This window comes from Cajanus cajan, chromosome 2 (assembly GCF_000230855.2).
Source record: "Cajanus cajan strain Asha chromosome 2, NIPB_CcT2T_4, whole genome shotgun sequence".
Lineage (NCBI taxonomy): Eukaryota > Viridiplantae > Streptophyta > Magnoliopsida > Fabales > Fabaceae > Cajanus > Cajanus cajan.
In genome coordinates this window covers 31380685-31524863 of record NC_138518.1, presented here as the reverse complement: position 1 = coordinate 31524863, position 144179 = coordinate 31380685, and positions in this window count along the sequence as shown.

Sequence of the window (144179 nt, the reverse complement as noted above, 5' to 3'; positions counted from 1 at the left end):
TCAGAAACCTTGCCCGAGGATAAAGATGAAGCTCGGAAGGTGAGGGTTAAAGCGACTAAATTTGTAATTGTTGGAGACGAATTGTTCAAACGCGGCATCTCCACCCCCTGCTAAAGTGCTTGTCCACACCTCAGGCCGCTTATGTCATCGAAGAAATCCACCGAGGCATATGCGGCATGCATTCTGGAGCGCGCTTGATGGCGACCAGGGTACTCTGAGCTGGATACTACTGGCCCACCTTGAAGTTGGACTGCCAAGCCTACGTGCAAAAATGTAAAGAGTGTCAACAGTTTGGGAACACACATCGGCAGCCGCCCGAAGCCCTCCACCAGATGATGTCTCTGTGGCCGTTCGCCTAGTGGGGAATGGACATCCTGGGACCATTTCCCCCTGTGAAAGGTCAACTCAAGTTTCTCCTGGTGGCAGTTGATTATTTCACCAAGTGGATCGAGGCATGCCCACTCGCCAAAATCACCACCGATAATGTCCAAAAATTCACGTGGAAAAACATCATATGCAGATTCGGCATCCCTCATTCCCTCGTTACCGATAACGGCAAGCAGTTCATCGCACAAAGCTGTGAGGACTTCCTCCGAGAGCTCGGTATCAAACACCTTCCAACCTCGGTGGAACACCCCCAAACCAATGGCCAGGCCGAATCCGCCAACAAGGTCATCCTCCGAGAACTTAAGAAGCGGTTAGGGAACGCTAAAGGACAATGGGCCGACGAACTCCCTAGCATCCTTTGGGCATACCATTGCACCCCTCAGTCAACAACGCAAGAAATGCCTTACAGGCTGACTTATGGAGCTGACACAATGATCCCAGTGGAAATCAGAGAGACATCTCACCGACGCCAAGTCTTCAACAGCCAGCAGAACGCTCAAGAACTAGCAACTGACCTCGACTTGGTTGACGAGCTCAGAGATGAAGACCGAATTCATGAAGAAGCTTGCAAACTCCGAGCTTCCAGAAGATACAACACGCGAGTGCGACCTCGCTCTTTCCGAGCTGGCGACTTGGTGTGGTGACTGTTAGGCGACGCACGAAAAGACACGTCCGAAGGAAAGCTCGCACCCAACTGGGGTGACCCATTCCGAGTTGTAGAAGACTTAGAAAATGGAGCATATTGACTAGAAGAACTCAGCGGCAAAGCCATCCCGCGAACTTGAAATGCTACGCATCTCAAGTTTTACTTCAGTTATCTTTTAAAATTTATTATAAAATTTCTAAATATAAAACTAATTTATAATTATTCAAAAATATTATATAAAGATATATTGTAATATTAATTATATTTATGTGTTTACACATTTTCTTTTTAATCAAATATTATAAATTTTATTTAGTTTTTTTCTATAATTATTTTTAAAATAATTAGATTTTATACTTTGATTACTGATTTAAAAATTAAACTAAGGTTTCTACCAGTAAAGATGTTACACAAGTAAAAAGAAAAAAAAATGAATATCAAACAATTACTACAAAATTAAAATGTTACACAAATAAAAAGAAAAAAATTCAAAGGTTAGTATATTTTTTGATTGGTGATGGTTGGTTAAAGCAAATAAGCCAAAATAATCGCCACCACATCAGATAATTAAAGCATTTGGTTGCTGGTTGCTTTAAAGTAACAAAACAAAAAACTTTGGAGGGTGACTTTACTGCACATTTGGTGGATGGTTTTTTAGATAAACTCAATTAATAAAAGTAGGTGGATTTTGCTTTCTTTGATGAACATTTGGTGTTTGCTTCTTACAGTGCATGATTAAAAGGTATTTAATATTAAAATACTAAAGTCCCATTATATTTAGATTGTTATGTTAAAAGTTGTTTATTTTTTATTATGTCACAGGTAGTACAGAGTTATTTATATGACAGAGGATAGACACTTTATATTTTAAAAGAGGTATGTGTTATGTTATTTATTTAAATTATTTTATTAAAATACATTATTATAATATTATTATTCTCTCTTTATTTTTTATTTCTTCTTTTTTGAATATTCTTCTCTCAATGTTATTCTTTTTTTCTCTCTTTGAATACAAATGATTCAGTTGATGGATATATCTATTGCATTGTATATACCGTGAGTGATTATTGGTTTCTAAAATTTAATCACCATCCAAGCTGAACATGTTATGCCTCATACATATACTGAATTTTTTTTTGAAAACTACTGTTGTATATATATTTCTTCCTCTATGACTATTCTTCTCTCAATATGACTTCTTTTTTTCTCTTTCAATGCTAAAGATCTTATTGCCTCATTTATTTACTGCCAAACATATACCATGCATGTGATTTTTAAATTATCTAACCTTTTATTTGCTTGCCAAACTATAGTTTTCTAAATGTTTATGGTTTTGATTCATATTGAAAAGACAAAGGGTTGTTGTATAACTCTTTATGGTTGTTTGGAAGGTTTTAATTGTTAATTTAAAACGAAAAAAGAGAACTTAATAAGTGGACATTTGGCTTCTATTAGTACACTACATACCTTCTCGGTAGTATTGTTCTTTTAGATTTGGTTCCCAAGTGAGAGTCATTTAAGAAAATAAATAAATAATTTTCTTTATTGACAAGTTGAACTTCTTAAATTTTCTTTCAATATTAAAACATTATAAATTATTTATAATAGATATTTAACATTTTCTTTAGTTTCTTTAGATTTTGAGTATTTAGAGACAAGCAATGTTATGGATGATAATGTTGGAAAAAAACAAAATAACTCAAAATCATTCGATGAAGATGTTCAATATTGTAATCGTAGTAAATGTGTCAGAGTGTGTCATTCAAATGTGACAAATGACGAGTGATAATATGTCCCAATGTTACATATTAACAATAAGAAATATTTTTCTGTCAAAGTATTTAATTATATAAAACACTTTAAAATGTAATTAATATATGAGTGTGTATTTTACAATTGCAAAAAATAATACTTTAAGTGATCATTCCCCCGTGGGCATTATCTAACTGATTTTATTGGATGAAGTGCATCTAATCAAGTAGAATTATGTAGTATTCCATTGTTGGATATTACTAATGGTAAAATTAAATTTTGTACAAGATGTCTCATTCTATTTATATGTTTGAAAATTAATGATTATTCATATTTTCTTATCATTATTACTAGGCGCCAACAGTCAAAATGTTTCTCCCTCTTTTACTGGAGATAAACTATTATTTGGTAAAGTTGCACCTATGTAACGTCGATTTAATATGTCTCAATCTTCTGATGTAACAACTGTCAGGTTAATAGGTTAGTACTAACCAAATTTTTTCCTTAATTACAATGCATTTAATTGATTGTATGTATCTTATAAATGATGTTACCCATTGAGTTCATTTGTTTCATTTTACAAGTACAACATAGTATTATCTTTAAAATATTTGTATTCATTGTAAGAGTAACAAACTTATGTCTACTTCGTGGGATGAATTTGCTGCTACAATGGATGAATTCCTTTCAAAAAAACACAAGTAACAATGCTGTAATTGTTATTTTGCAACTATGCAAGCGGAATGTTTTCAATGGTATGCATTCTGAAACTAATCTTTTTTTATGTTTTCAATTTGTATATAAAGCATAGATAACCAACTTATTTGCTTTAATTGTTTTAAGGGAAAAAAGGTGTCTCTAATTCTTACAACGGTACCAAACTTCTCATTAATTCGAACATTAATTAAGCATGATTTGGAGTATAGAGAAAGGTCACATTTTCTTTAACTTGAAAAACTATTTAATGCATGGTCAATTTTTTTAATGTTGCTTAAAAAGTACTCTGGTATTTAAGTGTTTTGATTTTTTTCATAAGTTGAACAAATGTGATTCTACTATGAGTCATGGTGTTAGTCATACTTCTATGGGTGATGATTTCTTGCAAACGCAACGAATGACAATTTCTGATATGGTTGATTATATTCAGGTTTTGGTATTTTTAAATATTATTTTTTGCGAATTTTAATAAGTACATTTAATCATTAAATTTATTCTTTCTAATATATCAAACCCTTATTATTATGTAATTAGTCATGCTACTGCAGTGTTCTGGGAAAGATTATAGAAATTGATGAACACAAAGATTGGCATTATAATTCATGCAACAAATGTGCAAAAAAAAGTTATCAGTCTTGAAAGCAAGTATTTTTGTGAACATTGTGAGAAGATTGTTGTTGGAGTCACTAGGTATAATCTGAAACTTATGTATATTAAAAAAATATAATATGATATTTTAGCATAATACATCTATTTATCTCTTTTAATTTTGTTACATAATTTAAGTATTTAACCTTCAACTTTTTTGTGCCCTCAAAATTTGTTAGATTCATGTTGCATGTCACTGTTATTGATGACACTGGTTCCGCAAATTTTGTCATGTTTAACCATATTGTCACATTATTTTTGGGAAAGTCTCTTACTGAAATGAAGGAACAACATGAAAAGGTTGTCAAAAATCATACCTCATTCTTATTGTTTATTATGAATATATTTACCATAGGTTGTTAACTTGCTATTTTTAATCTTAGAAAAAAAGGGAAAGGTTCTTCCTATTGAGTTTCAAGCATTATTCAACAAAGATTTTCTTTTCATGATTGAAATAACTCAATTCAACATAGATCACCATTGGTAAGGTTATACAGTGAAAAGACTAAGTGTTAAGGAGATGATTTGTCAATTTAAACTATTGAATTTAATCAAGGTTATTTGTTTTGTCAATTTTATTATGTATTCACATCTGAACTATTTATTAAGAATGTTTGTAATTACTTATAGAAAAATTTTCTTATAGGATGATGAACAACATGGTGACACAGAGATAAGTCAAACCCATGTGATGAAGTTGATGAAAATATCATAGTTTTAATTTTAATTTTACTAATTTTTCAAGTATTTCACCAAATTTATTTTTTATGATGGATGTGTTCAGGAGTCATTACATAATTACTGTATAAGGTAAAAATTTAATTTTGTTTTCTTTCTATTTGAATTACTACATCTTTATAACATTTTAATATTACACCTCTTATAAGTTAATTATAAGTTATTTTTTTCTTCAGGTTAATGCATTAGCTCATATTGTAGATGATGTTTTTTAAGCTGAGACACAATGCAATTTAGTTTCTTAGTACTTCATATTATCATGTTTTCAATCGTTTATCATTGCCATTTTATTTGTATATTTAGATATTTTTTTCATGTTACATTTAAGTTCAATTAATTTTCACAATTTTATATATTAATTATTAAAATAAAATTATTAACTATAATAATTTATTTTCCGTGCAACGCACGAGCACAAGTCTAGTGATATAAAATACGAGAGAAGTCCAATAAAAAATTATTTAATATTTATTTAAAATAATTATTTTAAACAAACGTACTAAATAGTAAAACGACCGTGCTTATTTTTATTAAAAAGAACAATATTTTTAAGAAATAAATTTTTAAAACAAACGGGTACCATATGATAAGATTAATATTTTGGAGTGAGGAAATATTAGGACTCTTAAATTTTGAATTCCATGATTGCTCACCATTATGTTTGTGAGTTACTTTGTGTTAACCATTAATTTATCTAATACAACTTAATATCTTTGGATAAATTCTTAGGAGTGAAGAACTTAAGATTGTTAGTTGAGGGGGAAAAAAAGGTAAAAAAGAGTCTTAAATTTTGAATTTTTCTTTGAGTAAAATGAAAATTTACTTGCTGGATCCATATCCATATAAATTTACCCTTTATTTTAAAGCAAAATCTGTAATTATATTTGTCTATATTTTTCATTGATGTAATCATGTAATTTTAAAGAAATGAAAGCATTTTACCGAACTTACCATATCACCTTTATCACAAAGTCCTTAACATGTTAGGATTAGGTTTTTACTTTGTTAAATATTTTTTAAAATATATTATTCAATGTAAGTGCAATGTTTATTTTGGAGAAAAAAAATGTTACTTCCATAGTTTTAAATTGTGGTTATAGTTGCAGTTGTGATCATTATCGCAGCTACTGCGAAGTAAATTGTAGTTGTTGTAACATAAAATTATTATATATTTGCTTCAAATATAAATAAATAATTTTATATTATTAAAAATCAATCAGATTTCTTTTTTTTTTATTTTTTTATTTTCTTACTCTAAATCTCTTTCTCCCTTTAATAAAATGTATTATGCATCTCTTAACACTTCAATCAACTATCATTAATTGTTTTTCTTCCTCTCTTAACATTCCATGTAACCAAATTTATTAATACGTGTTTTGACACACAAAAAATGAAATAAAATATTGTTACAGATCTATTATAATTGTATTGTAATTATATTACAGTTGCATTACATAATTTTCAATGATTTAAAATCACATCATATCATTACAGTGAGTACTACAACGACAATATTAAAGTTCCAATTGAGGTTGGGCATCACAATTTAAAACTGTAACTACAGTTAAACCAGCAAACATTCAGACAAATAACTTATTTTTATTAATAATTACCTTTTTACGAATCATATTGCGTTACCTCTAATTTATCCAATAGACTTTAATATCTTAAGATAAATTTTTAGGATTAAGAATTTAAAAGTTTTAGCTTATAAACTGACCGCTTTTGCCAATTTACTAAAGTCAAGCTTTCTTCTACTTTTTCCACTTAACTTTTTATGTGGTTATGCAATTAGATGTTTGAAATATATCTTTACATCACTTATAAACAAACAATTGAAGTCTCCTGATTTTCATAGCGCTTTTCCATATTACTAGCTAGAGTTTGAAATAATAAGTTTTAGGCAAGAACGAATTAATACTCAGTACATTTTCATAATCCTACCTCTCCTTCTACTCATGATTTGATGAATCCTATTTTTCTTTTGCCAATGAAATTAACCACTATGAATGCACCAAAATCATTGTTAAATAAATTTTAAAATCATTTACTATTTTAAGTTTAGCTAATGTGTTGAGAGGACTGGTTTTCATTCATAAATTTATATTTTGTGATATTCATTGTGATTTTTCTCAGCTATAATGTTGAGTGGTTTAAACTTTTTATTGTACGAATATTTACGCCTTATCTTCTGATGATTGTTTAATGATATCATAAAATAGTATTTAAATATTCCTTGCTTGAGATTCAAAAGGGAACGTACGTAATTAATTTTTTTTTATCGGTTTCGTCAAAAATTAGTTTTATTCAAAATTTTGACTATATTAAAATTATCTCTTTTAATATATATTTTTATTATATCTAAAACTCAAATTCAAGATCTTAAAATTTGAGAAATTATTAATGTATTTAAATATTTTTAACTACTTTCTCAATTAGCTACTTATGACTACAACAAATTTAAAATAACTACTTTTAAACACGTATTTAAAATAACTACTTCTTTCACCAATATGACTACAGCAAATTTATAGCTACCTAATCTTTTAAATCACTCAATGTTTTTAAGTGTGTTAATTTGTTGACTGGATTAGTTTTTATTTACACATTAAAAAAGAGCAATATTATGGATCAGTTATAAGATTATAATAATAGGGTAATATTATAGATCAATTATTAAATAATATGATAATACTGAATAAAATATTCCTCTTATTAAGAATGAAAATAATTCTCTCTCGGTCATTATGCAGTATGTGTCATCTCAAATTTTAAATTTGTAACCTGTTTTCTGAAAAATACTTATTTGTAATTTGACAAACAAGCTATATGAATTTGTAATTGATAATTATAATTTATTATGAGTGGATTAAATTTTGGATAGCTTGAGTTCAGTTGCTGCATAAAATAAATTTACTGTTTACAGCTGTTTTGGACAGATAGAATAAGAGAATACAAAAGAACCATGAATTAATGTCTTACTCACATTTATTTTATTTCAATATGTAAATGTAGATTTGTGTCATGTTACAAATGCATATTATATCTTCTATTATTCTTCAATTACTATTTTTTCATTCTAAGCCTCTCTTTTCTATGGTGAAGAGGATATATCTCTTTTCAAGATGTAAATGTAGATAGTTATTATTAAAAAAAAAATTATATCATGACATGAATATATTTTTTCTATTTAATCTCTTGCATCTAGATGCCTTTTATACTTTTATGAAAATCAATTCTTGATATTATGTATTCTGAGTTTTTTCCCCCCTTCTTTGTTCCTTCTTAATTATCTATCTTTTTTTTTTGTTATCGAATTTCTTTAAATTTGTCCTCACTTGCAGCTCGGTTGCAAATTTTACCTTCAACTCATTTCTCATTTGTTTTGTCCAACTTATTTTCTAAAAGATTTTATCTAAGCAAATTCAATTTTTTAAGTAATGTATATTTAGTTGTGTAATGAAAAATGAAATTAAATACATTGATGATTATTTACATGCAAGATTAATGTCTAAAATCAATTTCGGGACAATCATTATTAGTATTGTCACTAAAAAAATGTAAAGAATAATTTTTTTTAAAAAAATCTAAAATCAATTTCGAGGCAATCATTATTAGTATTGTCATGAAAGAAATGTCACTACAAGAAATGTTATATATAGTGACATACAAAAAGTGTCCCTATAGAAATAATATACATACAATTTTAGTGTTGATTTTGAATGAGATTTAATAATATATTTTGTGTGTCATTATAGCTTATATCCACACTTTTTAATAATATACTAACATATATTATATTTATTATGTGGATAAAAGTAATTTTTAGTGACACATATTATGTCATTACAATGTGTGTATCACTATATATGACAATTTTCTTATAGTGTGTAGAGAATAAAAAAATGTAAAGAAAAAAAATGAAAGAAGAATAAAACATGGGAGATACGTGAAGAGTTTGAGAGGAGATTATATATATAAACATAAATGAAGATCGTATGAAATAAGAAATGGTAAGTTAAAAGATAGATATTGTATGAAGATAGAAAATTTTGAGAATTGTTACAAAAATTAATTAATCGTAATTTGTAAAGGAGAAAAAAAGCATGGTTTCTTTCCCATCATAATTTACATTAAAAAAGTTTGAGGATTTAGATGATCGTAAAAATTTGTTGTACAAAATGTCATTGTGTCATTTCGCTTCAATTATTATATATAACAAAACTTAGGAATTAAACATTATCTAATATAATGCAATATAAAATATTATGCATAATAAATTTTAGTTTCTTTTACTAAGGAAAGCTAAAATATTGTTTATAAATATGTATTTATTTATCTCTTACTATTCTTTTGCAATTTGAAATTTAACTTTTTATATTTAAAAATATTACTCATTCTACACATTATTTGCTTCGTGCATCGCAGAGTTCACATACTAGGTAAATAGTAATATATCAAAGAGTCGAGAGAGGAAAAAAATTGCAGGATAAAAAATTTTATTAAAAAAAAGAAGCTCTAACAAAGCAAGTGATAAGGTAAGAAAATAATATTTAATTAGTAAAAATTATGTCGTACAATTTAAATTAATCTTTGTTTATCTTGCATTGCTCGTATTTATGAAAAATAATTAAGGAATAAAATAAGATGAGGGGAAAATCACTTTTAATATTAATTTTTTTTAATTTTTTTTAGCAGCCATTGATATTAATGGCCACTAGTGAGCGTTCACAGAGAAGCACACGTACAAAAATGCAATGCCTCCGGTCACCATATTATGCAAAGATAAGGCTTCCCGCGTGGCCACTTTTACGTGACCAATGTCTCTGTCTCTCTGCATTAATTCTGCACTAAACAATTCACGTTGACGAGCTTGCATTGAACACAGTCACTGGTGCTTATCTTCAATACCATAAGGGAGACATTGACGTGCATGTATTGAACTGAGTCACTTGTGTTTCCATCGTGACACACTCTTCACTTTCACTGGCCTTCATCATAACACTCGCCACAATAACCTTATAACTCAGACCCACATACATCACCTCAAACCATGCACCAACTCTTAGACAACCCAAAAGCAACCACAAATCCAATGCACCCCACAACAACCAAGTCACTAGTGTGTTGTAATCTTCAGAATGTTTCGCTTTAATTAGTTTAGAGTTTTAGCTAGATTGGGAAGAGTGTCATCAACTATAGGGCCTTTTGTTATGGATTTCATTCATATTCTGGCAACTTAATGAGATTTTTTAGCAATGGATTTTTTTTTTGTTTGAAAAAATTATACAATGTATGTAGTCGTTATTTAATTTTTCGGGAAATGATATGTTTATCGCTATTATTGTACAACTTAGTTTAGTGACTTTATAGAGAATATATAGAGAAGTATTGTGAGAAAAATTTATTTCTATCTTAGAACATGAGAAAGTTTTAATCTCACTTCATTACCATACTAGTGTAGTAATATGTGCTTAAGATATTACAATCTACAAATTTTTATATTAGTTTTAATTTTTTAATATAAATATATGTTAGTAGATATGCATATAAACTTTTTAAAATATAAAATATAAAAATAATTATAAGTATATATATATATATATATAATTTTATATTCACACATGTTATGTATAATTTAAATTTGTATTTTAAAAAATATTACCTTTATTTTATCAAATGTATACAAATTACATGTACATGACGTCCTTCTACTCCCAAAACAATTATTATGAAATTATTAAGAAAATATATTTATTTTAGAAAAGATTATATAAAATAAACTTCTTTATTTTGTACGGAAAAAAGGTTTACATGTCTTAATAAAAAATCTCATAGCAATATATCATAAAAGGAAGAGAAACAATATATAAGTTTATAAGTGAAAGCACAACAATGGCCTTTACAAAACTTAAAAAAAAAAAAGAATATAATAAAATAACTAAGTTCAAGTCATAAATAAAAAAAATAATATAACATCCTCTATTTTCAATGTCACACTATCAAAGTAAAGTCCATAAACCAAATTGAAGCACATCTAGTTTTTTTCTCTCATGCTCAGTTTCATATGCATGATCAACTCATGCAAGTCGTTCAACCAAACCAAGAAAAACAACAAAACAAATAAAAGAGGAGTGAGAATATATCTCACACATGTACAATACATATAGGGCCATAGATAACATATTAACACATCACACAACCACAACTCATCCAATACACAATATCCAAAATGGTTCATTCAATACATTAAACAACAGAATAATCAAGAGTACCAAAGTACGCAGCGAAAATAATTCCCTCAACTTGCAAAAACTAACGAGGAGCAACAAAACAAATAAATGCCAGAAAATAATCATAGAGAGACACAAATATTTTTAACGTGGGAAAACCTTCTCAATGTGAGAAGTAAGAACCACGGGCACAAGCCAGTCAATCAAGCTCCACTATGATCAAATTAGGGTACAAGAGAGTCTAATAAAATGCATAAACAAATTCTTATAACCAACCGATATATTAAAGCAACAAGGCTTTCCAACTGAAGAATAAAGAAAAAGAAACCTTAAATTTGAGCAACTGTACGAAATTGATTTCTCTAACCACAGACCTCCAATCCACGATCCCAAAGGTCCAAACGAAGATCACCGTGTTAAGAACATTCTGTCAAATTTCCAGCCCGATCCAACGGTAAACGAAGTGGAGATCGCAATTTTACTGAAACTGCTCTGTGTGTGGGAACCAAATTTTTGCTCTCTTTCTCTCTTCTTTCTCTTCCTGACAGCTGTGTAATTTTCTCTCTCTCTTATTTACTAAGAGACCCCTCTCCACTTGGTTTTTTAAGTGAGACAAAATTTGGGCTTCTCAATTTTGGGCCTTTTCTCCACATAGGAAGGGAGCCCAATACCCAACAAATCTCCCACTCACAACTATGTGGAGATAACCGCCAAACCGGCAATCTCACAACAAACTTCAAATTTTCCTCTTGGCAATGCTTTAGTATTCATATCAGCACCATTATCATCAGTATGAATTTTAGCCAACTCCAACAGCTTAGCATCCAAAGTATCACGTATCCAATGATACCTTACATCAATATGTTTGGACCTAGAATGGAAAGTTGGATTCTTGCCAAGATGGATAACACTCTGACTATCAACAAATAAAGGCTATTTGTCCTGCACAAAACCAAGCTCCTGCAAGAATTTCTTCAACCATAGCAACTCCTTGCATGCTTCAGTAATAGCAGTGAACTCTGCCTCTATAGTAGATAATGCTACACACCTCTGTAGCCTTGATTGCCGAGCTACAGCTCCCCCTGCAAAGTTTGATAGAAAAGAATGGCACAATTCAAGAGGGGGGGTGAATTGGATTCAATGACCCTTTAAAAATTTATCAGAGTATTTTGGATCTTAATTTCAATCAAAACTTTTCTATGACAGAATTTCCAAATGAAGCCCTCCTAAAGACTTGTTATGAAAATATGAATGCAATGTGCTCACTTGATTACAACATAATGAGGTTCAACAATAATGTTCAATTACAGATTTAAACCATCAAGATTCACATACACTTGTTAATCCAGTTTTATCTTCTTTAAAGTTCACCCAATAAATTACACAAAGTAAAAGATAAGGTTGAAGAAGATTGCACAAGTCTTTTATACTGGTTCAGCCACTCCACATGTGACCTACATCCAGTCCTTAATCAACACCTGATTAAGATTTGTTCCACTATCTTTAATCAAGAAGGTTTACAAGCAAACACACATGCATATACTTCTATACTAAAGATAACCACTTTCTTGACCCCAAGAAAGCACCCCTTGTAGAACCCACTACAAGAAACCTTATTACTTGAGAAACCCTTCTCAAGATTTTCCACAAAGATTCACAAAGAATAAAAGGAACGAATTCACCTGGAATTCTTGAACAAATCTTTATCTTCCCCTTTCAAGAATATGATGATGATGATCATCTACCAAAGCTTTTCACAAACGTTTTCACTATTGGATTTCACAAAGAAAACTCTCCAAGATGTCACAAAGACTCACAAAAACGTTTTTCACAAATTGATTATCAGTTCTAACTCATGTTTGAAGTTTCTCAAAGTTCAAACTATTTATAAAAGTTTCAGACACAGATAATCGATTATTTTAAAGAATAATCGATTATTTTGTTCTTCAGGTTTTCTAGAAACCAACCAAGAACAATTTAATCGATTATTTAGCTGGATAATCGATTATTCCAGAGAGTTGTTCCTGAAATAATCGATTATTTTGGCAAATAATCGATTATTACAGCAAGGCATTCCACTTAGCCTATTTGCTGAAATAATCGATTATATTTAACAATAATCGATTATTTTGAGTTAATACTTAAAACTTCATTTTAAGCCTCAAAATAACTTTCCAATGTTTTTAACTCATCATCATCTACTCCCTACTTGATTCAGATAAGTTTTGCTTATGCACAAAGCACACTTAGCACACACAATACAAAAATTCATTCACAACAATTTATTTCCTAAGTTCTATTACATAGCTCCAACTCATAGCATTTTCTTGACTCTTCTTTGACTTTGTTTTTGTGCTCCAAGTTGTTGTTCTCATGTTGTGATCATCAAAACTCTTTAAGCTCACCTAAGCTCAACAATCTCCCCCTTTTTGATGATGACAACCCATGGTTCATATTGAATCAACCCAATGCTATTGTGCTTAAAAAAAAATCAGCCATTGTGCCTTTAAATCATTTCAACCTGCACAATACACACACACAAGCACAATACTTGCAAAAACAACAACTAAACACACACCATACCATACACCATACCGTTTCTCCCCCTTTGGCATTATCAAAAACAAAGTAAGCCAAGTTTAACAAATATAAGCATTGGTTCAGCAAGTCAAACCAAGTCATTTGTGCATTATACAACCACAATTCAGACCAAATTAAACCAAGCAAATATGTCCACCATATCAAAAACAGAGTATGCCAATTAGAACCAAAAATAACCACACTAATCAACATATATGCTCACAAAAAATAGAGCATTTTGCATCAGCATCCCAAATCACACTTTGGAATCAAAAATCAAGCCAACACATTAGCAAACCAAACTTCAAATTCATCAAACTTAAATTGTTCAACAACAAAAAGCAATAAAATTGTTCAGGAATTAAAATCATTACAACCAAATTGAACTTAAATTGTTCCAAACTAGAATTAAAAACTAATCAAAGAAACAAAATAGAAATCAATCCTCATCGTCCGGAATACCAAGCTGGGTCTTGATCAGTCTCACTTCATAATCCAAATCATCAAATCTGTCAAGAATTCCAGAAAACAAGGATGCATGCCTCCGAGACATTTCCATCATTGCATCCATTTTGTTGATCATGATTTGCTCAAACTGTGAGAACGGCTTCAGTTCTGGTTCACCTTCCCTAGGCTCAGCTTCCACCTGTGGTGGCTGATCCTCATCATGAGAAGGAACTCCATCCTCATCAGTTGCTGGCTCCGGTGTAGGAGGTACATCTCCTTTAAAAACCCACTTGTCTTCTTGCTTCAGCATCCCCATATGATGCAAAGAAGACTTCTCAATCTTATTTGAAGCATGCAACACAATCTTTCTTTCACCTGTCAGATCTACACCAGCATTTTCAAAAATTTTGGATAGCAAAAGAGCATATGGAATTGGACCGTCTTCCTTTCTCCTTGCTTTCCATATGCAGTCATTCACAACCGATACCCAATCGATTTTAATTTTCTTCTTAATGACATGCATCAACAAAATATCATCCCGTGACATTTGAGCATGGTTGTGCAACCTCGGTTTCAGCATCCAGGAAATTATAAAGGAAATTAAGCGAGAGTTCTTTTTCATACCTCCCGCCAAGAATTTCTCATAGTTGGTGTTTGACGGAACCCTTTGACAGTCTCGAAATGTGGTCAGTTCTTCAAAGTCTCCAAAATTGAATGGCTGGGGTTTCTCTGCTCCAGTCCCGCTCAGACCCGCAGCCGCCTTTAGAGTTGGTCCGTCCAACTTAATCAGTTTGCCCTTCACCACAGATTGCATAACTCCTTCGTTAGTTGAGGCAAAGCAGAGAAATAACCTGATTAACTCAGGATAATAGGGACCATCCATTTCCAAGAATGCCTTCAGTTCCTGGTGCTCTAGAAGGGTTGGAAAGCTAAACCCCTCGTTCTTGAACCAATCAAGCTTCAAGGTCTTCGGATGAATGATTCTCCGACCGGCGTACCACTCAAAGTAGTATTCTTGAGCTTTCTCATCCGCAAACCACTTTGTAATCAGCTGCCCAGAGGGAAGAGGACGCTTGCTCCCCCTCACTTCAAGCTTCCTTGGTCTTATGGATGAAGATGCCATGGATGGGTCTTGAAGAAAATGAAGAAGAAGAGAGATTTTGAGAGGGTTAGGGTTTTGAGGGTTTGAGAGAAAATGAGAGAATGAGAGAAGATCAGTTGAGAGAAGTGTTTTATGCCCTAACACATTCTCGGTATAAGGGTAATGGGTAGTTTTAAGGGTTGGCGCGTAGATAACCGTTTCAGGAAATTTCAAAAAAACCGCCCAGATAATCGATTATTTATGCAAATAATCGATTATTTGCATCAGTAAAATCTCTTAAAAACGAAATCTGATATGGATAATCGATTATTTTAAGGATAATCGATTATTACATAAGGTTGTTTTTCCTTATTCATCCCAGATAATCGATTATTTACAGAATAATCGATTATTCCAGTGGCCTTTCAGATTCCACTACTCAGATAATCGATTATTACCCAAGATAATCGATTATTACAGTGACTCTTGAGTTCCTTCTTACCAGATAATCGATTATTGCCCAAATAATCGATTATTTCAGAGACTCTTAAAATTCTTCATGTTTCAGATAATCGATTATTACCCAAGATAATCAATTATTTCCATGAATTACTTAAGATAATCGATTATATCTTAAGATAATCGATAATTCCAGAGAAATTTTGCTTCTCTGAGATTTTAACTTCTCAAATTTCACCGTCTTTTTGTCACTTTTAAATACATTCTTCCACACATATTTTACTTCCATTCTCTCAGCATAATCAATTCAAACTTGACTCATTGATTGTCCCTAACTCAATTCTCAATTGGTTGAATCTTTCCCTTGGTAGAGGTTTTGTAAAAATATCAGCTAATAGCTTGCTTGTTTCAACAAACTCTACAACACAATCATTCCTTTGAACATGATCTCTCAAAAAGTGGTGTCTTATCTCAATATGTTTAGTCCTTGAGTGCAAAATTGGATTCTTGGTCAGATTTATTGCACTAGTATTGTCACACCTCAAAGGAATTTTGTTCAACTCAACTCCATAGTCTCTTAACTGTTGTTTCATCCAAAGAATTTGAGCACAACAACTTCCAGCAGCTATATATTCAGCCTCAGCTGTACTCAAAGCAACACAAGCTTGCTTTTTGCTATGCCATGAAACAAGTGCACTGCCTAGCAAGTGACAAGTTCCACTTGTGCTCTTTCTATCTAGTCTACACCCAGCATAGTCTGAATCTGAGTAGCCAATCAGACTTAGTGAGACTCCCTTTGGATACCACAAACCAACATTAGTTGTACCTTTCAAATACTTAAGGATTCTCTTCACACTTTTCATATGAGATTCTTTAGGATTAGCTTGGAATCTAGCACATAGGCACACAACAAACATTATGTCAGGCCTACTTGCTGTCAAGTATAAGAGTGATCCTATAATGCCTTTATACTTTGAACTATCAACAACAATTCCTTTCTCATCTAAGTCAAGATTGCAATTGTTTGATATTGGTGTGGCAGCCTCCTTACACCCTTTTACGTCCATTTGATAAAGCTTGAAATTCTTTAGAGAGGAATAAGCAAGATGTAGTCTAATGGCTTCAATCCTTGCTACAGGGGCAAAAGTCTCATCATAATCAATTCCTTCTTCTTGATTGTACCCCTTGGCCACTAGTCTTGCCTTGTTTCTTAGAATTATTCCAGATTCATCAAGCTTATTTCTGAAAACCCACTTGGTTCCAATAATTGGATAGTCTTTTGGTAATGGCACTAAATCCCACACTTCATTTCTTTCAAACTGATTTAGTTCCTCTTGCATGGCCATTAACCAAAGCTCATCTTTAAGTGCTTCATCAATGTTCTTAGGTTCAACTTGTGACACAAATGCCATGGTGTTGCAAATATTTTTAATTGCACTCCTAGTTGAAACACCCTGTCGCCACCGGCCCGAAACGGGCTTTCAGCATTCGCGAAGGATGGTTGGACTCGTTTATTTGTTTAAAAAATGTGGATTGCTAGAATGACTTATTCTCAAACTGAGACCTCATCAAACGAGCAATTTCATTAAAAGGCTCACCAATCCATATTAATCCCAAGCGGGACCCTCCATGGATTAGTGGTTTTCGCAAAAGGAGGGTTCGTGGAGTCGCCACCAATGTTTTACTCAAAACATTGGAAAAAGGGATAAGGCAATTGATTTAAAAATCAACTTTGGCCACTACAACCAGAGTTGGGTAAGGGAGTCGGTTACGCGTGGGGAAGGTGTTAGCACCCCACGGCGCCCCTTTCGGGTTCCCTATGACAGATTATTTTTAAAAGAACAATATAAAATTACTAAATTACCCCTATTTATTCTAAGCAATTATAAATTGACTATCTACATGATGACAGTTTAAATATGCACACAGAAAGCAGTAAAAGGAAGGATTGAAGGGAAACCTCTTGAAGCGTGCTTTTATATATTGCAAAGAACTGGGAAGCGTTTTGGCGTTCCCTCGCTCTACAAGCCCGCTCCTCGCTCTCCTAGAACAAAATTTTAACTAAGGGAATCAAAAAGATTTCCCCTCGACTAGGTTCGATCCTCAAGCAAAATGGCTCGGGGCTCAAAAACTTCGTCGGATCAACTCTCCGAGTGATTTCTAGGGCAGAACACTGCTCAAAAACCCCAGAATACTCAAGGAGAGGGTTGAAACTATCTAAAAAAGTATCGAATGACGTCCAATTGACGTCATATTTATAGGGAATAGGCGCAATACGGCCTACAGGGGCAATACGGCCGTATTGAAATTTTTGAACTTCAATACGGTCGTATTGAAGTTCAATACGGTCGTATTGAAGTTCAGAAATTTCAATACGCCCGTATTGAGTTCGCTGCGGTTGTATTGAAGTGTCAATACGGTCGTACTGACTTCAGTACGGCCGTATTGAAGCTTCAATACGGCCGTATTAAGTTCAGTACGACCGTATTGGGCTTTTTCCCTCCACTTCTTTATTTTGAGCTATTCTAAGACCTCTAGACCTACAGAGAACCCTCCTAGGGCCTTCGAGGAGTCCTTCTGGCTGATTATCCTTCAGTCTTCGAGAGTCTTCAAGCTTTATTTCCGACCCGGACAATTTTAGGGGTCTACAGCTGCCCCCCCTTTACTTAGTCGGACGGCCTTTTGGTGTATCGGCTGACAAGTAAAGGAGTTGACCCAATTGTCCGGGTATTGTGCCGACCTTCTGACTCGTAGCGTCTTCCGGTGGAAAAATGTTGAGTAGCCTCTCCAGGTGGGTGCATACCTTGGCGCTTCTGACATCCTCGGTAGCTGAGTTTATCTTCTCCAAGGTCAACTTCACTCGACGCCCGAGCCGGAAGTTGGACATCAACGCGCCTCTGATGACGCTGATGGTTGAGTACCCGCCTTTCCAGGCTTAGCTTCACTCTTTGTTTGAGCCGGAAGCTAAGTATCCTTGTGACGACGGTAGCAGTGTGAGTTTCGCCTCTCCAGGCCTAGTCTCGCTCTTTGTTCGAGCCGGAAACCAAGCACCTTTGGGACGACGGTGAGCAGTGTGAGTTTTGCCTCTCCAGGCCTTGCTTTGCTTGTTGCCCAAGCTGGAAGCTGTAAGTACCGTCTCTCCAGGCTTAGCTTCACTCTTCGTTCGAGCCGGAAGCTAAGTACCCTTGTGACAACGGTAAGCGGTGAGTACCCCTTTTCCAGAGATAGCTTCGCTCATTGCCCGAGCCGGAAGCTGCATACCTCCGTGTTTGTGACGACGGGGTAGCGTGAATATCTCCTTTTGTATTCATTTTGTAACCCTAACTTTTGCCTAGGTCACCCTTTTCGTGGGATTCCTAGCGGGTTTTTGTCTTCATTTTGTAACCCTAACTTTTGCCTAGGTCACCCTTTTATGGGATTCCTAGCGGGTCCTTTGCTCTTATTTTTGCGCAGTCCCCTTTTTGGGTTTCCTGCCGAGCTTATTATCTTTAGGATTTCTTTTATCCATGATGGCACTTATTGATGCCAAGAAAAGGTGCTCCAAGTTGACACACACACTTCCACATAAAAATGATGTGGGTTTATTATTATTAAGATGATTTTAACCTCATTCATGTTTATTCAAACAGGGTTAAAATAATGTGGTCTAGAATTTTATTGCAAGCGAGAAAAGAAGCAATTAATGAAGAATGATTTTATTATAATCATAATGGAAACATGTGCCCTATCGAGGCTCGGGGGTCGGGCTGTCCCCGAGGAGTGATCTCTAATAGTCACTGAGTCTATACATCCCTATCGGAAGGAGAAAAACATTTTGACGACGACGACCGGCCTTGACGCTTGTGAACCGGCCTTCCTAAAGATCTGGCTTAAAGAACGTCGAGAAGGATCTTGATTCCTCTTCGTTCTTTGATCTTTGTTAGGGTTGTATCCTAACCCTTGTTTCCCCGGATTATCCTTGATAATGGGTAGCTCCGGGATTCCTTGGGAGTCCTTGCCTAATCCTTGTCCTGGCAAGTATCCGTTCTTGGTGAGCATATGAGCTACCTTCTTCATTTCTCGGGGAAACGTTTCAACATTGGCAATTTCCAATGCTTGGAAGGCGGTTTCCAAAGCTTCCTCTGCTGCATCCACATAAGGTATGTTGGATGGCTTGCTGATGAGTATGTCATCTTCAGCTTGTACAGTCACCAGTTTGTCACCCACAATGAATTTGACTTTTTGGTGGAGCGTAGAGGGTACAGCTTTCGCATCATGAATCCAAGGTCGGCCTAGGAGGCAGCTGTATGCAGGAGTAATATCCATCACTTGGAATTCGACGTTGAAGATGGTAGGTCCAATTTGGATTGGAAGATTGACTTCTCCCACCACTTCTCTTTTAGAACCGTCGAAAGCTCGAACGATCATGTTGCTCGGGCGCATTTGGACTCCCTTGATTGCCACTTGATCGAGAGTTCTTTTGGGCATCACATTCAAGGAAGATCCGTTATCCACCAAGACTTTTGCGATGTGGTACTCCTTGCACTTTACAGAGATGTGCAAGGGTTTGTTGTGATTAGGTCCCTCGGCGGGGATTTCTTCATCGGTGAAAGTGAGGTGATCATTAGCCGTGATGTGGCTAACAATTCCCTCAAATTTGTCTTGGGAGATGGTATGCGATACGTATGCCTCGTTCAAGACCTTCAACAGAGCTTGCCGATGCGGTTCGGAGCTTAGGATCAACGACAACAAAGTGATCTTTGCTGGTGTCTTGTGAAGTTGATCCACGATGGAGTACTCGCTTTGTTTGATGAATCTTAACAACTCATCAGTCTCCTCCTCGGATTCTCTATCTTCCTCGGTTTTCTCCTTTTCTTTTCCTTTATTCTTGGGAGCTTTATCGTGTAGATCTTCGGGAGTGTAGATCCTGCCACTCCTAGTCATGCCCCCAAGTCCAGCGATGTTGGAGACATCACTGCCGGCAGAAGTATGGATGTCGTATATCCATGGCACAGCCTTATTTGATTCGTAAGGGAAAGGTCTTGGAGCGATGATCCTTAACGGTGTCGGACCTTCCCTTTCGTCTGTCTTGATTACCAACAACGGAGTCGCCGTGTGCTTGCTTGGTGCAGTTGTTGGTTTGCATTTAATGACCAATGGCGTGCGATCCATTCTGAACATACGCATCGATTATTTCTTTCTTTTTATTAACATTTATTATTAAATTACCGGGAGAGATAAAATGCAAATGAATGACTAATGAGATGCAAAGGCGATAAATCTCAAAAATTTGATTTTATTCATTGAAGAAAGTGTACAACTTTTTATACAATGCTTTGAAGCAATTTTCTACAATATGAGAAAAGCCGATAAAAACCCACAGGCGGGTTCATACATCGTTGCCATTCTTCTTCGGCTTCCTCAACATGGCGTGCCATTGCTTCAACTTGCATATGGACGGCTTGGCTCATATCATCACTACTTTTCCGAGCATCCTTCGCCTTTTGAGTGTAATAGTTGATCATGGCCTGTAGCTCATTAAGCTCGTCTTCGGCTCGATCCTTCTCCTCTCGGAGTCTAGCCATTTGTGCTAGTCCCTCCCTTTCCTTTTTGCGGAAATCGGAAAGGTTTGCGGCTTGTTGTTGAGCAACTTCCCGCCATTGTTGTGCATCGGATCGAGTCAAGAGCAGATCTTCTTGCATGTTCTTGATCAACTGAGCCTGCCTTGCATGTTCGGCTTCCAGGTGTGCTATCTTTGCATTGACTTCTTGGAGTTGACTACTCGGTTCAACCTTTGGCATTTTGGATGCCCGCGTAGTCTCCTCGTTGAGGTTAGCACACTCATCCTTGAGCCGCTCTATCTCGTGGTCTTTCTTCTTGCATTGCCTTTGAAGACCATCAATAGTAAAACTGGATTCTTCATTTTTTTCTTCAAGAAACCTCATTTGAGCTTCCATACTTTCCAGCTTTTTGGTCAAGGCGTCGACTTGTTCTTGCATTAACCTCCTTGTGGTTGTGGTTGCGCAAGAGGTGGATGGTTGAGGCACCCCTCTCTCGTTCCTCCATATCTCGTAGTCGGTGGAGGCGGATACCCGAGGCTTTCCAAGCTCTCGATCTCCCTCATAGATTGGTTTCTCCCACGCTCTAATGACAGCGTGCATGTCCCTCTGATGTTCGGAATCAAAGGAGAAACACAACCCTCCAAGCTCCTCTTTGGTAAGAACAATTTGAGTCCTCATGAGTTGCCTCATAGCCAATCTAGGTGAATAAGCTATGCAACCTCTGAGGCCCATTAATGGTACGCTTGGATAATTGCCGCATCTTGTTAATACATTGCTTGGACGGAACCAAGGACAAACCCACGTGAAGTGCTCAATACTCCACTGTTCCATCTCTTCCTTCCACTCGGAAGCATACCGGCGGCGTACGGGGATCTTCGAAAAACTTCTCAAAGGGTCGGGCAAAGACCCCATATGACTAGAGGCATAAAAGTGTGTGATGCCCCACACATACAACAAGGAGGTACAGCATCGGATAGTTTTCCCTTGCTTCTGTTGAGATAAGTTGACAGAAAGCAAGGTGTCGGCAAGAATGGCAGGCACGGGACTCTTCATATGTACGTCCCAAGCGAAGAAGGCGTCCATGGCGGCATGGTCCACTGTGTTAGCGTGAAAGGGGAATAAGATCATCCCAAACACGGCTAACGCTAGAGTCTTGTTGAAAGCTAACCAATCTCCCTCATCAGCCAAAGAAGAAAGGTGGTTTTCAATCATAGCAAGCTTCCAACCCTTGATACTGCCGTTCCCCACTAAAGCAGATAATCGTGGTGGTAGTTTGACTTGAGTGGCAACTCTCTCTACGGCCACATGATTTCCATGGAAAATATAGACCCCTGTTGATTTGGGCCATCGAAGCATGAGCTCGTACTCCTCGAGAGTAGGAACTAGGTCAAACTGGGGGAACTCGAAACAATGTAGATCGAGACTCCAAAAGTGGACCAATGCTCTCAGAAAGGATGGATCTACACAAATCTTCATCAAGTCGAGAACTCGTCCATAGGATTTTTCAAACTCCAAACGAGCCTCTCGTGGCATCAAGGTACAGAGGTGATCCAACCTCTCGGCACGGTATAATAAGAAGTCCACTTTCTTCAGTTGCCCTTGCACTCCCCTAGATCCCTCCATGATCTACAATAAAATGCATGATATGAGATGATGGAGATGAATATGCATGCATAGTGTTTATTTAACTAAGCATTATCATGTTTTCGGGATTTTCCTAATATGATGTATGATATTGCTTGGTTTGGGATAAATATATATATTTTTCTTTTGAATATTTTATATATTTTTGTATTTTTTTGGGTGAAAAGGGAAACTACCTATATGAATGCAAATGAAGGTAGATGTTAACACCATGTACTAGAAGATCTTTATTTCTATTTATTCTTTTTATTTAAATAGAATAGGGATGTTGTTTGTTTAACAAATGCAAATGTATGCTCATACAATGTCACATAGTCAATGCACAAACAATTCACTCATCCACGAGCAGTCACGAGCAAATTACGAGGTAGGGGTCTCCTGCAGAAAAGTGTATATTCAAGGAGGATCTAACTGTTCTCACTTGGTCAAAGGCCCCCAAGGTGCCCCCATTATAGGGACCCAATTCCTCTCGTCGTGGGTCGATGGAAAGTTCCAACGCACCGTCGGACTTAAGTTCATGGTTATCACCTTGAGTGATGTTTTCCGACAACGGTCTACGGGCACCTATAGACCCATTCGACAACCGGCCGTACTAACATCCACTCCCTATGGTTAATCACTCATGCCCCCGGGTATAGAGGGAACTGTTGTGTGCAAAGGTTTGTGTGCAGTTTTTATTTCAAACAATTGCGGAATTTAAACATACAATAGTTATTTTAAAGCCATATAATAAATCATGTTATCATACAAGCAAGGGGTAATAAAGTAATTTTTAACTATTATTTGTTAAAAATAATCTGTCACTAAATGGGACTGACTCTCGAGGCTTCCCCAGTGGAGTCGCCATCTGTCGCCACCGGCCCGAAACGGGCTTTCAGCATTCGCGAAGGATGGTTGGACTCGTTTATTTGTTTAAAAAATGTGGATTGCTAGAATGACTTATTCTCAAACTGAGACCTCATCAAACGAGCAATTTTATTAAAAGGCTCACCAATCCATATTAATCCCAAGCGGGACCCTCCATGGATTAGTGGTTTTCGCAAAAGGAGGGTTCGTGGAGTCGCCACCAATGTTTTACTCAAAACATTGGAAAAAAGGATAAGGCAATTGATTTAAAAATCAACTTTGGCCACTACAACCAGAGTTGGGTAAGGGAGTCGGTTACGCGTGGGGAAGGTGTTAGCACCCCACGGCGCCCCTTTCGGGTTCCCTATGACAGATTATTTTTAAAAGAACAATATAAAATTACTAAATTACCCCTATTTATTCTAAGCAATTATAAATTGACTATCTACATGATGACAGTTTAAATATGCACACAGAAAGCAGTAAAAGGAAGGATTGAAGGGAAACCTCTTGAAGCGTGCTTTTATATATTGCAAAGAACTGGGAAGCGTTTTGGCGTTCCCTCGCTCTACAAGCCCGCTCCTCGCTCTCCTAGAACAAAATTTTAACTAAGGGAATCAAAAAGATTTCCCCTCGACTAGGTTCGATCCTCAAGCAAAATGGCTCGGGGCTCAAAAACTTCGTCGGATCAACTCTCCGAGTGATTTCTAGGGCAGAACACTGCTCAAAAACCCCAGAATACTCAAGGAGAGGGTTGAAACTATCTAAAAAAGTATCGAATGACGTCCAATTGACGTCATATTTATAGGGAATAGGCGCAATACGGCCTACAGGGGCAATACGGCCGTATTGAAATTTTTGAACTTCAATACGGTCGTATTGAAGTTCAATACGGTCGTATTGAAGTTCAGAAATTTCAATACGCCCGTATTGAGTTCGCTGCGGTTGTATTGAAGTGTCAATACGGTCGTACTGACTTCAGTACGGCCGTATTGAAGCTTCAATACGGCCGTATTAAGTTCAGTACGGCCGTATTGGGCTTTTTCCCTCCACTTCTTTATTTTGAGCTATTCTAAGACCTCTAGACCTACAGAGAACCCTCCTAGGGCCTTCGAGGAGTCCTTCTGGCTGATTATCCTTCAGTCTTCGAGAGTCTTCAAGCTTTATTTCCGACCCGGACAATTTTAGGGGTCTACACACCCATACCAATGCTTCCAATTATGTTGTCCATTGATAAGTCTCTTGTGGTTTTCCATTCCTTAGGCAATTGTTCACATGTTTCCTTTGCTTTCTCATCAAGTGATACACTCTCCTTAGGCGCTTCATTAGGTTCATTTTCCAATAGGGATTGATCAAGCAACTCATTTAAATCTTCAATTTCAGTTTGCCTAGTCTCTTGCTTATTTGACTCATCAAATACCACATGGACAGATTCTTCTACAACTAGAGTTCTCTTATTATAAATTCTATAAGCCTTACTATTTGTAGAGTATCCTAAAAATATTGCTTCATCAGCCTTTGCATCAAACTTCCCAAGTTGCTCTTTTCCATTGTTCAGCACATAGCACTTACATCCAAACACTCTAAAATAGGAAATGTTAGGCTTCTTTCCTTTATAGATTTCATAGGGTGTTTTCTTTAATATGGACCGAATCAGAACTTTGTTTAACACATGACAAGCAGTGTTAACAGCATCAGCCCAAAAATATTTTGGTATGTTTGTTTCATTCAACATTGTTCTAGCAAGTTCTTCTAAGGACCTATTCTTTCTCTCAACAACCCCATTTTGTTGAGGTGTCCTAGGTGCTGAGAAATTATGGTTTATACCATGTTCCTCACAGAATTTTTGAAACAACATGTTTTGAAACTCACCTCCATGGTCACTTCTTATAGAGGTGATGTTTGAGCACTTCTCATTTTGAACAAGTTTGGCAAATTTTCTAAAGGCATTAAAAGCATCATTTTTGTTTGCAAGAAACATAACCCATGTGTATCTAGAATAGTCATCAACAATTACTAAGCCATAGTAGTTTCCGCCTAAGCTCATGGTTCTTGAAGGACCAAACAATTCCATGTGAATTAATTGCAAAGGTCTAGATGTGGAACTCTGATTTTTGCTTTTAAAGCTAGCCTTCACTTGCTTTCCCTTTTGACAAGCATCACATAGTTTGTCTTTTCCAAACTTGAGTTTAGGTAGACCAACCACTAATTCTTTCCTACACAGCTTATTTAGGTGATCCATATGAATGTGTGCAGCTCTCCTATGCTAAAGCCATATATTTTCTTCTTGAGTTATTAGACACTTAGTATTTGACATTGTTATGGAATGTTCTAAGTCAAGCATATATATATGATAGAAAAGAATGGCACAATCCAAGAGGGGGGGGGGGTGAATTGGATTTAATGACCCTTTAAAAATTTATCAGAGTTTTTGGATCTTAATTTCAATCAAAACTTTTCTATGACAGAATTTTCAAATAAAGCCCTCCTAAAGACTTGTTATGATGATATGAATGCAATGTGCTCACTTGATTCAACACAGTAAGGTTCAGCAATAATATTCAATTACAGATTCAAACCATCAAGATTCACTTGCACTTATTAATCAAGTTTTATCTTCTTTAAAGTTCCACCAATGAATTACACAATATAAGAGATAGGGTAGAAGAAGATTGCACAAGTCTTTTATACTGGTTCAGCCACTCCACATGTGACCTACATCCAGTCCTTAATCACCACCTGATTAAGATTTTTCCACTATCTTTAAGCAAGAAGGTTTACAAGCAAACACACATGCATATACTTCACTACTAAAAGATAACCACTTTCTTGACCCCAAGAAAGCAACCCTTGTAGATCCCACTACAAGAAACTTCACCACTTGAGAACCCCTTCTCAAGATTTTCCACAAAGATTCACAAAGAATTAAAATGGAACGAATTCACCTGGAATTCTTGAACAAATCTTTGTCTTCCTCTTTCAAGAGTATGATGATGATGATGATTTCCTCACAAGCTTTTCACAAACGTTTTTCTCTTGGATTTCACAAAGAAAACTCTCCAAGATGTCACACAGACTTTCTAAAACGTTTTCACAAGTTGATTATCAGTTCTTACTCAATTGTCTTCAGTTTCAAAAGAGTTCAAGTCTATTTATAAAAGTTCAAACCCAGATAATCGATTATTTTAAAGAATAATCGATTATTTTGTTCTTCAGATTTCTGGAAATCAACCAAGAACAATTTAATCGATTATTTAGCTGGATAATCGATTATTCCAGAGAGTTGTTCCTGAAATAATCGATTATTTTGGAAAATAATCGATTATTACAGCAAGGCATGCCACTTAGCCCATTTGCTGAAATAATCGATTATATTTAACAATAATCGATTATTTTGAGTTAGTTCTTAAAATTTCATTTTAAGCCTCAAAATAACTCTCCAATGTTTTTAACTCATCATCATCTACTCCCTACTTAATCCTAGACAAGATTTGCTCAATGCACAAAGCACGCACAATTACAAAAATTCATTTCCTAAGTTCTATTACATAGTTCCAGTTCATAGCATTCTCTTTGACTCTTCTTTAACTTTTTTTTTGTGCTCTCCAAGTTGTTGCATGTTGTGATCATCAAAACTCTTTAAGCTTCAAGCTCTCCTAAGCTCAACAATCTCCCCCTTTTTGATGATGACAACCCATGAACAATGAATCATCCCGTAATGCACTAATCATCCCGTAATGCACTTTGTGCCTGCTTGTGTCATGAACCAAAACCTGTACAACACACACACACACAAGCACAATACCTGCAAACAAAAACAACTAACACACATACTACCATACAATACCATTTCTCCCCCTTTGGCATTATCAAAAACAAAGTAAGCCAAGGTTAAGAATTATAGGTCACAATTCAGACCAAATTAAACTAGGCAAGAATGTGCATCATTTCAAAAATAGAGTATGCCAATTTGAACCAGAAATAACCATACAAATCAACATATATGCTCACAAAAACAGAGCATATGATTAAAAACAGAGCATATGATACCCTGCACCAGCATTCCAAATCAATCATTGGAATCAGAATCAAACCAACACATTAACAAACAAACTTCAAATTCATCAAATTTAAATTGTTCAACATCAAAAGCAATAAAAGTGTTCAGGAATTAAAATCATTACAACCCAAATGAACTTAAAAATTGTTCCAAACTTGAATTTAAAAACTAAGCAAAATAACAAAAACTGATTAGCTCCGGATAATAGGGTCTTTCCATTTCCAAGAACGCCTTCAACTCCTGATGCTCCAAAAGGGTTGGAAAGCTAAACCCCTCGTTCTTGAACCAATCAAGCTTCAAGGTCTTCGGAGGAATGATTCTCCGACCGGCGTACCACTCAAAGTAGTATTCTTGAGCTTTCTCATCCGTAAACCACTTCGTGATTAGCTGCCCAGAGGGAAGAGGGCGCTTGCTCCCCCTCACTTCCAGCTTCTTGGGTCTCTTGGAGGAAGATGCCATGGTTGGTTTTAGAGAAAGATGAAAAAGAAGAGAAATTTGGGAGGATTTGAGAGAGTTAGGGTTTTGAGGGTTTGGGGGAAAATGAGAGAATGAGAGAATGAGACAAGGGAGGTTTTGAGAAGAGATTTAAAGCCCTAGCACATTCTGGGTATGAAGATAATGGGTAGTTTTAAGGTTTGGCGCGGAGTTAACCGTTTTAAGAAATTTAAAAAAAAAACCGCCCAGATAATCGATTATTTATGCAAATAATCGATTATTTGCATCAGAAAAATCACCTAAAAACCAAATCTGATATGGATAATCGATTATTTTAAGGATAATCGATTATTACAGAGGTAGTTTTTCCTTATTCATTCCAGATAATCGATTATTTACAGAATAATCGATTATTCCAGTGGCCTTTCAGATTCCACTACTCAGATAATCAATTATTTCCCAAGATAATCGATTATTACAGTGACTCTTGAGTTCCTTCTTACCAGATAATCGATTATTTCCCAAATAATCGATTATTTCAAAGACTCTTAGAATTCCTCATGCTCCAGATAATCGATTATTTCCCAAGATAATCGATTGTTTCCATAAATCACTTAAGATAATCGATTATATCTTAAGATAATCGATTATTCCAGTGAAGATTTGCTTCTCTGAACAATTTTAACTTCTCAAATTTTACCAAGACTTGTTTGCCACTTTCAAATATAATCTTTCACACATCTCTTACTTTCATTCTCACAACACAATCAATTCAAACTTGATTCATTAATTATTCCCAACTCAATTCTCAATTGATTGAACCTTTCTCTAGGTAGAGGTTTTGTAAAAATATCAGCAAGTTGTTTACTTTTCTCTACAAACTCCACAGCACAATCATTTCTTTGAACATGATCTCTCAAAAAGTGGTGTCTTATCTCAATATGCTTAGTCCTAGAGTGCAAAATTGGATTCTTGGTCAGATTTATTGCACTAGTGTTATCACACCTCAAAGGAATCTTGTTCAACTCAATTCCATAGTCTCTTAGTTGTTGCTTCATCCAAAGAATTTGAGCACAACAACTTCCAGCTGCTATATACTCAGCCTCAGCTGTACTTAAAGCAACACAAGCTTGCTTTTTGCTATGCCATGAAACAAGTGCACTACCTAACAAGTGACAAGTTCCACTTGTGCTCTTTCTATCTGTCGCCACCGGCCCGAAACGGGCTTTCGGCATTCGCGAAGGATGGTTGGACTCGTTTATTTGTTTTTAAAAAATGTGGATTGCTAGAATGACTTATTCTCAAACTGAGACCTCGTCAAACGAGCAATTTTATTAAAAGGCTCACCAATCCATATTAATCCCAAGCGGGACCCTCCATGGATTAGTGGTTTTCGTAAAAGGAGGGTTCGTGGAGTCGCCACCAATGTTTTACTCAAAACATTGGAAAAAGAGATAAGGCAATCGATTTTATAAATCAACTTTGGCCATTACAACCAGAGTTGGGTAAGGGAGTCGGTTACGCGTGGGGAAGGTGTTAGCACCCCACAGCGCCCCTTTCGGGTTCCCTATGACAGATTATTTTCTAAAATAACAATGTAAAATTACTAAATTACCCCTATTTATTATAAGCGATTATAAATTAACTATCTACATGATGACAGTTTAAATATGCACACAGAAAGCAGTAAAAGGAAGGATTTAAGAAGAAACCTCTTGAAGCGTGCTTTTATATATTGAGTAAAACTGGGAAGCTTTTTGGCGTTCCCTCGCTCTACAAGCTCGCTCGCTCCTTCCTAAAAACTTTTGACTATGGAAATCCGGAGGATTTCCCTTTGACTAGGTTCGAATCTCCAAGCTAAGTGCTCGGAATTCCAGAACTTCGTCGGATCGACTCCCAGAGAGATTTCTAGGGCAGAACACTGCTCAAAAACCCCAGAATACTCAAGGAGGGAGTCAAAACTGAGTGAAAAAGTGTGGAATGACGTCCAATTGACGTCATATTTATAGGGAATAGGCGCAATACGGCCTACAGGGGCAATACGGCCGTATTGAAATTTTTGAACTTCAATACGGTCGTATTGAAGTTCAATACGGTCGTATTGAAATTCAGAAATTTCAATACGCCCGTATTGAGTTCGCTGCGGTTGTATTGAAGTGTCAATACGGTCGTATTGACTTCAGTACGACCGTATTGAAGTGTCAATACGGTCGTATTGACTTTAGTACGGCCGTATTGGGCTTTTTCCCTCCACTTCCTTATTTTGAGCTATTCTAAGACCTCTAGACCTACAGAGAACCCTCCTAGGGCCTTCGAGGAGTCCTTCTGGCTGATTATCCTTCAGTCTTCGAGAGTCTTCAAGCTTTATTTCCGACCCGGACAATTTTAGGGGTCTACAGCTGCCCCCCCTTTACTTAGTCGGACGGCCTTTTGGTGTACCGGCTGATAAGTAAAGGAGTTGACCCAATTGTCCGGGTGATGTGCCGACCTTCTGACTTGTAATGTCTTCCGGCGGAAAATTGTTGAGTAGCCTCTCCAGGTGGGTGCATACCTCGGCGCTTCTGACATCCTCGGTAGCTGAGTTTACCCTCTCCAGGGTCAACTTCACTCGACGCCCGAGCCGGAAGTTGAACGTCAACGCACCTCTGATGACGCTGATGGTTGAGTACCGTCTCTCCAGACCTAGCCTCACTCGACGCCCGAGCCGGAAGCTAGACACCAGTGTGTTAACATCACCCTGATGATTGAGTACCGCCTCTCCAGGCTCTGCCGCTTAACATTTGGCAATTGAGTTTGCCCTCTCCAGGGACTGCGCCTTAACATCGGCAACTGAGTTTACCCTCTCCAGGGACTGCGTCTTAACATCGGCAGCTGAGTTTACCTCTCCAGGAACTGCGTCTTAACATCGGCAGCTGAGTGTACCCTCTCCAGGGACTGCGTCTTAATATCGGCAGCTGAGTGTACCCTCTCCAGGGACTGCGTCTTAACATCGGCAGCTGAGTTTACCCTCTCCAGGGACTGCGTCTTAACATCGGCAGCTGAGTTTGCGTCCGTGTCTTCTGATCACTTCGGCAATGCGAGTTTACCCTTTCCAGGGTTTTGAGATGATTTTTTTTGTCTCCACAATCCACTATGCTGCTTCGACAGTTTTTTCTGATTTTGTGCCTCTGAGGGCTGGATAACGCAGGGATCCGTCTAGGGGATGTGCAGTTACTCATAGGTTCTTGTGTCCCAACTTTCCATGGCGTAGTTGGTTCCCACTGAGGAATTTCTGATTCCTTTGGGTGCAGACACAAAGATGCTCTTTCTGATGTGAGCGGTGCCTTATGATTGGCTGACGTCCTTTCGACGTTGGTGGAGCATCCCGGTTATCCTTGTTCGGGTGTCTCTTTTGGTTTTCTGATTTTGCTGCCTCTGTGTAGGCTATTATCCACTGGGGGATTTTGTCGTTGATTTTGATTAGCCTCTTCTGTTAGGCGTATCAGCTTGACGTTCAATGATTGGCTGAGAGCCAGATTCCTCTTGGGGAATGATTATTGATTTTTTTTATTTTTTCTCCTTCTGCAGGGATGCCTCTTGAGTAGGCGACTGGGGATTTGGGGATCTCATGTATCCCAGAGTATTATTTAGGAAGCCTCTACAGGCTTAGCCTCACTCGACACTTGAGTTGGAGAGCTATCTTCACTGAGGAATTTTAAGTCCTTTGACTTGGATATTCTGCTTGGGTGATCGTACTTCCATTGGGAATGTCGTCGATCTTGCTTTGATAGCTATTGCTGGGGATTTTGAGTCCAAGAGCGTGAGTTGAGGTTTCTCTGGGGAGTATTATTTCTGCGAGCCTCTCCAGGCTCAATTATTCTTTGATGTGGGGGATGAGGAGTATTGTTTCGGCAAGCCTCTCCAGGCTCAATTATTCTGCGGGAGTATTATTTAGGCAAGCCTCTCCAGGCTCAGTTATTCTGAAAGAGTATTATTTCGGCGAGCCTCTCCAGGCTCAATTATTCTGTATGATTTGTTGGATTTTCTGTATTTTGCCCTTTTTTCGATTTTGGCTTTTTCTGTGTTTTTGCCTTTTTGTTGAGTTCGGCTTTTTCTGTATTTTTGTTGATTTCTATATTTTTGCCTTTTTTGTTGGTTTTGGCTTTTTCTGTATAGAAATGTCTCAGTTATTCTGAGAGAGTATTATTTCGGCGAGCCTCTCCAGGCTCAGTTATTTTGAGAGAGTATTATTTCGGCAAGCCTCTCCAGGCTCAGTTATTCTGAGAGTATTCTTTCGGCAAGCCTCTCCAGGCTCAGTTATTTTGAGAGTATTCTTTCGGCAAGCCTCTCCAGGCTCAGTTATTTTGTATGACGCTGTTGATTTTCTGAATCTTTGCATTTTGTTTGCTGCTGTCATACACAAGCAATTTTTCCTATTTTTTTTATGTAGTTGCCTCATGACGAGGTCTTTGAAAATTTCTTCATGGCCAATACGGCCGCATCCATTTTAGTATGCCCGTATTGAATTGAAAATTTGTTCATAACCCTAATTTTGGTACGGGCGTACTGAACATGATACGGGCGTATTGTTTTTTCTGAAGTTTATATATTTTTTGTTTTTTCAATAAACAGAGAATAAGTGATCTTCCAGTACACCTATCATCTGTATGCATGTATGCAGTATGATGCACCTAATTCTATTTGATTCTTTTTTCAAAAGAATTAACCGATGCGTTTTTGTGTTTGGATTTTGCCATTCCTCCAGACGGACTGTGCTCTGCCGATTTCTGTTACCGAGGAATGATGCATATTTGATTTTGGTGTCATCAACCAAATGATTCTTCCCTTTCTTTAGAAGATGTGTCAACCCTCCTATTGACCACTATATCTCCATGTTTCCACTAGATTATTCAAAAATCGTTGGGACAAGAGAGAAAAGAAGGAAAGGATATATATTTTCAAAAGTTTGTGTTTTAGAGGGGATTATTTTATTTTTGAAAAATGGATTTTGTAAGAATGGCTGGCCATGGTAGGCTTATTGTGTTTAGGCTTGTTCGATTAAACACTTATGAGGTTAAGCACATCTTTGTTATTAATGATTGTGTTTTGACAACTTGGATAGCTTTTCTTGAGCCCCTTGTTGAATTCAATTGATGGTACCATCATGGATTTATTTTGTTTTTCTTTTTTTTTTGACGGCCCTAACTTTTGCCTAAAACACCCATTTGTGATGTCTTAGCGGGCTTTTGTTTTTATTCATTATTTTTGTAACCCTAATTTTTGCCTAGGTCACCCTTTTGTGGGATTCCTAGCGGGTCTTTTGGTCTTATTTTGTAACCCTAACTTTTGCCTAGGTCACCCTTTTGTGGGATTCCTAGCGGGTCTTTTGCTCTTTAGGATTTCTTTATCCATGATGGCACTTATTGAGGCCAAGAAAAGGTGCTCCCAGTTGACACATACACTTCCACATAAAAATGATGTGGGTTTATTATTATTAAGATGATTTTAACCTCATTCATGTTTATTCAAACAGGGTTAAAATAATGTGGTCTAGAATTTTATTGCAAGCGAGAAAAGAAGCAATAAAGAATTAATGAAGAATGATTTTATTATAATCATAATGGAAACATGTGCCCTATCGAGGCTCGGGGGTCGGGCTGTCCCCGAGGAGTGATCTCTAATAGTCACTGAATTTACACATCCCTATTAGAAGGAAAAGGACACTTGATGACGACAACCGGCCTTGACGATTGTGAACCGGCCTTCCTAAAGATCTGGCTTAAAGAACGTCGAGAAGGATCTTGGTTCCTCTTCGTCCTTTGATCTTTGTTAGGGTTGTATCTTAACCCTTGTTTCCCCGGATTGTCCTTGATAATGGGTAGCTCCGGGATTCCTTGGGAGTCCTTGCCTAATTCTTTGTCTTGGCAAGTATCCGTTCTTTGTGAGCGTATGAGCTACCTTCTTCATTTCTCGGGGAAACGTTTCAACATTGGCGATCCCCAATGCTTGGAAGGCGGTTTCTAAAGCTTCCTCTGCTGCATCCACATAAAGTATGTTGGATGGCTTGCTGATGAGTATGTCATCTTTAGCTTGTATGGTCACCAGTTTGTCACCCACTATGAACTTGACTTTCTGGTGGAGCGTAGAAGGAATAGCTTTCGCATCATGAATCCAAGGTCGGCCGAGGAGACAGCTGTATGCGGGAGTGATATCCATCACTTGAAATTCGACGTTGAAGATAGTGGGTCCAACTTGGATTGGAAGATTGATTTCTCCCACTACTTCTCTTTTAGATCCGTCAAAAGCTCGAACGATCATGTTGCTCGGGCGCATTTGGACTCCCTTGATTGCCAATTGCTTGAGCGTTCTTTTTGGCATCATATTCAAGGAAGATCCATTATCTACCAAGACTTTAGCGATGTGATACTCCTTGCACTTTATAGAGATGTGCAAGGGCTTGTTGTGGTTTGATCCCTCGGCGGGGATTTCTTCATCGATGAAGGTGAGGTGATCATTAGCCTTGATGTGACTAACAATCCCCTCAAACTTGTCTTGGGAGATACTGTGCGACACGTATGCCTCGTTCAAGACTTTCAACAGAACTTGCCGATGCGGTTCGGAGCATAGGATCAACGACAACAGAATAATCTTTGCTGGCGTCTTATGAAGTTGATCCACGATGGAATACTCGCTCTGTCTGATGAATTTTAACAGCTCATCAGTCTCCTCCTCGGATTCCTTATTTTCCTCGGTTCTTTCTTTTTCTTTTCCTTTATTCTTGGGAGCTTTGTCATGAAGATCTTCGGGAGTGTAGATCCTGCCACTCCTGGTCATGCCCCCAAGTCCAGCGATGTTTGATATATCGCTGTCGGCAGAAGTGTGGATGTCGTATATCCACGGCACAGCCTTATTCGATTCGTAGGGAAAAGGCCTTGGAGCGTTAATCCTTAAAGGCGTCGGACCTTCCCCTTTATTCGTCTTGATTACCAACAACGGAGTTGATGTGCGCTCGCTTGGCGCGGTTGTTGGCTTACACTTGATAACGAACGGCGTGCGATCCATTTTTTGAACATACGCATCGATTTAATCCTTTCTTTTTTATTTATGTTTATTACTGAATTACTAGGAGGGATGTATGAAATGAATGATTCCTAGATCCCTCCATGATCTATATGCATGAGATGATGATGTTGAATATGCATGCATTGTGTTTATTGAACTAAGCATTAGCATGTTTTTAGGATTTTCCTAAGATGATGCATGATATTGCTTGGTTTGGGTAAATATTTATTTTTCTTTTGAATATTTTGTATCTTTTTTGTATTTTTTGGGTGAAAAGGGAAACTACCTATATGAATGTAATGAAGGTAGATGTTAACACCATGTACTAGAAGATCCTTATTTCTATTTATTCTTATTTTAATAGAATAGGAATGTTGTTTGTTTAAAGAATGCAAATGTATGCTCATACAATGTCACATAGTCAATGCACAAACAATTCACTCATCCACGAACAGTCACGAGCGAATCACGAGGTGGGGGTCTCCTGCAGAAAAGTGCATATTCAAGGAGGATCTAACTGTTCTCACTTGGTCAAAGGCCCCCAAGGTGCCCCCATTATAGGGACCCAATTCCTCTCGTCGTAAGTCGATGGAAAGTTCCAACGCACTGTCGGACTCGAGTTCATGGTTATCACCTTGAGTGATGTTTTTCCGACAACGGTCTCATAGGCTCCTATAAACCCATCAACCGGCCGTACTAACATCCACTCCCTATGGATTACCACTCATGCCCCCGGGTATAGAGGGAACTGTTGTGTGCAAAGGTTTGTGTACAGTTTGTATTTCAAACAATTGCGGAATTTAAACAAACAACAGTTATTAAAGCCATGTAATAAAGCATGTTATAATACAAGCGAGGGGTAATGAAGTAATTTTAACTTTTATTTGTTAAAAATAATCTGTCACTAAATGGGACTGACTCTCGAATGAATCCCCAGCAGAGTCGCCATCTGTCGCCACCGGCCCGAAACGGGCTTTCGGCATTCGCGAAGGATGGTTGGACTCGTTTATTTGTTTTTAAAAAATGTGGATTGCTAGAATGACTTATTCTCAAACTGAGACCTCGTCAAACGAGCAATTTTATTAAAAGGCTCACCAATCCATATTAATCCCAAGCGGGACCCTCCATGGATTAGTGGTTTTCGTAAAAGGAGGGTTCGTGGAGTCGCCACCAATGTTTTACTCAAAACATTGGAAAAAGAGATAAGGCAATCGATTTTATAAATCAACTTTGGCCATTACAACCAGAGTTGGGTAAGGGAGTCGGTTACGCGTGGGGAAGGTGTTAGCACCCCACAGCGCCCCTTTCGGGTTCCCTATGACAGATTATTTTCTAAAATAACAGTGTAAAATTACTAAATTACCCCTATTTATTATAAGCGATTATAAATTAACTATCTACATGATGACAGTTTAAATATGCACACAGAAAGCAGTAAAAGGAAGGATTTAAGAAGAAACCTCTTGAAGCGTGCTTTTATATATTGAGTAAAACTGGGAAGCTTTTTGGCGTTCCCTCGCTCTACAAGCTCGCTCGCTCCTTCCTAAAAACTTTTGACTATGGAAATCCGGAGGATTTCCCTTTGACTAGGTTCGAATCTCCAAGCTAAGTGCTCGGAATTCCAGAACTTCGTCGGATCGACTCCCAGAGAGATTTCTAGGGCAGAACACTGCTCAAAAACCCCAGAATACTCAAGGAGGGAGTCAAAACTGAGTGAAAAAGTGTGGAATGACGTCCAATTGACGTCATATTTATAGGGAATAGGCGCAATACGGCCTACAGGGGCAATACGGCCGTATTGAAATTTTTGAACTTCAATACGGTCGTATTGAAGTTCAATACGGTCGTATTGAAATTCAGAAATTTCAATACGCCCGTATTGAGTTCGCTGCGGTTGTATTGAAGTGTCAATACGGTCGTATTGACTTCAGTACGACCGTATTGAAGTGTCAATACGGTCGTATTGACTTTAGTACGGCCGTATTGGGCTTTTTCCCTCCACTTCCTTATTTTGAGCTATTCTAAGACCTCTAGACCTACAGAGAACCCTCCTAGGGCCTTCGAGGAGTCCTTCTGGCTGATTATCCTTCAGTCTTCGAGAGTCTTCAAGCTTTATTTCCGACCCGGACAATTTTAGGGGTCTACACTATCTAGCCTACACCCAGCAAAATCTGAATATGAGTACCCAATTAGACTTAATGAAACTCCTTTTGGATACCACAAACCAACAGTAGTTGTACCTTTCAAATACTTAAGGATTCTCTTTACACTTTTCATATGAGATTCTTTAGGATTTGCTTGGAATCTTGCACATAGGCACACAAAAAACATTATATCAGGCCTACTTGCTGTCAAGTACAAGAGTGATCCTATGATACCTCTATATTTTGAATTATCAACAGCAATTCCATTCTCATCTAAGTCAAGATTGCAATTGTTTGATATTGGTGTGGCAGCCTCCTTACACCCTGTCGCCACCGGCCCGAAACGGGGCGTTCGGCATTCGCGAAGGATGGTTGGACTCGTTTTTTTATTTTAAAATGCGGATTGCTAGAAAGACTTATTCTCAAACTGAGACCTCGTCAAACGAGCAATTTTATTAAAAGGCTCACCAATCCATATTAATCCCAAGCGGGACCCTCCATGGATTAGTGGTTTTCGCAAAAGGAGGGTTCGTGGAGTCGCCACCAATGTTTTACTCAAAACATTGGAAAAAGGGATAAGGCAATTGATTTAAAAATCAACTTTGGCCACTACAACCAGAGTTGGGTAAGGGAGTCGGTTACGCGTGGGGAAGGTGTTAGCACCCCACAGCGCCCCTTTCGGGTTCCCTATGACAGATTATTTCTAAAATAACAGCGTAAAATTACTAAATTACCCCTATTTATTATAAGCGATTATAAATTAACTATCTACATGATGACAGTTAAATATACAAACAGAAAGCAGTAAAAGGAAGGATTTTAAGAAGAAAACCTTTGAAGCGTGCTTTTATATATTTCGTAAAACTGGGAAGCTTTTTGGCGTTCCCTCGCTCTACAAGCCCGCTCGCTCCCTCCTATAAAATTTTGACTACGGAAATCCGGAGGATTTCCCTTCGACTAGGTTCGAATCTCCAAGCTAAGTGCTCGGAATTCCAGAACTTCGTCGGATCGACTCCCAGAGAGATTTCTAGGGCAGAACACTGCTCAAAAACCCCAGAATACTCAAGGAGGGAGTCAAAACTGAGTGAAAAAGTGTGGAATGACGTCCAATTGACGTCATATTTATAGGGAATAGGCGCAGTACGGCCTACAGGGCCAATACGGCCGTATTGAAATTTTTGAACTTCAATACGGTCGTATTGGAGTTCAATACGGTCGTATTGAAAGTCAGAAATTTCAATACGCCCGTATTGAGTTCGCAGTGGTCGTATTGAAGTGTCAATACGGTTGTACTGACTTCAGTACGGCCGTATTGAAGCTTCAATACGGCCGTATTAAGTTCAGTACGGCCGTATTGCGCTTTTTCCCTCCACTTCCTTATTTTTAGCTATTCTAAGACCTCTAGACCTACAGAGAACCCTCCTAGGGCCTTCGAGGAGTCCTTCTGGCTGATTATCCTTCAGTCTTCGAGAGTCTTCAAGCTTTATTTCCGACCCGGACAATTTTAGGGGTCTACAGCTGCCCCCCCTTTACTTAGTCGGACGGCCTTTTGGTGTATCGGCTGACAAGTAAAGGAGTTGACCCAATTGTCCGGGTATTGCGCCGACCTTCTGACTTGTAGCGTCTTCCGGTGGAAAAATGTTGAGTAGCCTCTCCAGGTGGGTGCATACCTCGGCGCTTTTGACATCCTCGGTAGCTGAGTTTACCTTCTCCAAGGTCAACTTCACTCGACGCTCGAGCCGGAAGTTGGACATCAACGCGCCTCTGATGACGCTGATGGTTGAGTACCGCCTCTCCAGGCTTAGTCTCGCTCTTTGTTCGAGCCGGAAACCAAGCACCTTTGCGACGACGGTGAGCAGTGTGAGTTTTGCCTCTCCAGGCCTTGCTTTGCTTGTTGCCCAAGCTGGAAGCTGTGAGTACCGTCTCTCCAGGCTTAACTTCACTCTTTGTTCGAGCCGGAAGCTAAGTACCCTTGTGACAACGGTAAGCAGTGTGAGTTTTGCCTCTCCAGGCCTTGCTTTGCTTGTTGCCCAAGCTGGAAGCTGTAAGTACCGTCCTTCCAGGCTTAGCTTCACTCTTTGTTTGAGCCGGAAACTAAGTACCTTTGTGACAACGGTAAGCGGTGAGTACCCCTTTTCCAGAGATAGCTTCGCTCATTGCCCGAGCCGGAAGCTACATACCTCCGTGTTTGTGACGACGGGGTAGCGTGAATATCTCCTTTCCAGGGATTTGGTGATGATTTTGTCTCCACAGTCCACGATGCTGCTTCGACGGTTGTTTTTTGATTTTTGTGCCGCTGAGGGCTGGATAATGCAGGGATCCATCTAGGGGATGTGCAGTCATTCACAGGTTCCTGTGCCCCAACTTGCATTGCATTGTTGGTACCCTTGGGGAATTTCTGACTCCTTGGGGTATAGACACAAAGATGCTCTTTCTGATGTGAGCGGTGCCTTATGATTGGCTGACGTCCTTTCGACGTTGGTGGAGTATCCCGGTTATCCTTGTTCGTGTAACTCTTTTTGATTTTCTGATTTTTCGCTGCCTCTGTGTAGGCTGTTATCCGCTGGGGATTCTGGATGTTGATTTTGATTTTGGTGCCACTGAGGGCTGGATAATGCAGGGATCCGTCTACGGGATGTGCAGTCATTCACAGGTTCCTGTGCCCCAACTTGCGTTGCATTGTTGGTACCCATGGGGAATTTCTGACTCCTTGGGGTGTAGACACAGATGCTCTTTCTCTCTGAGTTGAGCGATGCCTTATGTTTGGCTGACGTCCTTTTGACGTAGGTGGAGTATCCCGGTTATCCTTATTCGGGTAACTCTTTTTAATTTTTGGATTTTGTTGCCTCTGTGTAGGCTGTTATCCGCTAGGGATGTTGACATGTTGATTTTTTTGACTGGCCTCTTCTGTTAGGCAGATAGTCTTGATGTTCGATGTTTTGGCGGGATGCCAAATTCCGCTTGGGGAATTTTATTAATCTTTTTGATTTTCTTCCCCTTTTGTGGGGATGCCTCTTGGATAGGCGATCATCCACTGAGGATTGATGTTGATTGGCCTCTTTTGTTAGGCAGATCATCTTGACGTTCATTTGTTAGGCTGAGAGCCAAATTCCACTTGGGGAATAGTTTATTGGTCTTCCTTTTGTAGAAATGCCTCTTTAGTAGGCGATTGGGGATTTGAAGTTTTTATTCATCCCAGAGTATTATTTAGAAAGCCTCTTCAGGCTTAGCTTCACCCATCGCTTTTGAGTTGGAAAACTATCCTCCATTGGGGAAGTTTAAAGTCCTTAGACATTTTTCTTGGATGATCAGGCCTCCTTTAGGGATTTCGCTGATCGCATTCTGATAGCTTTCACTGGGGAATTTGGCCCGTGAGTGTAAGCTTGAGATATCTCTGGGGAATCGAGCCTTTCTAGGCCCAACTATTCTGAAGGAAGAGTATTGTTTCTGCGAGCCTCTCCAGGCTCAATTATTCTGAGGGAGTATTCTTTCTGCGAGCCTCTCCAGGCTCAATTATTCTTTGATGTGGGGGATGAGGAGTATTGTTTCGGCAAGCCTCTCCAGGCTCAGTTATTCTGTGCAAACTGATTGTTGGATTTTCTGTATCCTTGCCTTTTTTATTTTTTGGCTTTTTCTGTATTTTGCCCTTTTTTTATGTTTTTTGGCTTTTGCTGTACAGAATTTAAATTGCTAAAGAAATTAAATTCAGTTATTATGAGAGAGTATTATTTCGGCGAGCCTCTCCAGGCTCAGTTATTTTGAGAGTATTCTTTCGGCAAGCCTCTCCAGGCTCAGTTATTCTTAAAGAGTATTATTTCGGCAAGCCTCTCCAGGCTCAGTTATTCTGAGAGTATTTTTTCGGCAAGCCTCTCCAGGCTCAGTTATTCTGAGAGTATTCTTTCGGCAAGCCTCTCCAGGCTCAGTTATTCTGTATGACGCTGTTGATTTTCTGAATCTTTGCATTTTGTTTGCTGCTGTCATACACAAGCAATTTTCTATTTTTCTATTTTTGTGTGGTTGCCTCATGACGAGGTCTTTGAAAATTTCTTTATGGCCAATACGGCCGCATCCATTTCAGTGTGCCCGTATTTGAATTGAAAATTTGTTCATAACCCTAATTTTGGTATGGGCGTACTGAACATGATACGGGCGTATTGTTTTTCTGAAGTTTATATATATATATATATATATATATATATATATATTTTTTTTTTTTTTTTTTTTCAATAAACAGAGAATAAGTGATCTTCCAGTACACCTATCATCTGTATGCATGTATGCAGTATGATGCACCTAATTCTATTTGATTCATTTTTCAAAAGAATTAACCGATGCGTTTTTGGATTTTGCCATTCCTCTTAGACGGGCTGTGCGCTGCCGACTTCTATAACCGAGGAATGATGCGTATTATATTTGAGATTTGGTGTCATCAACCAAATGATCCTTCCCTTTCTTTAGAAGATGTGTCAACCCTCCTATTGACCACTATATCTCCATGTTTCCACTAGATTATTCAAAAATCGTTGGGACAAGAGAGAAAAGAAGGAAATGATATATTTTCAAAAGTTTGTGTTTTAGAGGGGATTATTTTATTTTTGAAAAATGGTTTTTGTAAGAATGGCTGGCCATGGTAGGCTTATGTGTTTAGGCTTGTTCGATTAAACACTTATGAGGTTAAGCACATCTTTGTTATTAATGATTTGTGCTTTGACAACTTGGATAGCTTTTCTTGAGCTCCTTGTTGAATTCAATTGATGGTACCATCATGGATTTATTTTGTTTTTTCCTTTTTTGATGGCTCTTACTTTTGCCTAAAACACCCATTTGTGATGTCTTAGCGGGCTTTTGTTCTTATTTTGTAACCCTAACTTTTGCCTAGGTCACCCTTTTGTGGGATTCCTAGCGGGTCTTTTGCTCTTATTTTGTAACCCTAACTTTTGCCTAGGTCACCCTTTTGTGGGATTCCTAGCGGGTCTTTTGCTCTTTAGGATTTCTTTATCCATGATGGCACTTATTGAGGCCAAGAAAAGGTGCTCCAAATTGACACACACACTTCCACATAAAAATGATGTGGGTTTATTATTATTAAGATGATTTTAACCTCATTCATGTTTATTCAAACAGGGTTAAAATAATGTGGTCTAGAATTTTATTGCAAGCGAGAAAAGAAGCAATAAAGAATTAATGAAGAATGATTTTATTATAATCGCAGCGGAAACATGTGCCCTATCGAGGCTCGGGGGTCGGGCTGTCCCCGAGGAGTGATCTCTAATAGTCACTGAATTTACACATCCCTATTAGAAGGAGAAAAATATTTTGACGACGACGACCGGCCTTGACGCTTGTGAACCGGCCTTCCTAAAGATCTGGCTTAAAGAACGTCGAGAAGGATCTTGATTCCTCTTCGTTCTTTGATCTTTGTTAGGGTTGTATCCTAACCCTTGTTTCCCCGGATTTATCCTTGATAATGGGTAGCTCCGGGATTCTTTGGGAGTCCTTGCCTAATCCTTGTCCTGGCAAGTATCCGTTCTTGGTGAGCATGGAGGCTACCTTCTTCATTTCTCGGGGAAACGTTTCGACATTGGCGATTTCCAATGCTTGGAAGGCGGTTTCTAAAGCTTCCTCTGCTGCATCCACATAAAGTATGTTGGATGGCTTGCTGATGAGTATGTCATCTTTAGCTTGTTCGGTCACCAGCTTGTCACCCACAATGAATTTGACTTTCTGGTGGAGCATAGAAGGTACAGCTTTCGCATCATGAATCCAAGGTCGGCCGAGGAGACAACTGTATGCGGGAGTAATGTCCATCACTTGGAATTCGACATTAAAGATAGTGGGTCCAATTTGGATTGGAAGATTGATCTCTCCCACCACTTCTCTTTTAGAACCATCGAAGGCTCGAACGATCATGTTGCTCGGGCGCATTTGGACTCCCTTGATTGCCAATTGCTTGAGCGTTCTTTTTGGCATCACATTCAAGGAAGATCCATTATCTACCAAGACTTTAGCGATGTGATACTCCTTGCAAGGGCTTGTTGTGGTTTGATCCCTCGGCGGGGATTTCTTCATCGATGAAGGTGAGGTGATCATTAGCCTTGATGTGACTAACAATCCCCTCAAACTCGTCTTGGGAGATAGTGTGCGACACGTATGCCTCGTTCAAGACTTTCAACAGATCTTGTCGATGCGGTTCGGAGCTTCGGATCAACGACGACAGCGTAATCTTTGCTGGCGTCTTATGAAGTTGATCCTCGATGGAGTACTCGCTCTATCGGATATACTTTAACAGCTCGTCTGTCTCCTCCTCAGATTCTTTTTCCTCGGTTTTCTTTTCTTCTTTTTCTTTATTCTTGGTTTTATCATGAAGATCTTTGGGAGTGTAGATCCTGCCACTCCTAGTCATGCCCCCAAGTCCAACGATGTTGGAGATATCGCTGTCGGCAGAAGAGTGGATGTCGTATATCCACGGCACAGCCTTATTTGATTTGTAAGGGAAAGGCCTTGGAACTGTGATCCTTAATGGTGTCGGACCTTCCCCTTTATTCGTCTTGATTACCAACAACGGAGTTGATGTGCGCTCGCTTGGCGCGGTTGTTGACGAACGGCGTGCGATCCATTTTTGAACATACGCATCGATTTAATCCTTTCTTTTTATTTATGTTTATTAATGAATTACTAGGAGGGATGTATGAAATGCAAACCTAGATCCCTCCATGATCTTTGATAAGAATGCATGATATGAAATGGTGATGTTGAATATGCATGCATAGTGTTTATTTAACTAAGCATTATCATGTTTTCGGGATATTCCTAAAATGATGCATGATATTGCTTGGTTTGGATAAATAACCCCTTTTTCTTTTTTGGGTATTTTTATTTTATATATTTTTTGTATTTTTGGGTGAAAAGGGAAACTACCTATATGAATGTGATGAAGGTAGATGTTAACACCGTATAATGGAAGATTCTTATTCCTATTTATTCTTATTTTAAAAAGAATAGGAATGTTGTATGTTTAAAGAAATGCAATGTATGCTCAAACAATTTCACATAATCAATGCACAAACAATTCACTCATCCACGAACAGTCACGAGCAAATTACGAGGTAGGGGTCTCCTGCAGAAAAGTGCATATTCAAGGAGGATCTAACTGTTCTCACTTGGTCAAAGGCCCCCAAGGTGCCCCCATTATAGGGACCCAATTCCTCTTGTCGTAGGTCGATGGAAAGCTCCAACGCACCGTCGGACTCAAGTTCATGGTTATCACCTTGAGTGATGTTTTCCGACAACGGTCTCATAGGCTCCTATAAACCCATCAACCGGCCGTACTAACATCCACTCCCTATGGATTACCACTCATGCCCCCGGGTATAGAGGGAACTGTTGTGTGCAAAGGTTTGTGTGCAATTTTATTTCAAACAATTGCGGAAAATTAAACATACAACAGTTATTAAAGCCAAATAGATAAATATGTTATCATACAAGTGAGGGGTAATAAAGTAATTTTAACTATTATTTGTTAAAAATAATCTGTCACTAAATGGGACTGACTCTCGAGGCTTCCCCAGTGGAGTCGCCATCTGTCGCCACCGGCCCGAAACGGGGCGTTCGGCATTCGCGAAGGATGGTTGGACTCGTTTTTTTATTTTAAAATGCGGATTGCTAGAAAGACTTATTCTCAAACTGAGACCTCGTCAAACGAGCAATTTTATTAAAAGGCTCACCAATCCATATTAATCCCAAGCGGGACCCTCCATGGATTAGTGGTTTTCGCAAAAGGAGGGTTCGTGGAGTCGCCACCAATGTTTTACTCAAAACATTGGAAAAAGGGATAAGGCAATTGATTTAAAAATCAACTTTGGCCACTACAACCAGAGTTGGGTAAGGGAGTCGGTTACGCGTGGGGAAGGTGTTAGCACCCCACAGCGCCCCTTTCGGGTTCCCTATGACAGATTATTTCTAAAATAACAGCGTAAAATTACTAAATTACCCCTATTTATTATAAGCGATTATAAATTAACTATCTACATGATGACAGTTAAATATACAAACAGAAAGCAGTAAAAGGAAGGATTTTAAGAAGAAAACCTTTGAAGCGTGCTTTTATATATTTCGTAAAACTGGGAAGCTTTTTGGCGTTCCCTCGCTCTACAAGCCCGCTCGCTCCCTCCTATAAAATTTTGACTACGGAAATCCGGAGGATTTCCCTTCGACTAGGTTCGAATCTCCAAGCTAAGTGCTCGGAATTCCAGAACTTCGTCGGATCGACTCCCAGAGAGATTTCTAGGGCAGAACACTGCTCAAAAACCCCAGAATACTCAAGGAGGGAGTCAAAACTGAGTGAAAAAGTGTGGAATGACGTCCAATTGACGTCATATTTATAGGGAATAGGCGCAGTACTGCCTACAGGGCCAATACGGCTGTATTGAAATTTTTGAACTTCAATACGGTCGTATTGGAGTTCAATACGGTCGTATTGAAAGTCAGAAATTTCAATACGCCCGTATTGAGTTCGCAGTGGTCGTATTGAAGTGTCAATACGGTTGTACTGACTTCAGTACGGCCGTATTGAAGCTTCAATACGGCCGTATTAAGTTCAGTACGGCCGTATTGCGCTTTTTCCCTCCACTTCCTTATTTTTAGCTATTCTAAGACCTCTAGACCTACAGAGAACCCTCCTAGGGCCTTCGAGGAGTCCTTCTGGCTGATTATCCTTCAGTCTTCGAGAGTCTTCAAGCTTTATTTCCGACCCGGACAATTTTAGGGGTCTACACACCCTTCCATACCAAACTTTTTCAAAAGTTCATTGCAATACTTACTTTGACTTATGAAAGTTCCATCATGCATTTGTTTGACTTGTAATCCCAAAAAGAAGGTAAGTTCTCCCATCATTGACATCTCAAATTCTCCTTGCATGGTTTTAGCAAATTCTTTACAAAGAGAGGTATTTGTAGATCCAAACACAATATCATCCACATATATCTGCACATACATTGTATCATTTTTAAACTTCTTGACAAACAATGTATTATCCACCTTTCCTCTTTCATAATCATTCTCAATTAGAAATTTGCTCAGCCTATCATACCAAGATCTAGGAGCTTGCTTCAAGCCATAGAGTGCCTTTTTGAGCTTGTACACATGATTAGGATTTTTGAAATCCACAAATCCAGGTGGCTGTTCCACATACACTTCCTCTTGTATCAGCCCATTGAGGAAAGCACTTTTTACGTCCATTTGATAAAGCTTGAAATTCCTTATGGTAGAATAAGCAAGAAGTAGTCTAATTGCTTCAATCCTTGCTACAGGGGCAAAAGTCTCATCATAGTCAATTCCTTCTTCTTGATTATACCCCTTAGCCACTAGTCTTGCCTTATTTCTAAGAATTATTCCAGATTCATCAAGCTTATTTCTGAAAACCCACTTGGTTCCAATGATTGGATAATCTTTTGGTAATGGCACTAAATCCCATACTTCATTTCTTTCAAACTGATTTAGTTCCTCTTGCATAGCCATTAACCAATGTTCATCTTTAAGTGCTTCATCAATGTTCTTAGGTTCAACTTGTGAAACAAATGCCATAGTGTTGCAAATATTTTTGATAGCACTCCTAGTAGTAACACCCTTACCAATATTTCCAATTATGTTATCCATTGATAAGTCTCTAGAAGTCTTCCACTCTTTTGGCAATTGTTCACATGTTCCCTTTACTTTCTCATGTGATTCACTCTCCTTAGACTTTTCATTTGGTTCACTCTCCAATAGGGGTTGATCAAGCAATTCATTTAAATCTTCAATTTCAGTTTGCCTTGTCTCTTGCTTATTTGATTCATCAAATACTACATGAACAGATTCTTCTACAACTAGAGTTCTCTTATTATAAATTCTATAAGACTTACTATTTGTAGAGTATCCTAGAAATATTGCTTCATCAGCCTTTGCATCAAACTTCCCAAGTTGTTCTTTCCCATTGTTCAGCACATAGCACTTGCAACCAAACACTCTAAAATAGGAAATGTTAGGCTTCTTTCCTTTATAGATTTCATAGGGTGTTTTCTTTAAAATAGGCCGAATCAAAACTTTATTTAACACATGACAAGCTGTGTTAATAGCATCAACCCAAAAGTATTTTGGTAAGTTTGTTTCATTCAACATTGTTCTTGCAAGTTCTTCTAAGGACCTATTCTTTCTCTCAACAACCCCATTTTGTTGAGGTGTCCTAGGTGCTGAGAAATTATGGTTTATACCATGTTCCTCACAGAATTTTTGAAACATGATGTTTTGGAATTCACCTCCATGATCACTTCTTATAGAGGTGATGTTTGAACACTTCTCATTTTGAACAAGCTTAGCAAATTTTCTAAAGGCATTAAAAGCATCATTTTTATTTGCAAGAAACATAACCCATGTATATCTTGAGTAGTCATCAACAATCACTAAGCCATAGTAGTTTCCACATAAGCTCATTGTTCTTGATGGACCAAACAAATCCATGTGAATTAATTGCAAAGGTCTAGATGTTGAAATCTGATTTTTGCTTTTAAAGCTAGCCTTCACTTGCTTGCCCTTTTGACAAGCATCACATAGTTTGTCTTTTCCAAACTTGAGTTTAGGTAGACCAACCACTAGTTCTTTCCTACTCAATTTATTCAAGTGATCCATATGAATGTGTGCAGCTCTCCTATGCCAAAGCCATATATTTTCTTCTTGAGTTATTAGACATTTAGTGTTTGACATTGATATAGAGTGCTCTAAGTCTAGCATATATATGTTGTCAATCCTTTTTCCTATGAATCTGATTTCTTTACTCTTTTTATCACAAATCAAGCAACATGTGTCATCAAATTCAATTTTAAAGCCTTTATCACTCAATTGACTAATACTCAGCAAATTATGTTTCAAGCCATCAACAAGCAAAACATTTTCAATCAATGTTTGAGAGGAGGAATTACCAACATTGCCATGGCCAAGAATTTTGCCTTTATTGTTGTCACCATAGGTAACATACCCTTCATTCTTCAATTTCAGACTTGAGAATTTGGAGGGATCCCCGGTCATGTGCCTTGAGCAGCCACTATCAAGATACCACAGTAAATTTTTGGCCCTCAAGCATTCCTACAACACAAATTTAGAGGAAAAATTTAGGTACCCATGTGGAGGGTCCTTGTTGGTTAGTTCTCAACCTTTGACTCTTCTCAACCCAAATCATTTTTCCACTTGGAACTCCATATTTTCTTGAATAGCAGTTCCTAATTGTATGACCCCTTTTACAACAATAAAAACAAGTTGCTTGTCTAGAAAAGTTGCTTTTGAGTTTTCTAAAATTTTGACTTTTCACAAAAGCTACTTTCTTTGACACAATTGGTATGCTTGTACTTGGATTAAAGCCAAGTCCACTCCTATCAAAAGTGTTTCTTTGCTTTCCCAAAAGAATATTCAAATTTGCATTTCCCTTTGTGAACCTTGCAAGTGTGGATTTCAAATCAACATTTTCTTTTTCAAAAACTTTGCAATGTTCACAAACATCTTTTGAGGAATGAGCTTCACTAAAGTTAAACATAGTTTGAAGATTTTCATGCTCATGCTTCAAATCTTCAAGTTCTTGTTCAGCTTTAATTAAAGCATTTTCATACCATTTCAGCTTGTTTTTCAATTTTGAATTTGAGGCACCTAATTTGACAGCCTCTTCATGAATTTGAATAAAAGCTTCTTGGAGCTGGTCATAATCCGGATTTGATTCAAGGTCAGAGTCATTTACAATTGTGTCTTGTGCAGTTCCAGCCATTAAACACAAGTTGTTCTCCTCACATTCGGATTCTTCACTTGTTGTGCTTGAGTCATTGTCTTCCCAAGCAATATAAGCTCTTTTTCCTTTTGCATTTTTCTTAAACTTCTTCTCCTCTTGTTGCTTCTTTAAGGTATTTGGACACTCAGCTTTCATGTGTCCCGACTTTCCGCATTCAAAGAAATTGAAGGAGGATGTGCTTGCTTCCTCTTTCTTGTTTGATTTTTTGTTGAATTTGTAGGGAGAGTTCTTCTTTCTTCTCATAAACTTTCTGAACTTCTTTACTAGCAAATTGAAATTTTCGGTTTCGGAATCATCGGAGCTTGTATCTTCACACACCTCTTTTCCTTTGGCAGATTTTAAGGCTTTCAATGACACTCCTTTACCTTTCTTATCTTGCTGCTCATGTTCATCAAATATATGCAGCTTTTGCTCATGCTCCCTCAACTTCCCAAAGAGAGTGGCTAGTGTTAAGGAGGTCAAATCCTTTGATTCTTCAATGGCTGTCACCTTTGCTTGCCATGTTCTGTCCAAGCATTGCAGCACTTTTAAATTGAGCTCTTCCTTCTCAAATTTCCTGCCAAGGTCAACAAGGTGATTTATCAAGTGTGTAAATCTCTTTTGAAAATCAGAAATAGATTCACCATTTTGCATTCTAAACAGCTCATATTCTCTAATGAGAGTATGCTTTCTTGATCTCTTTACATCACTTGTTCCTTCATGAGTGACTTGCAAAGTGTCCCTGTCGCCACCGGCCCGAAACGGGCTTTTGGCATTCGCGATGGATGGTTGGACTCTTTTATTTGTTTAAAAATATGGATTGCTAGAATGACTTATTCTCAAACTGAGACCTTGTCAAACGAGCAATTTTATTAAAAGGCTCACCAATCCATGTTAATCCCAAGCGGGACCCTCCATGGATTAGCGATTTTCATAAAAAGGAAGGGTTCATGGAGTCGCCACCAATGTTTTACTCAAAACATTGGAAAAAGAAGTTTAAGGCAATCGATTCAAAAATCGACTTCAGCCATGACAACCAGAGTCGGGTAAGGGAGTCGGTTACGCGTGGGGAAGGTGTTAGCACCCCACAGCGCCCCTTTCGGGTTCCCTATGACAGATTATTTCTAAAAATAATAGTGCGAAATTACTAAATTACCCCTATTTATTCTAAACAATTATAACTTAACTATCTACATGATGACAGTTAAATATACACACAGAAAGCAGTAAAAGGAAGGTCTTAAGAAGAAACCTTTGAAGCGTGCTTTTATATTCAAGTAAAACTGGGAAGCTTTTTGGCGTTCCCTCGCTCTACAAGCCCGCTCGCTCCCTCCTAGAAAATTTTAACTATGGAAATCCGGAGGATTTCCCTTCGACTCAGTTCGAGACTCAAGCAAAAAAAGCTCAGAACTCGAGAACTTTGTCGGATCAACTCTCCGAGTGATTTCTAGGCAGAGCACTGCTCAAAAAAAACCCAGAATACTCAAGAAGAGGGTTCAAACTCGGTGTAAAAGTAGAATGACGTCCAATTGACGTCATATTTATAGGGATGAGGCGCAATACGGCCTCTGGGGGTCAATACGGTCCGTATTGAAGTTTTGAACTACAATACGGCCGTATTGAATTCAGTACGGCCGTATTGAAGTTCAAAAAACCTCAATACGGCCGTATTGAGTTCAGTGCAGCCGTATTGAAGTTCAGTGCAGCCGTATTGAGTTCAGTGCAGCCGTATTGAAGTTCAGAAACTTCAATACGGCCGTATTGAGTTCAGTGCGGCCGTATTGTAGTTTAAAATGTTCAATACGGCCGTACTGAACTTTTGGGAGGCCGTATTGGGCTTCATTCCCTCCACTTTCTTATTTTGAGCTATTATAAGACCTCTAGACCTACAGAGACTCCTCCTAGGGCCTTCCATGAGTCCTTCTGGCTGACTTTCCTTCAGTCTTCAAGAGTCTTCAAGCTTTATTTCCGACCCGGACAATTTTAGGGGTCTACAGCTGCCCCCCCTTTACTTAGTCAAACGGCCTTTTGGTGTACCGTTTGATAAGTAAAGGAGTTGACCCAATTGTCCGGGGAATAAGCCATCCTTCCGACTTGTAGTGTCTTCAGGTGGGAAAATTGTTGAGTAGCCTCTCCAGGTTGAGTTTGCCCTCTCCAGGGTGAGTATTAGTCGTCGCCTCTCCAGGCTCATTGCATACCTCGGTGCTCTGGACATCTGGGTAGCTGAGTATTGCCTCTCCAGGCTTGTGCATACCTCGGTGCTCTGGACATGTGGGTAGCTGAGTATTGCCTCTCCAGGCTTGTGCATACCTCGGTGCTCTGGACATCTGGGTAGCTGAGTATTGCCTCTCCAGGCTTGTGCATACCTCGGTGCTCTGGACATCTGGGTAGCTGAGTATTGCCTCTCCAGGCTTGTGCATACCTCGGTGCTCTAGACATCTGGGTAGCTAAGTATTGCCTCTCCAGGCTTTGTGCATACCTCGGTGCTCTGGACATCTGGGTAGCGTGAGTTTGCCCTCTCCAGGGATTTGTGATAGTTTTGTCTCCACAGTCCACGATGCTGCTTCGACGATTGTTTTTGATTTTTGTGCCACTGAGGGCTGGATAACGCAGGGATCCGTCTAGGGGATGTGCAGTTACTCATAGGTTCTCGTGTCCCAACTTTCCATTGCGTAGTTGGTACCCATTGAGGAATTTCTGTTTCCTTGGGGTGTAGACACGAAGATGCTCTTTCTGATGTGAGCGATGCCTTATGATTGGCTGACGTCCTTTTGACGGTGGTGGAGTATCCCGATTATCCTTATTCGGGTGTCTCTTTTGGATTTTCTGATTTTTGCTGCCTCTGTGTAGGCTGTTATCCGCTGTGGGATTCTGTCATTCAATTCTTGACTGGCCTCTTCTGTTAGGCAAATCATCTTGATGCTTGACGTTTGGCTGAGAGCCGAATTCCACTTGGGGAATGGTTTATTGATCTTTTGTGATTTTGCTTTTTTGAAAGGGTGCCTCTTGGTAGGCGACAGGGGATTTGAAGTTCTTATGTATCCTAGAGTATTATTTAGAAAGCCTCTTCAGGCTTAGCTTCACTGCTTGAGTTGGAAAGCTATCTCCCACTGAGGAAGTTTAAATCCTTTCGACTTGGATATTCTGTTTGGATGATCAGACCTCCTTTGAGGAATTTTGCTGATCGTATTCTGATAGCTTTCACTGGGGAATTTGGCCCGTGAGTGCAAGCTTGAAATATCTCTGGGGAGTATTATTTCGGCGAGCCTCTCCAGGCTCAATTATTCTAATGAGGGAGTATTGTTTCGGCAAGCCTCTCCAGGCTCAATTATTCTGAGAGAGTATTATTTCGGCAAGCCTCTCCAGGCTCAATTATTCTGTGGGAGTATTATTTCGGCAAGCCTCTCCAGGCTCAGTTATTCTGAGAGAGTATTATTTTGGCAAGCCTCTCCAGGCTCAGTTATTCTGAGAGTATTATTTCGACAAGCCTCTCCAGGCTCAGTTATTCTGTATGATTTGTTGGATTTTCTGTATTTTGCCTTTTTTGTCGATTTTGGCTTTTTCTGTGTTTTTGCCTTTTTTGTTGATTTCGGTTTTTTCTGTATTTTTTGTTGATTTTGGCTTTTTCTGTATTTTTGCCTTTTTTGTTGGTTTTGGCTTTTTCTGTACAGAAATGTCTCTGGGGAGTATTATTTTGGCAAGCCTCTTCAGGCTCAGTTATTCTGAGAGAGTATTATTTCGGCGAGCCTCTCCAGGCTCAATTATTCTGAGAGTATTATTTCGGCAAGCCTCTCCAGGCTCAGTTATTCTGTACGTTTTATTGATTTTCTGAATTTCTGCATTTTGTTTGCTGCTGTCATACACAAGCAATTTTTCTATTTTTTCTATTTTATGCGACTGCCTCATGATGAGGTCTTTGAATGTGCAATTAATGTGCGTGATGCACAAAATGCAAGTTTAATTATTTTATTAATTTGTTTTTTTTTTAGAAATGAATGGCTCCCCCTATCCTCTTCTTCTTGGAGGAATTTTTGTCATTGACGTGAGGGAGGATTTCTGTTATTGCCAATACGGCCGTTATTCATTTCAGTATGCTCGTATTGAATTGAAAATTTGTTCATAACCCTAATTTTGGTACGGGCATACTGAACATGATACGGGCGTATTGTTTTTCTGAAGTTTATATTTTTTTTTGTTTTTTTCAATAAACAGAGAATAAGTGATCTTCCATTACACCTATCATCTGTATGCATGTATGCAGTATGATGCACCTAATTCTATTTGATTCACTTTTCAAAAGAATTAACCGATGCGTTTCTCTGTTTGGATTTTTGCCATTCCTCTAGACGGGCTGTGTGCTGCCGATTTCTGTAACCGAGGAATGATGCATGTTATATTGAGATTTGGTGTCATCAACCAAATGATTTTCCTTTCCTTTAGAAGATGTGTCAACCCTCCTATTGACTACTATATCTCCATGTTTCCACTAGATTATTCAAAAATCGTTTGGGACAAGAGAGAAAAGAAGGAAAGGATATTTTTTTCGAAAGTTTGTGTTTTAGAGGGGATTATTTATTTTTTGAAAAATGGATTTTGTAAGAATGGCTTGGCCAATGGTAGGCTTAAGTGTTTAGGCTTGTTTGATTAAACACTTATGAAGTTAAGCACGTCGTGGTTATTATCATTTGTGATTTGACAACTTGGATAGCTTTTCTTGAGCCCCTTTGTTGAATTCAGTTGGTGGTACCATCATGGATTTATTCTGTTTTTCGATTGCCCTAACTTTTGCCTAAAACACCCATTTGTGGAGTTTTAGCGGGCTTTTGTTTTTGTTCATTATTTTGTAACCCTAATTTTTGCCTAGGTCACCCTTTTGTGGGATTCCTAGCGGGTCTTTTGCTCTTATTTTTGCGCAGTCCCCTTTTTGGGTTTCCTGCTGAGCTTTTTGTTTTTTAGGATTTTTGTCCTGAATGGATTTCTTTTTATCCATGACGGCACTTATTGAGGCCAAGGAAAGGTGCTCCAAGTTGTCACACATTTCCACATAAAAAAAGATGCGGGTTTATTTTTATTAAGACGATTTTAACCTCATTTATGTTTATTCAAACAGGGTTAAATAATGCGGTCTAGAATTTTATTGTAAGCAAGAAAAGAAGCAATAAGAAATAATGAAGAATGATTTTATTATAATCATAGTGGAAACATGTGCCCTATCGAGGCTCGGGGGTCGGGCTGTCCCCGAGGAGTAATCTCTAATAGTCATCAGGTTTACACATCCCTATCGGAAGGAGGAGAGCACTTGATGACGACGACCGGCCTTGATGCTTGTGAACCGGCCTTCCTAAAGATCTGGCTTAAAGAACGTCGAGAAGGATCTTGATTCCTCTTCGTTCTTTGATCTTTAACAGGGTTGTATCCTAACCCTTGTTTCCCCGGATTATCCTTGATAATGGGTAGCTCCGGGATTCCTTGGGAGTCCTTGCCTAATCCTTGTCCTGGCAAGTATCCGTTCTTAGTGAGCATATGGGCTACCTTCTTCATTTCTCGGGGAAACGTCTCAACATTGGCAATTTCCAATGCTTGGAAGGCGGTTTCCAAAGCTTCCTCTGCTGCATCCACATAAGGTATGGTGGATGGCTTGCTGATGAGTATGTCATCTTCAGCTTGTACGGTCACCAGTTTGTCACCCACTATGAACTTGACTTTCTGGTGGAGCGTAGAAGGAATAGCTCTTGCATCATGAATCCAAGGTCGGCTGAGGAGACAGCTGTATGCAGGAGCAATGTCCATCACTTGGAATTCGACATTAAAGATAGTGGGTCCAATTTGGATTGGAAGATTGATCTCTCCCACCACTTCTCTTTTAGAACCGTCGAAGGCTCGAACGATCATGTTGCTCGGGCGCATTTGGATTCCCTTGATTGACACTTGATCAAGCGTTCTTTTGGACATCACATTCAAGGAAGATCCGTTGTCTACCAAGACTTTTGCGATGTGATACTCCTTGCACTTTTACGGAGATGTGCAAGGGCTTGTTGTGATTAGGTCCCTCAGCGGGGATCTCTTCATCGGTGAAAGAGAGGTGATCATTAGCCGTAATGTGACTAACAATCCCCTCAAATTTGTCTTGGGAGATAGTATGCGACACATATGCCTCGTTCAAGACTTTCAACAGAGCTTGCCGATGCGGTTCAGAGCTTAGGATCAACGACAATAGTGTAATCTTTGCTGGCATCCTATGAAGTTGATCCACGATGGAGTACTCGCTCTGTCGGATATATTTTAACAGCTCATTAGTCTCCTCCTCGGATTCTTTGTTTTCCTCGGTTTTCTCTTCTTCTTTTCCTTTATTCTTGGGAGCTTTATCCTGAAGATCTTCGGGAGTGTAGATCCTGCCACTCCTAGTCATGCCCCCAAGTCCAGCGATGTTAGAGATATCGCTGTCGGCAGAAGAATGGATGTCGTATATCCATGGCACAGCCTTATTTGATTTGTAGGGAAAAGGTCTTGGAGCAGTGATCCTTAACGGTGTCGGACCTTCCCCTTTATTCGTCTTGATTACCAACAACGGAGTTGATGTGCGTTCACTTGGCGCGGTTGTTGGCTTACACTTAATAACAAATGGCGTGCAATCCATTCTGAACATACGCATCGATTGATCCTTTCTTTTTATTAATGTTTTTTAATGGATTACTAGGAGAGATGTATGAAATGAATGACTCCTAGATCCCTCCATGATCTATATGCATGATATGAGATGATGATGTTGAATATGCATGCATTGTGTTTATTGAACTAAGCATTATCATGTTTTTAGGATGTCCCTAAGATGATGCATGATATTGCTTGGTTTGAATAAATAATATTTTTCTTTATTTTTCTTTTGGGTATTTTTTGTATTTTTTGGGTGAAAAGGGAAACTACCTATATGAATGTGATGAAGGTAGATGTTAACACCGTATAATGGAAGATTCTTATTCCTATTTATTCTTATTTTTAAAAGAATAGGAATGTTGTATGTTTAAAGAAATGCAATGTATGCTCAAACAATTTCACATAATCAATGCACAAACAATTCACTCATCCACGAACAGTCACGAGCGAATCACGAGGTAGGGGTATCCTGCAGAAAAGTGCATATTCAAGGTGGTTCTAACTGTTCTCACCGGTCTGAGGCCCCCAAGGTGCCCCCATTATAGGGACCCAATTCCTCTCGTCGTAAGTCGATGGAAAGCTCCAACGCACTGTCGGACTCGAGTTCATGGTTATCACCTTGAGTGATGCTTTCCGACAACGGTCTACGGGCACCTATAGACCCATTCGACAACCGGCCGTACTAACATCCACTCCCTATGGCTTACCACTCATGCCCCCGGGTATAGAGGGAACTGTTGTGTGCAAAGGTTTGTGTGCAGTTTTTATTTCAAACATTTGCGAAAATTTAAACATACAACAGTTATTAAAGCCATATAAATAAAGCATGTTATCATACAAACAAGGGGTAATAAAGTAATTTTAACTATTATTTGTTAAAAATAATCTGTCACTAAATGGGACTGACTCTCGAGGCTTCCCCAGTGGAGTCGCCATCTGTCGCCACCAGCCCGAAACGGGCTTTCGGCATTCGCGATGGATGGTTGGACTCTTTTATTTGTTTAAAAATATGGATTGCTAGAATGACTTATTCTCAAACTGAGACCTTGTCAAACGAGCAATTTTATTAAAAGGCTCACCAATCCATGTTAATCCCAAGCGGGACCCTCCATGGATTAGCGGTTTTCATAAAAAGGAAGGGTTCATGGAGTCGCCACCAATGTTTTACTCAAAACATTGGAAAAAGAAGTTTAAGGCAATCGATTCAAAAATCGACTTCGGCCATGACAACCAGAGTCGGGTAAGGGAGTCGGTTACGCGTGGGGAAGGTGTTAGCACCCCACAGCGCCCCTTTCGGGTTCCCTATGACAGATTATTTCTAAAAATAATAGTGCGAAATTACTAAATTACCCCTATTTATTCTAAACAATTATAACTTAACTATCTACATGATGACAGTTAAATATACACACAGAAAGCAGTAAAAGGAAGGTCTTAAGAAGAAACCTTTGAAGCGTGCTTTTATATTCAAGTAAAACTGGGAAGCTTTTTGGCGTTCCCTCGCTCTACAAGCCCGCTCGCTCCCTCCTAGAAAATTTTAACTATGGAAATCCGGAGGATTTCCCTTCGACTCAGTTCGAGACTCAAGCAAAAAAAGCTCAGAACTCGAGAACTTTGTCGGATCAACTCTCCGAGTGATTTCTAGGCAGAGCACTGCTCAAAAAAAACCCAGAATACTCAAGAAGAGGGTTCAAACTCAGTGTAAAAGTAGAATGACGTCCAATTGACGTCATATTTATAGGGATGAGGCGCAATACGGCCTCTGGGGGTCAATACGGTCCGTATTGAAGTTTTGAACTACAATACGGCCGTATTGAATTCAGTACGGCCGTATTGAAGTTCAAAAAACCTCAATACGGCCGTATTGAGTTCAGTGCAGCCGTATTGAAGTTCAGTGCAGCCGTATTGAGTTCAGTGCAGCCGTATTGAAGTTCAGAAACTTCAATACGGCCGTATTGAGTTCAGTGCGGCCGTATTGTAGTTTAAAATGTTCAATACGGCCGTACTGAACTTTTGGGAGGCCGTATTGGGCTTCATTCCCTCCACTTTCTTATTTTGAGCTATTATAAGACCTCTAGACCTACAGAGAATCCTCCTAGGGCCTTCCATGAGTCCTTCTGGCTGACTTTCCTTCAGTCTTCAAGAGTCTTCAAGCTTTATTTCCGACCCGGACAATTTTAGGGGTCTACAGTCCCACATTTCTTTAGCAGATAAGCATTGTGAAATTCTGAAAAATTCATCAATAGACAATGCAGATGTTATGATGTTTTTGGCTCTTTTGTCATGTTGGGCTCTTCTCTTTTCCTCATCACTCCACTCACTCCAATGTTTTTCCTCAAGCTCACCATCATCATTCTTTTTCATAGGGATATAGGGTCCATTTTCTATAGCATCCCATACAGCAATATCAATAGCTTCAATGAAAATTCTCATCCTAATCTTCCAATAGACATAGTTTTCACCATTGAAAACAGGAGGTCTATGTATAGAGACACCCTCACCATAGGGTAAGTTGTTGTTGGCCATTTTTGAAATCTTGAATAACTCTCAAGAACCTTGCTCTAGATACCAATTGATAGAAAAGAATGGCACAATCCAAGAGGGGGGGTGAATTGGATTTAATGACCCTTTAAAAATTTATCAGAGTTTTTGGATCTTAATTTCAATCAAAACTTTTCTATGACAGAATTTTCAAATAAAGCCCTCCTAAAGACTTGTTATGATGATATGAATGCAATGTGCTCACTTGATTCAACACAGTAAGGTTCAGCAATAATATTCAATTACAGATTCAAACCATCAAGATTCACATGCACTTATTAATCAAGTTTTATCTTCTTTAAAGTTCCACCAATGAATTACACAATATAAGAGATAGGGTAGAAGAAGATTGCACAAGTCTTTTATACTGGTTCAGCCACTCCACATGTGACCTACATCCAGTCCTTAATCACCACCTGATTAAGATTTTTCCACTATCTTTAAGCAAGAAGGTTTACAAGCAAACACACATGCATATACTTCACTACTAAAAGATAACCACTTTCTTGACCCCAAGAAAGCAACCCTTGTAGATCCCACTAAAAGAAACTTCACCACTTGAGAACCCCTTCTCAAGATTTTCCACAAAGAATTAAAATGGAACGAATTCACCTGGAATTCTTGAACAAATCTTTGTCTTCCTCTTTCAAGAGTATGATGATGATGATGATTTCCTCACAAGCTTTTCACAAACGTTTTTCTCTTGGATTTCACAAAGAATACTCTCCAAGATGTCACACAGACTCTCTAAAACGTTTTCACAAGTTGATTATCAGTTCTTACTCAGTTGGCTTCAGTTTCAAAAGAGTTCAAGTCTATTTATAAAAGTTCAAACCCAGATAATCGATTATTTTAAAGAATAATCGATTATTTTGTTCTTCAGATTTCTGGAAATCAACCAAGAACAATTTAATCGATTATTTAGCTGGATAATCGATTATTCCAGAGAGTTGTTCCTGAAATAATCGATTATTTTGGCAAATAATCGATTATTACAGCAAGGCATGCCACTTAGCCCATTTGCTGAAATAATCGATTATATTTAACAATAATCGATTATTTTGAGTTAGTTCTTAAAATTTCATTTTAAGCCTCAAAATAACTCTCCGATGTTTTTAACTCATCATCATCTACTCCCTACTTAATCCTAGACAAGATTTGCTCAATGCACAAAGCACACACAATTACAAAAATTCATTTCCTAAGTTCTATTACATAGTTCCAGTTCATAGCATTCTCTTTGACTCTTCTTTAACTTTGTTTTTATGCTCTCCAAGTTGTTGCATGTTGTGATCATCAAAAACTCTTTAAGCTTCAAGCTCTCCTAAGCTCAACAACATAGTCTATTCTTTTACCAATGAATCTGATTTCTTTAGTCTTTTTATCACATATCAAGAAACATGTATCATCAAATTCAATTTTAAAGCCTTTATCACTTAGTTGACTAATACTCAGCAAATTATGTTTCAAACCATCAACGAGCAATACATTTTCAATCAATGTTTGAGAGGAGGGATTACCAACATTGCCATGTCCAAGAATTTTCCCTTTGTTGTTGTCACCATAGGTAACATACCCTTCATTCTTTAATTTCAGACTTGAGAATTTTGAAGGATCCCCAGTCATATGCCTTGAGCAGCCACTATCAAGATACCAAAGTAGATTTTTGGCCCTCAAGCATTCCTACAACACAAATTCAGAGGAAAAATTTAGGTACCCATGTGAAGGGTCCTTGTTGGTTAGTTCTCAGCCTTTGACTCTTTTCAACCCAAACCATCTCTCCATTTGGAACTCCATATTTTCTAGAATAGCAGTTCCTAATTGTATGGCCTTTTTTGCAGCAATAAAAACAAGTTGTTTGTCTAGAAAAGTTGCTTTTGAATTTTCTAAAGTTTTGAATTTTCACAAAAGCTAGTTTCTTTGACTTAAATGGCATGCTCATACTTTGGTTAAAACCAAGTCCACTCCTATCAAAAGTGTTTCTTTGTTTTCCCAAAAGAATGTTCAAGTTTTCATTTCCATTAGTGAACCTTGCAAGTGTAGATTTTAAATCAGCATTTTCTTTTTCAAAAATTTTGCAATGTTCACAACCATCTTTTGAGGAGTGAGCTTCACTAAAGTTAAACATAGTTTGAAGATTTTCATGCTCATGCTTCAAATCTTCAAGCTCTTGTTCAGCTTCAATTAAAGCATTTTCATATTCAACTTTGAATTTAAGGCACCTAATTTGACAGCTTCTTCATGAATTTGTATAAAAGCTTCTTGAAGCTGATCATAGTCAGGATTGGATTCAAGGTTAGAGTCACTTACAATTGTGTCTTGTGCAGTTCTAGCCATCAAACACAAATTGTTCTCCTCACATTCGGATTCTTCACTTGTTATGCTTGAGTCATTGTCTTCCCAAGCAATATAGGCTCTCTTTCCTTTTGAATTTTTCTTGGACTTCTTCTCCTCTTGTTGCTTCTTCAAGAGATTTGGACACTCAGCTTTCATGTGTCCCGATTTACCACATTCAAAGCAATTAAAGGAGGATGTGCTTGCTTCCTCTTTCTTGTTTGTCTTTTTATTGAATTTGTAGGGGGAATTCTTCTTTCTTCTCATGAACTTTCTGAACTTCTTTACCAGCAGATTGAAGTTCTCGGTTTCGGAATCATTGGAGCTTGTTTCTTCACACACCTCTTTACCTTTGGCAGATTTCAGGGCTTTCAATGACACTCCTTTGCCTTTCTTATCTTGCTGCTCGTGTTCATCAAATATGTGCAGCTTTTGCTCATGCTCCCTCAACTTCCCAAAGAGAGTAGCTAATGTCAAGGAGGTCAAATCCTTTGATTCTTCAATGGCTGTTACCTTTGCTTGCCATGTTCTGTCCAAGCATTGCAGCACTTTTAGATTCAGCTCTTCCTTCTCAAATTTCCTGCCAAGGTCAACAAGGTGATTTATCAAGTGTGTAAATCTCTTTTGAAAATCAGAAATAGATTCACCATTTTGCATTCTAAACAGCTCATATTCTCTAATGAGAGTATGCTTTCTTGATCTCTTTACATCACTTGTTCCTTCATGAGTGACTTGCAAAGTATCCCACATTTCTTTAGCAGATAAACATTGTGAAATTTGAAAAATTCATCAATAGACAATGCAGATGTTATGATGTTTTTGGCTCTTTTATCATGTTGGGCTCTTTTCTTTTCCTCATCACTCCACTCACTCCAATGTTTTTCCTTAAGCTCACCATCATCATCTTTTTTCATAGGAATATAGGGTCCATTTTCTATAGCATCCCATACAGCAATATCAATAGCTTCAATGAAAATTCTCATCCTAATTTTCCAATAGACATAGTTTTCACCATTGAAAACAGGAGGTCTATGAATAGACACACCCTCACCATAGGGTAAGTTGTTGTTGGCCATTTTTGAAATCTTGAATAACTCTCAAGAACCTTGCTCTAGATACCAATTGATAGAAAAGAATGGCACAATCCAAGAGGGGGGGGGGTGAATTGGATTCAATGACCCTTTAAAAATTTATCAGAGTATTTTGGATCTTAATTTTAATCAAAACTTTTCTATGACAGAATTTCCAAATGAAGCCCTCCTAAAGACTTGTTATGAAAATATGAATGCAATGTGCTCACTTGATTACAACATAATGAGGTTCAACAATAATGTTCAATTACAGATTTAAACCATCAAGATTCACATACACTTGTTAATCCAGTTTTATCTTCTTTAAAGTTCACCCAAGAAATTACACAAAGTAAAAGATAAGGTTGAAGAAGATTGCACAAGTCTTTTATACTGGTTCAGCCACTCCACATGTGACCTACATCCAGTCCTTAATCAACACCTGATTAAGATTTGTTCCACTATCTTTAATCAAGAAGGTTTACAAGCAAACACACATGCATATACTTCTATACTAAAGATAACCACTTTCTTGACCCCAAGAAAGCACCCCTTGTAGAACCCACTACAAGAAACCTTATTACTTGAGAAACCCTTCTCAAGATTTTCCACAAAGATTCATAAAGAATAAAAGGAACGAATTCACCTGGAATTCTTGAACAAATCTTTATCTTCCCCTTTCAAGAATATGATGATGATGATCTTCTACCAAAGCTTTTCACAAACGTTTTCACTCTTGGATTTCACAAAGAAAACTCTCCAAGATGTCACAAAGACTCACAAAAACGTTTTTCACAAATTGATTATCAGTTCTAACTCATGTCTGAAGTTTCTCAAAGTTCAAACTATTTATAAAAGTTTCAGACACAGATAATCGATTATTTTAAAGAATAATCGATTATTTTGTTCTTCAGGTTTTTTGAAAACCAACCAAAAACAATTTAATCGATTATTTAGCTGGATAATCGATTATTCCAGAGAGTTGTTCCTGAAATAATCGATTATTTTGGCAAATAATCGATTATTACAGCAAGGCATTCCACTTAGCCTATTTGCTGAAATAATCGATTATATTTAACAATAATCGATTATTTTGAGTTAATACTTAAAACTTCATTTTAAGCCTCAAAATAACTTTCCAATGTTTTTAACTCATCATCATCTACTCCCTACTTGATTCATATAAGTTTTGCTTATGCACAAAGCACACTTAGCACACATAATACAAAAATTCATTCACAACAATTTATTTCCTAAGTTCTATTACATAGCTCCAACTCATAGCATTTTCTTGACTCTTCTTTGACTTTGTTTTTGTGCTCCAAGTTGTTGTTCTCATGTTGTGATCATCAAAACTCTTTAAGCTCTCCTAAGCTCAACAAAGTTAATCAAATAGCCCGAAGTGGACTTTCTAGAATCAACATCTCCAGCCATATCTGAGTCTGAGTAACCCACCAAAGTAGGCTTATCTCCTCCAAAACAAAGCCTTAAACCACTAGTACCATGAAGATACCTCAAAATCCATTTCACAGCATTCCAATGCTCTCTACCTGGATTTGATAAGAATCGACTTACTGTACCAACAACATATGCAATATCTGGTCTTGTACATACCATTGCATACATCAAACTACCCACCGCAGATGCATAAGGAACTCTGCTCATGTCGCCACCGGCCCGAAACGGGCTTTCGGCATTCGCGAAGGATGGTTGGACTCTTTTATTTGTTTAAAAATATGGATTGCTAGAATGACTTATTCTCAAACTGAGACCTTGTCAAACGAGCAATTTTATTAAAAGGCTCACCAATCCATGTTAATCCCAAGTGGGACCCTCCATGGATTAGCGGTTTTCATAAAAAGGAAGGGTTCATGGAGTCGCCACCAATGTTTTACTCAAAACATTGGAAAAAGAAGTTTAAGGCAATCGATTCAAAAATCGACTTCGGCCATGACAACCAGAGTCGGGTAAGGGAGTCGGTTACGCGTGGGGAAGGTGTTAGCACCCCACAGCGCCCCTTTCGGGTTCCCTATGACAGATTATTTCTAAAAATAATAGTGCGAAATTACTAAATTACCCCTATTTATTCTAAACAATTATAACTTAACTATCTACATGATGACAGTTAAATATACACACAGAAAGCAGTAAAAGGAAGGACTTAAGAAGAAACCTTTGAAGCGTGCTTTTATATTCAAGTAAAACTGGGAAGCTTTTTGGCGTTCCCTCGCTCTACAAGCCCGCTCGCTCCCTCCTAGAAAATTTTAACTATGGAAATCCGGAGGATTTCCCTTCGACTCAGTTCGAGACTCAAGCAAAAAGCTCAGAACTCGAGAACTTTGTCGGATCAACTCTCCGAGTGATTTCTAGGCAGAGCACTGCTCAAAAAAACCCAGAATACTCAAGAAGAGGGTTAAAACTCAGTGTAAAAGTGTGGAATGACGTCCAAATGACGTCTTATTTATACGGAACAGGCGCAATACGGGCCCTGGAGTCAATACGGCCCGTATTGAAGTTTTGAACTACAATACGGCCGTATTGAATTCAGTACGGCCGTATTGAAGTTCAAAAAACCTCAATACGGCCGTATTGAGTTCAGTGCAGCCGTATTGAAGTTCAGAAACTTCAATACGGCCATATTGAGTTCAGTGCGGCTGTATTGAAGTTCAAAAACTTCAATACGGCCGTATTGAGTTCAGTGCGGCCGTATTGTAGTTCAAAATGTTCAATACGGCCGTACTGAACTTTTGGGAGGCCGTATTGGGCTTCATTCCCTCCACTTCCTTATTTTGAGCTATTATAAGACCCCTAGACCTACAGAGAATCCTCCTAGGGCCTTCCATGAGTCCTTCTGGCTGACTTTCCTTCAGTCTTCAAGAGTCTTCAAGCTTTATTTTCGACCCGGACAATTTTAGGGGTCTACAGCTGCCCCCCCTTTACTTAGTCAAACGGCCTTTTGGTGTACCGTTTGATAAGTAAAGGAGTTGACCCAATTGTCCGGGGAATAAGCCATCCTTCCGACTTGTAGTGTCTTCAGGTGGGAAAATTGTTGAGTAGCCTCTCCAGGTTGAGTTTGCCCTCTCCAGGGTGAGTATTAGTCGTCGCCTCTCCAGGCTCATTGCATACCTCGGTGCTCTGGACATCTGGGTAGCTGAGTATTGCCTCTCCAGGCTTGTGCATACCTCGGTGCTCTGGACATCTGGGTAGCTGAGTATTGCCTCTCCAGGCTTGTGCATACCTCGGTGCTCTAGACATCTGGGTAGCTGAGTATTGCCTCTCCAGGCTTGTGCATACCTCGGTGCTCTGGACATCTGGGTAGCTAAGTATTGCCTCTCCAGGCTTTGTGCATACCTCGGTGCTCTGGACATCTGGGTAGCGTGAGTTTGCCCTCTCCAGGGATTTGTGATAGTTTTGTCTCCACAGTCCACGATGCTGCTTCGACGACTGTTTTTGATTTTTGTGCCACTGAGGGCTGGATAACGCAGGGATCCGTCTAGGGGATGTGCAGTTACTCATAGGTTCTTGTGTCCCAACTTTCCATTGCGTAGTTGGTACCCATTGAGGAATTTCTGTTTCCTTGGGGTGTAGACACGAAGATGCTCTTTCTGATGTGAGCGATGCCTTATGATTGGCTGACGTCCTTTTGACGGTGATGGAGTATCCCGGTTATCCTTATTCGGGTGACTCTTTTTGATTTTCTGATTTTGTTGCCTGTGTAGGCTGTTATCCACTGGGGGATTTTGTCGTTGATTTTGATTAGCCTCTTCTGTTAGGCATATCATCTTGATGTTCAATGATTGGCTGAAAAGCCAAATTCCGCTTGGGGAATTGTTATTGATCTTTTGGATTTTTTTCTTTTTTGAAAGAGTGCCTCTGAGTAGGCGAATTATCTTGATGTTTGGTGTTCGGCTGAGTGCCGGATTCCGCTTGGGGAATGATTATTTGTCTTTTGTGATTTTTCTTGAGGGGGTGCCTCTGAGTAGGCGAGTGGGGATTTAAAGTTTATATATCCCAGAGTATTATTTAGAAAGCCTCTTCAGGCTTAGCTTCACTCATCGCTTGAGTTGGAAAGCTACCTTCCACTGAGGAAGTTTAAGTCCTTTCGACTTGGATATTCTGTTTAGATGATCAAGCCTCCCTTGGGGAATTTTGCTGATCTTGGTTTGATAGCTTTCACTGGGGAATTTGGCCCGTGAGTGGAAGCTGAGATATCTCTGGGGAGTATTATTTCGGCGAGCCTCTCCAGGCTCAATTATTCTATACGAGTATTATTTCGGCAAGCCTCTCCAGGCTCAATTATTCTGTATGAGTATTATTTCGGCAAGCCTCTCCAGGCTCAATTATTCTGAGAGAGTATTGTTTCGGCAAGCCTCTCCAGGCTCAATTATTCTGTGGGAGTATTATTTCGGCAAGCCTCTCCAGGCTCAGTTATTCTGTATGAGTATTATTTCGGCAAGCCTCTCCAGGCTCAGTTATTCTGTACGATGAGTTGCTTTTCTTGTTCAGCCCAAGAATGCAAGCTGAGATGTCTTTTGGAGAGTATTATTTTGGCAAGCCTCTCCAGGCTCAGTTATTCTGTATAATTTGTTGGATTTTCTGTATTTTGCCTTTTTGTTGATTTTGGCTTTTTCTGTGTTTTTGCCTTTTTTGTTGATTTTGGCTTTTTCTGTATTTTTGCCTTTTTTGTTGGTTTTGGCTTTTTTCTGTACAGAAATGTCTCTGGGGAGTATTATTTTGGCAAGCCTCTTCAGGCTCAGTTATTCTGAGAGAGTATTATTTCGGCGAGCCTCTCCAGGCTCAATTATTCTGAGAGAGTATTATTTCGGCGAGCCTCTCCAGGCTCAGTTATTCTGAGAGAGTATTATTTCGGCGAGCCTCTCCAGGCTCAGTTATTCTGAGAGAGTATTATTTCGGCAAGCCTCTCCAGGCTCAGTTATTCTGAGAGTATTATTTCGGCAAGCCTCTCCAGGCTCAGTTATTCTGTACGTTTTATTGATTTTCTGAATTTCTGCATTTTGTTTGCTGCTGTCATACACAAGCAATTTTTCTATTTTTTCTATTTTATGTGACTGCCTCATGATGAGGTCTTTGAATGTGCAATTAATGTGCGTGATGCACAAAATGCAAGTTTAATTATTTTATTAATTTGTTGTTGTTGTTGTTGTTGTTTTTTTTTTTTTTTTTTTTTTTTTTTTTTTTTTAGAAAAAATGAATGGCTCCCCCTATCCTCTTCTTCTTGGAGGAATTTTTGTCATCGACGTGAGGGAGGATTTCTGTTATTGCCAATACGGCCGTTATTCATTTCAGTATGCCCGTATTGAATTGAAAATTTGTTCATAACCCTAATTTTGGTACGGGCATACTGAACATGATACGGGCGCATAGTTTTTTCTGAAGTTTGATTTTTTTTTTTTTTTTTTTTTTTTGAATAAACAGAGAATAAGTGATTTTCCATTACACCTATCATCTGTATGCATGTATGATGTATGATGCACCTAATTCTATTTGATTCATTTTTCAAAAGAATTAACCGATGCGTTTTTTCTGTTTGGATTTTTGCCATTCCTCTAGACGGGCTGTGCGCTGCCGATTTCTGTAACCGAGGAATGATGCGTGTTATATTGAGATTTGGTGTCATCAACCAAATGATCCTTCCCTTCCTTTAAAAGATATGTCAACCCTCCTATTGACCACTATATCTCCATGTTTCCACTAGATTATCCTAAAATCGTTTGGGACAAGAGAGAAAAGAAAGGAAAGGTATATTCTTTTTTGAAAGTTTGTGTTTTAGAGGGGATTTATTTTTATTTTGAAAAATTGTTTTTGTAAGAATGGCTGGCCAAGGTAGGCTTATTGTGTTTAGGTTTGTTTGTTTAAACATTCATGAAGTTAATCAAATCTTGTTATTGACGTTGTGATTTGACAACTTAGATAACTTCCCTTGAACCTTTCTTTTTGAATTCGGTTCATGGTACCATCATGGATTTCTTTCGTTTTTTGATTGTCCTTATTTTTGCCTAAAACACCCTTTTGTGGCGTTTTAGCGGACCTTTGTTTTTATTCATTTTCGTAACCCTAACTTTTGCCTAGGTCACCCTTTTCGTGGGATTCCTAGCGGGTCTTTTGCTCTTATTTTTGCGCAGCCCCCTTTTTGGGTTTCCTGCCGAGCTTCTTTTATTTTAAAAGATTTCTTTTTACCCATGATGGCACTTGTCGAGGCCAAGGGAAGGTGCTCCAAGTTGTCACACACACTTCCACATAAAAATGATGCGGGTTTATTGTTATCAAGATGATTTTAACCTCATTTATGCTTATTCAAACAGGGTTAAAAATAATGTGGTCTAGAATTTTATTGCAAGCAAGAAAAGAAGCAATAAAGAATTAATGAAGAATGATTTTATTATAATCATAGAGGAAACATGTTCCCTATCGAGGCTCGGGGGTCGGGCTGTCCCCGAGGAGTAATCTCTAATAGTCATCAGGTCTATACATCCCTATCAGAAGGAGAAGAACACTTGATGACGACGACCGGCCTTGATGCTTGTGAACCGGCCTTCCTAAAGATCTGGCTTAAAGAACGTCTAGAAGGATCTTGGTTCCTCTTCGTCCTTTGATCTTTATTAGGGTTGTATCCTAACCCTTGTTTCCCCGGATTATCTTTGATAATGGGTAGCTCTGGAGTCCCTTGGGAGTCCTTGCCAAGTCCTTGTCCGGGCAAGTATCCGTTCTTGGTAAGCATGTAGGCTACCTTCTTCATTTCTTGGGGAAACGTTTCAACATTGGCACTTTCCAATGCTTGGAAGGCGGTCTCTAGATTTTCCTCCTCGGATTCTTTATTTTCCTTTCCTTTATTCTTGGGAGCTTTTATCATGAAGATCATTGGGAGTGTAGATCCTGCCACTCCTAGTCATGCCCCCAAGTCCAGCGATGTTAGAGAAATCGCTGTTGGCAGAAAAATGGATGTCATATATCCATGGCACAACCTTATTTGATTCATAGGGAAAAGGTGATGGAAATCTAATCCCCAAGGATCCCTTTGGAAGAAGTAAGACCAAGAAGGGTGAAGGGTGATCCAAGGATGCTCACACATGAAGACCATTAGGCCTCTAAACTAGGTCTATGGTTAGGAGGCTAGAGGAGGCTTCTATAGAGGAGGGAATGCTAACATGGATGATGAAGAGGTAGATCTGAGGACAGATCCTTCCCAAGAAGGAGGGTATGATGGAGGACCATCCAAGGAAGAGGAATACATGAAGACCATTGGACCTTTGACAAGGTCCATGGTAAGGAAGCTAGAAGAGACATCTAAGGAGGAGGTGCTTGCTCACCTTGAGCATTGTGTACTTTTCTCCTTAGTAGTATCTTGAGTAGTCCCATTGTATATATTGTATATAGTAGACTTTGTATAGGATTGTTTTGCCTTTGTATTTTGGAGGCACCTTTTTTCTTTTTAGAAGTAGGCATAGGAGTGGCATTAGTAGACTAAAGTGTGCTCCTAGCATTTTAGCCAAATGTGGTCTTAGGATAAAGGTTTTACATATTGGACTCATTTAACTCCTAATTTTTCATAGATTTGATTTAGCTAGGTTTCATTCACATTGAATGAACCTAACTAAACCAAATGAACCATTTTCAAACCGGGTGGAGTTAAATAAAACCAATCAAAACCGTCCACACCTTTGTGTTCACACCTTGTGTTCACATTGGTGCACACTTGGCCAAATGCTTGGACCTCTTTTCTCTCCTACACAAGGGCGGTTTAGGAAGGCTCAACCATGGTTCTTAGTGAACCATGGTCTAGCCTTTTCTTGCTCCCTAAGTTGGACGGACCCAACCATGGTTCCTAGTGAACCATGATCTAGTCTAGCTTAACCCCTAGGTGGCCACGCCTATATAGCTTCAAATTTTCACTTGTATGACACTTTTGGCATTAATGAGAATTGAGTATTCAGATTAGAGATCAGATTTCTCTCCTCCCAAAGGTCCTAAACCTCTTTGTGCAAAACCAATCTCTTATCACTTTTCCAAAGACAAGTGTGGCGGGTTGAAGAATGCTTATCCTTTCACCAAGAGTGGCGCATTCTTGAGAGGCTTCTCCACCATCTTAAGGTGGCCGTGAGGTTCCTCCCTCCATTGGAGCCTTACACAAGCATTGGAAGGATTCTAGGAGTACAAAGATCTAGGGAAAGACTTGAAGGAAGCTACATCAATCCGGCCTCCTCCAAAGTTCTTCCATCATTTGGTATCAAGAGCTAGGTCTCCAAGTAATCCGAATTCCTTTGCTTCTTTGTTTTCTTTTGTGTATCTTGCATAATCTTGCTTGAGTCTTGTTCTGTTCTCCTTGTCTTCTTTTCCTTTTCTTTGAGTCTTGGTATGTGCCTTGAGTGATTCTTGTGTCACACTTATAAATCTATAGAATTCACTCACATTGTCTTGCTTTTCTTGGTTCATTTTTGCAAATCCTTGTGAATCAATCTTGGTATGTGCTGTAGGTAATCTTTGTGTATCTTTCTCTATGATTTAGGATTGTCTTTATTTTCTTTTGTGTCCCTACAAGTTTCGGTTCAAAAAAAAGAACTCCAAGAAAGAATCAAGAAAACAAATCTTTTTCATTTCTTAATCTACTAGTTTTGTCTTAGAGTCATGTGTAGTTGCTTTGCTTGTCATTAAATCCGTGTAGTCCCTTTTTCTTTTTGAATCTTGAAATATTAATCTCTGAACTTGAGTTGTGTCATTGCTGGTTGCATGTTAAAATCATTCTTAGAGTGCTCACAAATTAATTCCTATGCATGTTATTAGACCTAACATGTTCTAGAGTCATTTTTGTGAAATTCTTTGCTATTAGTTTCATAGCAATATATGACCAGCAATTCTTTTGTGTGTCTTGTGCTTGCTTTGATTAAAGAAAACAGAGAAAGAAGTGCCTAGAAAACGATCTTTAAGTGTGCTAAAAGAAGTGACAAAATGGAACAAAACTAGTACTAAAAAGTGCTGAAAATTTTGCCTAAGTGCACTTGGAATTTCTCCTCTTCTTTCTCTTCTTTTCTCCACCACTTGGAAACCTTTGAATTTGTGTTTGGCCTCTGTTTAAAGTGATTAACATTCTGTGTTTAAAGAAAGAAAAGAAAGAAAAAGATTTCAAAAAGCAAAGAAAAAGAAAAAGAAAGCAAAAGAAAAAGAAACTAGAAAAAAAAATTCAAGCTGAAAATTTGACAATTTTGTAGCACTTGGCCTATTGATTTTTGTGTGAATTTTTGTATGTGGTTTCCTCACTGTCCAGTGGCTGAAAAGAGTTTTAAAAATCATCTTAGCATTGCACAAATTTTGTTTTTGGTTTTTGTAATCAAATCTAGTGCCATTCTTAGGAAAATCTTTTGAGTGCTAGCTTTGAAATTAGTCTTAATTGTTGCTTTGTGTCTTTTTGGCTCTCTTTGTTTGTCTCATCAATTTCCATTAGAGTTTTACCCTTCCCAAATTGTGCTTTTCAGTTTTACTTCTTTGGCCTCTTTCCTCTCTTGTTTTGCTTGCTAAGCTTGGTGAAGTTATAGGCCTTGTTCAAGTCATTACACTTGGAAGGAAGGTATAATTGAGGCATGTGGTTGACCTCAAAGGAGTTTAGCCTTGAAGGAGGATTGAGGTACATAATTGCTGAGTGAAACACATTAAGAGAGGCTGACTTGTTTGCTCCTTGTGCAGCCAAAATTTGCTTTGAATTTGTAGGTGAAAATTGGTGGCAATTGGTGGCGGCCTTGGTGTAGATTGGTGGCGGTTTTGGTGTATTTTTGTGGCGGCCTTGGTGGAACCTTGTGGCTGTTTGTAAGACCTTGAAGAGGACTTGGTTCCAGCCAATTTGGAGCGTCTCCCTGGGGTTCAAAACTGCACCAAACTGTCCCAGCTACCTTGGTGGAAGATAGGCCAAGAAGAACCATTGTTTTGTATTGACTATTTGAGTTGTAACTTCATAATTTTGTTGATTAGTTTTGTGTGATTTCTCTTGTATTCAACTTGCATTTAGGGGTGGCTGTTTGGACATTAAGTAAGCTCCACCACCTCCTAAATAGTCCTACTTAATTTCTATTAGCCTCGATTAGTGCTTGTGGAAGGATCCCCAAAGGCTTTAAGTGCCACCTTGGGCTTCCACTAGGAATCGGCTAGATTTAGTTTTAGCTTTCATAAACCGGATTTCTAGGTTGGAGAAAGTGTCCCAAAAAGCCTTAGGTGCTACTTGGACTTTCACCTTAGGATAAGCGACTAGTATATGCTTTATTTGCTTTCATTTTTAATTGTTTAGCTCCTAGGTTCGTTTAGAAGGCTTCTATTGCCTACTAGGGGTTTCGTGCACACACACACACTACTTTACTTGTCTTGTGTGGAACTTTGTTTTGTAAGAAAAGTACAAAGGGGTTTAGTAATTTCCACTTGAAGAGGCTTGGTTATTAAGTGGCTCCTTGTAGCTCACCTCCCTTGATAGTGCAACTTGTATACTTAGACCTCTAAGTACTTAGTACTACACCAAAACAAGCTTTTGTGAAAACTTTTATCACTCACTTTGCAATTTTCAAAGACTTGTGAAACCCTTTTACCTTGCAAAAATGAGTGATCATTCTCATAATAGTAGTGTGCATGGTCATCACTCCCCTAAGAGCCATAAGAGTACTAAGGAAGAACTTAGGGAACTTAAGGAATACATTAGAAAAAAAGAACTAGAAAATGAAAAAAACAATGAAACAATTAGAGAGTTGTTAAATAAACTTGTTGTGGGTGAGACTAGCAAGCCCCACGGCCATGAGGGTCATGGACCTTCTAGGTCCAAAGGCTATCACTCGCACACACATTCACTAACAAGTGAAGGGTTGCGTAGTAGTCATCATGATGATGGTTACTACCAAAGATCCCCTAGGCACCATAGGCCTAAGCATAAAACAACTCCTAAAGAACCTAGGTTTGACCTTCCTCCCTTCCATGGCAAGGATAGTGTGGATGACTATTTAGATTGGGAGATGAAGGTTGAACAACTCTTCACTTGCCACAATGTAGGTGAAGACCGAAAGGTTCCCATGGCTACTCTTAGCTTTCAAGGGTATGCCATGTATTGGTGGACTTCCCTAGTTAGAGAAAAACAAATTCATCATGAGCCTCCAATCCAATATTGGAATGAGCTAAGGAGTGCCTTGAGGAGAAGGCACATTCCTCCATACTTTGAGAGGGAGTTAATGGACAAGCTCCAAAGACTCCAACAAAGAAATTTGAGTGTTGAGGAATATAGGCAACAAATGGAGTTGCTTATGATGAGAGCGGGAATTAGGGAGGAAGAAAGAACCACCATAGCTAGGTTTCAAAGTGGCTTAAACCTAGAGATTAGGGATAAAGTTGAGCTATTGCCCTATAGAGACCTAAATGAACTAGTTCAACTTTGTGTGAGGGTAGAACAACAATTAAAAAGAAAACCTAGTTTTAGGAAGGAAACTACCCCCTACCCTAAGAAAGACTTCAAGAAGGAGGGTACCCCCTCCTATTCAAAGGATAAGTCACTAAAAGAGAAACCTAAGGAAAGACCTTCCCATGATACTAGGACTAGCTCCATAAAATGTTTTAAGTGCTTAGGAAGGGGACACATAGCTTCCCAATGCCCTACAAAAAAAACCATGATCATTAGGGGCAATGAGATCCTAAGTGAGGAGAGCACTTCATCTTCTTCATCCTCCTCAAGTGAAGAAGACGAAAGCCATAGTTCTAGTGAGGAAGCACCATGTGAGGGTGATCTATTAATTGCCCATAGATTGTTGACTAACCAACTTAAGGAACAAGACCAATCACAACGAGAGAATCTCTTTCATTCTAGATGCAAGATTTTCAAGAAAACATGTTCTCTCATTGTTGATAGTGGCTCTTGTAACAATTTTGTAAGCCAAAGGTTGGTTGATAAGCTTAACTTGACTACTATAGCCCATCCTAAATCTTACAAACTTCAGTGGCTTAATGAGGATGGACCTATAGAAGTCAAAGATCAAGTAAATGTGCCCTTTTCCATTGGGAAGTACAAAGATGAAATTTTATGTGATATCATTCCCATGGATGCAAGTCATATTTTACTTGGTAGACCGTGGCAACATGATAGACAAGCCATCCATGATGGTGTCACCAATAAGATCCGCCTAGTCCATCTAGGTAAAAAGCATACCTTGATCCCTCTTACACCTTCCCAAGTGTTAGAAGATCAAGTATTTATGAAATCAAAAAAAAGAAAAGAGGAGAAAAAGAAGGTTTTAGAGTTGGAGGGTAGTGTCTCCTCCAAGGAAATTGTTCCTAGAAGTCAATTTTTAATAAAACATTCTATCAAGAAATGTCTTCTAGTTGAACAACCTCTTCACCTTCTTAAAACTAAAAAGACACTACTCTTGGAAAAGAGTAAGGAGGATAGTGTCTCCTCCAAAAATCTTATGCAAAAGGAAAGTCACTTTTTAATTCAAAATAATTGTAAAAAGACTTTTCTTCTTCATAAAGAATTTAGCTCTTTTTCTACTGCTGCCACAACCTTAGAGCTTAAGATCCACCACCTGAATATTTTTGAAAATAATGGATCTCAAGTTCTTAGTCTTGTGAAGAAGAAGTGGACTTCACTTAGTTCTACTTCTCATGCTACAACTTTGGTGGTGCCCAAAGTAGACGGTCATTGTCTATTTAGGACTTCTCCTACTTTAGTTGTTCTAATAAAGCACCCAACCGTTGGTTTATATTGTTTATCAGATACATCTCATGGTGTCTTATTTTCTACTTTTGATCTTAAGGGAAGTTCAAACTTCTTTGAACTTAATTTTACTACTTCCCTTCAAGACCAAATTAGATTCTATGACTTTTCTAAACTCTTTACACCCTCTTCCTTGATGTATCTAACATATAATATGATCAAGGGTTGTCTAGGTAGTTTCCTTATTATATTCACTTTATTTTCTTGTAGAAGCCTAGGTTACTACATAGGGTACTTTAGGCAAGATATCTTAGTATATAGGACTACTTCATTAGTTTGTTATAGTTTTAGCACTTTAACATTTTTAGGATTCAGTTTTACACTCAGACTACACTATAGTGAGGATTCTATTCTTATAGAACCCATCCTTCCTAGTCTAAGGACCCTTGCTAGGACTATAGAAGGAATTCCTCATAGGGTGCACTTTCCACATATGTTATATGAATATGTCATCCCTAATGCTTTATTTCTTATTTTCATTGTAGGTGATGCTATCTTTGTGGAAGGACCACTGTACTTGAGGACAAATCCTTTCGAAGGGGGAGGGTATGATGGAAATCTAATCCCCAAGGATCCCTTTGGAAGAAGTAAGACCAAGAAGGGTGAAGGGTGATCCAAGGATGCTCACACATGAAGACCATTAGGCCTCTAAACTAGGTCTATGGTTAGGAGGCTAGAGGAGGCTTCTATAGAGGAGGGAATGCTAACATGGATGATGAAGAGGTAGATCTGAGGACAGATCCTTCCCAAGAAGGAGGGTATGATGGAGGACCATCCAAGGAAGAGGAATACATGAAGACCATTGGACCTTTGACAAGGTCCATGGTAAGGAAGCTAGAAGAGACATCTAAGGAGGAGGTGCTTGCTCACCTTGAGCATTGTGTACTTTTCTCCTTAGTAGTATCTTGAGTAGTCCCATTGTATATATTGTATATAGTAGACTTTGTATAGGATTGTTTTGCCTTTGTATTTTGGAGGCACCTTTTTCTTTTTAGAAGTAGGCATAGGAGTGGCATTAGTAGACTAAAGTGTGCTCCTAGCATTTTAGCCAAATGTGGTCTTAGGATAAAGGTTTTACATATTGGACTCATTTAACTCCTAATTTTTCATAGATTTGATTTAGCTAGGTTTCATTCACATTGAATGAACCTAACTAAACCAAATGAACCATTTTCAAACCGGGTGGAGTTAAATAAAACCAATCAAAACCGTCCACACCTTTGTGTTCACACCTTGTGTTCACATTGGTGCACACTTGGCCAAATGCTTGGACCTCTTTTCTCTCCTACACAAGGGCGGTTTAGGAAGGCTCAACCATGGTTCTTAGTGAACCATGGTCTAGCCTTTTCTTGCTCCCTAAGTTGGACGGACCCAACCATGGTTCCTAGTGAACCATGATCTAGTCTAGCTTAACCCCTAGGTGGCCACGCCTATATAGCTTCAAATTTTCACTTGTATGACACTTTTGGCATTAATGAGAATTGAGTATTCAGATTAGAGATCAGATTTCTCTCCTCCCAAAGGTCCTAAACCTCTTTGTGCAAAACCAATCTCTTATCACTTTTCCAAAGACAAGTGTGGCGGGTTGAAGAATGCTTATCCTTTCACCAAGAGTGGCGCATTCTTGAGAGGCTTCTCCACCATCTTAAGGTGGCCGTGAGGTTCCTCCCTCCATTGGAGCCTTACACAAGCATTGGAAGGATTCTAGGAGTACAAAGATCTAGGGAAAGACTTGAAGGAAGCTACATCAATCCGGCCTCCTCCAAAGTTCTTCCATCAAAAGGCCTTGGAGTAGTGATCCTTAACGGTGTCGGACCTTCCCCTTTGTTCGTCTTGATTACCAACAACGAAGTTGTCGTGTGCTCGCTTGGCGCAGTTGTTGGTTTGCATTTGATAACAAATGGCGTGCGATCCACTCTTTGATTATACGCATCGATTAATTCTTTCTTTTTATTAATGTTTATTATTAAATTACTTGGAGAGATGTATGCAAATGAATGACTATGAAATGCAAGGGCAATTGAGAGATTTCATAAATCAAAAACTTGATTTCATTGATCATAGAAAGTGTACAACTTATCATACGATGCTTTGAAGCAATTTTTTACAATATGAGAAAAGCCGGTAAAAACCCACAGGCGGGTTCATATTTCTTCTCCATTCGTCTTCGGCTTCCTCTACATGGCGTGCCATTGCTTCAACTTGCGTATGGACCGCTTGGCTCATATCATCACTGATCTTCTGAGCGTCCTTCGCTTTTTGAATGTGATAGTTGATCATGGCCTGCAGCTCATTGAGCTCGTCTTCGGCTCGATCCTTCTCCTCTCGGAGTCTAGCCATTTGTGCTAGTCCTTCCCTTTCCCTCTTGCGGAAGTTGGAAAGGCTTGCGGTTTGTTGTTGAGCAACTTCCCGCCATTGTTGTGCGTCGGATCGAGTCAAGAGCAGATCGTCTTGCATGTCCTTGATCAACTGTGCCTGCCTTGCATGCTCGGCTTCAAGGCGTGCTATCTTTGCGTTAATTTCTTGGAGTTGACTACTCGGTTCAACCTTTGGCATTTTGGATGCCCGAGTAGCCTCCTCATTGAGGTTAGCACATTCATCCTTGAGCCGCTCTATCTCGTGATCCTTCTTCTTGCATTGCCTTTGTAGACCATCAATGATGAAACTGGATTCTTCATTTTTCTCTTCAAGAACTCTCATCTGAGCTCCCATAATTTCTAGCTTCTTGGTCAAGGCGTCGACTTGTTCTTGCATTAACCTCCTTGTGGTTGCGGTTGCGCAAGAGGTGGATGGTTGAGACACCCCCCTCTCGTTCCTCCATATCTTGTAGTCGGTGGAGGCGGATACCCGAGGCTTTCCAAGCTCTCGATCTCCCTCATAGATTGGCTTCTCCCACGCTCTAATGACAGCGTGCATATCCCTCTGATGCTCGTAATCAAAGGAGAAACACAACCCTCCAAGCTCCTCTTTAGTAGGAATAATTTGAGTCCTCATTAGTTGTCTCTAGGTGAGTAGGCTATGCAACCTCTGAGGCCCATCAATGGTATGCTTGGATAACTGCCGCATCTTGTCAATACATTACTTGGACGGAACCAAGGACAAACCCACGTGAAGTGCTCAATACTCCACTGTTCCATCTCTTCCTTCCACTCGGAAGCATATCGGCGGCGTACGGGGATCTTCGAAAAACTCCTCAACGGGTCGGGCAAGGTCCCCATGTGACTAAAGGCATAGAAGTGTGTGATGCCCCACACATACAACAAGGAGGTGTAGCATCGGATAGTCTTCCCTTGCTTCTGTTGAGATAGGTTGACAGAAAGCAAGGTGTCGGCAAGAATGGTAGGCACGGGACTCTTCATATGTACGTCCCAAGCAAAGAAGGCGTCCATAGCAGCATGGTCCACTGTGTTAGCGTGAAAGGGGAATAGGATCGTCCCAAACACGGCTAACGCTAGAGTCTTGTTGAAAGCTAACCAATCTCCCTCACCAGCCAAGGAAGAAAGGTGGTCTTCAATCATCGCGAGCTTCCAACCCTTGATACTGCCGTTCCCCACTAAGGCAGATAATCGTGATGGCAGTATGACTTGAGTTGCGACCCTCTCTACGGCCACATGATTTCCATGGAAGATATAAACCCCTGCTGATTTGGGCCATCGTAGCATGAGCTCATACTCCTCGAGAGTAGGAACTAAGTCAAACTGGGGGAACTCGAAACAATGCAGAACGAGACTCCAAAAATGGACCAAGGCTCTCAGAAAAGCTGGATCCACACAAATCTTCATCAAATCGAGAACTCGTCCATAAGATTTTTCAAACTCCAAACGAGCCTCTCGTGGCATCAAGGAACAGAGGTGATCCAACCTCTCGGCACGGTACAATAAGAAGTCCACTTTCTTCAATTGCCCTTGTATTCCCCTAGATCCCTCCATAATCTACAATAAAATGCATGATATGAGATGGTGATGTTGAATATGCATGCATAGTGTTTATTTAACTAAGCATTATCATGTTTTCGGGATATTCCTAAAATGATGCATGATATTGCTTGGTTTGGATAAATAACCCTTTTTTTTCTTTTTTTTGGGTATTTTGTTTTTTGTATTTTTTGGGTGAAAAGGGAAACTACCTATATGAATGTGATGAAGGTAGATGTTAACACCATGCAATGGAAGATTCTTATTCCTATTTATTCTTATTTTAAAAAGGAATGTTGTATGTTTAAAGAAATGCAATGTATGCTCAAACAATTTCACATAATCAATGCACAAACAATTCACTCATCCACGAACAGTCACGAGCGAATCACGAGGTAGGGGTATCCTGCAGAAAAGTGCATATTCAAGGTGGTTCTAACTGTTCTCACCGGTCTGAGGCCCCCAAGGTGCCCCCATTATAGGGACCCAATTCCTCTCGTCGTAAGCCGATGGAAAGCTCCAACGCACTGTCGGACTCGAGTTCATGGTTATCACCTTGAGTGATGCTTTCCGACAACGGTCTACGGGCACCTATAGACCCATTCGACAACCGGTCGTACTAACATCCACTCCCTATGGCTTACCACTCATGCCCCCGGGTATAGAGGGAACTGTTGTGTGCAAAGGTTTGTGTGCAATTTATATTTCAAACAATTGCGGAAAATTAAACATACAACAGTTATTAAAGCCATATAAATAAAGCATGTTATCATACAAACAAGGGGTAATAAAGTAATTTTAACTATTATTTGTTAAAAATAATCTGTCACTAAATGGGACTGACTCTCGAGGCTTCCCCAGCGGAGTCGCCATCTGTCGCCACCGGCCCGAAACGGGCTTTCGGCATTCGCGAAGGATGGTTGGACTCTTTTATTTGTTTAAAAATATGGATTGCTAGAATGACTTATTCTCAAACTGAGACCTTGTCAAACGAGCAATTTTATTAAAAGGCTCACCAATCCATGTTAATCCCAAGCGGGACCCTCCATGGATTAGCGGTTTTCATAAAAAGGAAGGGTTCATGGAGTCGCCACCAATGTTTTACTCAAAACATTGGAAAAAGAAGTTTAAGGCAATCGATTCAAAAATCAACTTCGGCCATGACAACCAGAGTCGGGTAAGGGAGTCGGTTACGCGTGGGGAAGGTGTTAGCACCCCACAGCGCCCCTTTCGGGTTCCCTATGACAGATTATTTCTAAAAATAATAGTGCGAAATTACTAAATTACCCCTATTTATTCTAAACAATTATAACTTAACTATCTACATGATGACAGTTAAATATACACACAGAAAGCAGTAAAAGGAAGGACTTAAGAAGAAACCTTTGAAGCGTGCTTTTATATTCAAGTAAAACTGGGAAGCTTTTTGGCGTTCCCTCGCTCTACAAGCCCGCTCGCTCCCTCCTAGAAAATTTTAACTATGGAAATCCGGAGGATTTCCCTTCGACTCAGTTCGAGACTCAAGCAAAAATCTCAGAACTCGAGAACTTTGTCGGATCAACTCTCCGAGTGATTTCTAGGCAGAGCACTGCTCAAAAAAACCCAGAATACTCAAGAAGAGGGTTAAAACTCAGTGTAAAAGTGTGGAATGACGTCCAAATGACGTCTTATTTATAGGGAACAGGCGCAATACGGGCCCTGGAGTCAATACGGCCCGTATTGAAGTTTTGAACTACAATACGGCCGTATTGAATTCAGTACGGCCGTATTGAAGTTCAAAAAACCTCAATACGGCCGTATTGAGTTCAGTGCAGCCGTATTGAAGTTCAGAAACTTCAATACGGCCGTATTGAGTTCAGTGCGGCTGTATTGAAGTTCAGAAACTTCAATACGGCCGTATTGAGTTCAGTGCGGCCGTATTGTAGTTCAAAATGTTCAATACGGCCGTACTGAACTTTTGGGAGGTCGTATTGGGCTTCATTCCCTCCACTTCCTTATTTTGAGCTATTATAAGACCTCTAGACCTACAGAGAATCCTCCTAGGGCCTTCCATGAGTCCTTCTGGCTGACTTTCCTTCAGTCTTCAAGAGTCTTCAAGCTTTATTTCCGACCCGGACAATTTTAGGGGTCTACAGCTCATATATGTCTTCTCAGCTTCATTTGAAGGACTCTTCTTAACACTCAATTTAAAATGAGCTGCAAGAGGATTACTGCTTTAGAATTTTCCATCTGGAATCTCTATAATACCTTCTTAATGCAGTGCTCCTGTGATAGCCAAAGCTTCTTCTCTTTTCTACCACGTGTGATACTAATACCAAGAATCGTTTTAGCAGCTCCCAAGTCTTTCATGGAAAATGACTCACCCAGTTGCTTCTTTAACCTGTCAATCCTGGAAACATCTTTCCCAACAATAAGCATGTCATCAACATACAATATCAGGATAATAAAGTCATCATCAGAAATTTTTTTAACAAAGACATAATGATCAGAAGTAGTCTTCTTGTAGCCTTGCTCACACATAAAAGACTCAAACTTCTTATACCACTGTCTTGGAGCCTGCTTCAAACCATATAGGCTTTTTCTCAACCTACACACATAGTCTTCCTTGCCTTCAACAAGAAAACCATCGGGTTGTTTCATGTAAATCTCTTCCTCCAAATTACCATGAAGGAAAGTTGTCTTCACATCCGTCTGCTCAACCTCTAAATCAAGAGTAGCAGCTAAACTTAAAATAGTTCTAATGGATGACATCTTCACCACAGGTGAGAAAATCTCATTGAAATCAACACCCTTTCTCTGTCTAAACCCTTTCACCACTAATCTGGCTTTGTACCTCGGAGATGTAGAATTACTTTCTTGTTTTACCCTAAAAATCTACTTGTTCTCTAAGGCCCTCTTGCCCTTAGGCAATTTCACCAAGTCATAAGTGTGATTATCATGCAAGGATTTCATCTCATCTTGCATTGCATCCAACCACTGTTGCTTTTCTTCACTTTCCAAAGCCTCTTCAAAACACTCAGGTTCACCTCCATCAGTTAAGGTCACATACTCATCAGAAGAATACCTGGAAGACGAGTGTCTCAACCTGTTGGACCTCCTAGGAGGGAGTTGTGGTAATTCATTATCATTATCAAGATCATCATCATGTACCATATCATGTTCCTCTTGAGAATCATCAAAAGGAACTTTTAATACATCTCCATTCTATTAATCATCAACATCACCATGTTGCTCATCATTCGGAGCATCAGTCTCAACATTATCCAGATTGTGAACAGGCAACCGCATGGGATTACCATCAGTCAAATTATTATCTTTCTCGGGTGTAGTCTTCTCCACCTTGTTAATATCTTCAATGGTTTGGTCTTCAATGATTTGGTCTTCCATGAACTGCACATCACGGCTTCTAACAAGCTTATTTTCAATAGGATCATACAACCTGTAGCCAAATTCATCCTAACCATAACCAATAAAGATACATTGTTTTGTCTTCGTATCCAATTTGGATCTTTCATCTTTTGGAACATGAACAAATGTCTTACAATCGAAGACACGCAAGTAATCATAACTAGCATTTTTGCCAAACCAAATTTTGTCCGGCACTTCACTATCAAGAATAAAAGTAGGAGTGAGATTAATAACATGCACTGCCGTGTATAGTGCCTCACCCCAAAAATGCTTAGGTAATTTAGCATCTGAGAGCATACATCTCACCCTCTCAAGCAATGTCCTATTCATCCTCTCCGCTAAACCATTCAATGGAGGATTTTAGGAGGAGTCTTTTCATGTCTGATACCCTGCTGCTTGCAATAGACATCAAAGGGTCCACGGTACTCACCACCATTGTCAGTACGAATGCGTTTCAATTTCTTGCCTGACTGCCTCTCAACCAAAGCATGAAATTCTTTGAACTTTTCAAGCACTTGGTCCTTCCTCTGCAATGCATAGACCCATAACTTCCTGGAACAATCATCAATAAAAGTAACAAAGTAAAGTGCACCACTAAATGACTTTACCTTCAATGGACCACATACATCAGAATGCACCAATTCAAGCAACTCTGACTTTCTTGAGGGAGGATGCTTATTAAAGGATACTCTAGTTTGTTTACCAGCCATGCAATGAGAACATTTCTCCAACTCTGCACTTTTCAATCCCAAAAACACATTCTTTTTAGCCAAGAAATTAAGTCCCTTTTCACTGATATGACCAAGCCTTCGGTGCCACAAAGATGCCTCCATATACATAGCATTCACACTGTCCTTAGCAACCAAAGCTTTAGTCTAATACAGTTTAGAATTTTTCTCCCCTCTAGCCACAACCAAGTTACCTTTAGTGAGTTTCCACTTTCCAGAACCAAAGTGGTTATCATAACCACCATCGTCAAGCATCTGCACAATGATCAAATTAAAATGAACATCAATAGCATGTTTGACTCCTCTAAGCAACAACTGCATTCCAATGTTGGTTTCCAAGAAAACATCACCAACACCAATCACTTTAGACACACCATCATTACCCATCTTTAACACTCCAAAATCACTAGAAGTGTAAGATGTGAAGAACTCCTTCCTTGGTGTAACATGCAGTGTAGCACCACTATCAATAATCCACATGCTCTCATCTGATACAAGATTAATTAACCCATGGTCACTAAGAATAACAAGATCACCATAAGTAGCAGTAGCAACACGATCATCATCATGATCCTTCTCTTTCTGCTTACCTTTCTTGCCTTTGTTCTCTTTTTTTCATAGAAAACAATTCTTTTGGATATGCCCAGGTTTATTACAATAATAACACTCCATATTCTTGTATCTTGACTTGGACTTGCTCCTGCTCTTCTCTCTACTACCCTTCAGTTCTCTTTTCTGACTTTTCCCCCTATTTTCTGTGATAAGTACCTCAGACTGAGATGAAGAATCCTGTGCCTTCCTTCTCATCTCTTCATTAAGAGCACCACTCTTTGCAGCTTGCAAAGAAACAACACCATTAGGGGCCGAGTTGGTAATAGAAACCTGAAATGTCTCCTAAGACTCAGGTAAAGTATTCAGTAGCCATAGTCCCAAAACTTCATCATCAAATTTGATACCCATTCCGGATAGCTGATCTAGGAGCCCTTGAAATTCATTCAAGTGATCTGAAATGGAAGAACTCTCCCTGTACCTCAAATTCATCAGACAATTCAATAAATATAATTTATTATTCCCTGATTTAGAAGCATACAAGGACTCAATCTTCTCCCATAAAGCTTTAGCATGTGTCTCATTTGCAATGTGATTATAAACATTGTCTTCTACAAATTGTCGAATAAAACCACAAAACTGTTGGTGCTCAAAGTCCCATTCTTCTTCAGACATAGAATCCGGCTTTTGAGTAGCAAAGACAGGAAGATGCATTTTCTTCATAAATAGCAAGTCTTTCATCTTGCCCTTCCAAAAATGATAATTTGTACCATTCAAAGAAACCATTTTTGTATTTGCCTCCATCATTTAAGCAAGTAAATATAGCCCCAAACTAAAGAGCTCTGATGCCACTGTGATAGGGGAAACAACAACAGAATAATCAAGAGTACCAAAGTATGCAGCAGAAATAATTCCCCCAACTTGGAAAAACCAACGAGGACCAACAAAACAAATAAATGGCAAAAAATAATCACAGAGAGACAAATATTTTTAACTTGGGAAAACCCTCTCAATGTGAGACGTAAAAACCCACGAGCACAAGCCAGTCAATCAAGCTCCACTATGATCAAATTAGGGTACAAGAGAGTCTAATAAAATGCATAAACAAATGCTTACAACCAACCGATATATTAAAGCAAGAAGGCTTTCCAACTAAAGAATAAAGAAGAAGAAACCTTAAATTTGAGCAACTATACGAAATTGATTTCTCTAACCACAAACCTCCAATCCACAATCCCAACGGTCAAAACGAAGATCACTGTGTTAAGAACTTGCTGTCAAATTTCCAGCCTGATCCAACAGTAAACGAAGTGGAGATCGCAATTTTACAAAAATTGCTCTGTGTGTGGGAACCAAATTTTTGCTCTCTTTCTCTCTTCTTTCTCTCCCTGACGGATGTATAATTTTCTCTCTCTCTTATTCACTAAGAGACCCCTCTCCACTTGGTTTTTAAGTGAGACAAAATTTGGGCTTCTCAATTTTGGGCCTTTTCTCCACATAGGAAGGGATCCCAATACCCAACACTTAGGGTCACTGGTGATGTAACAAGCTAACAAGGTGTACCTTAGGGTCACCGGTGATGTAACAAGCTAACAAGGTGTACCTTGGGTCACCAGTGATGAGATGGTGAGAAACGTGATTATGAGACACGTTGATGAGGTTCTACTTGAAGAATCCTCAAGGAATGCCTTCAAATTCTTCTCGGATCCTTGGAAGAGATGCAAGGACTAGAATCTCCAAGAAGAACAAGTGTAGCCAAGCCTTGACCAAGCTATTCTCGGATAGAAGTGATGAAGGAACCTAACTCTACAAAGAGAGGAGCTCAAGTAGGGTAGAGTGAGGTTATAGGAGACTTTCGGAGGGAGAGAGTTCAAGTGAAGAAATCTCATTCAATTAATTCCAAAAGTTTTTACAAACTCGGCCAAAGAGAATTTATAGGGAAAAATTAGGTTAAAGGTGTACCATGGTTAGCCTAAGGTTAAGTAAAACCATGGTATGGTTTACTTAACCTTAGGTGCCAAAATTTGAATTCAAAAATTCAAATTTTGGTGCCAACCGGTCACCATCCCATGTGCACTCATTTGTGATGTAATTTGGCATCCATTTGAGTTGCATTTCGGTCACACCATGTGCATGTGTGCACATGGCCGAAATGCATACCAACTGCTATGCTAATTACATGCAAATGGCTAAGCACATGTAACCCTAAATTAACCCTAAATTCAAATGACCATGAAATGAAATTCCTAGTCTAAGTGGCCAAAATACAAGGCCCAAAATACAATACAAGCCCAAAGGCCCAAACGTATACTACTCCTACTCTACTTGGGCTTGAGTCAAAGCCCAACTGAAAAGTGTGATGGGCTTTTCTTGAGCATGGGCCCACTCTTCTTGAATCCTCTTTGCCACAGCCCTAGTAGTTGGGCCCTTGGCCCATGGGCCTCCTCCATCATCCCCTCCCTCTTGAAGAAGATTTGTCCTCAAATCCAAAGCTTCCTCCTCTTGGGCAGCAAGTCCTGTAAAAAGAGATAAGTCAGAAACATTGAAACTAGGACTAACCCCATATTCAGAGGGGAGATCTAAAACATAGGCATTATTGTTTATTTTTCGGAGGATTTGAAAGGGTCCATCTCCTCTAGGACTAAGTTTTGACTTTCTTTTGGAAGGAAACCTATCCTTCCTAAGGTGTAGCCAAACCCAGTCACCTTCATTGAAGACAACTTCCTTCCTACCCTTGTTATTGTATTTTGCATATTTTTCTGTTTGGGATTGAATATGATTCCTAACCCTCTCATGCAAGTTTTTGACAAATTCAGCCCTAGATGTGCCTTCTCTATGGATAAAGGAAGCAACATCGGGAAGGGGTAATAAATCCAAAGGAGTTAGAGGATTGAAACCATAGACAATCTCAAAAGGAGACATGTTGGTGGTTTTATGGACCACCCTATTGTAGGCAAACTCCACATGAGGGAGGTAGTCATCCCATGACTTTTTATTGCCTTTGAGGATTACCCTCAACATAGTCCCAAGAGACCTATTTACTACCTCAGTTTGCCCATCAGTTTGGGGGTGACATGTGGTAGAAAATAGAAGTTTAGTTCCTAGCCTTGCCCATAAAGTTTTCCAAAAATGGCTAAGGAAGTTAACATTTCTATCCGAGACTATAGTTTTAGGTAACCCATGAAGTCTCACTATTTCTTGAAAGAATAATTTAGCCACATTGCTTTCATCATCCACTTTGTGGCATGGAATAAAGTGTGCCATTTTACTAAAACGGTCCACTACCACAAAGATGGAATCCTTTCCTCTTTGGGTTCTAGGCAAACCAAGGATAAAATCCATGGAAATGTCTATCCATGGAGCGTTGGATATTGGCAAGGGGGTGTAAAGTCCATGAGGTTTTGTGGTAGACTTAGCTTGAAGACAAGCTATGCAACTACTACAAAATCTTTGAACATCTATTTTCATATGAGGCCAAAAGAATTTCTCTCTCAAAAGTGAAAGAGTATTCTCAATTCCAAAATGCCCCATGAGCCCACCCTCATGGCTCTCCTTTACCAAGAGTTTCCTAATAGATCCTTGGGGAATACAAAGTTTATTTTCCTTAAAAAGAAACCCCTTAGAAATATAGTAACCTTGATAAGGTTTTTGAATACATAAAGAATAAAAGTTAGCAAAATCAAGGTCTTTCTCATACAATTCCTTTATGTCATCAAACCCTAGTATTTGAGAACCTAGGATGTTTAACAACACATGTCTTCTTGACAAAGCATCAGCCACTACATTTGTAGGGCCTTTCTTATACTTGATGACATAAGGAAATTGCTCAAGGTACTCAACCCATTTTGCATGCCTCTTATTTAATTTATGTTGACCCTTCAAGTATTTAAGTGATTCATGATCACTATGAATAACAAATTCCTTGGTCACAAGATAATGTTCCCATGTTTGAAGGGCACGAACTAAAGCATACAACTCCTTGTCATAGGTAGGGTAGTTCAAGGCAGCCCCATGAAGTTTTTCACTAAAATAGGCTATGGGGTGACCACCTTGTAACAACATAGCTCTTATGCCAAGACCTGAAGCATCACATTCTAGCTCAAAGGTTTTGCTGAAATCAGGGAGAGCTAGAACAGGTGCTTGAGTGAGTTTTTGCTTAAGCTCTTGGAATGCTAAATTATGTTTTTCTTGCCACAAAAAGACCACATCCTTTTTCACCAACTCATTGAGAGGTGAAGCTAAGGTAGAGAAGTTAGGAACAAATCTTCTATAAAAACTTGCCAATCCATGGAAGCTCCTAACTTCACTAACATTAGTAGGAATAGGCCATTCTTGGATGGCTTTGATTTTCTCGGGGTCCACATGAACCCCCTTTTTACTCACCACAAACCCTAGGAATATAACATTATCCACACAAAAAGTGCACTTGTCTACATTGGCAAACAAGTGATTGTCTCTAAGAACAAGTAGGACTTGTCTTAGGTGATCCACATGATCACTTAGACTTTGGCTATAGATTAAAATATCATCAAAATAAACAACTACAAATCTACCAATGCAATCCCTAAAGGCATGATTCATTAGCCTCATGAATGTGCTAGGTGAATTAGTAAGCCCAAAGGGCATTACCAACCATTCATATAATACAAACTTAGTCTTAAAAGTAGTTTTCCACTCATCACCTTCCTTGATTCAAATTTGGTGATATCCACTTTTAAGATCTATTTTGGAAAATATGGATGACCCATGCAATTCATCAAGCATGTCATCAAGCCTAGGAATTGGGTGCCTATATTTTATGGTGTTGTTGTTGATGGCTCTACAGTCACAACACATCCTCCATTTTCCATCTTTTTTTGGCACCAAGATAACAGGTACAACACAAGGGCTTAGACTCTTTTGAATCCAACCCTTATCCAACAATTCTTGTACTTGCTTCTCTATCTCTTTAGTTTCTTGTAGATTTGTCCTATAGGCTGGTCTATTGGGTAGATTAGCCCCAGGCACAAGATCTATTTGATGCTCTATTCCCCTAAAAGGTGGAAGTCCCATAGGGCCTTCACTAGGAAATACATCATCAAATTCTTTTAAAAGATTTTTAATTTCAAGAGGTAGAGAAGTTTCCAAAGAACTTGTGGCAGTGCATGTGAGTGTTCCTCTACACATGAGGATATGAGAAGATGGTTCAAGTAAGAGAGAGGGTTTTTGTAAGGTTTTTGTTTCAAATGTTTCTCCTTGAACTATCTCTAGAGAGGGAGCACTAGACTCTCTAGAATCCTCTTGATTACTAGTTTTTAGAAGTTTTTTTTTTCTTTTCCTTTCTCTTGCTCACGTTTGGTCTTCATTTGGACTTGATCTTCCATCACTTGTGAAGGTGATAGAGGATGAAGCACAAACTTCTTACCCTTGTGAGTGAAAGTTATTTTATTAGTTAGGCCATCATGGTGTGTTTGCTTATCAAATTGTCATGGCCTACCCAACAAAATATGACAAGCTTCCATGGGAACTACATCACATTTGACTTTATCTTGATAGTTCCCAATGGAAAACTCTACTTCCACTTGTTGGTTAACCACCATATCCCCATCATCATTGAGCCAATGAAGTTTATAAGGTTTGGGATGGGGTGTGGTAGTTAATTCCAACTTTTCAACCATCCTAGTGCTACAACAATTGCACTAAGACCCACTATCCATAATTAGAGAACAAGCTTTGTTTGAAATATTACATCTTGTATGAAAAACGTTCTCTTTGGGATTGTGTATCACTAGGTTGGTTATTGAGGACCCTTATCATCATAAGAAGTACCCCATTGTAAGGGTAAGTGACCTCACATGACTTTCTCTCACTTGCTTCTTCTTCATCCTCACTTGAAGATGAAGAAGTAGTAGCTTCATCTTGGCTACTATAAATGTCTTGGCCCCTTAGTATCATGACCTTTTTGTTAGGGCATTGAGAATCAATGTGGCCTCTCCCAAGACACTTAAAGCATTTTATGTCACTAGACTTGGTGCTAGTGTGTGAGGTGTTTTTCTTTTCTTTTTCTTCTTTTGGTTTACCCTTGTCTAGATTTTTGGAGGAATCAAAAGTATTTTTCTTTTCAAAAGTTTTTCCCTCCCTCTTGTAGTCAACCTTTGAATAAGAAGATGAGTATGAGCTTGTTTTGAAATTCTTTCTCAAATTTTGTTGCTCAACCTTGATACAAAGTTGAACCAAGTCATTCAAATCCGTATATGGTAGAAGCTCAACCTTATCTCTTATCTCAAAAGTTAAACCACTCAAAAATCTAGCAATGGTAATATCTTCTTCCTCCCTAATGTCGGCCCTCATCAAATACAACTCCATGGTTTGTCTATATTCTTCTACAGTCATGTTCCTTTGATGGAGTCTTTGGAGCTTGTTGATAAGCTCCCTAGTGTAGTATGAGGGAATGTGTCTCCTTCTCAAAGCACTCCTTAACTTATTCCAATATTGTATTGGAGGGTCATTATGGAGGCGCCTATCCCTAACAAGGGATGTCCACCAATACATGGCGTGGCCTTGGAAGCTCAAGGTGGCTAGAGACACTTTTCTTTCTTCACTCACTTGATGGCAAGTGAATATTTGTTCAACCTTCATTTCCTAATCAAGGTACCCCTCTACATCATCTTTGCCATGAAAATAAGGGAGATCTACCCTAGATTCCCTAGCTTTGGGGGTCCTATGAACTCTCCTAGGAGGTTGTTGATAATGATCACCTAAGGCTAGGCTATCATCATGCATGGATTCTCCTATGGTTGAACTATGAGCTTGAGAACTATGTTTACTTCGGTGTCTATGGTGCAATTTTTCCTCTTTTTCCTTTAATAAACGAATTTCCTCCTCCAAAAGAGCAAGTTGAGCCTCCCTTTCAAGTTTTTCTTTAAGTCTTTGTTTGGACTCTTGCTCTTTCCATATTTTTAGTGATCTTAATTCATGTGATACTTTGGAAATATCATTGTAATCACTTGAATTACTATCACTATGAGGAGTAGAAAATTCTTCTATTATAGGTGAAAGATTTCTTTTGATGAAAGATTTTTTTAAAGCAATTTTTAAAGGTTAAGACTAAGTACTTGGAGGACTATGTATACAAATTGAACTTTGGAGGGAGGTGAGCTACTAAGAGCCACTTAATAACCAAGCCTCTTCAAGTAAAAATTACTAATCCCCCTTGTAGTTAATCCTCACCAAAAATATTTTCAATGAAAATATTTTTTTTTTTGTAATTTGTGATATGATGAATATGCTAGACGAATAAGGAACTAAAATAAATTAAATTGCAAGAAATTAGAAGCTACCTACACAGATTCCTAAGGTGAAAGCTTGAGAGGTTCCAAAGACCAATCAAGGACCACTTCCACCAAGTCTAACGAAATTAAAGTCCCTAAGGAGAGATGGTTGTGTACCAAAGACATTCCCAAGACACTCCTAAAATAGCCAATTACAAATGAATTGAAAGCTGGACAGAAAAAGTAAACAAGTGGCTTCAATGGATCACAAAAACAGCCACCAAAATTAGTGAAGAAATTAGAGACCACTTTTGTAATGAAAATTCAATTTAGTGATGGAAAATTGGTCTCTAAATCCGTCACTTATACCCTATTTTTTTTTAAAAAAAAATTTTTAATACAAAGTGAAGTGTTCTCCAATGTATCTTCTCGGTTTTGTAGAGGTACAGCAGCCACACAAATTCCAGCAACAAAAGTGTTTGGTGTTTGATGTTTGGTAGCCAATCTGAGAAGGTCTCCTTGTCACCTTCCTCCTCCTTATCTTAGTCCTCTTTTGATGACCCTTGTAGAACTAGCTTCTATGGAGATAGACTAGGTCAAAACTAGGCCACACTTTGAGTACAATATGAACACAAACAGCCAAGAGAATTGAGATTTAACCAAGACAAGAATGGAGTATAAGAGGAGACAATATAGATGAACAAAGAACAAGGATTAGGCTAGTACAAGAAGGAAGAAACCTAGATAGGTTCTAGAATTTGAATAACAAATCAAAACACTCAAAAGTTGTAAGCTGAAAAATATATGGTATTGAACTACACAAAAGTAACCGAGACACAAAACAAGTCAACACAATCCTTTGCTTGGCTTTTACTTTGAAAATTAGGTTTAGCTATATTTTTGTATCAACTTTTCTTTTGAATTTTCTTTTGAAATTTTGTTCTATATATTTTTTTTTATATTTTTAGGACATGCCTTTTTCCTTTTGAATTTTGAAGTCCAAACTCTCGGTCACTCTTTTCCAAAGCACAAAAACCGTTTTCAAATTTAAAATACAAATGACATTCAAATTAGGTTAACATGTAATGAAAGGTGAACATGCTTTTTGTCACTTGTTTTTCCTTAACACATGCCACGGTTTTGGCTCCAAATTTGAATTTCAAAATGTCTTAAACAAAAATTTTCAGCAACTAGTAGTTATACAAGATCAAACTTACGGAAATAGGCAAAAAAAATTGTAAGACACTTTATTGCATAGGAAACCTAAAACTAGGAAAACTACTAATGATCTAATAGTAGTTTATGAACTCAAATCAAAAGCAAAATTATGAGCACACTAAACCAACATGATCTCGGCCAAATCCAGAAAAAAATTTCAAAAGACAAACAACACAAAAAGTAAAACAAGCATAGCTAGGAATTAACAACAATTAAAAAGCTACACATAACACTAGAAATGGATTCAAAAATAAAATGACTCATACAATCAAATGACCGAAAAAAATTTCAAGACTCAATAAACACAAAAGGTTCATAGGCAGAATTTTCCTAAAAGCATAAGATGTGGAGCATGATTCATAAAAAGCAATTAAGATAAAATGCATATATGAATCATTCAAGCAAAATGAAAAGCTAGATTCGTCAACTTTAGGCAAGAAATAGATCTAGGAATGAATCAACTCTAAGTGACATAAACTCAATCAAGGCATACGGATCAAACAAACACTCAAAAGACAAGAAACTTATCTCTTGATGACCAAAGCTCTAGAAACCACTTGATGAGGTTCTACTTGAAGAATCCTCAAGGAATGCCTTCAAATTCTTCTCGGATCCTTGGAAGAGATGCAAGGACTAGAATCTCCAAGAAGAACAAGTGTAGCCAAGCCTTGACCAAGCTATTCTCAGATAAAAGTGATGAAGGAACCTAACTCTACAAAGAGAGGAACTCAAGTGGGGTAGAGTGAGGTTATAGGAGACTTTCGGAGGGAGAGAGTTCAAGTGAAGAAATCTCATTCAATTAATTCCAAAAGTGTTTACAAACTTGGCCAAAGAGAATTTATAGGGAAAAATTAGGTTAAAGGTGTACCATGGTTAGCCTAAGGTTAAGTAAAACCATGGTATGGTTTACTTAACCTTAGGCGCCAAAATTTGAATTCAAAAATTCAAATTTTGGTGCCAACCGGTCACCATCCCATGTGCACTCATTTGTGATGTAATTTGGCATCCATTTGAATTGCATTTCGGTCACACCATATGCATGTGTGCACATGGCTGAAATGCATACCAAATGCTATGCTAATTACATGCAAATGACTAAGCACATGTAACCTTAAATTCAAATGACCATGAAATGAAATTCCTAGTCTAAGTGGCCAAAATACAAGGCCCAAAATACAATACAAGCCCAAAGGCCCAAACCTATACCACTCCTACTCTACTTGGGCTTGAGTCAAAGCCCAACTGAAAAGTGTGATGGGCTTTTCTTGAGCATGGGCCCACTCTTCTTGAATCCTCTTTGCCATAGCCCTAGTAGTTGGGCCCTTGGCCCATGGGCCTCCTCCATCACACGTGATTGGTGCCACCTGCATTTATGAGTTGAGTCCATGAGATCATTGCATGATGAATGACTGTGCATGTGTTACTGTTGTATGTATAATTGGAATTTGTACTTAAATAATGTGTAGCTATGACTGTGTTTGTATGATTTGTGTGTGTTACCTAATCGTTATTTCTACACTTGGAACCGAGTGAGATGTTCTCACTCCCTTGTTGTCCTTTGTATGTGTTTAAAATTGTGTTGTAGATGATCATCAGCATGAGGATGTTAGTGATGAGGCTTAGGCTTCAGTTGAGCATGCTCTGATAGGATATGTGACATCGGGGCATAGCTAGGCATAATTAGGATTTCATTATTGTATTTTGTTTTGGAAGAATTCATGTTTCATTTTTCTTCATTTGATCATGTTTTAAGTTGATGAATGTGAATTCTCTACTCTCATGTTATTGGAATTGTTGTTTTAATTCCACAGTTTTTTTTAACCCAATAATATTTTTCTTTTAATTATTATATAATTATGTTGGGGTAGAGGGTGTCACATACCCCATATACTATCATAGCATATAATTCAATAATCGTCAAAATGGTTTTCAAAATATTTTACTAAATAAGACAAATTTGCATGGGTAGAAGTATCACATTACGAATAAAAAACTAAACATTTAGCAAAAGAATGGTTCAAAAGAGTGATTGCAACAAAATTAATATAATTCCTAATATTAATTCAACAAATAAAATAAAGTCTTAATTAACTACCATCATGATGTCACATCCTATTAGAGCATACCTAGTACAAGGTCTAAATCTCCTCTCTAGCCTCCTTATCGTCATGACGAATCTCACCTACAAACATACACCAAAAACCAACAAAAGAAGAAACGGAGTGAGAAACATCTCACTCTAGCTACCAATGTAAGCTATGGTCGAGTAGACACACACAACAAGCAACACATATGCATTTATATTCAAGATCAATAAATATCAATTGTACCTAACAATAAGTCGACATTTTGGCATAGATAATATTCAAAATTCACATTCATTCAATATACAACCATTATGTTTATGATAATGCACAATAAACACAAACATCGTAAACTATATATGCATGTGGTATTAGTAAAAAAATTTCAATTGTTACTCGAAGGCCCACTAGAGTAGCCTAGGAGAACACGTCGGGTCAAGTCATCACAATAATCTACAATAGGAGGATATACACCAAGGTGCATCAAGATAGTGGTGTTGCCCAAGTTACACCTTGTGCACAAAATGGTGGAACTGGGCTTCCAAGCCTGGTTATCTCCAAGGTCATGAATTCCCAAGTTTTTACAAGAGGGAGAGTGTCTTTGGCAGCATATTTCGCATTGTATCCATCACAAAAAAAAACTTGATGGACATGATGTATGTGTTGAGCTTAAGAGAGCTCGAAGCCTAAAGGAGTTTTGATGATCACAACATAAGTGTACAACAACAACTTGGAAGCACATGTACAACAACAACTTACAACTTGGGAGCACAAAAACAAAGTCAAAGAAAAGTCAAGAAAATGCTATGTAATGGAGCAATGTAATAGAGTTTAGAAATTAAGTTGTTTTGAATGAGTTTTTATATTGTGTGTGCTTAGTATGCTTTGTGCATAAGCTAAATCTATATCTAAAGCTAAGTAGAGAGTATGTGATGATGAATTAAGAAGATTAGAAACTTATTTTGAGGTATAAAATGAAGTTTTAAAAATTAACTCAAAATAATCGATTATTCCAGCAACAGGCAAAATGGGATGCCTTGCTGCAATAATCGATTATTTGCCAAAATAATCGATTATCCCAGAAATGACTCTCTAGAATAATCGATTATCCAGCAAAATAATCGATTATATAGTTCTTGGTTGATTTCCAGAAAACCTGAAGAACAAAATAATCGATTATTCATTAAAATAATCGATTATCTGCGTCTGAGACTTTTTGAAACTTCAGACATTGAGTTAAGAACTGATAATCAAACTGTGAAAAGCATTTTGTGGAGTCTTTGTGACCATCTTGGAGAGTTTTCTTTGTGAAATCCAAGAGTGAAAACGTTTGTGAACAACTTTGTTAGAAGATCATCATCATCATATCTTGAAAGGGGAAGATAAAATATTTGCTTCAAGAATTCCAGGTGAATTGTTCCTTTGTTCTTTGTGAATATTTGTAAAATCTTGAGAAGGGTTTCTCAAGTGGTAAGGTTTCTTGTAGTGGGTTTCTACAAGGGGTGCTTTCTTGGGGTCAAGAAAGTGGTTATCTTTAGTGTAGAAGTATATGCATGTGTGTGTGCTTGTAAACCTTCTTTCTTGAGATAGTGGAACAAATCTTAATCAGGTGTTGATTAAGGACTGGATGTAGGTCACATGTGGAGTGGCTGAACCAGTATAAAAGACTTGTGCAATCTTCTTCTACCTTATCTTTTACTTTGAGTAATTGCTTGATTGAACATTAAAGAAGATAATTCTTGATTAACATGTGTGTGTGAAAATTGTTGGTTTAAATCTGAATTAGAACATTATATTTGAACCTCACAATTTTGTAATCAAGAAAGCATATTGCATTCATACTTTCATAACAAGTCTTTAAGAGAGCTTCATTTGAAAAATTCAGTCTTAGAAAAGTTTAAGTGAAATAAAGATCCTAAATACTCTGATAATTTTTAAAAGGTCATAGAATCCAATTCACCCCCCCTCTTGGATTGTGCCATTCTTTTCTAACAATTGGTATCTAGAGCAAGGTTCTTGAGAGTTATTCAAGATTTCAAAAATGGCCAACAACAACCTACCCTATGGTGAGGGTGTGTCTATTCATAGACCTCTTGTTTTCAATGGTGAAAACTATGTCTATTGGAAAATTAGGATGACAATTTTCATAGAAGCTATTGATATTGCTGTATGGGATGCTATAGAAAATGGACCCTATATCCCTATGAAAAAAGATGGTGATGAGCTAAAGGAAAAATATTGGAGTGAATGGAGTGATGAGGAAAAGAAAAGAGCCCAACATGATAAGAGAGCCAAAAATATCATAACATCTACATTGTCTATTGATGAATTTTTTAGAATTTCACAATGCATATCTGCTAAAGAAATGTGGGATACTTTGCAAGTCACTCATGAAGGAACAAGTGATGTAAAGAGATCAAGAAAGCATACTCTCATTAGAGAATATGAGCTGTTTAGAATGCAAAACGGTGAATCTATTTCTGATTTTCAAAAGAGATTTACACACTTGATAAATCACCTTGTTGACCTTGGCAGGAAATTTGAGAAAGAAGAGCTGAATTTAAAAGTGCTGCAATGCTTGGACAGATCATGGCAAGCAAAGGTGACAGCCATTGAAGAATCAAAGGATTTGACCTCCTTGACATTAGCTACTCTCTTTGGGAAGCTGAGAGAGCATGAGCAAAAGCTGCACATATTTGATGAACATGAGCAACAAGATAAGAAAGGAAAAGGAGTGTCATTGAAAGCCTTGAAATCTGCCAAAGGAAAAGAGGTGTGTGAAGAAACAAGCTCCGATGATTCCGAGACTGAGAACTTCAATTTGCTGGTGAAAAAGTTCAAAAAGTTCATGAGAAGAAAGAGGAAGCAAGCACATCCTCCTTCAATTGCTTTGAATGTGGAAAACCGGGACACATGAAAGCTGAGTGTCCAAATCTCTTGAAGAAGCAACAAGAGGAGAAGAAATTTAAGAAAAATGGAAAAGGGAAGAGAGCCTACATTGCTTGGGAAGATAATGACTCAAGCACATCAAGTGATGAATCCGAATGTGAGGAGAACAACTTGTGCTTGATGGCTGGAACTGACCAAGACACAATTGTAAGTGACTCTGACCTTGAATCAAATCCGGATTATGATCAACTCCAAGAAGCTTTTATACAAATCCATGAAGAAACTGTCAAATTAGGAGCCTTAAATTCAAAGCTGAAAAACAAGCTGAAATGGTATGAAAATGCTTTAATTAAAGCTGAACAAGAGCTTGAAGATTTGAAGCATGAGCATGAAAATCTTCAAACTATGTTTAACTTTAGTGAAGCTCATTCCTCAAAAGATGTTTGTGAACATTGCAAAATTTTTTCTTGCAAAGTTCACAAATGGAAATTCAAACTTAAACATTCTTTTGGGAAAACAAAGAAACACTTTTGATAGGAGTGGACTTGGTTTTAACCAAAGCATGAGCATGCCATTTAAGTCAAAGAAAGAAGCTTTTGTGAAAAACCAAAACTTTAGAAAATTTAAAAGCAATTTCTCTAGACAAACAACTTGTTTTTATTGTTGTAAAAGAGGCCATACAATTAGGAACTGCTATTCTAGAAAATATGGAGTTCCAAATGGAGAGATGGTTTGGGTTGAAAAGAGTCAAAGGCTGAGAACTAACCAACAAGGACCCTCCACATGGGTACCTAAATTTTTCCTCTGAATTTGTGTTGTAGGAATGCTTGAGGGCCAAAAATCTACTTTGGTATCTTGATAGTGGCTGTTCAAGGCATATGACTGAGGATCTTTCAAAATTCTCAAGTCTGAAATTGAAGAATGAAGGGTATGTTACCTATGGTGACAACAACAAGGGGAAAATTCTTGGCCATGGCAATGTTGGTAATTCCTCCTCTCAAATATTGATTGAAAATGTATTGCTTGTTGATAGTTTAAAACATAATTTGCTGAGTATTAGTCAACTAAGTGATAAAGGCTTTAAAATTGAATTTGATGATACATGTTGCTTGATTTGTGATAAAAAGACAAAAGAAATCAGATTCATAGGAAAAAGAATTGACAATATATACATGCTTGACTTAGAACACTCAATAACAATCTCAAGTACTAAGTGTCTAATAACCCAAGAAGAAAACATATGGCTTTGGCATAGGAGAGCTGCACATATTCATATGGATCATTTGAATAAGCTGTGTAGGAAAGAATTAGTGGTTGGTCTACCTAAACTCAAGTTTGGTAAGGACAAACTATGTGATACTTATCAAAACGGCAAGCAAGTGAAGGCTAGCTTTAAAAGCAAAAATCAGATTTCCACAACTAGACCTTTACAATTAATTCACATGGATTTGTTTGGTCCTTTAAGAACCATGAGCCTAGGCGGAAATTACTATGGCTTAGTGATTGTTGATGACTACTCAAGATATACATGGGTTATGTTTCTTGCAAATAAAAATGATGCTTTTAATGCCTTTAGAAAATTTGCCAAACTTGTTCAAAATGAGAAGTGTTCAAACATCACCTCTATAAAAAGTGATCATGGAGGTGAGTTTCAAAACATAATGTTTCAAAAATTCTGTGAGGAACATGGTATAAACCATAATTTCTCAGCACCTAGGACACCTCAACAAAATGGGGTTGTTGAGAGGAAAAATAGGTCCTTAGAAGAACTTGCTAGAACAATGTTGAATGAAACAAACTTGCCAAAATATTTTTGGGCTAATGCTATTAACACTGCTTGTCATGTGTTAAACAAAGTTCTGATTCGGCCTATATTAAAGAAAACACCCTATGAAATATATAATGGTAGGAAGCCTAACATTTCATATTTTAGAGTGTTTGGGTGTAAGTGCTATGTGCTGAACAATGGGAAAGAACAACTTGGAAAGTTTGATGCAAAGGCTGATGAGGCAATCTTTCTAGGATACTCTATAAATAGTAAAGCCTAGGATCTATAATAAGAGAACTCTAGTTGTAGAAGAATCTGTCCATGTGGTATTTGATGAGTCAAATAAGCAAGAGACTAGGCAAACTGAAACTGAAGATTTAACTGAATTGCTTGATCAACCCCTATTGGAGAATGAACCAAGTGAAGTGCCTAAAGTGAGTGAATCACATCGGAAAGCAAAGGAAACATGTGAACAATTGCCCAAGGAATGGAGAACTTCTAGAGACTTATCAATGGATAACATAATTGGAAATATTGGTAAGGGAGTGTCAATTAGGAGTGCTATTAAAAATATTTGCAACACTATGGCATTTGTGTCACAAGTTGAACCTAAGAGCATTGATGAAGAACTTAAAGATGAGCATTGGTTAATGGCAATGCAAGAGGAACTAAATCAGTTTGAAAGGAATGAAGTTTGGGATTTAGTGCCATTACCAAAAGATTATCCAATTATTGGAACCAAATGGGTTTTCAGAAATAAGCTTGATGAATCTAGAATAATTCTAAGAAATAAGGCAAGACTAGTGGCTAAGGGGTATAATCAAGAAGAGGGGATTGACTATGATGAGACTTTTGCCCCTATAGCAAGGATAAAGGCCATTAGATTACTTCTTGCTTATTCCTCTATAAAGAATTTCAAGCTGTATCAAATGGATGTGAAAAGTGCTTTCCTCAATGGGTTGATACAAGAGGAAGTGTATGTTGAACAACCACCTGGCTTTATGGACTTTAAGAATCCTAATCATGTGTATAAGCTCAAAAAGGCACTCTATGGCTTGAAGCAAGCTCCTAGATCATGGTATGACAGGTTGAGCAAATTTTTGATTGAGAATGACTATGAAAGAGGAAAGGTAGATAATACATTGTTTGTCAAGAAATTTAAAAATGATACAATGTATGTACAAATATATGTGGATGATATTGTGTTTGGATCCACAAATACCTCTCTTTGTAAAGAATTTGCTAAAACCATGCAAGGAGAATTTGAAATGTCAATGATGGGAGAGCTTACATTCTTTTTGGGATTGCAAATCAAACAAATGCATGATGAAATTTTCATAAGTCAAAGCAAGTATTACAATGAACTTCTGAAAACGTTTGGTATGGAAGGGTGTAAGGAGGCTGCCACACCTATATCAAAAAATTGCAATCTTGACTTAGATGAGAAAGGAATTGTTGTTGATAGTTCAAAGTATAGAGGCATTATAGGATCACTTTTGTACTTGACAGCAAGTAGGCCTGATATAATGTTTGTTGTGTGCCTATGTGCAAGATTCCAAGCTAATCCTAAAGAATCTCACATGAAGAGTGTGAAGAGAATTCTCAAATACTTAAAAGGTACAACCAATGTAGGGTTGTGGTATCCAAAGGGAGTCTCACTAAGTCTGATAGGCTACTCAGATTCAGACTATGCTGGGTGTAGACTAGATAGGAAGAGCACAAGTGGAACTTGTCACTTACTAGGTAGTGCACTTGTTTCATGGCATAGCAAAAAGAAAGCTTGTGTTGCTTTGAGTACAGCTGAGGTTGAGTATATAGCTGTTGGAAGTTGTTGTGCTCAAATTCTTTGGATGAAACAACAGTTAAGAGATTATGGAGTTGAGTGGTACGCTGGGCGGAGAATCATTCCTCCGAAGACCCTTAAACATGAATGGTTTAAGAACGAAGGTTTTAGTTTTCCAAACCTTTTGGAGCACCAAGAACTGGGCAAGTTTTTGGAAATGGAAGGTCCCTACTATCCTGAGTTAATCAGGTTATTTCTTTGTTTCGCCTCGTGTAACGATGGTATTATGCAATCAGTGGTGAAAGGAAAGCTGATTAAGCTGGACGGGCCAACTTTGAAGGCTATTGCGGGGCTGAGCGACACTGGAAAGGAGAAACCTCAACCTTTCAATTTTGGGGATTTTGAAGCGATGATTACCTTCCGGGACTGTCAAAGGAACCCGGTAAATACCAATTATGAGAAATTCCTGGCGGGAGGTATGAAAAAGAATTCTCATTTAATTTCTTTCATAATTGCTTGGATGTTAAAGCCTAGGTTACATAATCATGCTCAAATGTCAAGGGATGACATTTTACTTATGAATGTTATTAAAAAGAAGATCAAAATTGATTGGGTGTTAGTCGTCAATGACTGTATGTGGAAGGCTAGGCTGAAGGAAGATGGCCCAATTCCTTATGCTCTTTTGTTGTCCAAGATTTTTGAAATTGCTGGTGTAGATTTATCTGGGGAAAGGAAAATCGTTTTACATGCTTCGAACAAAGTAGAGAAGTCTTCTTTGCATCACATGGGGATGCTTAAACAAGAAGACAAATGGGTGTTTAAAGGCGATGTACCCCTTACTCCGGAGCAGGCAACTGATGAAGACGGTTTTTCGTCCCATGATGAGGATCAGCCACCACAGGTGGAAGCTGAGCCTGGCAGGGAGCCTGAAGCGGAGCTGAAGCCATTTTCACCTTTTGAGCAATTGATGATCAACAAGATTGATGTGGTCATGGAAATGTCAAGGAGACATGAATCTTTGTTCTCTGGGATTCTTGACAGGTTTGATGACCTGGATCATGAAGTGAGACTGCTCAAGACTCACCTTGGCATACCGGAGGATGAGGATTGATCTTTGTTGTGTTTTTGTTTAGTTTTAATTAGGAGTTTAAATTCTAGTTTTGAACAATTAATTTCGGTTTGGTTGTAATGATTTCAATTTCTGAACAATTTTAATACTTTCTGTTGATTGAACAATTAAATTCTGATGAATTTGGAGTTTATTTTGCTGATATGATGGTTTGATTGTGGTTCCAAATTATGATTTGGAAAGCTGGTGCTGAAATGCTCTATTTTGTGAGCATATGTGTTGATATTTTGGTTTTGATTTTGCTTGTTGAAATGCTCTGTTTTTTTTGTAGTAATGTTTTTCTTGGCTTGACTTGTTCTGAGTTGTGGATCATTGGTGCACAAATGATTCAATTTGGATTGCTGAACCAAAGTTTTTTTGACTTGGTTATTGCTGGATATACTCTGTACATGGCTTATAATTGTGAAACTTGGCTTACTTTGTTTTTTGATAATGCCAAAGGGGGAGAAAAGGTTGTGTTGTGTGTATTAGTTGTTGTTTTTGAAGGTATTGTGCTTGTGTGTGTATTGTGCATGTTGTATATGTTGGAATTAGGCACAATGGCTAAGAAGTTTGAAGCAAAATTGCATTGAGTTGATGTAATGTGAATCATGGGTTGTCATCATCAAAAAGGGGGAGATTGTTGAGCTCAGGAGAGCTTGAAGCCTAAAGGAGTTTTGATGATCACAACATAAGTGTACAACAACAACTTGGAAGCACATGTACAACAACAACTTACAACTTGGGAGCACAAAAACAAAGTCAAAGAAAAGTCAAGAAAATGCTATGTAATGGAGCAATGTAATAGAGTTTAGAAATTAAGTTGTTTTGAATGAGTTTTTATATTGTGTGTGCTTAGTATGCTTTGTGCATAAGCAAATCTATATCTAAAGCTAAGTAGAGAGTATGTGATGATGAATTAAGAAGATTAGAAACTTATTTTGAGGTATAAAATGAAGTTTTAAAAATTAACTTAAAATAATCGATTATCATTAAATATAATCGATTATTCCAGCAACAGGCAAAATGGGATGCCTTGCTGCAATAATCGATTATTTGCCAAAATAATCGATTATCCCATAAATGACTCCCTGGAATAATCGATTATCCAGCAAAATAATCGATTATATTGTTCTTGGTTGATTTCCAGAAAACCTGAAGAACAAAATAATCGATTATTCTTTAAAATAATCGATTATCTGCGTCTGAGACTTTTATAAATAACTTGAACTTTTTGAAACTTCAGACATTGAGTTAAGAACTGATAATCAAACTGTGAAAAACGTTTTGTGGAGTCTTTGTGACCATCTTGGAGAGTTTTCTTTGTGAAATCCAAGAGTGAAAATGTTTGTGAACAACTTTGTTAGAAGATCATCATCATCATCATCATATCTTGAAAGGGGAAGATAAAAGATTTGCTTCAAGAATTCCAAGTGAATTCGTTCCTTTGTTCTTTGTGAATCTTTGTAAAATCTTGAGAAGGGTTTCTCAAGTGGTAAGGTTTCTTGTAGTGGGTTTCTACAAGGGGTGCTTTCTTGGGGTCAAGAAAGTGGTTATCTTTAGTGTAGAAGTATATGCATGCGTGTGTGCTTGTAAACCTTCTTGCTTGAGATAGTGGAACAAATCTTAATCAAGTGTTGATTAAGGACTGGATGTAGGTCACATGTGGAGTGGCTGAACCAGTATAAAAGACTTGTGCAATTTCTTCTACCTTATCTTTTACTTTGAGTAATTGCTTGATTGATCATTAAAGAAGATAATTCTTGATTAACATGTGTGTGTGAAAATTGTTGGTTTAAATCTGAATTAGAACATTATATTTGAACCTCACAATTTTGTAATCAAGAAAGCATATTGCATTCATACTTTCATAACAAGTCTTTAAGAGAGCTTCATTTGAAAAATTCATTCTTAGAAAAGTTTAAGTGAAATAAAGATCCTAAATACTCTGATAATTTTTAAAAGGTCATAGAATCCAATTCACCCCCTCTTGGATTGTGCCATTCTTTTCTAACAGTATGATGAAAACTTTAGGAGAAATAAGAATGATGTAGTTTCTCCTTCAAGCTTCTATGAACAGATCTTCACTTCTTGGACTCTTTCAAGCTTCTTCAATGGCTTCCATGGATGCTAGAAGCCATTTTCACCATATAAGATGATGTAGAGATTCTCCTTGGTGGTGCCACAGTCTTGAAAAGTGATAAGCCTTTTTAATTTCTCACCATACTAAAGAGAGGATAAGAGAAAATGAAATTTTTCAAAGAGAGAAACATGTTTTGAGAAAAAGAATTTCGAGAGTAATTTTTGTCCAAATCATGTATAAATCTCAAAGATCTGTCTAAGAAGCATTGTAGACCCCTAAAATTGTCCGGGTAGGAAATAAAGCTTGAAGACTCTTGAAGACTGAAGGAAAGTCAGCCAGAAGGACTCATGGAAGGCCCTAGGAGGATTCTCTGTAGGTCTAGAGGTCTTGTAATAGCTCAAAATAAGGAAGTGGAGGGAATGAAGCCCAATATGGCCTCCCAAAAGTTCAGTACGGCCGTATTGAACATTTTAAACTACAATACGGCCGCACTGAACTCAATACGGCCGTATTGAAGTTTCTGAACTTCAATACGGCTGCACTGAACTCAATACGGCCGTATTGAGGATTTTTGAACTTCAATACGGCCGTACTGAATTCAATACGGCCGTATTGTAGTTCAAAACTTCAATACGGACCGTATTGACTCCAGGGCCCGTATTGCGCCTGTTCCCTATAAATAAGACGTCATTTGAAGGGAAATCCTCCGGATTTCCATAGTTAAAATTTTCTAGGAGGGAGCGAGCGGGCTTGTAGAGCGAGGGAACGCCAAAAAGCTTCCCAGTTTTACTTGAATATAAAAGCACGCTTCAAAGGTTTCTTCTTAAGTCCTTCCTTTTACTGCTTTCTATATGTATATTTAACTGTCATCATGTAGATAGTTAAGTTATAATTGTTTTCGCACTATTATTTTTAGAAATAATCTGTCATAGGGAACCCGAAAGGGGCGCTGTGGGGTGCTAACACCTTCCCCACGCGTAACCGACTCCCTTACCCGACTCTGGTTGTCATGGCCGAAGTCAATTTTTGAATCGATTGCCTTAAACTTCTTTTTCCAATGTTTTGAGTAAAACATTGGTGGCGACTCCATGAACCCTTCCTTTTTATGAAAACCGCTAATCCATGGAGGGTCCCGCTTGGGATTAACATGGATTGGTGAGCCTTTTAATAAAATTGCTCGTTTGACAAGGTCTCAGTTTGAGAATAAGTCATTCTAGCAATCCATATTTTTAAACAAATAAAAGAGTCCAACCATCCTTCGCGAATGCCGAAAGCCCGTTTCGGGCCGGTGGCGACAGATGGCGACTCCACTGGGGAAGCCTCGAGAGTCAGTCCCATTTAGTGACAGATTATTTTTAATAAATAATAGTTAAAATTACTTCATTACCCCTTGTTTGTATGATAACATGCTTTATTTATTTGGCTTTAATAACTGTTGTATGTTTAATTTTCCGCAATTGTTTGAAATATAAATTGCACACAAACCTTTGCACACAACAGTTCCCTCTATACCCGGGGGCATGAGTGGTAAGCCATAGGGAGTGGATGTTAGTACGGCCGGTTGTCGAATGGGTCTATAGGTGCCCGTAGACCGTTGTCGGAAAGCATCACTCAAGGTGATAACCATGAACTCGAGTCCGACAGTGCGTTGGAGCTTTCCATCGGCTTACGACGAGAGGAATTGGGTCCCTATAATGGGGGCACCTTGGGGGCCTCAGACCGGTGAGAACAGTTAGAACCTCCTTGAAAATGCACTTTTTTGCAGGATACCCCTACCTCGTGATTCGCTCGTGACTGTTTGTGGATGAGTGAATTGTTTGTGCATTGATTATGTGACATTGTATGAGCATACATTGCATTTCTTTAAACATACAACATTCCTATTCTTTTAAAATAAGAATAAATAGAAATAAGAATCTTCCATTACATGGTGTTAACATCTACCTTCATCACATTCATATAGGTAGTTTCCCTTTTCACCCAAAAATACAAAAATAATAATAATAAATAAAAATACCCAAAAAAGAAAAAAGGGTTATTTATCCAAACCAAGCAATATCATGCATCATCTTAGGAACATCCCGAAAACATGATAATGCTTAGTTGAATAAACACAATGCATGCATATTCAACGTCATCATCTCATGTCATGCATTCTTATCAAAGATCATGGAGGGATCTAGGTTTGCATTTCATACATCCCTCCCAATAAATCATTAATAAACATTAATAAAAAGAAAGAAATAATCGATGCGTATGTTCAAGATGGATCGCACGCCATTTGTTATTAAGTGTAAGCCAACAACCGCGCCAAGCGAGCGCACATCAACTCCGTTGTTGGTAATCAAGACGAATAAAGGGGAAGGTCCAACACCATTAAGGATCACTGCTCCAAGACCTTTCCCCTACGAATCAAATAAGGCTGTGCTGTGGATATACGACATCCATTCTTCTGCCTACAGCGATATCTCTAACATCGCTGGACTTGGGGGCATGACTAGGAGTGGCAGGATCTACACTCCCGATGATCTTCATGATAAAGCTCCCAAGAATAAAGAAAAGGAAAAAAGAAAAAGAAAAAAAACGAGGAAAATAAAGAATCCGAGGAGGAGACTGATGAGCTATTAAAATATATCCGACAGAGCGAGTACTCCATCATGGATCAACTTCATAAGACGCCAGCAAAGATTACTCTGTTGTCGTTGATCCTATGCTCCGAACCGCATCGGCAAGCTCTGTTGAAAGTCTTGAACGAGGCATATGTGTCGCACACTATCTCCCAAGACAAGTTTGAGGGGATTGTTAGTCACATCACGGCTAATGATCACCTCACTTTCACCGATGAGGAAATCCCCGCTGGGGGACCAAATCACAACAAGCCCTTGCACATCTCTGTAAAGTGCAAGGAGTATCACATCGCTAAAGTCTTGGTAGATAATGGATCTTCCTTGAACGTAATGCCAAAAAGAACGCTCGAGCAAGTGGCAATCAAGGGAATCCAAATGCGCCCGAGCAACATGATCGTCTGAGCTTTCGACGGTTCTAAAAGAGAAGTGGTGGGAGAAATCAATCTTCCAATCCAAATTGGACCCACCATCTTCAACGTCGAATTTCAAGTGATGGACATTTCTCCCGCATATAGCTGTCTCCTCGGCCGACCTTGGATTCATGATGCGAAAGCTGTTCCCTCTACGCTCCACCAGAAAGTCAAGTTCATAGTGGGTGACAAACTGGTGACTGTACAAGCTGAAGATGACATACTCATCAGCAAGCCAGCTGCTATACCTTACGTGGATGCAGCAGAGGAAGCTTTAGAGACCGCTTTCCAAGCATTGGAAATTGCCAATGTTGAAACGTTTCCCCGAGAAACGAAGAAGGTAGCCTACATGCTCACGAAGCACGGATACTTGCCTAGACAAGGACTTGGCAAGGATTCCCAAGGAATTCCCGAGCTACCTATTATCAAGGATAATCCGGGGAAACAAGGGTTAGGATACAACCCTAACAAAGATCAAAGAACGAAGAGGAATCAAGATCCTTCTCGACGTTCTTTAAGCCAGATCTTTAGGAAGGCCGGTTCACAAGCGTCAAGGCCGGTCGTCGTCATCAAGTGCTCTTCTCCTTCCGATAGGGATGTATAGACCTGATGACTATTAGAGATTACTCCTCGGGGACAGCCCGACCCCCGAGCCTCGATAGGGCACATGTTTCCACTATGATTATAATAAAATCATTCTTCATTATTTCTTATTGCTTCTTTTCTTGCTTACAATAAAATTCTAGACCGCATTATTTAACCCTGTTTGAATAAACATAAATGAGGTTAAAATCGTCTTAATAAAAATAAACCCGCATCTTTTTTTATGTGGAAGTGTGTGACAACTTGGAGCACCTTTCCTTGGCCTCAATAAGTGCCGTCATGGATAAAAAGAAATCCATTCAGGACAAAAATCCTAAAAAACAAAAAGCTCGGCAGGAAACCCAAAAAGGGGACTGCGCAAAAATAAGAGCAAAAGACCCGCTAGGAATCCCACAAAAGGGTGACCTAGGCAAAAATTAGGGTTACAAAATAATGAACAAAAACAAAAGCCCGCTAAAACTCCACAAATGGGTGTTTTAGGCAAAAGTTAGGGCAATCGAAAAACAGAATAAATCCATGATGGTACCACCAACTGAATTCAACAAAGGGGCTCAAGAAAAGCTATCCAAGTTGTCAAAATCACAACGTCAATAAACAAGATTTTATTAACTTCATAAGTGTTTAATCAAACAAGCCTAAACACATAAGCCTACCTTGGCCAGCCATTCTTACAAAAACCATTTTTCAAAATGAAAATAAAACCCCTCTAAAACACAAACTTTCGAAAAATATCCTTCCCTTCTTTTCTCTCTTGTCCCAAACGATTTTAGGATAATCTAGTGGAAACATGGAGATATAGTGGTCAATAGGAGGGTTGACATGTCTTCTAAAGGAAGGGAAGAATCACTGGGTTGATGACGCCCATCTTGATATAACACGCATCATTCCTCGGTTATGTAAATCGGCAGCGCACAGCCCGTCTGGAGGAATGGCAAAACTCAAACAGAGAAACGCATCGGTTAATTCTTTTGAAAAAGGAATCAAATAGAATTAGGTGCATCATACCGCATACATGCATACAGATGATAGGTGTACTGGAAGATCACTTATTCTCTGTTTATTGAAAAAACAAAACAAACAAACAAAAAAACAAAAAATATAAACTTCAGAAAAAACAATGCGCCCGTATCATGTTCAGTACACCCGTACTAAAATCAGGGTTATGAACAAATTTTCAACTCAATACGGGCGTACCGAAATGAATACGGCCGCATTGGCCATAACGTCCACACCAATACGGGCGTATTGAATTCAATACGACCCGTATTGGCCCATTCTCATTCATCACAACATCTTCATTCCTCTGCATACTTCATCTGTGAGTGTGTTTGAGATCCCTCCAACAGAAAAAGCCGAAAAATCGACAAAAAAGGAAAAAATACAGAAAAGCCGAAATCAACGAAAAAAAGGCAAAAGATTTAGAAAATCAACCGCATCGTACAGAATAGCTGAGCCTGGAGAGGCTTGCCGAAACAATACTCATACAGAATAACTGAGCCTGGAGAGGCTTGCCGAAACAATACTCATACAGAATAACTGAGCCTGGAGAGGCTTGCCGAAACAATACTCATACAGAATAACTGAGCCTAGAGAGGCTTGCCGAAATAATACTCTCTCAGAATAATTGAGCCTGGAGAGGCTCGCCGAAATAATACTCCCTCATTAGAATAATTGAGCCTGGAGAGGCTTGCCGAAATAATACTCTCTCAGAATAATTGAGCCTGGAGAGGCTTGCCGAAATAATACTCTCTCAGAATAACTGAGCCTGGAGAGGCTTGCCGAAATAATACTCCCACAGAATAACTGAGCCTGGAGAGGCTTGCTGAAATAATACTCCCACAAAATAATTAAGCCTGGAGAGGCTTGCCGAAATAATACTCTCCAAAAGACGTCTCAGCTCGCATTCTTGGGCTGAACAAAAAACCAATTCATCATACAGAATAATTGAGCCTGGAGAGGCTTGCCGAAATAATACTCGTATAAGAATAATTGAGCCTGGAGAGGCTCGCCGAAATAATACTCCCCAGAGATATCTCAGCTTCCACTCACGGGCCAAATTCCCCAGTGAAAGCTATCAAACCAAGATCAGCAAAATTCCCCAAGGGAGGCTTGATCATCTAAACAGAATATCCAAGTCGAAAGGACTTAAACTTCCTCAGTGGAAGGTAGCTTTCCAACTCAAGCGATGAGTGAAGCTAAGCCTGAAGAGGCTTTCTAAATAATACTCTGGGATATATAAACTTTAAATCCCCACTCGCCTACTCAGAGGCACCCCCTCAAGAAAAATCACAAAAGACAAATAATCATTCCCCAAGCGGAATCCGGCACTCAGCCGAACACCAAACATCAAGATAATTCGCCTACTCAGAGGCACTCTTTCAAAAAAGAAAAAAAATCCAAAAGATCAATAACAATTCCCCAAGCGGAATTTGGCTTTTCAGCCAATCATTGAACATCAAGATGATATGCCTAACAGATGAGGCTAATCAAAATCAACGACAAAATCCCCCAGCGGATAACAGCCTACACAGAGGCAACAAAAATCAAAAAAATCAAAAAAGAGCCACCCGAATAAGGATAACCGGGATACTCCACAACGTCGAAAGGACGACAGCCAATCATAAGGCACCGCTCACATCAGAAAGAGCATCTTTGTGTCTACACCCCAGGGAAACAGAAATTCCTCAATGGGCACCAACTATGCAAAGGAAAGTTGGGACACAAGAACCTATGAGTAACTGCACATCCCCTAGACGGATCCCTGCGTTATCCAGCCCTCAGCGGCACCAAAATCAAAATCAAACCGTCGAAGCAGCATCGTGGACTGTGGAGACAAAATCATCTCAAAGCCTAAGAGGCAATACTCAGCTACCCAGTTGTCGAGAGCACCGAGGTATGCACAAGCCTGGAGAGGCGGTACTCAGCTACCTAGTTGTCGAGAGCACCGAGGTATGCACAAGCCTGGAGAGGCGGTACTCAGCTACCCAGTTGTCGAGAGCACCGAGGTATGCACAAGCCTGGAGAGGCGGTACTCAGCTACCCAGTTGTCGAGAGCACCGAGGTATGCATAAGCCTGGAAAGGCGGTACTCAGCTACCCAGTTGTCGAGAGCACCGAGGTATGCAATGAGCCTGGAGAGGCGACGACTAATACTCACCCTGGAGAGGGCAAACTCAACCTGGAGAGGCTACTCAACAATTTTCCCACCTGAAGACACTACAAGTCGGAAGGATGGCTTATTCCCCGGACAATTGGGTCAACTCCTTTACTTATCAAACGGTACACCAAAAGGCCGTTTGACTAAGTAAAGGGGGGGCAGCTGTAGACCCCTAAAATTGTCCGGGTCGGAAATAAAGCTTGAAGACTCTTGAGGACTGAAGGAAAGTCAGCCAGAAGGACTCATGGAAGGCCCTAGGAGGATTCTCTGTAGGTCTAGAGGTCTTGTAATAGCTCAAAATAAGGAAGTGGAGGGAATGAAGCCCAATACGGCCTCCCAAAAGTTCAGTACGGCCGTATTGAACATTTTAAACTACAATACGGCCGCACTGAACTCAATACGGCCGTATTGAAGTTTCTGAACTTCAATACGGCTGCACTGAACTCAATACGGCCGTATTGAGGTTTTTTGAACTTCAATACGGCCGTACTGAATTCAATACGGCCGTATTGTAGTTCAAAACTTCAATACGGACCGTATTGACTCCAGGGCCCGTATTGCGCCTGTTCCCTATAAATAAGACGTCATTTGGACGTCATTCTACACTTTTACACTGAGTTTTAACCCTCTTCTTGAGTATTCTGGGTTTTTTTTGAGCAGTGCTCTGCCTAGAAATCACTCGGAGAGTTGATCCGACAAAGTTCTCGAGTTCTGAGCTTTTTGCTTGAGTCTCGAACTGAGTCGAAGGGAAATCCTCCGGATTTCCATAGTTAAAATTTTCTAGGAGGGAGCGAGCGGGCTTGTAGAGCGAGGGAACGCCAAAAAGCTTCCCAGTTTTACTTGAATATAAAAGCACGCTTCAAAGGTTTCTTCTTAAGACCTTCCTTTTACTGCTTTCTGTGTGTATATTTAACTGTCATCATGTAGATAGTTAAGTTATAATTGTTTAGAATAAATAGGGGTAATTTAGTAATTTCGCACTATTATTTTTAGAAATAATCTGTCATAGGGAACCCGAAAGGGGCGCTGTGGGGTGCTAACACCTTCCCCACGCGTAACCGACTCCCTTACCTGACTCTGGTTGTCATGGCCGAAGTCGATTTTTGAATCGATTGCCTTAAACTTCTTTTTCCAATGTTTTGAGTAAAACATTGGTGGCGACTCCATGAACCCTTCCTTTTTATGAAAACCGCTAATCCATGGAGGGTCCCGCTTGGGATTAACATGGATTGGTGAGCCTTTTAATAAAATTGCTCGTTTGACAAGGTCTCAGTTTGAGAATAAGTCATTCTAGCAATCCATATTTTTAAACAAATAAAAGAGTCCAACCATCCTTCGCGAATGCCGAAAGCCCGTTTCGGGCCGGTGGCGACAAGCATTAAGGAGAAGTTATATCAATCTAGTCTCTCCTAAGGTTTCAATTAATGTATGTTATACATACTCTATGCAAATTCATATGCAACATATTCATTATAACATTCTCATCAATTGTATTATATACTCATTTTAAAAAACATGGCAAGTACAATTGGCTAGGTAATCTCGCCTAGACTTCCACACAACTAACTTCAACTTAGACTTCACATCATATGACCTCACATAGCCCACACACATACAACGCATATCTTGCTTCACACTATGGTTCAAAATTTATTTCTATTAGCAATTGTATCCTTTTAACAATACTAAACATAAAGTATTCAACTAACAAAACAATCACCACATTTGCCTAACTAATATTTACACATGAACATGGTGATGATCAACATAGGGTACCGTGTGCTATCCAAGCAGAGAGCACACGTTGCTCTTTAAAATGAGCTTGCCCGACGTGGCTCTTTTGCGCTCAACAAATTTATGACATGGAGTCTCGTGGTGCTCCCACATCTGATGAGAACCTTCTTGTTAAGTCAGACGAAGAAATTCCCAAAAAGGTTTTGAGTGAGACAAATATAATATATGTTGTTATCTCTAACAAGTGAGTTAGTGTTTCAGAAAGACCTAAGAACAGGTAAAATGACGAAGAGGCATAAACATCAGACGCTACAAAACGAAAGGCCAACATAAGCACTCAACAAGTCAAATCAGGAACAATACCATGTCAAGCACAATCTAAGGCAACACATAAAGACTCAAACGGAAGATGGTCAAACGACCAAGAAGAAACTCCAAAAGAAATTGAAAGTCTGACCATATACAAGGTTGACCAAGACGAAAGGAAAAGTCAAAATGCTGATGATCAGACAAAGGTCGAAGTATTAAACTAAATAGCGACTACCAAACGCAAACGAAGAATGTCACACAATCATCTGAGAAATCAAGCCTCAAAGGAGAATTTGAATATCGTCTACACTCATAGAAGAACACACGAAGTCATTTGAATTATTAGAAGAAAAGAAGAAAGAAGAAGAACATGCTCAAACGCTAAATCATACATATGTCAGAAAAAGTACATCACTTTTTCAGGCAAGGACAAAAGCTCCATAGCTATAGGGTCAGAAAAGGACAGAAGTTTCTTAGGACTCTGCTACAATTAGATACAGCTACTAACTGAGCGAGAAAACTTCATGCATTGTATATAAATGGGAAGTAACACTTAATGCACGAATCTGAGCATAAAATGAGAAGATCAAACTGGTCGTGAACGACTATATTTGCTTCAACGGACAATTGCAACGGGCATATTTCACAATATATAAGCCTCAACATCAAACCTTGTGAGGTTGGCTATTGCTGTCCAAAAATTGGTGCGAGCATGAAGAAAAGCTATATTCAGCCCATATAGGAACAAGATCAAAGACAGAGCAAACATAGTCAAATGTATCATAGTGTAATTCTCTCTATAAACTAAGGAATTCTGAATGTGTACATCTTAGACTAAAACCTTAGTGAGTGTAGATCATATATATATCCTCTCAGTGAGAGTAACCCAAAACACTCAAACCATACTACACATCTATCATCGTAAAGCCTGAAAAGGCTAGGGAAAGAATACTTGTAAAGCCTGGAAGGGCTTGTCAAAGAATACTCACTGCTAGCCAGAAGTGGCTAATAAGAAAATACTAGTGTTGGTGAGTGAAGCCGACGGGCCAGGAGTGGTCAAGAATACTTGGAGAACCAGAAGGGGTTTAAGAATACTAGCGTTAGTGAGTGAAGTTGGCGGGCTAGAAGTGGTCGAGAATACTTGAACCAGAAGTGGTTTAAAAATACTAGCATTGGTGAGTGAAGCCGATGGGCCAGGAGTGGTCAAGAATACTTGGACCAGGAGTGGTTCTAACCTGGGTGGTTCATAATACTCACTACTAGCCTGAAAAGGCTGAGAAGAAGATACTAACGTTGATAAGTGAAGTCAACGGACCAGAAGTGGTCAACAATACTTGTGTACTTTATTTCATATCTAGTGGAACCCTTCAAGTTGAAGGAGACTGGACGTAGCTCTGTTGAGTGAACTAGTATAAAATGATTACGTTCTTTTATTTACTTAGACGCAAATCTTCCTTATTGATTAAATCCTTGCGAAAGACTTCATCCAATGTTCATATATATTTAAAACAACTTTTAGAGGAAGATGCTAACTTTGCTTGACAAACTTCTTACACTGAAAGTTCATCTGCTACTTATTCTTAAACAAAACTATCTTGAAAAGGAAAATGTAAGACCTTTAATTAATACTTTTACGAGACATTTTCTCTAGTTGATGATAAACCTTCAGACGCATTGATTGTTCATTAAGCAAGCTCTGCACAATCGTCTAATATTCAAAAGTGCAGTGGACGAAGAACACTACTCTTGCGAAAACGTTTTTAAAATACCTTTGTTCACACACACACACATATTCAACCCCCCTTTCTATGTGTTTTTCTGCTAACTTCACTTCTTATGCCCGATGTAAACATCATGGAGAGCAACTTATGCTCTCTGTCACACTTGTGGCCAACGGTAACACATGGCACCTGATGCTACGTCAAAACAGACACATCTGCATTACATGCAAGTTTTTGCACATATCAACCAACATTCAATTTAACAAATTATTAATGGTGAAATCATACACCAAGTATGATTAAACAATTCAGAGTTGTCAATGTACATACTCATGCCCATTACTTCTAATAATTTAGTTTACTTTATCCTAAGGGTTCCCTAGGAATCGATGAATACTCACAGATTCACAATTACAACAATTATACTAATATAAACATGACTACTTATCAATTATTATGATTAGAGCGCATAAGAATGACATAGAATACAAAATTACAATTTACGATCATAAATTAGGATTTTCCCCTCATACAACACATAATCAAAATGAGATTGGGAGTTAGTTTCACCACCCCATATATAACCTACACCCTAGAATGAGATTGTTCACTCCCTCTTACCTCGATCAATTCTAGTCGTTGGGTGCAGATCCTAAAGGTCATTTCCAAATGCCTCTGATTCTCCTAGTTTTTTAGAGCATAGAAAAATAAAATGAGGCACGTGAGGCAACCCTAGCGTAACTTTCCTTTATAAAGGAAACTCTAAAATCCTAACCTATGTTTAACCCTTCAATAAAAATAAGTTAACTATAGTTACTTATCCTTTTTCTTATAATTAAATAATATCAAGTAATTTTGGAATATCTCTTTATTTAATAAAACTCATAATTATAAAATAACTCAATTAATTATTTTAAAACTATTATTAATTTATTCTGAAAACTTGGGGTATTATCTGATGTGATCCTAACCACACCCAACCTCATCTCTTCAACAAGTTTATGTCAAATCATACTAGTAAAGGCAGTCCTCACTATATGTTCTTATTTATTAATAGGCTTTTGGTTCACACGTCCTATTGTGGCAAATGCTTGTCAAAAAGCATTTGTAACTAATCGTGTAGGGGATTTTGGGTTATTATTGAGAATTTTAGGTCTTTATTGGATAACGGGTAGTTTGGAATGTAGACCCCTAAAATTGTCCGGGTCGGAAATAAAGCTCAAAGACTCTCGAAGACCGAAGGAAAGTCAGCCGGAAGGACTCCTGGAAGACCCTAAGATGATTCTTTGTAGGTCTAGAAGTCTTAGGGTAGCTTAGAATAAGGGTGTGCGAGGATTGGAGCTCAATACACCCTCCCAGAGGTTCAGTACGGCCGTACTGAGCCGTTTGAACTGCAATACGGCCGTAGTGAACTCAATACGGCCGTACTGTAGTTCAAAAAACTTCAGTACGGGCCGTAGTGAAATCAATACGGCCGTACTGAAGTTTTTGAACTTCAGTACGGCCGTACTGAAGTTTTTGAACTTCAGTACGGCCGTACCAAATTCAATACGGCCGTACTGTGGTTCAAAAACCCAGTACGGGCCGTATTGACCTCCCAGGCCGTATTGCGCCTCAATCCTATAAATAGGACGTCATTGGCACGTCCTCCCACACTTTTTACTGATTCCTCAACCCTCCTGCTGAGTATTCTTGGGTTTTTGAGCTCTTCTCTGCCCTAGATATCTCTCCGGGAGTCGATCCGACGAAGTTCTTGAGTCACGAGCCATTAGCTTGAGATTCGAACAAGTCGAAGGGAAATCTCTTTGATTTCCATAGTAAAAATTTTGTCTTTAGGGGAAAGGAGCGAGCGGACGTGTAGTGGGAAGGAGCGCCAAAAAGCCTCCTAACGTTGTTCATATATATATAAAAGCCCGCTTCGGAGGTTTCTTTCTAAATTCTTTCTTTTACTGCTTTTATTGATTTTTGATTGTTGCATTACATGTTTAGAGCTTTCATCATGTAAATATTTTATCTATAATCGTTTCTAATAAAAAGGGGTAATTTAGTAACTTTATACTATTATTTATGAAATAATTCGTCATAGGGAACCCAAAAGGGGCGTTGTGGGGTGCTAACACCTTCCTCGCACATAACCGACTCCCTTACCCGACTCTGGTTGTAATGGCCAAAGTTGATTTACGAAAATCAATTGCCTTATATCTTTTTCCAATGTTTTGAGTAAAATATTGGTGGCGACTCCAAGAACCCTTCTTTTTACAAAAACCGCTAATCCATGGAGGGTCCCGTTTGGGATTAACATAGATTGGTGAGAATCATTTAATAAGTATTGTTAGTCCGATGAGGTCTCAGTTTGAGAATAAGTTGCCCTAACAATCCAACATTTTTCAAAACTTTAAAAAGAGTCCGACCATCGTCGCGAATGCCAGTGTCCGTTTCGGCGGGTGGCGACAGATGGCGATTCCACTGGGGAAGCCTCGAGAGTCAGTCCCATTTAGTGATGGATTATTTCTAAAATAATAGTTTAAAATTACTTCATTACCCCTCACTTGTATGATAACATGTTTTACATAGTTGGCTTTAATAAATGTTGGATGTTTAAATTTACGCAATCGTTTGAAATATAAACTGCACACGAACCTTTGCACACAACAGTTCCCTCTATACCCGGGGGCATGAGTGGAAAGCCATAGGGAGTGGATGTTAGTACGGCCGGTTGTCGAATGGGTCTATAGGTGCCCGTAGACCGTTGTCGGAAAGCATCACTCAAGGTGATAACCATGAAATCAAGTCCGACAGTGCGTTGGAGCTTTCCATCGACTTACGACGAGAGGAATTGGGTCCCTATAATGGGGGCACCTTGGGGGCCTTAGACCAGTGAGAACAGTTAGAACCTCCTTGAATATGCACTGTTCTGCAGGATACCCCTACCTCGTGATTCGCTCGTGACTGTTCGTGGATGAGTGAATTGTTTGTGCATTGTTTATGTGACATTGTTTGAGCATACATTGCATTATTTAAAGATACAACATTCCCTTTTTAAAAATAAGAATAAATAGGAATAAGAATCTTCCGTTACATGGTGTTAACATCTACCTTCATCACATTCATATAGGTAGTTTCCATTTTCACCCAAAAAAAAATAATACAAAAAATATAAAAAAAACAAAATACCCAAAAAAAGAAAAGATTATTTATCCAAACCAAGCAATATCATGCATCATCTTAGGAACATCCTGAAAACATGATAATGCTTAGTTGAAAAAAATACAATGCATGCATATTCAACGCCATCATCTCATATCATGCATTCTTATCGTAGATCATGGAGGGATCTAGGGGAGTGCAAGGGCAGTTGAAGAAAGTGGACTTCTTATTATACCGTGCTGAGAGGTTGGATCACCTCTGTTCTTTGATGCCACGTGAGGCTCGTGTTGAGTTCGAGAAATCATATGGACGAGTCCTCGATTTGATGAAAATATGTGTGGATCCGGCCTTTCTGAGAGCATTGGTTCACTTTTGGAGTCTCGATCTACATTGCTTCGAGTTCCCCCAGTTTGACTTAGTTCCTACTCTCGAGGAGTACGAGCTCATGTTGCGATGGCCCAAATCAGCAGGGGTCTATGTCTTTCATGGTAATTATGTGGCCGTGGAGAGGGTCGCTACCCAAGTCAAACTACCATCACGATCATCTGCCTTAGTGGGGAACGGCAGTATCAAAGGTTGGAAGCTCGCTATGATTGAGGACCACCTTTCTTCCTTAGCTGGTGAGGGAGATTGGTTAGCTTTTAACAAGACTCTAGCGTTAGCAGTGTTTGGGACCGTCTTATTCCCCGTTCACGCTAACACAGTGGACCATGCTGCTATGGACGCTTTCTTCGCATGGGACGTGCACATGAAGAGTCCCGTGCCTGCCATTCTTGCCGACACCTTGTTTTCTGTCAACATGTCTCAGCAGAAGCAAGGGAAGATTATCTGATGTTGCACCTCCTTATTATATGTGTGGAGCATCACACACTTCTATGCCTATAGTCACATGGGGACTTTGCCCGATCCGTTGAGGAATTTTTCAAAGATCCGCGTATGCCGCCGTTATGCTTCCGAATGGAAGGAAGAGATGGAACAGTGGAGCATTGAGCACTTCACATGGGTTTGTCCTTGGTTCCGTCCGAGCAATGTATTGATGAGATGCGGCAGTTACCCAAGCATACCCTTGATGGGCCTCAGAGGTTGCATAGCTTATTCACCTAGATTGGCTATGAGACAACTTATGAGGACTCAGATTGTTCCTACCAAAGAGGAGCTTGGAGGATTGTGTTTCTCCTTTGATTCTGAGCATCAGAGGGACATGCACGCTGTCATTAGAGCGTGGGAGAGACCAATCTACGAGGAAGATCGAGAGCTTGGAAAGCCTCGGGTATCCGTCTCCACCGACTACGAGATTTGGAGGAGCGAGAGGGGGGTGCCCCAACCATCCACCTCTTGCGCAACCGCAGTCACAAGGAGGGTGCTACAAGAACAAGTCGATGCCTTGACCAAGAAGCTGGAAATCATGGATGCTCAGATGAGAGTTCTTGAAGAGAAAAATGAAGAATCCAGTTTCGCCATTGACGGTCTACAAAGGCAGTGCAAGAAAAAAGACCATGAGATAGAGCGGCTCAAGGACGAGTGTGCTAACCTTAATGAGAAAGCTACTCGGGCATCCAAAATGCCAAAGGTCGAACCGAGTAGTCAACTCCGAGATGTTGACGCGAAGATAGCACACCTTGAAGCCGAGTACGCAAGGCAGGCACATTTGATCAAGTACATGCAGGATGACTTACTCTTGACTCGATCCGATGCGCAGCAATGGTGGGAAGTTGCTCAACAACAAACCGCAAGCCTTTTCGATTTTTGCAAGAAGGAAAAGGAAGGACTAGCACATATGGCTAAGCTCCAAGAGGAGAAGGATCGAGCCGAAGACGAGCTTAATGAGCTGCAAGCCATGATCAACTACCACATTCAAAAGGCGAAGGACGCTCAAAAGATTAGTGATGATATGAGCCAAGCAGTCCATACGCAAGTTGAGGCAATGGCTCGTCATGTAGAGGAAGCCGAAGATGAATGGAGAAGAAACATGAACCCGCCTGTGGGTTTCTATCGGCTCTTCTCATTTTGTAAAAAATTGCTTCAAAGCATTGTATAACAAGTTGTACACTTTCCTTGATTAATAAATTAAATTTTTGAGATCTATGGAATCTTTCAATTGCCTTTGCATTTCATAGTCATTCATTCGCATACATCCCTCCTAGTAATTTATTAATAACATTAATAAAAAGAAAGGATTAATCGATGCGTATGTTCAGAATGGATCGAACGCCGTTTGTTATCAAATGTAAGCCAACAACCGCGCCAAGCAAACGCACATCAACTCCGTTGTTGGTAATCAAGACGAATAAAGGGGAAGGTCCGATACCATTGAAGATCACTGCTCCAAGACCTTTTCCCTACGAATCGAATAAGGTTGTGCCATGGATATACGACATCCATTCTTCTGCCGACAGCGATATCTCTAACATCGCTGGACTTGGGGGCATGACTAGGAGTGGCAGGATCTACACTCCCGAAGATCTTCACGATAAAGCTCCCAAGAATAAAGGAAAGGAAAAAGAAAAGAAAAAACCGAGGAAAATAAAGAATCCGATGATAAAGATCAAAGGACAAAGAGGAACCAAGTTCCTTCTCGACGTTCTTTAAGCCAGATCTTTAGGAAGGCCGGTTCACAAGCGTCAAGGCCGGTCGTCGTCATCAAGTGCTCTCCTCCTTCCGATAGGGATGTGTAGACCTGATGACTATTAGAGATCACTCCTCGGGGACAGCCCGACCCCCGAGCCTCGATAGGGCACATGTTTCCGCTAGAATTATTCATTCTTTATTATTTCTTATTGCTTCTTTTCTTGCTTGCAATAAATTTCTAGACCACATTATTTTAACCCTGTTTGAATAAGCATGAATGAGGTTAAAATTGTCTGAATAATAATAAACCCGCATCATTTTTATGTGGAAGTGTGTATGACAACTTGGAGCACCATTCCTTGGCCTCGACAAGTGCCATCATGGATAAAAAAAGAAATCCTTTAAAGAACAAAAATCATAAAAATAAAAAAGCTCGGCAGGAAACCCAAAAAGGGGGCTGCACAAAAATAAGAGCAAAAGACCCGCTAGGAATCCCACGAAAGGGTGACCTAGGCAAAAGTTAGGGTTGCGAAAATAAACAAAAAACAAAGGTCCGCTAAGACGCCACAAAAGGGCGTTTTAGGCAAAAATAAGGACAATCAAAAAGCGAAAATAAATCCATGATGGTACCATGAGCTGAATTCAAAAAGAAAGGTTCAAGGAAACTATCTAAGTTGTCGAATCACAACGTCAATAACAAGACTTCCTTAACTTCATAAGTGTTTAATCAAACAAGCCTAAACACATAAGCCTACCTTGGCCAGCCATTCTTACAAAAACCATTTTCGAAAAAATAATCCCCTCTAAAACACAAACTTCTGAACAAAAAATATCTTTCCCTTCTTTTCTCTTGTCCCAAACGATTTTAGAGTAATCTAGCGGAAACATGGAGATATAGTGGTCAATAGGAGGGTTGATACATCTTCTAAAAGAAGGGAAGGATCACTGGGTTGATGACACCAATCTCGATATAACACGCATCATTCCTCGGTTACAGAAATCGGCAGCGCACAGCCCGTCTAGAGGAATGGCAAAAATCCAAGCAAAGAAACGCATCGGTTAATTCTTTTGAAAAATAAATCAAATAGAATTAGGTGCATCATACCGCATACATGCATACAGATGATAGGTGTACTGGAAGATCACTTATTCTCTGTTTATTGAAAAAACAAACAAAAAAAACATATAAACTTCAGAAAAAACAAAGCGCCCGTACTATGTTCAGTACACCCGTACTAAAATTAGGGTTATGAACAAATTTTCAACTCAATACGGGCGTACTGAAATGAATACGGCAGCATTGGCCATAACGACCACACCAATACGGGCGTATTGAATTCAATACGGCCCGTATTGGCCCATTCTTTTGTACATCAACAACATCTTCATTCCTCTGCATACTTTATCTGTGAGTGTGTTTGAGATCCCTCCGTACAGAAAAAGCCAAAAATCGAAAAAAGGCAAAATTCAGAAAATCCAACAAATATACAGAATAATTGAGCCTGGAGAGGCTTGCCGAAATAATACTCCCCAGAGACATCTCAGCTTGCACTCTTGGGCCGAATTCCCAGTGAAAGCTATCAGAGCAAGATCAGCAAGATTCCTCAACGGAAGCATGATCATCCAAACAGAGCATCCGAGTCAAAAGACTCAGACTTCCTCAGTGGAAGACGACTTTCCAACTCAAGCGATGAGTGAAGCTAAGCCTGCAGAGGCTTTCTAAATAATACTCTGGGATACACAAGATCCTCAATCCCCATTCGCCTACTCAGAGGCACTCCTTCAAAAAAAAAAAAAAAAAAAAAAAAAAAGGGAAAATCATAAAAAAGATCAAAATGACAGAATCCCCCGGTGGATAACAACCTACGCAAAGGCAACAAAATCAGAAAAAATCAAAAAAGAGTCACCCGAATAAGGATAACCGGGATACTCCACCAACGTCGAAAGGACGTCAGCCAATCATAAGGCATCGCTCACATCAGAAAGAGCATCTTTGTGTCTGCATCCCCAAGGAATCAGAATTTCCCCAGTGGGCACCAACTACGCAATGGAAAGTTGGGACACAAGAACCTATGAGTAACTGCACATCCCCTAGACGGATCCCTGCGTTATCCAGCCCTCAGCGGCACCCAAATCGGAAACAACCGTCGAAACAGCATCGTGGACTGTGGAGACAAAATCATCTCAAATCCCTGGAGAGGGCAAACTCACGCTACCAAAGTGACCAGAAGCACGGAGGTATGCAACCCTGGGGAGGGCAAACCGCAGACCCTGGAGAGGGCAAACTCACGCTACCAAAGTGATCAGAAACACTGAGGTATGCAACGAGCCTGGAGAGGCGACGACTAATACTCAGCTACCCCGTCGTCAGAAACACGGAGGTATGCAGCTACCGAGGTTGTCAGAAACACCAAGGTATGCACGAGCCTGGAGAGACGACGACTAATACTCAGCTACCCCGTCGTCAGAAACACGGAGGTACGCAGCTGCCAACATCGTCAGAAACATGGAGGCATGCACACCCTGGAGAGGGCAAACTCAAGCTGCCGAGGTTGTCAGAAACACCAAGGTATGCACGAGCCTGGAGAGGCGACGACTAATACTCAGCTACCCCGTCGTCAGAAACACGGAGGTACGCAGCTGCCAACATCGTCAGAAACATGGAGGCATGCACACCCTGGAGAGGGCAAACTCACGCTATCGAGGTTGTCAGAAACACCAAGGTATACACGAGCCTGGAGAGGCGACGACTAATACTCAGCTACCCCGTCGTCAGAAACACGGAGGTATGCAGCTGCCAACATCGTCAGAAACATGGAGGCATGCAGACCCTGGAGAGGGCAAACTCACGCTACCGAGGTTGTCAGAAACACCGAGGTATGCAACGAGCCTGGAGAGGCGACGACTAATACTCAACTTGGAGAGGCTACTCAACAGTTTTCCCACCTGAAAACACTACGAGTCGGAAGGGTGGCCTGTTCCCCGGACAATTGGGTCAACTCCTTTACTTGTCAACCGATACACCAAAAAGCCGTTTGACTAAGTAAAGGGGGGGCAGCTGTAGACCCCTAAAATTGTCCGGGTCGGAAATAAAGCTCAAAGACTCTCGAAGACCGAAGGAAAGTCAGCCGGAAGGACTCCTGGAAGACCCTAAGATGATTCTTTGTAGGTCTAGAAGTCTTAGGGTAGCTTAGAATAAGGGTGTGCGAGGATTGGAGCTCAATACACCCTCCCAGAGGTTCAGTACGGCCGTACTGAGCCGTTTGAACTGTAATACGGCCGTAGTGAACTCAATACGGCCGTACTGAAGTTTTTGAACTTCAGTACGGCCGTACCAAATTCAATACGGCCGTACTGTAGTTCAAAAAACTTCAGTACGGGCCGTAGTAAAATTAATACGGCCGTACTGAAGTTTTTGAACTTCAGTACGGTCGTACCAAATTCAATACGGCCGTACTGTAGTTCAAAAACCCAGTACGGGCCGTATTGACCTCCCAGGCCGTATTGCGCCTCAATCCTATAAATAGGACGTCATTGGCACGTCCTCCCACACTTTTTACTGATTCCTCAACCCTCCTGCTGAGTATTCTTGGGTTTTTGAGCTCTTCTCTACCCTAGATATCTCTCCGGGAGTCGATCCGACGAAGTTCTTGAGTCACGAGCCATTAGCTTGAGATTCGAACAAGTCGAAGGGAAATCTCTTTGATTTCCATAGTAAAAATTTTGTCTTTAGGGGAAAGGAGCGAGCGGACGTGTAGTGGGAAGAAGCGCCAAAAAGCCTCCTAACGTTGTTCATATATATATAAAAGCCCGCTTCGGAGGTTTCTTTCTAAATTCTTTCTTTTACTGCTTTTATTGATTTTTGATTGTTGCATTACATGTTTAGAGCTTTCATCATGTAAATATTTTATCTATAATCGTTTCTAATAAAAAGGGGTAATTTAGTAACTTTATACTATTATTTATGAAATAATTCGTCATAGGGAACCCAAAAGGGGCGTTGTGGGGTGCTAACACCTTCCTCGCACATAACCGACTCCCTTACCCGACTCTGGTTGTAATGGCCAAAGTTGATTTATGAAAATCAATTGCCTTATATCTTTTTCCAATGTTTTGAGTAAAATATTGGTGGCGACTCCAAGAACCCTTCTTTTTACAAAAACCGCTAATCCATGGAGGGTCCCGTTTGGGATTAACATAGATTGGTGAGAATCATTTAATAAGTATTGTTAGTCCGATGAGGTCTCAGTTTGAGAATAAGTCGCCCTAACAATCCAACATTTTTCAAAACTTTAAAAAGAGTCCGACCATCGTCGCGAATGCCAGTGTCCGTTTCGGCGGGTGGCGACATGGAATTTCGGGATTTATTTCAAATAATAAAAAACTTGATTTATAAAAATGAAGTTAATATTTTTTTTCTTACTTTGTTTGCCCTCTTGCTATTTTGTGGCTCAGTCGCTAAATTCGCACAATAGTAGTCAATAGTGATCGTAGCGATTGCGATTGCAATAGCGATGAAGTGGAGGGGCTTTATGATGCTACAAAAACCTTGGAGCGACACAATTTCATGTAATGACTAGAGTGGGCACAATTGTAGCGAAAATTGTGATCTAGCACGACAACTTGTAAAAATCTGACAATACCTTATTAATGAGGGTATTTTTATGTTAAGTCAAAAGATGATTCCCTAAAATCATAGTTTTAATGCTAACAAACAAAGCATTTTTTATATATAGAAGAAATGTTTGTCAAAATGTCTTTAAAACATATCCTTGAAAGGCTTATCAGATGAAGTGTAAGACATAAATCATTTATAAGACGATTATTAATCAGACGAAGCATATAGTTTGTCTCATATACATTAAATATTTATCATTTATTGAGACTAATAACAATGTTCATTTTCAATGTTTTATTCTTTAACAAATCAAATCAAAAGACCATCTTGGAACTTATAAATCTATAGGAAGCATATAATGCTACAAAAAAGAAAATTATAAAATAAATAAAATGATGGAAACATGCCAAGGCTAAGGAGACCAAGAGGTGATACATTAAAGGAACCAAGAGGAATGGGATGATTTTGAAAAACTTTCATATGTTTGTAAATATAGTAGTTACTTGTATAGGTTTATTTTTCCTTTGTATTTGTGAGGCACTTTATTTCCTTTTTATAGACTATTGTATTATGAATTTAGAGTAGGTTCTTTGGAGACTTTTACTCCATTTGACCTTGTATTAAAGGTCATTAATTTTTACTTTTTCAATAGTATAAGTGGGGTGACAATTAGCAAGGTGTGTAGGTATAACTAGTAAATGGGCCAGAGTTGGGCCTAGGCCAAATTTTACATATTGGGCTTGTTTTGTTCCATATTTTTCAAGGAATTGATTTAGCTAGGTCTCACCATCATTTAGTGAACCTAACTAAACCAATTCCATGATTTTTGGGTTGGACTTAATATGGAACCAAGCCCATGGCCGCCCACCCCTCTCCTTGGCCGGATTTTCTTGTCTCTCTTAGCACCTTGAGGAAGCTTGTGCTACAAGCTTCTAACTTAGCTTGCTTCCCAAGCAAGCTAAGATAGAAGCTTGCTCCACAAGCCTCTTAAACTAAGGTGGACGGTCAAGCTAAGCCAACCATGGTTCACTTGAACCATGGTTAAGCTTAGCTTGCTCCACAAGCTACCTACTTCTATATAAGCCAAAACCTCTCATTTGTAATCACTTTTGAGTATATGAAATTAGAATTTTTCTCTAAAATTATCTCTCAAGAGTCCTTAGAATCCATGGAGAAAATCTTCTCCCTAGGCTTCTCAACAAAGGAATTCCTCCTTTGTTTATGGTTCCTCAAGTTTCTTCCTCTTCAAGGACGAAACTGAACCACCTCAAGTTGCTTCTCAAGTTTTAGAGCTTGACATTCTTTGCTTCCGCCATTGATGATTTCAACCTCAAGAGAAGAAGGACTTGAAGATGGAGTTTAGAAGAGGACAACAACCACTTCTTCTACTATCTTCCATCATTAAAGGAAAATAATTTGCATGATATTTCTTATGATTTGACCAAAGGAAGATCCACTTGTTCTTCCACTTTAGATGTTTGGACAATGAAAAGGATAATTTGTGGAAATCTGGCATGACCTTCTTGTAAAAACATACATGTCTAACAAAAGAATGTTTTTCCTGCATAGATACGAGCTAAGGTAGAAAAGATAAAACATGAATATCATTCCTAACAACCTCTATGTCTCTAGCTAATAGAGACTAAGTGATCTAAAACTATACCTTCTACCAAAATAAAATGTAAATTTTCAAAATTTAGCACAAGGTTAGTTTCAATGCAACTATGTAATATCCTAGGAAATCTCTCTAAACATATATCAAATTTAGCACAAGTTTAGTTTCAATGAAACTATGTAATATCCTAGGAGGCTCTTTTATTGATTGAACATCCATTATTATAGCTACATCTATTGGTCCTAGGTAGAACACAAATCTAGAAAGGGGTTAAATAGATTCTTCGCTTAGACAAATTTTAATGGTCTTTCAAACTCTCTTTCTAATTTCTTTACTTTCTTTAGACCAATTTCAATTAATCACATTTAGACTACTAATACAATCAAGAATACAATTAATCAGATTTAGTACACAACGGAACTAATATTGTAATCCAAATTGATTTTACTAATTACCTTTTTTCTTTATTATCAAATTGCATATATCATACTCAGATTTTCAAATCAACAATTGATGATATTCAAGAAAACACTTTCATGAAATTATTAAGATTCTTTTTATCAATTTAACAAGAATGATTTCAAGGTATGATGGTTAAGAGAGAATTTGCATAATGATCTATACCAGTTCAACCATACAAAGGCCTATATCTAGTTTCAGACTTAGCTCTCTGCCAAATCCAGTCATTCCACTATAATATTCTTTACAAACACCATGTACAAGCAATATATAATTAGAATCTAAATCACATAATCTTGATCCCACAAGATTACACAAACATAGAATTCTTACACCTCAAGAATTCACTTGAGAAAAACCTAGCCCAGCATTTCTCTTAACTCGTTCTTGAGACACCCTATCTCAAATAGTAACACAACCAAAAGTTCAAACAAAGGATTAAAGATAGAAAAGAATACACCTGAAATGTGTAGAATGATCTTGTTCAATGATTAGCTCATAAACTTCTTGAAATCTTTCAAGAACTCATCTTCTTTAATCAATCTTTAGCATTTGTATTCTTTTTGAAAAATATGTGATATTTTCGTTCTAAAAATGTTTTCTAGAATATATTTGATCTCTCGTTTAAGTTTTTGAAAAGAGTTATATATATCTAGTGCAAAGAGTATTTCAACATTTAAAAATTGAAATCAAATTGATTATAGAACAGAGGTAATCTATTACCAAGAATGGTAATCGGTTATCCCATGCTCTAGCAAACATAAAACTCAATTTTATGTAGAGGTGATTGATTACTAAGGAGGGTAATCGATTCACCCGATGTAAAAATCACTTGTTTTCACTTAAAAGTCACCATGGTAATCTATTACATCGATTGGTAATCGGTTATCACAAAGAGGAATTCGAATTCCATTTCAAAACTAAGTTTCAGTAATCTATTACCTAAAATGGTAATTTATTACCTGACTTAATATTGAATTCTTTTGAATGAATCAAGTTTCATTTAATGTCAAAACACTTTCGTAATCTATTACCAACTCGTAATAATCTATTTCATTATATTTTCACATAAAATGAGAAACATTGAGTTATGTTTACTAAAACAAGATAAGTTTTTGAAATCATAACAAGCAAACACATACAAGCCTAAGTCTTATGAAACAATCAATACAATATCCTTTTAACATAGGCCAAAATATAAAATGAAGCATATTTAAATAAGCTACACCAAAACTAAAACTACTTCTTCAAGAGGGCTTCAAACTCAACAATCTCCCCCTTTTTGGTTTTTATGAGCCAAATACCAAAAGTGTTCCAAAAGTGCTTCATGATAAGACTTGTGTTTCTTGATCCTGCAAAACTAATGAGTACTTCCAAAGAAAAATGTTATCTAATATCAAGATTATAGACACTTGTGTTCAAACTTATATCCAACATAGTATCATCAATTTTCTCAAACATAAAATATACAATATATAGTATCTCACCAATTACACATAAGACATATCATCAATAAGATAACACAAGACATATGTCATCAATTTTCTCCCCATGCTTGGCTTAATCCAAACAAACAAAAAAAGAGTAAATAGAGAAAACAAATGATATCTAAAAAATATATCACCAAACATATATTCATATTAAAGTAAAAAAGTCATTATAATTCAAAAGTTATAAATTGTTCAGGCATAGAAATATAGAAACAAATTACAACCCAAAAATTATAAATTGTTCAACACATAAATAGAAATGCAAAACATATTGAAAATGCAATGCCTAGTGATATGCTCAATCTGGATCTTTAGGGTATGGAATGGTCATAGCATCCATGCATTCTGAAATGGACTCAAAACAATCCTTGAGTTCTTGATAATCCGGCCTTTGAGATTCCCTAATATCATCAAGTTTTGCCAGTACAGATAGCTCAAATGCTAAGAGAGGTTTAGGCTCTTCTGCTTCAGCTTCCACTTTAGCTTCTGATTAAAAAGGCTATCTAGCTTCCACATTGGGCACATTTTCTCTAAATAGCCAATTAGCATCTGTCTTGACTAGCTTCATCATCTTCAAGGCTCTATCTTTAATGTCATAAGTTTCCCTTGTTGCCTCCCTAGCCTCACCATCTAAAGGCACCTTGTAATGTTTCAATAGCTTGCTACCAAAGATCGCATATGGACACTTGTAATCCATCAGCCTTCTTGTCTTTAACATTGTGTCTTCCATAACATAGACCCAATCAATCTGAATATTATTCTTAATGGCAGCCATGAGAATCATGTCATCCTCACTTATCTGAGCATGATTGCTCCCCGTTGCTGCAAGAATCCAGACTATGACATAATGTAGCAATCTATCTTTTATGAATAAAGCACCTGCATTATAGGTTGTTTTCTTCTTCTCATGCTTCTTGATCGCTTTTTTTTCTTCCTAAGTAGACACATCCTTCAACAAACTCTAAAAAAATGCATTTTTTTCAATTGTAAAACCCTTTTTCTTAATATTTTAAAAAGTTTGAGTCACACCTTTCCTTTCCAAACCATAAATAGATTTAAACACTTCACTAGACAAAGTAATCTTTATTCCTTTCACTTCAGATACAAGAACTGCATCATCATTCTTTCTTAGTTTTGCAAACAATACACGGACCAGATCAAGATAAAACAAACTGCTTAGACCAACAAATTTCTGAAGACCTTGAATCTTCAATAGTGACTGAAAACTAAAACCTTGATTACCAAGCCAAGTAGTGTTGAGATTCATGGAGTGGTGAATCAACTCAAACTTGGAGAATGAAGGTTTTGATGATAACAAAGTATGGATTTTGAGAATCAAAGCTGACCAAGGACATCAACAAGTCAAAAACAAAGTCAAGAAGAAAATATGGCTATTATGATGTGTAATAGGAGTAGCTCATAAGTTGTATTGTTTTGTTGAGCTTATTTTGCATGTGTGTGCTTTGTGCATGAGTTAATCTTTATCTAATCTGACTAAGAGTGAGTATGATGATGAGTTAGAAACTTGAAAAGTTATTTTGAGACATAAATAGAGTTTTTGAAAACTGACTCAAAATAATCGATTATCATTAAATATAATCGATTATTCCAGCAACAGGTGAAAAGGATGCTGATGAGTCATTATTTTCCCTTACTTTCTTACCTTTCTGTACTTATTTTAATCTCTGATTTGTGCTTAATTGTTTATATTCTGTATTGTTTTCTATTTGGGTTTTAATTGGACCAGTAATTCATATTTTAATTAATTTGAATTTTCTGAATCTAATTATTCCAAATTTCATTTTTAGGGCATTTTAATAATTATCTGGGCTTGGAATTAATTTCTAGACTTCAAGTGGAGCTGCCACGTCATCTGCCACATCATCTGCCATGTCACTGCTGCACCATTTTCCACCTCAGCATTTATTTTCAGTCCTTAGTCTATTTTATTGTAGTTGGGTCAGACTTGTAACTGTTAGGGGCCCAATTTCGTTTTTTAGGTCATAGGTCTAGGTTAGGGCTGACTTGGCAGCCACTAACATGAGAGGCTGAAGTGACTACGTGAACAGTAGCCTCCTCTCTCATTCATTCACGTTTTCTCTCATGTAGCTACAGTTTGGACGTTTTGGGTTTTCCTTGTTGCTTTCTTTTACGTTTTGTTCTCTTTGAGCTGCCATTGTATTTTCGTTTTACTCTTCTCCTCTGTGGTTGTGGAACTTGAACATTTATATTTGAAGGATACACGTTTTCGTTTTCCTTCATTTTTGTTTTTGTTCATTTTCGTTTTCCTTCTCTGCCTTGCTGCATTTTCGTTTCTGTTTGTTGTTCTGTTTTAATGGAAGGCTAAAAACCCTTGGGGTTGGTTCCTTGAGCAGATTGCAATATCTATTTGAGGTTTTATTTGTATTTGAATCTATGTTCTACTTGGTTCTTCTTCATTGAACCTCTGAAACATTTTCGTTTTTGATAGTTGTTCATGCTTAATGAATCAGGTTGCTCACAAGTTGCTTAATCTTGTGGGGAGGTTTAATGTTGTATACGTTTGCTTAATTCGTGTAGGGAAATCTTGAGTTAATCTTCGCTTAGTTGGTTAACTCGGATGGAACAAGGGTTATGTTATGAACAGAGAAATGTTCTGAGAACCAGGGATAAAAGAGTTGCAATCTGAGAAGGGAACCAATCTGTTTTACTTACTGTTTTATTTCGTATTATTGTGTTACAAATTGAAAATCTGAAATCAAACCCCCACCATTTCGTGTGTTTAAGCCTTTAACAGTAAAAGACGGTCCTTGGGAGACGAACTAGGAGTCACTTCTTAGTGCTACATTTACTTGTATTTATTTGACCAGATACGACTTCAACCAGATGCCTTGCTGTTATAATCGATTATTTGTGGAATAATCGATTATCCCAGGAATCACTCTCTAGAATAATCAATTATCCTGCAAAATAATCGATTAATCTGTTCTTGGTTGATTTCCAGAAATCATGAAGAACAAAATAATCAATTATCCTTTAAAATAATCGATTATCTGGTTCTGAAAATGTTATAAATAGTTTTCACATTTTGAAACTTCAGAACAAGATAGAAAAATATAGAACAGAGAATCAAAAAGAGAAAAATGTTATTGTTAAGTCTTTGTGACCTTCTTGGAGTGTTTTCTTTGTGAAACCAAGAAGTAAAACGTTTTTGAAATGCTTTGAGAAAAGATCATCATCATCATCACATTCTTGAAAGAGAAAGATTAAGATTTGCTTCTAAGTTCACTATCTGATTTATTCAGTTTCCAGGTGAATTCGTTCCTTTAATTCTTTGTGAATAATTGTAAATCTTGAGTAGGTTCTCAAGTGGTAAGGAATTATTGTAATGGGTTTCTACAAGAGGTGTTTTCTTGGGGTCAAGAAAGTGGTTATCTTGAATGTAGGAGTGTATGCATGTGTGGTATGCTTGTAAAACTTCTTCATTAAGATAGTGGAACAAATCTTGATCAGGTTATGATTGAGGACTGGATGTAGGTAACATGTGGAGTGGCTGAACCAGGATAAAAGACTTGTGCAATCTTCTCTTACCCTTATCTTTTATTTTGAGTAATATTTTGGTTGTGTGTTAAAGAGATCAGTCTTAATTAACATGTTTGTATGCACAACATTACTTTAAACTGAATCAAAGTGTTGCATATTGATTGCTCTTAACTTTGAAGTTTATTAAAGATTAATCAAGAAAGCATATAGGACTTATTTTTCATTAACAAGTCTTTAAGGAACTTCTTTGAAAATTCATATTAGAAAAGTTTGAATTGAAATAAAGATCCTAAGAACTCCGAAAATTTTTAAAGTGTCATAGAATCCAATTCACCCCCCTCTTGGATTGAGCCATTCTTTTCTAACAATTGGTATCTAGAGTAAGGTTCTTGAGTGTTATTCAAGATTTCAAAAATGGCCAATAGCAACCTACCTTATGGTGAGGGTGTGTCTATTCATAGACCTCCTGTTTTCAATGGTGAAAACTATGTCTACTGGAAAATTAGGATGAGAATTTTCATTGAAGCAACTGACATCGCTGTGTGGGATGCAGTTGAAAATGGGCCCTATATTCCTATGACCAAAGATGATGATGGGAAGAGAGAAAAACATTGGAGTGAGTGGAGTGATGATGAGAGAAAAAGAGCCCAATATGACTATAAAGCAAAGAACATCATTACATCTGCATTGTCTATTGATGAATTTTTTAGAATTTCTCAATGTAAATCTGCTAAAGAAATATGGGCACTTTGCAAGTCACTCATGAAGGAACAAGTGATGTAAAGAGATCTAGAAAGCATACTCTCACAAGGGAATATGAATTGTTGAGAATGAACAATGGTGAATCAATTTCTGATTTTCAAAAGAGGTTTACACACTTGATAAATGACCTTGTTGATCTTGGCAGGAAATTTGAAGAAGAGGAATTAAATTTGAAAGTGCTACAATGCTTGGATAGATCATGGCAAGAAAAGGTCACTTCCATAGAAGAATCAAAGGACTTGACTTCATTGACCCTTGCTACTCTCTTTGGAAAGCTAAGAGAGCATGAGCAAAAGCTACATATATTTGAGGAGAATGAACAACAAGACAAAAAGGGCAAGGGAGTGTCACTAAGAGCCTTGAAATCAGTCAAAGGAAAAGAAGTGCATGAAGAATCAAGCTCCGAAGATTCTGAAATAGAGAACTTCAACTTGCTGGTGAAGAAGTTCAGAAAATTCCTAAGAAAAAAGAGGAATTCCCCCTACAAGTTTAACAAGAAGACTAACAAGAAAGAGGAAACAAGTACATCTTCTTACAATTGTTTTGAGTGTGGGAAACCAAGACACATAAAAGCTGAATGTCCAAACCTCTTAAAGAAGCAACAAGAGGAAAAGAAAGTGAGGAAAAATGGCAAAGGAAAGAGAGCCTACATTGCTTGGGAAGACAATGACTCAAGCACAACAAGTGATGAATCTGAATTTGAAGAAAACAATTTATGTTTGATGGCTGGAGTTGATCAAGACACAATAGTAAGTGATTCTGGCCTTGAATCTAATCCGGACTATGATCAACTTCAAGAAGCTTTCATTCAAATTCACAAAGAGGCTGTGAAATTAGATGCTTTAAATTCAAAGCTTAAAAATAAGCTGTCATGGTATGAAAATGCTTTAATTAAAGATGAACAAGAGCTTGAGGATTTGAAAAATGAGCATGAAAATCTTCAAACTATTTTGAACTTCAATGAAGCTCATTGTGAAACCTCCCCTTCTTCAAAAGGTGTTTGTGAAAATTGCAAGACTTTGGAAAAGGAAAATGCTGATTTGAAAATTACTCTTGCAAAGTTTACAAATGGAAATGCAAATTTGAATATCATTTTGGGAAGGCAAAGAAATACTTTTGATAGAAGTGGACTTGGTTTTAATCAAAGCATGAACATGCCATTAAAATCAAAGGAAGGAGTTTTTAAGAAAAACCAAGTTTTCAGAAAATACAAAGGCAATTTCATTAGACAAACAACTTGCTATTATTTTTGTAAGAAAGGTCATACAATAAGGAATTACTACTCTAGGAAGTATAGAGTTCCAAATGGAGAAATGGTTTGGATTAAAAAGAGCCAAAGGTTGAGAACTAACCATCAAGGACCCTTCACATAGGTACCTAAATTAATTTTCTGATCTTTGTTGTAGGAATGCTTGAGAGCCAAAAGCTTATTATGGTATCTTGATAGTGGCTGCTCAAGGCATATGACTGGAGAACCTTCAAAATTCTCAAGTATGAAATTGAAGAATGAAGGGTTTGTTACTTATGGTGACAACAACAAAGGGAGGATTCTTGGTCATGGAAACATTGGTAACTCCTCCTCCTTAACATTGATTGAGAATGTATTGCTTGTTGAAGGGCTGAAACATAACTTGCTTAGTATAAGTCAACTTTGTGATAAAGGTTTTAAAATTGAATTTGATAACACTTGTTTCTTGATCTGTGATAAAAAGACAAAAGAAATTAGATTCATTGGAAAAATAATTGACAACATATACATGCTTGACTTAGAGACTCAATAAGAATTTCCAACACCAAGTGCTTAATAACCAAAGAAGACAACATTTGGCTTTGGCATAAGAGAGCTGCACATATTCACATGGATTACTTAAACAAACTTAGTAGAATGGAGTTAGTGATAGGATTACCTAAACTCAAGTTTAGTAAGGACAAACTATGTGATGCTTGTCAAAAGGGCAAGCAAGTGAAGGCTAGCTTTAAAAGCAAAAATCAGATTTCAACTACTTGACCTTTACAATTATTTCACATGGATTTGTTTGGTCCTTCAAGAACCATGAGTCTAGGTGGGAACTACTATGGGTTAGTTATTGTAGATGACTATTCAAGATTCACATAGGCTATGTTTCTTGCAAACAAAAATGAAGCTTTTCATGCTTTTAAGAAATTTGCCAAGCTTGTTCAAAATGAAAAGAACACAAACATCACCTCAATTAGAAGTGACCATGGAGGTGAATTCCAAAATATTTTGTTCCAAAAACTTTGTGAGGAACATGGTATTAATCATAATTTTTTAGCACCTAGGACACCTCAACAAAATGGGGTTGTTGAAAGGAAAAATAGGTCTCTTGAGGAATTAGCTAGGATTATGTTAAATGAGACCAAATTACCAAAATATTTTTGGGCTGATGCTATTAACACAGCTTGTCATGTGTTAAACAAAGTTCTGATTCGGCCCATTCTAAAGAAAACACCCTATGAGATTTATAGTGGGAGGAAGCTTAATATTTCATACTTTAGAGTATTTGGGTGTAAGTGTTTTGTGCTGAACAATGGCAAAGAGCAACTTGGAAAATTTGATGAAAAGCTGATGAGGCAATCTTTTTAGGATATTCTATAAATAGAAAAGCCTATAGAGTATATAACAAGAGAACTCTAATTGTTGAAGAATCAGTTCATGTTGTGTTTGATGAGACTAACAAACAAGAGACAAAGCAAACTGAAATAGAAGACTTGATTGATTTGCTTGATCAACCTCCATTAGAAAGTGAACCTAATGAAAAGCCTAAAGAGAGTGAATCAAATGAAACCACTGGGAATACAAGTGAACAATTGCCTAAGGAATGGAAAACTTCTAGGGACTTATCAATGGAAAATATAATTGGAAATATTGGTAAAGGAGTGTCAACTAGAAGATCCATCAAGAATATTTGTAATGTTATGGCTTTTATTTTACAAGTTGAACCTAAGACTATAGATGAAGCACAACAAGATGAACATTGGTTAATGGCTATGCAAGAGGAACTAAATCAATTTGAAAGAAATGAAGTATGAGATTTAGTGCCATTACCAACTAATTATCCAATAATAGGAACCAAGTGGGATTTTAGAAATAAGCTTGATGAATCTGGAATTATTATAAGAAATAAGGCAAGGTTAGTGGCTAAGGGGTATAATCAAGAAGGGGGAATTGATTATGATGAGACTTTTGCCCCTGTAGCAAGGATAGAAGCCATTAGATTACTTCTTGCTTATGCTTCTATAATGAATTTCAAGCTTTATCAAATGGATGTGAAAAGTGTTTTTCTTAATGGTTTGATACAAGAAGAAGTGTATGTGGAGCAACCACCAGGTTTTGTTGATTTTAAGTATCCTAATCATGTGTACAAACTTAAAAAGGCACTCTATGGCTTGAAACAAGCTCCAAGATCATGGTATGACAAGCTGAGCAAATTTTTGATTGAGAATGACTATGTAAGAAGGAAAGTAGATAATACATTGTTTGTGAAGAAGTTTAAAAATGATACGATGTATGTTCAAATCTATGTGGATGACATTATTTTTTGATCTACTAATGTCTCTCTATGCAAAGAATTTGCTAAGACCATGCAAGGTGAATTTGAAATGTCAATGATGGGAGAGCTTACATTCTTCTTGGGGTTGCAAATCAAACAAATGAGTGATGGAATCTTTATAACTCAAAGTAAGTATTGCAATGAACTGTTGAAGAAGTTTGGTATGGAAGGGTGTAAGGAGGCTGCAACACCAATATCAAACACATGCAATCTTGACTTGGATGAGAAAGGCATAGCTGTTGACAACTCAAAATATAGCGGTATCATTGGATCACTTTTATATTTGACAGCTAGTAGGCCTGATATAATGTTTGTTGTGTGCTTGTGTGCAAGATTTCAGACAAATCCAAAAGAATCTCACATGAAATTTGTAAAGAGAATTCTTAATTATTTGAAAGGAACAACTAATGTAGGTTTGTAGTATCCAAAAGGGGTCTCACTAAGTTTGATAGGCTACTCGGATTCAAACTATGCTGGGTGTAGACTTGATAGAAAAAGCACAAGTGGTACTTGTCACCTACTAGGAAGTGCACTAGTCTCATGGCATAGTAAAAAGCAAGCTTGTGTTGCTTTAAGTATAGTCGAGGCTTGTAGACCCCTAAAATTGTCCGGGTCGGAAATAAAGCTTGAAGACTCTCGAAGACTGAAGGAAGATCAGCCAGAAGGACTCCTGGAAGGCCCTAGGAGGGTTCTCTGTAGGTCTAGAGGTCTTAGAATAGCTTAAAATAAGGAAGTGGAGGGAATGAAGCCCAATATGGCCGTACTAAACTTAATACGGCCGTATTGAAGCTTCAATATGGTCGCAGTGAACTCAATACGGCGTATTGAAGTTTCTGAAACTTCAATACGGCCGTACTGAAATCAATACGGCCGTATTGAAGCTTCAATACAGCCGCAATGAACTCAATACGGCCATATTGAAATTTCTGAGCTTCAATACGGCCGTATTGAACTCAATACGGCCGTATTGAAGTTCAAAAATTTCAATATGGCCGTATTGCTCCTGTAGGCCGTATTGCGCCTATTCCCTATAAATATGACGTCAATTGGACGTCATTTCACACTTTCACACTCAGTTTTGACTCCCTCCTTGAGTATTCTGGGGTTTTTGAGCAGTGTTCTGCCCTAGAAATCTCTCTGGGAGTCGATCCGACGAAGTTCTGGAATTCCGAGCACTTAGCTTGGAGATTCGAACCTAGTCGAAGGGAAATCCTCCGGATTTCCATAGTCAAAAGTTTTTAGGAGGGAGCGAGCGAGCTTGTAGAGCGAGGGAACGCCAAAAAGCTTCCCAGTTTTACGAAATATATAAAAGCACGCTTCAAAGGTTTCTTCTTAAAGTCCTTCCTTTTACTGCTTTCTGTGTGCATATTTAAACTGTCATCATGTAGATAGTTAATTTATAATTGCTTAGAATAAATAGGGGTAATCTAGTAATTTTACACTGTTATTTTAGAAATAATCTGTCATAGGGAACCCGAAAGGGGCGCTGTGGGGTGCTAACACCTTCCCCACGCGTAACCGACTCCCTTACCCAACTCTGGTTGTAATGGCCAAAGTTGATTTATAAAATCAATTGCCTTATCTCTTTTTCCAATGTTTTGAGTAAAACATTGGTGGCGACTCCACGAACCCTTCTACTACGAAAACCACTAATCCATGGAGGGTCCCGCTTGGGATTAACATGGATTGGTGAGACTTTTAATAAATAAATTGGATAAGATCGACAAGGTCTCAGTTTGAGAATAAGTCGTTCTAATAATCCAATACATTTTCAAAACTAAAATAAAAGCGAGTCTAACCATCCTTCGCGAATGCCGAAAGCCCCGTTTCGGGCCGGTGGCGACAGATGGCGACTCCACTGGGGAAGCCTCGAGAGTCAGTCCCATTTAGTGACAGATTATTTTTAACAAATAATAGTTAAAATTACTTTATTACCCCTTGCTTGTATGATAACATGATTTATTATATGGCTTTAAATAACTGTTGTATGTTTAAATTCCGCAATTGTTTGAAATAAAAATTGCACACAAACCTTTGCACACAACAGTTCCCTCTATACCCGGGGGCATGAGTGATTAACCATAGGGAGTGGATGTTAGTACGGCCGGTTGAATGGGTCTATAGGAGCCTACGAGACCGTTGTCGGAAAAACATCACTCAAGGTGATAACCATGAACTCGAGTCCGACAGTGCGTTGGAGCTTTCCATCGACTTACGACGAGAGGAATTGGGTCCCTATAATGGGGGCACCTTGGGGGCCTTTGACCAAGTGAGAACAGTTAGATCCTCCTTGAATATGCACTTTTCTGCAGGAGACCCCTACCTCGTGATTCGCTCGTGACTGTTCGTGGATGAGTGAATTGTTTGTGCATTTTTATGTGACATTGTATGAGCATACATTTGCACCTTTTAAACATACAACATTCTTTTTTAAATAAAAAGAATAAATAGAAATAAAGATCTTCTAGTACATGGTGTTAACATCTACCTTCATTGCATTCATATAGGTAGTTTCCCTTTTCACCCAAAAAATACAAAAAGATACAAAATATTCAAAAGAAAAATATGTATTTACCCAAACCAAGCAATATCATGCATCATCTTAGGAAAATCCTAAAAACATGATAATGCTTAGTTCAATAAACACAATGCATGCATATTCAACATCATCATCTCATGCATATAGATCATGGAGGGATCTAGGAATCATTCATTTCATACATCCCTCCTAGTAATTCAGTAATAAACATAAATAAAAAGAAAGGATTAAATCAATGCGTATGTTCAAAAATGGATCGCACGCCGTTCGTCATCAAGTGTAAGCCAACAACCGCGCCAAGCGAGCGCACATCAACTCCGTTGTTGGTAATCAAGACGAATAAAGGGGAAGGTCCGACACCATTAAGGATCACCGCTCCAAGACCTTTCCCCTACGAATCAAATAAGGCTGTGCCGTGGATATACGACATCCACTCTTCTGCCGACAGCGATATCTCCAACATCGCTGGACTTGGGGGCATGACTAGGAGTGGCAGGATCTACACTCCCGAAGATCTTCACGATAAAGCTCCCAAGAATAAAGAAAAAAAAAAAAAAAAAAAAAAAAAAAAAAAAAAGAAGAAAAGAAAACCGAGGAAAAAGAATCCGAGGAGGAGACAGACGAGCTGTTAAAATTTATCCGACAGAGCGAGTACTCCATCATGGATCAACTTCATAAGACGCCAGCAAAGATTATTCTGTTGTCGTTGATCCTATGCTCCGAACCGCATCGGCAAGCTCTGTTGAAAGTCTTGAACGAGGCATACATGTCGCACAGTATCTCCCAAGACAAGTTTGAGGGGATTGTTAGTCACATCACGGCTAATGATCACCTCACTTTCACCAATGAAGAGATCCCCACCGAGGGACCTAATCACAACAAGCCCTTGCACATCTCCGTAAAGTGCAAGGAGTATCACATCGCAAAAGTCTTGGTAGACAATGGATCTTCCTTGAACGTGATGCCAAAAAGAACTCTTGATCAAGTGGCAATCAAGGGAATCCAAATGCGCCCGAGCAACATGATCGTTCGAGCCTTCAATGGATCTAAAAGAGAAGTGGTGGGAGAGATCAATCTTCCAATCCAAATCGGACCCACTATCTTTAATGTCGAATTCCAAGTGATGGACATTACTCCCGCATACAGCTGTCTCCTCGGCCGACCTTGGATTCATGATGCGAAAGTTGTACCCTCTACGCTCCACCAGAAAGTCAAGTTCATAGTGGATGACAAACTGGTGACTGTACAAGCTGAAGATGACATACTCATCAGCAAGCCATCCACCATACCTTATGTGGATGCAGCAGAGGAAGCTTTGGAAACCGCCTTCCAAGCATTGGAAATTGCCAATGTTGAAACGTTTCCCCGAGAAATGAAGAAGGTAGCTCATATGCTCACCAAGAACAGATACTTGTCAGGACAAGGATTGGGCAAGTACTCCCAAGGAATCCCGGAGCTACCCATTATCAAGGACAATCCGGGGAAACAAGGGTTAGGATACAACCCTGTTAAAGATCAAAGAACAAAGAGGAATCAAGATCCTTCTCGACGTTCTTTAAGCCAGATCTTTAGGAAGGCCGGTTCACAAGCGTCAAGGCCGGTCGTCGTCGTCAAAGTGTTCTTTTCCTTCTAATAGGGGTGTGTAAATTCAGTGACTATTAGAGATCACTCCTCGGGGACAGCCCGACCCCCGAGCCTCGATAGGGCACATGTTTCCACTATGATTATAATAAAATCATTCTTCATTAATTCTTTATTGCTTCTTTTCTCGCTTGCAATAAAATTCTAGACCACATTATTTTAACCCTGTTTGAATAAACATGAATGAGGTTAAAATCATCTTGATAATAATAAACCCGCATCATTTTTATGTGGAAATGTGCATAACGACTTGGAGCACCTTTTCTTGGCCTCAATAAGTGCCGTCATGGATAAAAGAAATCCATTCAGGACAAAAATCCTAAAAAAACAAAAAGCTCGGCAGGAAACCCAAAAAGGGGGCTGCACAAAAATAAGAGCAAAAGACCCGCTAGGAATCCCACAAAAGGGTGACCTAGGCAAAAATTAGGGTTACAAAATAATGAACAAAAACAAAAGCCCGCTAAGACATCACAAATGGGTGTTTTAGGCAAAAGTTAGGGCCGTCAAAAAAAGAAAAACTAAATAAATCCATGATGGTACCATCAATTGAATTCAACAAGGGGGCTCAAGGAAAGCTATCCAAGTTGTCAAAACACAATAACAAAGATGTGCTTAACCTCATAAGTGTTTAATCGAACAAGCCTAAACACATAAGCCTACCATGGCCAAGCCATTCTTACAAAATCCATTTTTCAAAAAATAAAATAATCCCCTCTAAAACACAAACCTTTGAAAATATATCCTTTCCTTCTTTTCTCTCTTGTCCCAACGATTTTTGAATAATCTAGTGGAAACATGGAGATATAGTGGTCAATAGGAGGGTTGACACATCTTCTAAAAAAAGGGAAGAATCATTTGGTTGATGACACCAAAATCAAATATGCATCATTCCTCGGTAACAGAAATCGGCAGAGCACAGTCCGTCTGGAGGAATGGCAAAATCTAAACACAAAAACGCATCGGTTAATTCTTTTGAAAAAAGAATCAAATAGAATTAGGTGCATCATACTGCATACATGCATACAGATGATAGGTGTACTGGAAGATCACTTATTCTCTGTTTATTGAAAAAACAAAAAAAAATATAAAAAATATAAAAAATATAAATTTCAGAAAAAAACAATGCGCCCGTACCATGTTCAGTACACCCGTACTAAAATCAGGGTTATGAACAAAATATTAACTCAACATGGGCGTACTGAAATGGATGCGGCCGTATTGGCCATAAAGAAATTTTCAAAGACCTCGTCATGAGGCAACTACATAAATTAGAAAAAATAGGAAAAATTGCTTGTGTATGACAGCAGCAAACAAAATGCAAAGATTCAGAAAATCAACAGCGTCATACAAAATAACTGAGCCTGGAGAGGCTTGCCGAAAGAATACTCTCAAAATAACTAAGCCTGGAGAGGCTTGCCGAAAGAATACTCTCAGAATAACTGAGCCTGGAGAGGCTTGCCGAAATAATACTCTCTCAAAATAACTGAGCCTGGAGAGGCTCGCCGAAATAATACTCTCTCAGAATAACTGAGACATTTCTATACAGAAAAAGCCAAAACCAACAAAAAAGGCAAAAATACAGAAATCAACAGAAATACAGAAAAAGCCGAACTCAACAAAAAAGGCAAAAACACAGAAAAAGCCAAAATCAACAAAAAAGGCAAAAACACAGAAAAAGCCAAAATCGAAAAAAGGGCAAAATACAGAAAATCCAACAAATCATACAGAATAACTGAGCCTGGAGAGGCTTGCCGAAAAAATACTCGTACAGAATAACTGAGCCTGGAGAGGCTCGCTGAAATAATACTCTCAGAATAATTGAGCCTGGAGAGGCTTGCTGAAATAATACTCTTTCAGAATAATTGAGCCTGGAGAGGCTTGCAGAAATAATACTTCCTCAGAATAAATAAAGCCTGGAGAGGCTTGCAGAAATAATACTCCCCCAACTGTATAGAATAATTGAGCCTGGAGAGGCTTGCTGAAATAATACTCTCATCAGAATAACTGAGCCTGGAGAGGCTTACTGAAATAATACTCTCTCAGAAATAACTGAGCCTGGAGAGGCTTGCCGAAATAATACTCTTTTAGAATAATTGAGCCTGGAGAGGCTCGCCAAAATAATACTCCACATCAAAGAATAATTGAGCCTGGAGAGGCTCGCAGAAATAATACTCCCCAGAGGAACCTCAACTCATGCTCTTGGATTCAAAATCCCCAGCAAGAGCTATCAAGCAAGATCGACAAAATTCCCAATGGAAGCACGATCGCCCAAGCAGTATATCTAGTCAAAGGACTTAAAACTTCCTCAGTGGAAGATAGCTCTCCAACTCAGGCGTTGAGTGAGTCTAAGCCTGTAGAGGCTTCCTAAATAATACTCTGGGATACATAAGATCCCTCATTCCCCAATCGCCTACTCAGAGGCATCCCTGCAAAAAGAGAAAAATCAAAAATATCAATAACCATTCCCCAAGCGGAATTTGGCACTCAGCCGAACACTGAACTTCAAATCCCCAGTCGCCTACTCAAGAGGCACCCCTTCAAAAAGAGAAAAAATCAAAAAGATCAATAACCATTCCCCAAAAGGAATTTGGCATTCAGCCAATCATCAAACATCAAGATAATTCGCCTATTCAGAGGCACTCTTTCAAAAAAAAAAAAAAAAAAAAAAAATCGAAAAGATCAATAATCATTCCCCAAGCGGAATCCGGCTATCAGCCTATCATTGAACATCAAGATGATCTGCCTAACAGAAGAGGCCAATCACAAACCAATGACAAAATCCCCTGGCGGATAACAGCCTACACAGAGGCAACAAAATCCAAAAATTAAAAAGAGTTACCCGAATAAGGATAACCGGGATACTCCACCAACGTCCAAAGGACGTCAGCCAATCATAAGGCACTGCTCATCTCAGAAAGAGCATCTTCGTGTCTACACCCCAAGGAAACAGAAATTCCTCAATGGGCGCCAACTACTCAATGGAAAGTTGGGACACAAGAACCTATGAGTAACTGGACATCCCCTAGACGGATCCCTGCGTTATCCAGCCCTCAGTGGCACAAAAATCAAAAACAATCGTCGAAACAGCATCGTGGACTGTGGAGACAAAATCAACATCCAGAATCCCCAGCGGATAACAGCCTACACAGAGGCAGCAAAAATCAGAAAATCAAAAAGAGATACCCGAATAAGGATGAACCGGGATACTCCACCAACGTCAAAGGACGTCAGCCAAACAAAAGGCATCGCTCAACTCAAAGAGAGAGCATCTGTGTCCACACCCCAAGGATTCAGAAATTCCCCATGGGTACCAACAATGCAATGCAAGTTGGGGCACAGAAACCTATGAATGACTGCACATCCCCTAGACGGATCCCTGCGTTATCCAGCCCTCAGCGGCACAAAATCAGAAAAACTGTCAAAGCAGCATAGTGGACTGTGGAGACAAAAATTATCTCAAATCCCTGGAGAGGGTAAACTCGCATTGCCGAAGTGATCAGAAGACACGGACGCAGCCCCTGGAGAGGGTAAACTCAGCTGCCGATGTTAAGACGCAGTCCCTGGAAAGGGTAAACTCAGCTGCCGATGTTAAGACGCAGTCCCTGGAGAGGGTAAACTCAGCTGCCGATGTTAAGACGCAGTCCCTGGAGAGGGTAAACTCAGCTGCCGATGTTAAGACGCAGTCCCTGGAGAGGGTAAACTCATCTGTCGATGTTAAGACGCAGTCCCTGGAGAGGGTAAACTCGCATTGCCGAAGTGATCAGAAGACACGGACGCAGTCCCTGGAGAGGGCAAACTCAGCTGCCGATGTTAAGACGCAGTCCCTGGAGAGGGTAAACTCAGCTGCCGATGTTAAGACGCAGTCCCTGGAGAGGGTAAACTCAGCTGCCGATGTTAAGACGCAGTCCCTCGAGAGAGTAAACTTAGCTGCCGATGTTAAGACGCAGTCCCTGGAGAGGGTAAACTCACCTGCCGATGTTAAGACGCAGACCCTGGAGAGGGCAAACTCAACTGCCAAATGTTAAGCGGCAGAGCCTGGAGAGGCGGTACTCAATCATCAGGGTGATGTTAACACACTGGTGTCTAGCTTCCGGCTCGGGCGTCGAGTGAGGCTAGGTCTGGAGAGACGGTACTCAACCATCAGCGTCATCAGAGGTGCGTTGATGTCCAACTTCCGGCTCGGGCGTCGAGTGAAGTTGACCCTGGAGAGGGTAAACTCAGCTACCGAGGATGTCAGAAGCGCCGAGGTATGCACCCACCTGGAGAGGCTACTCAACAATTTTCCACCGGAAGACATTACAAGTCAGAAGGTCGGCACATCACCCGGACAATTGGGTCAACTCCTTTACTTGTCAGCCGGTACACCAAAAGGCC